Source organism: Manis pentadactyla, chromosome 9, assembly GCF_030020395.1.
Source record: "Manis pentadactyla isolate mManPen7 chromosome 9, mManPen7.hap1, whole genome shotgun sequence".
NCBI classification, from domain to species: Eukaryota; Metazoa; Chordata; class Mammalia; order Pholidota; family Manidae; genus Manis; species Manis pentadactyla.
Genome location: NC_080027.1, coordinates 89,976,669 through 90,117,842, shown reverse-complemented (window position 1 = coordinate 90,117,842; position 141,174 = coordinate 89,976,669). Strand labels below are relative to the sequence as shown.

The 141,174-nt window shown below is 45.2% G+C and overlaps 6 protein-coding genes and 1 long non-coding RNA gene across 26 annotated transcripts; 5 read left to right on the top strand and 2 right to left on the bottom strand.

Moving 5' to 3' along the window:
• Positions 1–29,518: 29,518 nt before the first annotated feature.
• PYM1 (PYM homolog 1, exon junction complex associated factor) lies at positions 29,519–55,561 on the bottom strand. Its single transcript, XM_036918321.2, has 3 exons — positions 55,365–55,561; positions 30,803–30,896; positions 29,519–30,400 (listed from the first exon to the last, which is right to left on the bottom strand). The coding sequence occupies exons 1-3, from the start codon at positions 55,396–55,398 to the stop codon at positions 29,917–29,919; spliced, it is 612 nt and encodes a 203-aa protein (XP_036774216.1). The 5' UTR covers positions 55,399–55,561; the 3' UTR covers positions 29,519–29,916.
• Positions 55,562–58,347: 2,786 nt separating this feature from the next.
• On the top strand, positions 58,348–75,757 carry DGKA (diacylglycerol kinase alpha). 10 transcript variants are annotated; one of them, XM_036918308.2, is made up of 24 exons: positions 58,349–58,516; positions 63,540–63,689; positions 64,099–64,172; positions 64,503–64,635; positions 64,877–64,951; positions 65,423–65,472; positions 65,836–65,910; positions 66,107–66,226; positions 66,338–66,452; positions 67,017–67,105; positions 67,230–67,349; positions 67,556–67,654; positions 67,827–67,910; positions 68,144–68,217; positions 68,378–68,452; positions 68,860–68,945; positions 69,025–69,114; positions 73,363–73,523; positions 73,785–73,849; positions 74,059–74,149; positions 74,433–74,631; positions 74,737–74,857; positions 75,051–75,111; positions 75,391–75,757. In XM_036918308.2, the coding sequence occupies exons 2-24, from the start codon at positions 63,626–63,628 to the stop codon at positions 75,472–75,474; spliced, it is 2,205 nt and encodes a 734-aa protein (XP_036774203.2). In that variant the 5' UTR covers positions 58,349–58,516; positions 63,540–63,625; the 3' UTR covers positions 75,475–75,757. The 10 variants fall into 10 exon arrangements, with proteins under 10 accessions (XP_057363756.1, XP_057363757.1, XP_036774203.2 ...); XM_036918307.2 differs by lacking the exon at positions 58,349–58,516 and adding an exon at positions 59,142–59,280; XM_036918309.2 differs by lacking the exon at positions 58,349–58,516 and adding an exon at positions 59,409–59,649.
• Positions 75,758–83,389: 7,632 nt separating this feature from the next.
• CDK2 (cyclin dependent kinase 2) lies at positions 83,390–88,925 on the top strand. Of its 3 annotated transcripts, XM_036918316.2 has the most exons (8): positions 83,390–83,732; positions 84,446–84,523; positions 84,632–84,752; positions 85,402–85,572; positions 86,045–86,146; positions 86,777–86,920; positions 87,213–87,416; positions 87,682–88,925. In XM_036918316.2, exons 1-8 carry the CDS (start codon positions 83,617–83,619, stop codon positions 87,784–87,786), a joined length of 1,041 nt encoding a protein of 346 aa, XP_036774211.1. In that variant the 5' UTR covers positions 83,390–83,616; the 3' UTR covers positions 87,787–88,925. The 3 variants fall into 3 exon arrangements, with proteins under 3 accessions (XP_036774211.1, XP_036774212.1, XP_036774213.1); XM_036918317.2 differs by lacking the exon at positions 86,777–86,920; XM_036918318.2 differs by lacking the exon at positions 87,682–88,925 and having other exon boundaries at positions 86,868–86,920.
• Positions 88,926–98,348: 9,423 nt separating this feature from the next.
• Positions 98,349–104,290, top strand: RAB5B (RAB5B, member RAS oncogene family). The gene is made up of 6 exons (XM_036918319.2): positions 98,349–98,470; positions 99,298–99,559; positions 100,784–100,935; positions 101,168–101,290; positions 101,813–101,906; positions 102,236–104,290. The coding sequence occupies exons 2-6, from the start codon at positions 99,397–99,399 to the stop codon at positions 102,349–102,351; spliced, it is 648 nt and encodes a 215-aa protein (XP_036774214.2). The 5' UTR covers positions 98,349–98,470; positions 99,298–99,396; the 3' UTR covers positions 102,352–104,290.
• A 2,809-nt stretch (positions 104,291–107,099) lies between these two features.
• Positions 107,100–137,264, top strand: IKZF4 (IKAROS family zinc finger 4). 8 transcript variants are annotated; one of them, XM_036918300.2, is made up of 11 exons: positions 107,101–107,525; positions 108,967–109,077; positions 109,300–109,474; positions 109,717–110,319; positions 119,515–119,566; positions 127,624–127,728; positions 128,680–128,940; positions 129,578–129,745; positions 132,186–132,335; positions 132,803–132,934; positions 133,551–137,264. In XM_036918300.2, exons 1-11 carry the CDS (start codon positions 107,338–107,340, stop codon positions 134,309–134,311), a joined length of 2,706 nt encoding a protein of 901 aa, XP_036774195.2. In that variant the 5' UTR covers positions 107,101–107,337; the 3' UTR covers positions 134,312–137,264. The 8 variants fall into 8 exon arrangements, with proteins under 8 accessions (XP_036774196.2, XP_036774195.2, XP_036774198.2 ...); XM_036918301.2 differs by lacking the exon at positions 132,186–132,335 and having other exon boundaries at positions 107,100–107,525; XM_036918303.2 differs by lacking the exons at positions 107,101–107,525; positions 108,967–109,077; positions 109,300–109,474 and adding an exon at positions 126,257–126,350 and having other exon boundaries at positions 110,201–110,319.
• Positions 112,735–124,446, bottom strand: LOC118928768 (uncharacterized). The gene is made up of 3 exons (XR_005031329.2): positions 124,362–124,446; positions 115,853–115,991; positions 112,735–114,650 (listed from the first exon to the last, which is right to left on the bottom strand). It is a non-coding gene; the product is annotated as an uncharacterized LOC118928768 (long non-coding RNA).
• A 2,018-nt stretch (positions 137,265–139,282) lies between the features above and the next one.
• RPS26 (ribosomal protein S26) lies at positions 139,283–140,908 on the top strand. Of its 2 annotated transcripts, none has more exons than XM_036918299.2 (4): positions 139,283–139,301; positions 139,520–139,697; positions 140,404–140,534; positions 140,807–140,908. In XM_036918299.2, the coding sequence occupies exons 1-4, from the start codon at positions 139,299–139,301 to the stop codon at positions 140,840–140,842; spliced, it is 348 nt and encodes a 115-aa protein (XP_036774194.1). In that variant the 5' UTR covers positions 139,283–139,298; the 3' UTR covers positions 140,843–140,908. The 2 variants fall into 2 exon arrangements, with proteins under 2 accessions (XP_036774194.1, XP_036774193.1); XM_036918298.2 differs by lacking the exon at positions 139,283–139,301 and adding an exon at positions 139,347–139,370.
• Positions 140,909–141,174: the final 266 nt, after the last annotated feature.

Here is a 141,174-nt window from a genome sequence, read left to right as displayed (position 1 = left end):
TATTGGCTGACTTCCTGAGGCCCGCCACAAGGCAGGTGATGAATTGATCTCGGCTGGTGACTCCCCCTGCCGTATTATAGTCCCAATTAGGGTCTTTGTCGGGAACCGCCTCAGCACCAATTGGATGAGCTGGAGTAGTTTGGTGAACCTCATCGGCATGAGTTCTAGCCTGTTCCCAGACTCGCCTATGCTCCTCGGGCAAAAGTGTGTTGGATAGGATCATGTGAATATCATGAAAGGTAAGATCATATGACTGAGTTAAGTACTGGAACTCTTTTATGTAAGTAGCTGGGTTGGAGGTGAAAGAGTCTAATATTTTCTCAGTTTGAGATAGGTTGGAGAGAGAGAAAGGGACATGGACCCGGACGATGCCCTCTGTATCGGCTACTTCCCATAGTGGGGCTAGAATCTGGGTTCAAGAGTGAGTGTCTGGAGGGTTTGGCATGGGACTGGGTGAGGGAAGGGGAACTGGTTGTGGAGGAGGAGGAGGTGCTGCGGCTCCTGCAATGGCACCAGGGTAGCTGGGAGGGTTGGGATTTTGATCTTGCAGAGAAGGAGGTTGGGACAGGAGAGGAACTGGTGGTTGAGGGGGAGCTGTAGGGGTTTGAGATCAGTAGGGTGGAAGTTCATCAGCAGGGTCAAGATCAGAGGACGTGGTGGGAATTGGTGGGTGGTCAGTGAAGTTTTTTAGAGTGAGATGTTTAGGATTGCAAGGGAGACAGAGAGCGGGCTTAGTTGGGAAGTACGAGAAAGCCTGGATGTATGGGATCTCTTTCCATTTGCCCGTGCACTCACAGAAGTTATATAGGTCGTGGAGAATTTGAGGATCTAAAGAGCCATTGGGAGGCCATTTAGACTGATTGTCCAAGGAATATTGTGGCCAGATCTCATTAAGAGATCTGCAAATAAGCTTAAAAGGTTTGAGGTCTGGAGTGAGGTGGAGGGGTTTTAGATTATTGAGTAAGCACCCTAGCAGTGAATCTGCAGGAATGAAGGGCCAGATCCCATGGTGAGAATGAGACCATTCACAAAGCAGTGAGGCATCCCAGAGCAATTGAGAAGGTCACGGAGAAGACCCGACACAGTTAGAGGGTCGTCACCACCTCTAACCGAGCGGTCGAGGTGAAAATGCTGAGGAGGCTCCGTACCCAGTACCAGGAGTTTATGAGGAGATAAAGGGAGACTCGGCCTCAATGAATGAGGATTCTCACCATGGGGGGAGGCAGAGAAGGGTCAACTATGGGGATCAAGTGTGACTCTGAAAGTCATGTTTGGGGGTGCCCCTGTCCCAGAGGAGCCCTTGGGGATGCCAAACACTCAATGGTCACTTCCCAGGTTCCAAAGGGACGTTTAAGTCAACCATGAAGGGGAGACTTACCAAATTGTAGGCCGGTGTTGGGCAAGAAGATGAGTGACCTGGGAAATGGAAGGTGAGCCTGTGGAGGAGGATCGGGCAGTGAGGGTTCCCAAAGCAGCTCAGATTCCTGGAGGAAGAGCAAAGTCAATGGGAGAGCCTCATCCAAAGTCATGGCACCAATGAAAGGGTATCTCGCCGCGACCCTCCTTACACCAGAACGACTCAGGAGATTTTATTATTTGAAAGAGAATGTGGCTGCCCCTAGAGAGAGGGAACAGCAGCTCATGGGTGAGGAAGCACATTTTCAAGGAGTAGGGGTAGGGTGTGTTCTGCATTGGTGATTGGATCTTAAGGGGTGGGCGACTATCTGTTCGGTGGTGATTGGATCTTAAGGGGTAGAGGTCTTAGCGTGCCAGAATTTGCCTTCACATGTAACTACACACTGGGCCCACCCAGATAACCTGGAATAAAGTCTCCTTAAGTTCCTTAATATAATCACATCTTTTGCCATATAAGGTAATATCCTCAGGTTCTGGGCATTAGAAAATAAAAGTATCTTTTGGGAGTGCATTTCTCCTGTCTCCTCAGTGAAAATGAGAGACCACTTTTCCTTTCTTGGTGCTAGCACACGAGCAACCAGAATTTTGCCTGCCACGCAGAAAACTGGAGTGTTCCTCTCTGGAGAGACTGAATAGCTCAAGAGAAAACTCAGTCACTGACACTTGGCATCCCATCCACAAAAAGCCAACTCATTCCCTACTCACCCCATAGTGAAACAATGTGTCTCTCTGAAACACACAGAAATTTTCCTTTTTAATTAAAATATAATGGATTTGCAGTATTATATTGGTTTCAAATGTACAACAGACTGATTCAACAATTATTTACTTTATTAAATGCTCACCACAATAAGTGTAGTTGCCATCTGCCAACATACAAAGGTATTATAATATGTGGGTAAAATTGTAATATTTCCAGAATATTTTGCCTGGCTTTAGTACATCTTCATATCAACAGATGCTCAAAGGTGGAGAGAAATATGGCTTTAGTGTATTTGCATCATTCCTCAGGAATGGAGAGAAGTTCATCTCCATATCAATGGGTAATTACCTAGGCAACCTAGGGCATGTCTGAACATGAGAGGTTAAGGGGAGGGGGCTGGCTTGCTTGCTGATTTGCTTCTTCTGGAACAGAGGAGAAAGATGGGCCTGGACAGCAGTTTTGTAAGCAATAATTGAGTTTTAAACTTTATTTCTCCCTTTGATGGATTTCGGTTTTTAGAGGTATTTTGCCCCAGGATTTCCTTTCCCCAGACTTACATTCTGGCAGTAGTCAGAATTAATGGAGCTTATACAGGGATGGAAGAAAATAGATGTCGAACCAGTCTGACTAGAAAGACCTTGCTGAATACTCAGAGCATTCAGTAGGGACCTCAAATAAACCATGCTTTAGGAATAGGATTCTTACTAGCCCAAGGGAAAGCTACTCTAGACAGGCCTTCACAAAGCTTAAAAACACACCTCAAAATAATCAGGATGATAGGCAGGTAGCTGTCTGTCAGAATAAAGCCTAATACTCTTTAAAGGAGGACAATAAAATTCAGAAATTCAACAATGTAACATTTACAATGCCCAGCACCTAACTAAAAAATCGCTAGACATACACCCTCCAAGCACCAAATAAATAAGTAAGTAAATAAGATATAAAAGGAAAATGTGATCTACAGCCAGGAGAAAATTTTGACAATAAAAACAGGCACAGAATGACAGAAATGATGGAATTAGTCATTAAAGACTTTAAAACATCTATCATAAGTTCAAATATTTTTAAAAACCATAAATACAATGAGGAAAAAAGTAGAGACTATAGAAAAGAAATGAAAAATACCATTGTATGGCCTTATCTGCAAATTAGATGATGGGGTTGAAAAGATCAGTGAACTTGAAGACAAAGAAATAAAAACTTACCTAAACTGAAGCACAGAAAGAAAAGAAATCTGGGGGGTAGGGAATGAACAGAACTCAGAGACCTGTTGAACAAAAACAAGCACTCTAATATGCATGTAATTTGGAGGACACAAAATAAGAGGAGAAAAAAGAATATTTGAAGACATAACGGCCAAAAAGTCTCTTGATTTAATGAAAAAAATGAACACTTAGATAATAATTATAATTAACTTCTCATCAGAAACAATGCAAAGCAGAAGACAGTGGGATGACAGTTTTGAAGTGCTAAGGTATCACCATAGAATTCTACATCTAGTGCAAATACTCATCAAAAATGTAGACAAAAATGAAATTTTAGGACAAACAAAAGCTGAAAAAAATGTTATCACTCGCATTACCAGAAAAGTTAAAAGAATCTCTTCAGTTTGAAAAAAGATGGTACCAAATGGAAACTGAGATCTACACAAAAGAATTAAGGGGCTGGAGATAGTAAATATGTACATAAATATAAAATACTTTTTAAAAAGTGAACTAAGACAAAAAATAGTAATACTATATAGTGGGATATAATATATGTACAAGTAAAATGTATGAACAATAGCAAAAAGGATGGAAGAGGGAAAATAGAAGTATGCATCTATAAATTTTTTACATTACATATGAACTCATATTTTAAAGTAGACTGTGATAAAGATACATATGGTAAACCCTAGCGTAACTACTGAAAAAAATTAAAATATATGCTTAATAAGAAGAGATAAAATGAAATACTAAAAATACTGAATCCCAGGTCAGCAGGAAAACAGGAACAAAAATAGGAAAAATAGAAAAAAAAACAGTTTGGTGGTAGACTTACATCCAACCGTATCAATCAGTATTGTCTGTTTACATTCCAATTTTTCTATTGGCATGGTTGCCTTATCTTGCTGATTTGCAGCTGTTCTTTATGTATTAATACAACTTCTTTGTCATATGTTTTCTGCCTTTAATGTTATGCTCAAAAACCTTTCCTTTCACAAAATAGATAGCATTTCGACAATGAAGATGAGAATATGTAAACTTAGACACTGAGATAGAAATGCTGAAGCTATATTTAGGAAACAAACACTGAATAGGTGAGAATTTGGCCATAAAAGGCATGTAAGGGAATCATAGAGTATAATGTAGAAAGAGTAACTCAAGATTAGAACATAGAGTGTTATCTTAGACCTTCAGGCTATTATTAAAAAAATACTACAGATACGGTAACTTATAAACAAAAATTTATTGTTCACAGTTCCAGAGACTTTAAGCCCCAGATCAGGGTGCCAGCATGGTACCTTTTCCAGTTCACATATTCTCATATCCTTACATGGTGGAAGGGGCTAGGAGTTCTGTGGGGTCTCTTTTATAAGAGCATTAACCTATTCATGAGGGCTCTACACTCAAGACCTAATCACCTCTCAAATTCTCCAGCTACTAACACCATCACCTTTGGGGGTTAGGATTTCAGCATATGAATTTGGGGGGGACACAAACATTCAACTGTCTTGATAATTCAATAAAGGGGCTTGGTCTCCATTAGGTAGACCAAAGCAAACCACTTAAACTTGTTGTTCACTGAAATGTACCATCAACATTGGGCTTAAGGTGGGTAAAGATCAAAGTGAATAGGACAGACTGGGGAAGTGGGTGGTAGGAAAAGATCTAAGAGGCCAGTTAGCATGTTCTTGCAGTAATTCATAAAAGAAGTGAAAATATGTAAATACCCATCTGGAAAATGAATAAAAATTAAAATTATACAATTACCATAAAAATTGATAGCATTGGGCTTCTTACAGTGTTTAGTTTTAAACAGGTTAAATTCAAACCACCAACATTCATACAGGAGACCCTGGATGGGCAACTTTTGGAGATGACTGGGCTAGAGAAAGATTTGGAGTTATTAGGACAGAGGTAATTGTTGAAATCACAGAAGTTAATGGAGTCACCAGGGGAGATTCCAGTACAACAGAACCTAGATTACTAGGATGTTAGAGGGCTCCTGGTTATACTTCCAGATTCAGCCTCAACCTAGATGTCATGTCCTCTGGGAAGCCTTCCTGATCACCACCACAGCTGATTTAAGGGTCCCTTCTTTGCTTTGGCAACACCCTGTGTATGCCCCTCATAGAGTATCAACTGTATTATTGCTGACCATTTACCTCTTTGTTTTTCTTGAGCTCCTAGAAAGAAGGTACCAAAATTTATTCAATTTTGCATTCTCCTGGCCTATAAGAGGCTCTTGAAAAATGTTTGCTGAATAGAATGAGATTCCATGAATTTTTGCTTTCCCAAGTAAGAGATCCTTTAACATCTCTTCTCTCCCCTCCTCTCAGCCAATGCTATTACCCCCACTTAGCCAGTTATTCTTCTGGGGTATAATCCCCAACCCTACTATTGAAGTTCAGCATCTTCTTTGATCTCCAGGGAAGAATGTAATGCAATCTCTTTTAAGAGATGGCAATATTGACAAAAAAGTGTATGCTCATAATTACAGATTCTTTATCCTCAATTCACAGGACAAGGTGATAATTGGGGAGGGGAGGGAGACTACACAGCACACCTGGAATGCCTGGGAGCCTGCAAAGATTTTCCAGCTGATTAACCTATTTGCAAATTTCAAAACAAGCTGGAGTCTAGGGACAGGATAACTTGCAAACATTGGCCTCTCACAGTACCACCTAGTGGACAATAAGAAACTATCACATGGGCTCTGAGTCCATGAGGTAAAAAGACAGTGCTAAAAAAACTCCCTTCCAGATGCCTAGAATCTTTCCTATTTACGCATTAGGAGGTAATCATCTGCAAGGAGGAAAGAAATGACAAGTAAATAGTAATACAAGAAAAGCTAAACAGGCCAATTACCAGCAATGAAACTGAATTGGTAATCAAAAAACTACCCAAGAACAAAACCCTCGAACCAGATGGATTCACTGCTGAATTTTGTCAGACATTTAGAGAAGATATAATACCCATTCTCCTTGAAGTTTTCCAAAAAATAGAAGAGGAGGGAATACTTCCAAACCCATTCTATGATGACAGCATCACTCTAACACAAAAACCAGCCAAAGAACCCACAAAAAAAGAAAACTACAGACCAATATCTCTGATGAATATAGACGCAAAAATACTCAACAAAATATTAGCAAACCGAATTCAAAAATACAGCCAAAAGATTACCCTTCATGATCAAGTGGGATTCACCCCAGGGATGCAAGAATGGTACAACATTTGAAAATCCATCAACATCATACACCACATAAACAAAAGAAGAACAAAAAACACAATCATCTCCATAGATGCTGAAAAACACTTGACAAAATTCAACATCCATTCATGATAAAAACTCTCAACAAAATAGGTATACAGGGCAAGTACCTCAACATTAGAAAGGCCATATATGACAAACCCACAGCCAACATCATACTTAACATCAAGAAACTGAAAGCTTTTCCTCTAAGATCAGGAACAAGACAAGGATGCCCACTCTATCCACTTTTATTCTACATAGTTCTGGAGGTCCTAGCCATGGCAATCAGTCAACACAAAGAAATTAAAGGCATCCACATTGGAATGTCACTGTTTGCAGATGACATGATATTGTACATAAAAAACCCTAAAGAATCCATTCCAAAACTACTAGAACTAATATCTGAATTCAGCAAAGTTGCAGGATACAAAATTAATACACAGAAATCTGTTGCATTCCTATACATTAACAATGAACTAACAGAAAGAGAAATCAGGAAAACAATTCCATTCACAATTGCATCAAAAAGAATAAAATGCCTAGAAATAAACCTAACCAAGGAAGAGAAAGACCTTATACCCTGAAAACTACAAGACACTCTTGAGAGAAATTAAAGAGGACACTAATAAATGGAAAGTCATACCATGCTCTTGGATAGGAAGCATTAATATTGTCAAAATGGCCATCCTGCCTAAAGCAATATACAGATTCAATACAATCCCTATCAAAATACCAACAGCATTCTTCAACAAACTGGAATAAATAGTTCTAAAATTCATATGGAACCACAAAAGACCCCGAATAGCCAAAGCAATCCTCAGAAGGAAGAATAAAGCAGGGGGCCTCTTGCTTCCCAACTTCAAGCTATACCACAAAGCCACAGTAATTAAAACAATTTGGTACTGGCACAAGAACAGACCCATAGATCAGTGGAACAGAATAGAGAGTCCAGACATTAACCTAAGTATATATGATCAATTAATATACAAGAAAGGAGCCATGGATATACCATGGGGAAATGACAACCTCTTCAACAGGTGGTGGTGGCAAAACTGAACAGCTGTATGTAAGAGAATGAAACTGGATTACTGTCTAACTCCATACACAAAAGTAAACTTGAAATGGATCAAAGACCTGAATGGAAGTCATTAAACCATAAAACTCTTAGGAGAAAATAAAGGCAAAACTCTTGCATCTAAACATGAGCAACTTCTTCATGAAGATATCTCCATGGGCAAGGGAAACACAAGCAAAAATGAACAAGTAGGACTATATCAAACTAAAAATTTTCTGTTCAGCAAAGGATACCATCAGTAGAACAAGAAGTCATCCTACAGTATGGGAGAATATATTCACAAATGACATATATCTGATAAGGAGTTGACATCCTAAATATACAAAGAGCTCACACACTTCAACAAAAAAAAGCAAATAATCCAATTAAAAAATGGGCAGAGGATCTGAACAGACAGTTTTCCAAAGGAGAAATTCAAATGGCCAACAGGCACATGAAAAAATGCTCCACATTGCTAATCATCAGAGAAAAGCAAATTAAAACCACAATGAGATATCACCTGACACCAGTTAGGATGGCCACCATCCAAAAGACAAACCAACAAATGTTGGTGAGGATGTGGAGAAAGGGGAACCCTCCTACACTGCTGGTGGGAATGTAAATTAGTTCAGTCATTGTGAAAGCAGTATGGAGGGTTCTCAAAAAACTAAAACTAGAGGGAGGAGCCAACATGGCGGCATGAGTAGAGCAGTGGAAATCTCATCCCAAAATCATATATGTTTTTGAAAATTCAACAAACACAACTATCCCTAAAAGAGAGACCAGAAGATACAGGATAACAGCCAGGCTACATCTACACCTGCAAGAACTCAGCGCCTCGTGAAGGGGGTAAGATACAAGCTGCAGCCCAGCGGGACCCAAGCGCCCCTCACCCCAGGTCCCAGTGGGAGGAGAGGAGTCAGAGCAGGGAGGGAGAAGGAGCCCAGGACTGCTGAACACCAAGCCCTAGCCATATTCACTGGAGCATGGACACACAGTGTGCGGGGTGCTGGATACTACGGAAATGGGACAGTAAAAACTGCGAGTGGGTCCCCATAGCCAGCACCCCTGGGACAAAGGAAAGCGAGTGCTTTTTGAAAGACTTAAAGGGACAGGGACTCCACAGCTGGGTGGAAAGGTCCCAGGACACTTAACCAAGCAGCTGGGAATCCCAGGGAACTCCAAGTGCCCTAATCCCCTGAACAACAGGGAAACTTGGAGACCCCTAATGGAGATAAACAGCCTCCCACCCGTTTCCCCTCTGATGTCATTCCGCCATAGTGGAGCAGCAGCCTGAGGCAGCAGGACAGAGCTTATTTCACAGCGCCAGGCAAGAATTTAAAACTCCGTCCGCACACAGCTGCCCAGCACAAGCCGCTAGGGGTCGCTGTTCTCCCAGGAGAGGAAGGCCACAAACCAGCAAGAAGGGATGTTCTCCCAGCCAACACACACACCAGCTTCCCGCAACTACCTCTATCACCATGAAAAGGCAGAAGAATTTGATACAGACCAGACTAACCCAGACATCCTCCCCTGAGAGGGGATCTGGAGAAATAGAACTAACAAATCTCCCTGAAAAAGAATTCAAAATAAAGGTCATAACCATGCTGATGGAGCTGCAGAGAAATAAGCAAGAGCTAAGGGATGATGTCCAGAAAGAGATAACAGAAATGAAACAATCTTTGGAAGAATTTATAAGCAGAATGGATAAGATGCAAGAGGCCATGGATGGAATAGAAACCAGAGAACAGGAATGCATAGAAGCTGATGCAGAGAGAGGTAAAAGGATCTCCAGGAATGAATCAATATTAAGAGAGCTGAGTAACCAATCCAAATGGAACAATATATGCATTATTGTGGTACCAGAAGAAGAGAGAGAAAAAGGGATAGAAACTGTATTTGAAGAAATAATGGCTGAAAACTTCCCCAAACTGGGGGAGGACATAATCATTCAGACCACGGAAGTACACAGAACTCCCAACAGAAGGGACCCAAGGAGGACAACACCAAGACACATAATAATTAAAATGGCAAAGATCAAGGACAAGGACAGAGTTTTAAAGGCAGCCAGAGAGAGAAAAAAGGTCACCTATAAAGGAAAACCCATCAGGCTATCATCAGACTTCTCAACAGAAACCTTACAGGCCAGAAGAGAATGGCATGATATATTTAATGCAATGAAACAGAAGGGCCTTGAACCAAGAATACTGTATCCAGCACGTTTATCATTTAAATATGAAGGAGGGATTAAACAATTGCCAGACAAGCAAAAGTTGAGGGAATTTGCCTCCTACAAACCACCTCTACAGGGTATTTCAGAGGGACTGCACTAAATGGGAGCACTCCGAAAGCTAACCAGATATCCCAGAGAAAATAAAATCACAGCAAAGAAAGCAGACCAAACAAATAATAACCAAAGGCAAAAAATAAAATCAACTACCCACAAAAGCAGTTAAAGGAAACACAAAAGAGCACAGAATTAAACACCCAACATATAAAGAATGGAAGAGGAGAAATAAGAAGGGAGAGAAATAAAGAATCACCAGACAGTGTCTATAATAGCTCAATAAGTGAGTTAAGGTAGGCAACAAGATATTAAACAAGCTAACCTTGAGCCTTTGATAACCATGAATCTAAAGCCTGTAATGGCAATAAGTACATATCTTTCAATAATCACCCTAAATGTAAATGGACTGAATGCACCAATCAAAAGACACAGAGTAATACAATGGATAAAAAAGCAAGACCCATCTATATGCTGCTTACAAGAGACTCACCTCAAACCCAAAGACATGCACAGACTAAAAGTCAAGGGATACAAAGAGATATTTCATGCAAACAACAAGGAGAAAAAAGCAGGTGTTGCAGTACAGATATCACACAAAATAGACTTCAAAACAAAGAAAGTAACAAGAGATAAAGAAGGACATTACATAATGATAAGGGGGTCAGTCCAACAAGAGGATATAACCATTCTAAATATATATGCACCCAACACAGGAGCACCAGCATATGTGAAACAAATACTAACAGAACTAAAGGAGGAAATAGAATGCAATGCATTCATTTTAGGAGACTTCAACACACCACTCACTCCAAAGGACAGAACCACCAGACAGAAAATAAGTAAGGACACAGAGGCACTGAACAACACACTAGAACAGATGGACCTAATAGACATCTATAGAACTCTACATCCAAAATCAACAGGATACACATTCTTCTTAAGAGTACATGGAACATTCTCCAGAGTAGACCACATACTAGGCCACAAAAAGAGCCTCAGTAAATTCAAAAAGATTGAAATTCTACCAATCAACTTCTCAGAACACAAAGGTATAAAACTAGAAGTAAATTGTACAAAGAAAGCAAAAAAGGCTCACAAAAACACATGGAGGCTTAACAACATGCTCCTAAATAATCAATGGATCAATGACCAAATTAAAATAGAGATCAAGCAATATATGGAAACAATGACAACAACAACAAGACAAAGCCCCAACTTCTGTGGGATGCAGTGAAAGAAGTCTTAAGAGGAAAGTATATAGTAATCCAGGCATACTTAAAGAAGAAGTAACAATCTGAAATGAATAGTCTAACATCACAATTATCAAAATTGGAAAAAGAAGAACAAATGAGGCCTAAAGTCAGCATAAGGAGGGACATAATAAAGATCAGAGAAGAAATAAACAAAATTGAGAAGAATAAAACAATAGAAAAAATCAATGAAACCAAGAGCTGGTTCTTCGAGAAAATAAACAAAATAGATAAGCCTCTAGCCAAACTAATTAAGAGAAAAAGAGATTCAACACACATGAACAGAATCAGAAATGAGAAAGGAAAATCTACAGTATGGGAAAATATATTCGTAAATGATAGATCCAATAAAGGCTTGACATCCAAAATATATAAAGAGCTCATGCACTTCAACAAACAAAAAGCAAATAATCCAATTAAAAAATGGGCAGAGGAGCTGAACAGACAGTTCTCCAAAGAAGGTATTCAGATGGCCAACAAGCACATGAAACTATGCTCCTCATCACTAGTTATCAGAGAAATGAAAATTAAAACCATGATGAGATATCACCTCACACCAGTAAGGATAGGCACCATCCAAAAGAGAAACAACAACAAATGTTGGTGAGGTTGTGGAGAAAGGGGAACCCTCCTACACTGCTGGTGGGAATGTAAATTAGTTCAACCATTGTGGAAAGCAGTATGGAATTTCCTCAAAATGCTCACATACCATTTGACCCAGGAATTCCACTCCTAGGAATTTACCTTAAGAATGCAGTAGCCCAGTTTGAAAAAGACAGATGCACCCCTGTGTTTATCACAGCACTATTTACAGTAGCCCAGGAATGGAAGCAACCTAAGTGTCCATCAGTAGATGAATGGATAAATAAGATGTGGTACATATGCACAATGGAATATTACTCAGCCATAAGAAGAAAACAAATCCTACCATTTTCAACAACATGGATGGAGCTAGAGGGTATTATGCTCAGTGAAATAAGGCAGGCAGAGAAAGACAAGTACCAAATGATTTCACTCATATGTGAAGTATAAAAACAAAGAAAAACTGAAGGAACAAAACAGCAGCAGACTCACAGAACCCAATAGTGGACTAACAGTTACCAAAGGGAAAGGAGCTGGGGAGAATGGGAGGGAAGGGAGGGATAAGGGCGGGGAAGAAGAAAGGGGGTATTACGATTAGCATGTATAATGTGGGAGCTAGGAATGAGGAGGGCTGTGCAACACAGAGAAGACAAGCAGTGTTTCTACAACATCTGACTATGCTGATGGACAGTGACTGGAATGGGGTTTGTGGGGTAGCCTTGATGAAGGGGGGACCCTAGTAAACATAGTGTTCATCATGTAATTGTAGATTAATGATAACAAAACAAAAAACTGAAAGAATAATACATAGGCAACTCATTAACTCTTTATATAACTTTAGCGGTTATTTTGCCACATTTGCCTTCTCTCTCTATTTATATATGTATACATATGTGTGTCACTATATACACATTGTATATATGTGCATGTGTATGTGTATATATATGTGTGTGTCTGTATGCATATTACAATGAGAAGTTTGTACTTTGCTGATATCATGACAGTTCATCCCTAAATATTTCATTATTAAAGTAAAAGGATAGTCCCCTATATAGCCACAATACCACGACCAGGTTCAAGAAAGTCATTGACCTTCCTTCTCATCCCAGCTCTGAAACAAGTTGCCTAGTCTTTTAGTCTTTTTTAACTTCTCTGAACAAATAGTACCTAGAGGGATTGAAGCTGATCGTTATACTTTCCTTAAAGGCCTTGAAAATAAATGTACTTTTTTATACTTGGTAGATGTGCTCCTAAAAATCGTAGGCACACAGGATATGTTCCCTTAGAATCCCATTTAACTTGGAATTGCAACATATGTATTTTTTTCTAATTGTCCTGTCATTAGTAATGACTCCAAATAGTTCACCTTTAGCTTGCCTTTTCTTGTAGCTGGTTTGGATTTGGTTTTAAAGGAACATTCAGGCATACCTTGAAGCATGTTTCCTGCTTATTTCCTGGTACATTGCCTCATTGCTTTTAATACCCAAACTTCACCCAACTTTTGTATATTTCTTAACAAAATATTTCAGCTCATGTTTTGAAAATACATATATTTTTGAACCTAAACGTTAGCACAATGTTTTTAACTAAATGATATACTGAAATAGTCTCAAATTATATTCAAAATCCAGTTATTAGGACATCACAATCTTATGTAGAGCACTTAGAAAGCATGTTGAATTACTGCACATCAATTAGCAAAGCTGACTTTCTGGGGATTATGAAGCAATATTTTAAGTATGTTATTCCCTAATATGGTAATTTGTTACTTATGTATATAGGCAGTTGGCTGTATTTTAGTTGCCTTTTAGGAAATCACTAGGGGGTTTTGTATTAAAGTATCGTGGATTATAATTTTTTTCCATTTAAAATAAAAGGAAACAGGCTCCTAAAAAAAAAAGCAAATAATCCAATTAAAAAATGGGCAGAGGAGCTGAACAGACAGTTCTCTAAAGAAGAAATTCAGATAGCCAACAGACACATGAAAAGATGCTCCACATCGCTAGTCATCAGAGAAATGCAAATTAAAACCACAATGAGGTATGTGGTGAGGACTTGATAATGGGGGGAATCTAGTAACCACATGTTGTTCATGTAATTGTATATTAATGCTATCAAAAATGAAAAAAAAAGAAAGTCAGGAAGAGGAGGAACCATATAGAAGATTTTTGCCATAATTCAAATAAAGAAAAAACAGTAATACCATCTCAGGAATAAAAAGAAAGCCAGAGGATAATTTATTCCACAAGGGTCCATTGGGGAAATAATTAAACTAACACCCTTCTACCTGATCCCAAATATAAAGACCAGAAGGAGATTGTATGATGCCTCAGTCCCACAGTATTTATTTAATTATTGTCTTTCAAACTTGTTTTCCTGCAAACTGAGGTAAAGAATGCGTCTTACATTTTAACCCCATACTGATATATATCTGAAATTATCATGAGACATAGTTACCCTTATTAAGCATGGGTCTGTGCTGTTTTTAACCCTATTCTATTTAAGAAACAATACTGGTTCTGAGAGAAATCTTCTGCATCCGTGGATGTTTTATTGCCCTTGTCTAGCTTGGATTAACACATAGGCTACAGGCACACACCTGATCATCTACATTTGCTCTCTTACAACACTAAACTATGTTTTCTACCTTTATCTTGTATCTACCTACCACTTCAGCATTTTATTTAAAATAATAATAATAAAGAGAGAAATGTGGTATCCACATATAAATCAAGTAAAAAAATCAAATGAATATTCATATTTGAACTGACTGTTTATAGTTCATAATGCATGAGCAAAACCAAAAGCTTCTGTGATGACTGCCCCTGTAATGTTCACCATGTAACTTATTCACTATGTAAGAATTTGTTCTCCATGTAAGAACTTGTTCGTTAAGCTTCAAAAGATTGGAGACTGATGAAAATTAGGCTTGGGGTGGATTAATGATTGTGCATTGAGCATTGACCCCCCTATACAGAATTTTATTGTTGTCAACAACCATTTGATCAATAAATATGAGAGATGCCCTCACAAAAAAAATATATATATATATATACACGCACTTCCAATTGTAAAATATATAAGTAACCGGGATGTAATGTATAGCATAAGGAATATAGTCAAAATATTGTAATAACTTGGTATGGTGATAGCTGGTACCTAGAATTATCATGTATATAAATGTTGAATCACTGTGTTGTACACCTGAAACTAATGTAATACTGTGTGTCAACTACCCTTCAATAAAAAAATTAATAAATGAATAAATAAATAAATAAATAAATAAATAAATAAATAAATAAAAAGAAACAATACTGGTGACAATTTTCTAATTGATTTCATGACCCACATTTTGAAAAACACTAGCTTGCAAGCAAACTTTCATTCTTTATCAAGTGATTAACTGATTCTACATCAGGAAATGTGTCCCTGTAAAATTAAAAGGAAATTCACCACTTAACTTTCAAACTGTGAAGCCTCTGTATGTACTTGCTTTGCCTTTCTTGAGATGTGAGTCGGGGTTTCCACCATCAGATCTCCCCATCCACCCAGACAGAATAAAGGGTTTCTTTTCTAGCTCTCTCTCAACATAGTGCTGATATACCTCTACCATAGCATTTAATTAAATCTGCCTAGTACATTAATTAGTGATTTACCTGACTTAATAGCTTCCTTAAGTGAAGGTTCTACAATGTATTCATAATTGCTTCTTCCCAGACTACCACAACAACTGACAGAGCCCAGCAAATATCAAAATTAACTTTTACAAAACACTTAAGACCCAGGACATTTAGTTTTGCTTCGGTAAATTCTTTTACAAAGCAAGTAATCTCTCCTTAATGATGATTTTAAAAGTATAGGTTCTTCTATAACATCTGAACTTACAATGCATAAAAAAAACAATTAAATCATATTAACAAAATGTTCATAATTGTGTAGGGGTCCTATACAAGGGAATTCTGGTGTCAGTCTCACACTAAGGTGCCTGGTCAAGTCCTCATTAAGTGTTCAGCTGAGCAAGGCACAAATTATCCCTCGTCTCCCTTTTCTCCACATGGCTTGTGGCCTCATTCATTCAGTCAAGTATTTGAGAATTTACTATTTTGGGCAATGGGATGCAATAATGATAAACACATCCCCAGTTCTTGAGGAGTGCATGGTCTAATGAGGAGGAGGAGGGCTAACAAGTAAACAAGCATGACAACTGAATCACCTGAGGGCTTCAGACCCCAGAAAGTTTCAGTCTGGACTTGGTGAGACCAAAAAAAGACAGTGGAACACTGGGGGTAAAAGGGCTTTGTCTTGCCAATAGGTTTCAGCCCCAGGCAAGTTCACTATGGATTCAGTGAACTTGATGAGTTCATGACTATGGATTCAGTGTGACCAAAGAAAATGACAGCAACATATTCTTTGGGGTGAAAGGGTTATACCCAACTTTATTTCCAGGTGGAAGGTCAGTCTCTAGAATCCCATTCACTCAGAGTGAGTCTGTATGCAGCAAGCCAGTCTCTGCTTCTGCACCCCTCTGTCTGCACAGCTGTCCTCTGGGCTTCTCTGCACAGCTGTCCCACACAGCCATCCCCTGGGGCTCTGTCCTTGGCGCTTCAGCCTCTGCTCTGCTCTCCTGCAGCCTTGCAGCCTTGCCATCGTGTCATGCCCAGAGCACTGGGTGGAGCTCTTTTTATAGAGTCAACAGCCATGTATTGCCCACAGGTGTGCAGTGAGCTAGTCAACCAAGGCCAGGTAAGAATGCTGGCCACAGGAACTCTCATTTTATCCACAGGCTTATACCCAGCTTCATTTTTGTGATGGCAGCTCAAGCCCTAGAATCCTGTCCACCTCAGGGGAAGTCTGCATGCAGCAAGCTGGTCTCTGCCTCCTGGCCTCTCTGCCACCTGGCAGCCCCAGAGAACTGGGTGGAGCTCTTTATATAGAGTCAATAATAGCTCATTACCCACACATGTGCAAGCCTGCACCTATGAGTACATGCACAGTGAGCAAGCAGACCAGTGTCAGGTGAAGATCTTAGCCAAGTTGACGTCCATTCTCCCTACACTCCACCCCCCAGGATTCTTGCCTCACAATCTACATGCCCTCAATCTTCTGTGATGGTTCCTGTGTGAGAAATCTGGAACACTGTAACCAAATTCCACAATAACAACAGAGGTTACAACAATATGCAAATAATAACAAAAATTATGACACAGATAACAGTAATTATGTTAATCCTCAAGTATGAGGAGATTGATTGCCACCAAGTAGTCATTCCAACTGTATTCAAACCAGTCCTACTCAGATGAGTTCATGACTTGCACTTTTCATGCACACCCAGCAAGCAGGAGTTTTTGCTAGGGTGTGTGCCCAATCCACACACATATTATAGGAGATTCACCTTGAGGGCTATAAGACACATGTTTTAGTGACACCAACATAGGCAAATCCTATCCATCAAGTAGGATGCATGCAAGAGACTATTTCTTTAATAGGAATGTGGCAGGAAAGGGGGCCCTTCTGGGTCTAGTATACTATACCTTTACCCTTTTATCTGTGGGGATTAGTAAAGGGTCTATATATAGTGCACACACTGGCCATAAAGATAAAACAAAACTCCCCACTTAGATGCTCTTACTTTCCACCATTTTAGGGTGTGGTACTGTGATCTTTGGGGGCCACTCTGATGTTACTCCAGGAATACACAGGAGACCAGCTTCTAGGCCTTTTACCCAAGGTCAGGAGGTCCAGACATCACTGGTCCATGTGTCAAAACATCCAAGACCATGTCCATTGAACAGAGGCTCCAGGGTTTATTGTAGTTGGTCCTGGCAGCAAGATGTTACTCTAATGGCCAAATTCTAGCCTCAATGAATCTTCTTTGATTTGTATTTGCAATTGTATAGGGGAGGCAGCAATGTATGTTAGCAAGTCTATGGGGCTGAGTGCTCCTTTCCAGGGCTTTTCATTCAAATGCCATAGCACTGTCCATAAGCAAATGACCATCCCCATAGAATATTGGTGTCTGATCTCACACCAGATTTTTAAAAACCATTGCACCTCTCTATCATACCTAATCCAATAGGATTATATGGTACATGAAACTTCCACTTTATGCCTAATTGTTGCACTCATTCTTGTAGTGCATGTCCTGTAAAATGGGTGCCTTGATCACTCTCAATTACTGGTATTCAGCCATAGGCTACAAAGAGATGTTCTAGGCCTCTTTTGACCATTTGCTGGGGTGCTCAACATGTAAGAAAAGCAACCAGGAGGGCTGAGCCAATATGGCGGCATGAGTAGAGCAGCAGAATTCTCCTCCCAAAAACATATATATTTTTGAAAATACAACAAATACAACTATTCCTAAAAGAGAGCCCAGAAGATACAGGACAACAGCCAGGCTACATCTACACCTGTGAGAACCCAGCACCTCACAAAGGAGGTAAGATACAAGCCGTGGTCCAGTGGGACCCAAGCGCCCCTCACCCCAGCTCCCGTGGGAGGAGAGGAGTCAGAGCAGGGAGGGAGAGGGAGCCCAGGACTGCCAAACACCCAGCCCTAGCCATCCGCACCAGAGCACAGACACACAGTGAGTGGTATGCTGGATACTAGGGAAACAGGACAGTAAGACCTGTGAGCAGGTCCCCACAGCCAGCGCCCCTGGGACAAAGAAAAGCGAGTGCTTTTTGAAAGTCTTAAAGGGACAGGGACCCCACAGCTGGACGGACACTTCCTGGCACAAACAGCTCAGCAGCTTGGAACCCAAGGAACTCCAGGTGCCCCAACCATCTGGGCGGCAGCACAGCTTAGAGGCCTCTCAGGGAGATAAACAGCCTCCTGCCCTTTCCACCTCTAGTGTGACTCTTCCATAGAGGCAGAGGCCACAGCCACAGCAATGGCATGAGGAGCTTCTTTCACAGCAACCGGGCAAGAATCAGACACCCCATCTGTGAAGAGCTACCCAGCACAGGCTGCTAGAGGTTGCTGTTCTCCCAGGAGAGGAAGGCCACAAACCAGCAAGAAGGGACATTCTCCCAGCCAATATACACATCAGCTCCCCACAACTACCTCTATCACCATGAAAAGGCAGAAGAATTTGATACAGACCAGACTAACCCAGACAGTCTCCCCTGAAAAGGAATCTGGGGAGATAGACCTAACCAATCTTCCTGAAAAAGAATTTAAAAGTAAGGTCATAACCATGCTGATGGACTTGTAGAGAAATATGCAAGAGCTAAGGAGAAAGAATACAGAAATAAAACAATCTCTGGAAGGATTTAAAAGCAGAATGGATGAGATGAAAGAGGCCATTGATGGATTAGAAACCAGAGAACAGGAACGCAGAGAAGCTGAAGCAGAGAGAGATAAAAGGATCTCCAGGATTGAAACAACATTAAGAGAACTGTGTGACCAATTCAAAAGGAGCAACATCTGCATTACAGGGGTACCAAGAAAAGAAGAGAGAGAAAAAGGGTAGAAAGTGTATTTGAAGAAATAATGGCTGAAAACTTCCCCAAAATGGGGGAGGAAATGGTCATTCAGACCACAGAAATAAACAGAACCCCCAAAAGAAGGGACCCAAAGAGGATAACACCAAGACACATAATAATTAAAATGGTAAAGATCAAGGTCAAGGACAGAATTTTAAAGGCAGCTAGAGAGAAGAAAAAGGTCACCTACAAAGGAAAACCATCAGGCTATCATCAGACTTCTCAATGTGACTTTACAGGCCAGAAGAGAATGGCATGATATATTTAATGCAATGAAACAGAAGGGCCTTGAACCAAGAATACTGTATCCAGCACGATTATCAGTTAAATATGAAGGAGGGATTAAACAATTCCCAGACAAGCAAAAATCGAGGGAATTTGTCTCCCACAAACCACCTCTACAGGGTATTTTAGACGGACTGCTCTAGAAGAGAGCACTCCTAAGGCTCAATAGATGTCACCAGAGAAAATAAAATCACAGCAGAGAAAGCAGACCAAACAAATACTAACTAAAGGCAAAAAATAAAATCAACTACTCACAAAAGCACTCAAAGAAAACACAAAAGAGCACAGAATTAAACACCAAACATATAAAGAATTGAGGAGGGGGAATAAGAAGGGAGAGAAATAAAGAATCATCAGACAGTGTTTATAATAGCTCAATAAGCAAGTTAAGTTAGACAGGAAGATATTAAAGAAGCTAACCTTGAACGTTTGGTAACCATGAATCTAAAGCCTGCAATGGCAATAAGTACATATCTTTCAATAATCATCCTAAACGTAAATGGACTGAATGCACCAATCAAAAGACACAGAGTAATGAAATGGATAAAAAAGCAAGACTGATTCATATGCTGCCTACAAGAGACTCACCTCAAACCCAGACATGCACAGACTAAAAGTCAAGGGATACAAAGAGATATTTCATGCAAACAACAAGGAGAAAAAAGCAGGTGTTGCAGTACTAGTATCACACAAAAGACTTCAAAACAAAGAAAGTAACAAGAGATAAAGAAGGACATTACATAATGATAAGGGGGTCAGTCCAACAAGAGGATCTAACCATTATAAACATATATGCACCCAACACAGGAGCACCATCATGTGAAACAAATACTAACAGAACTAAAGGAGGAAATAGAATGCAATGCACTCATTTTGGGAGACTTCAACACACCACACACTCCAAAGGATAGATCCACCAGAGAGAAAATAAGTAAGGACACAGAGGCACTGAACAACACACTAGAACAGATGGACCTAATAGACATCTATAGAACTCTACATCCAAAATCAACAGGATACACATTCTTCTCAAGTGCACATGGAACATTCTCCAGAGTATACCACATACTAGGCCACAAAAAGAGCCTCAGTAAATTCAAAGAGATTGAAATTCTACCAACAAACTTTTCAGACCACAAAGGTATAAAACTAGAAATAAACTGTACAAAGAAAGCAAAAAGGCTCACAAACACATAGAGGCTTAACAACATGCTCCTAAATAATCAATGGATCAATGACCAAATTAAAATAGGGATCAAGTAATATATGGAAACCAATGACAACAACAACATATAGCCCCAACTTCTGTGGGACACAGCAAAAGCAGCCTTAAGAGGAAAGTATATAGCAATCCAGACATATTTAAAGAAGGAAAAACAATCCCAAATGAATAGTCTAACGTCACAATTATCGAAACTGGAAAAAGAACAAATGAGGCCTGAAGTCAGCAGAAGGAGGGACATAATAAAGATCAGAGAAGAAATAAATAAAATTGAGAAGAATAAAACAGTAGAAAAAAATCAATGAAACCAAGAGCTGGTTCTTTGAGAAAATAAACAAAATAGATAAGCCTCTAGCCAGACTTATTAAGAGGAAAAGAGAATCAACACACATCAACAGAATCAGAAATGAAAAAGGAAAAATCATGACGGACCCCACAGAAATACAAAAAAATATTAGAAAATACTATGAACTCCTGTATGCTAACAAGCTGGAAAACCTAAAAGAAATGGACAACTTCCTAGAAAAATACAACCTTCCAAGACTGACCAAGGAAGAAACAGAAAATCTAAACAAACCAATTACCAGCAAAGAAATTGAATCGGTAATCAAAAAACTACCCAAGAACAAAACCCCCGGGCCAGATGGATTTACCTCGGAATTTTATCAAACATACAGAGAAGACATAACACCCATTCTCCTTAAACTTTTCCAAAATATAGAAGAGGAGGGAATACTCCCAAACTCATTCTATGAAGCCAACATCACCCTAATACCAAAACCAGGCAAAGACTGCACCAAAAAAGAAAACTACAGACCAATATCCCTGATGAACGTAGATGCAAAAATACTCAACAAAATATTAGCAAACCGAATTAAAAAATACATCAAGAGGATCATACACCATGACCAAGTGGGATTCATCCCAGGGACGCAAGGACGGTACAACATTCGAAAATCCATCAACATCATACACCACATCAACAAAAAGGACAGAAACCACATGAAAAGCATTCGACAAAATTCAACATCCATTCATGATAAAAACTCTCAACAAAATGGGCATAGAGGACAAGTACCTCAACATAATAAAGGCCATATATGATAAACCCACAGCCAACAACATACTGAACAGCAAGAAGCTGAAATCTTTTCCTCTGAGATCGGAAACAAGACAGGGATGCCCACTCTCCCCACTATTATTCAACATAGTAGTGGAGGTCCTAGCCACGGCAATTAGACAAAACAAAGAAATACAAGGAATCCAGATTGTAAAGAAGAAGTCAAACTTTCACTATTTGCAGATGACATGACATTGTACATAAAAAACCCTAAAGACTCCAATCCAAAACTACTAGAACTAATATCGGAATTCAGCAAAGTTGCAGGATACAAAATTAACACACAGAAATCTGTGGCTTTCCTATACACTAACAATGAACTAATAGAAAGAGAAATCAGGAAAACAATTCCATGCACAGTTGCATCAAAAAGAATAAAATACCTAGGAATAAACCTAACCAAGGAAGTGGGAGACCTATATCCTGAAAACTATAAGACACTGTTAAGAGAAATTAAAGAGGACACTAACAAATGGAAAATCATCCCATGCTCTTGGCTAGGAAAAATTAATATCATCAAAATGGCCATTCTGCCCAAAGCAATATACAGATTTGATGCAATCCTTGTCAAATTATCAGCAACATTCTTCAACGAACTTGAACAAATGGTTCTAAAATTCATATGGAACCACCAAAGATGCCGAATAGCCATAGCAATCCTGAGAAGGAAGAATAAAGTGGGGGCGGGGGGGTTCTCACTACCCAACTTCAAGCTCTACTACAAAGCCACAGTAATCAAGACAATTTGGTACTGGCACAAGAACAGAGCCACAGACCAGTGGAACAGAATAGAGACTCCAGACATTAACCCAAACATATATGGTCAGTTAATATTTGAATAGGAGCCATGGACATACAATGGTGAAATGACAGTCTCTTCAACAGATGGTGCTGGCAAAACTGGACAGCTACATGTAGGAGAATGAAACTGGATCACTGGCTAACCCCATACACAAAAGTAAATTCAAAATGGATCAAAGATCTGAATGTAAGTCATGAAACCATAAAACTCTTAGAAAAAAACATAGGCAAAAATCTCATAGACATAAATATGAGTGACTTCTTCATGAACATATCTCCCTGGGCAAGGGAAACAAAAGCAAAAATGAACAAGTGGGACTATATCAAGCTGAAAAGCTTCTGTAAAGCAAAGGACACCATCAATAGACCAAAAAGGCATCCTACAGCATGGGAGAATATATTCAGAAATGACAGATCCAATAAAGGGCTGACATCCAAAATATATAAAGAGCTCACAGACGTCAACAAACAAAAAGCAATTAATCCAATTAAAAAATGGGCAGAGGAGCTGAACAGACAGTTCTCCAAAGAAGAAATTCAGATGGCCAACAGACACATGAAAAGATACTCCACATCGTTAATCATCAGAGAAGTGCAAATTAAAACCACAATGAGATATCACCTTACACCAGTAAGGATCGCCACCATCCAGAAGACAAACAACAACAAATGTTGGTGAGGTTGTGGAGAAAGGGGAACCCTCCTACACTGCTGGTGGGAATGTAAACTAGTTCAACCATTGTGGAAAGCAGTATGGAGGTTCCTCAAAAAGCTCAAAATAGACATACCATTTGACCCAGGAATTCCACTTCTAGGAATTTACCCTAAGAATGCAGCAGCCCAGTTTGAAAAAGACAGATGCACCCTATGTTTATTGCAGCATTATTCACAATAGGCAAGAAATGGAAGCAACCTAAGTGTTCATCAGTAGATGAATGGATAAAGAAGATGTGGTACATATACACAATGGAATATTCCTCAGCCATAAGAAAAAAACAAATCCTACATTTGCAACAACATGGATGGAGCTAGAGGGTATTATGCTCAGTGAAATAAGGCAGGCAGAGAAAGACAAGTACCAAATGATTTCACTCATATGTGGAGTATAAGAGCAAAGAAAAATAGAAGGAACAAAACAGCAGCAGACTCACAGAACCCAATAATGGACTAACAGTTACCAAAGGGAAAGGGACTGGGGAGGATGGGTGGGAAGGGAGGGATAAGGGCAGGGAAAAAGAAAGGGGGCATTACGATTAGCATGTGTAAAGTGTGTGGGGGCACGGGGAGGGCTGTGCAACACAGAGAAGATAGATGAGTAGGGATTCTGCAGCATCTTACTACACTGATGGACAGTGACTGTAATGGGGTTTGGGGGGTGGATTTGGTGAAGGGGGGAGCCTAGTAAACATAATGTTCTTCATGTAATTGTAGATTAATGATACCAAAGTAAATAGATAGATAGATAGAAAGAAAGAAAGAAAGAAAGAAAGAAAGATAGATAGATAGATAGATAGATAGATAGATAGATAGATAGATAGATAGATAGATAGATATAGATTAGATAGATATAGATAGATAGATAGATAGATAGATAGATAGATAGATAGATAGATAGATAGATAGATAGATAGATAGATAGATAGATAAAAGAAAAGCAACCAGAAGTCCAGTAGTTGTGTCCACAAAAGTCATGGCATATTGGTACCCTTCTGACATGGTCAGAGGCCCAATATTGTCTATCTGCCACCTGACAAGGGGTACCGGCTCCTTAGCTATCATCCCAAGTTTGCTGTGGGACTCAGTGTAAAACCCTTTTAGAGTTCACAATGCACTCTTGCCAGGCTCTGTTGACTTCGTCAAAGGTTAAAGGCAGTCCCCACCAACAGGCTACAGCCCACATTGTCTTTTGCCCTGTGTGCAACAAATGCTGATGTAACCATTGGCCTACCTCAGAGGAAGGCTTTCCTTCTAATGAGTGTACCTGGGCCAATTTATGTGCTTCATTATATCCTCAGGATACCAGCAGTAAATGACCTGTCCTATGATATATGGTAACTGTTATAGTCTGACCACAGGCCCATAAGTCTTGGCACAACTCTTTCCCCCAAAGGGGTCAGTGAACAACTGCCTGTTGGCATGGTACCATGTCAGTAGCCACAGAGTCAAACCTTGATAGACGGCTCAGCTGTCAGTGCAGACAACTATTGCAGAGGGCCTCTAGATGATTAAAAGCCACACTGCCCACAACTCTGCCCACTGACTGCTCTTCTCCTCATCATCTTCCATTCATATTGTCTCTGTCTTAGGATGGAAAGCTACAGCCCTCCATTTTGGAGGCTTCCCGCTCCTGGAGCCATCTGTGTACCATACATCTTCAGGTATAGGGTCTCTTCACTCCTAATAAGGACTATCTGCTACTAATGGCTCTAAAATTAATTATTCCTGCCTTTCACTAGTATATGTCACTGGCCTGAATAAGCATTGGAGTTCTTCACTCAAGGGGCTAGTAGAAAGGGCACTATGCTGCTGTAGGTACACACCCTACTTGTCCAGTGTAGGCATTGGTGTCATGGCATCCCAAGGCTTTTGTGTCCATCTAGTACCCACCCTGCAATGGGATAGGTAGTTATTACCTTTATCAGGGCTGTTCCAGTGATGGGTTCTGTAGCCAGCAAGGCATGGTACGTGGCAGCCAATTGTTTCTCTATCAAGGTGTACCATACCTCTGTTCCTTTCCACAGTTGTGACCAGAATTCAATAGGTTGGAGAGTTCATTCAAGCCACTGTCAGAGACCCCAGCCATAACAGTCTTTGGTTACATGAGCATCCAGCTTACAGGGCCTTGATGGGCCTATCACACTCAAAGCCTACACAGCCTTGACTGACCATTTTGAAGCATTAAAAGCAGATGCACATGTTTCAGCCCAATCCCACCTGACACCTTTTGTACAAAATGGTATAAGGGCACCATAATTTGTGCCAAGTGTGGGATAAACACTGTCCAGTAGCCTAAAAGACCCCAAAACCTCTTGTAATAGTGTGACAGTCATGGGGGTAGGAAAAGCTTGAACTTTATCTATGACTACTTCTGGGATAACTTTAGTCTTACCCAACCAGACAACCCTCAAGAATTTGACTGGCAAACCAGGTCCCTGAACCTTGGTGCTGTTCACAGCCCATCCTTTCTCCCATAGATGTTGCAGCAGTCTATGTGCTGCACCTTCTAGATCTGAAAGACAATTAGAAGTGAGCATGACATCATCAGTATAATGGTACAGCAGCACCATTGGCTGTTTCTCCCATGTTGCTAAGTCCTGGGCTACAAGTCCATCACAGATGGTGGGGCTGTGGAGGGATCCCTATGGAAGGACAGTGAAAGCCCATTGCTGTCTTCCCTCGTGAAGGCAAACTGTTCCTGACTTTACTGTTCTATGTCAATGGAAAAGAAGGCATCAGCAAGATACATCCCTAGTTCATGACTGAGGGTGTCCATGAGGCCTGTAATAGAGGGAATGGCAGCATCCAGAGGTGGTCTAACTGTATTCAATTATCTGTAGTCCACGGTCATATGCCAGGAGTCATCTGGCTTTTCACTGGCCACACCTGGAAATTAAAAGGACTATGAGTGGGCTCTATAATAGCCATCTTCTCCAGTTCCTAGAGGGTTTCTCCAATTTCTTTATGCCCTCCAGACAATTTATACTGGTTGGTATTAATCACCTGCTGAGGCACAGGCAAAGCTATAGGAAGGTGCTTAGTGTCTCCCCTCAAAACTGCCTTCACCACCTGTATCCACAGTCTGAAATCACCTGCAGTGGTCTGCAATGATAGTCCCTGCAGGATTCCATCCCCAAAATATATTCAGGGATGGGAGAAATAGACACAGTATACTCCTTTGGGGGGTAGATGTCCTATTCCCAATGGGATTTGGGCTTGTTTCACTCTGATAGCCTTACCCCCATATCCATCTATAACAGTGGGGGTCCTGGGAAACTATTCAGGGTTGCCATAAATCAATGAGTATTTGGCTGCTGTACCTACCACAGCCAGGATATACTGTACATTCACTGTGGACCAATGAATCAATATTTCTACATGTGGCCTCCAGTTCCCATCCAGTCCCCCATGGCAGGTGCCTTGACCCTCCCCTCAAACTGACTGCCAAATCATCTTCCTATGAGGGTCCAGACAGGGTCAGCTCACTCTCCAGCAGGAAGTCTTGCAAACACACAGGCCAGACTTGTGGCTCTGTCTCTGGCTTCCATTTCTTGGTCCTCTATTTAGCTGACTGCCAAAATAATTGTTCCGACTTCATTTCCTGCCACAGATCCAGTAAGATTTTATTTGACTTTCCATCCAATTTATCTGTCTGCTCCTGCCTGTATCAAATCAACCCACACCTGGGTCTTCATGACCTTCACAGGGCTCTTTAAACTCTTTTTCTGAGTAGTGAGCCATATTCCCTTCCATGTTTTCATTGTTACAGCTTCTCCCAAGTCTGCTACCAAACTGGTAACCTCACTTATGGACTGCCCTAAGTGAGGGCAAGAATGGCCACTAGGGGCCCAAAGAGGGATGGTGAGCCATTTGAAGGATCACATTCCTCATCCCCACAGTAAAAGGCTCCTCATCTGGGCCATAATTCACTGGACTATAAACTGCGTTTTTCATGCCCAACTCCAGTAACATTTGTTGGAGGTTGGTGTAAGTCTGCCATCTAGTGGGGGACGATGGTAAATCACCCTAACTCAGGCATACAATGCAAAGCACTGCCATAAGCTAGTTGAGGAGGTAGTGATTCCCTGGGGTCTGACGTGCATTCTGTAGTAACTGCTGCAAGGCAGGATGAGCTTTCAGGGAAGCCAGTTTTCCCATCTCTGATCCAGACAAAATAATCCTCTCCACCCCTACATCCACAACCTGGGGAGGGGTCTGCACATTTCCCAGAGGAACCCACAGTTGCTGTGTCTATTTTCTTGACTACAACCAGGAAGGCCTTCAATAGAGGAAGGGCTGATGCCTCCAGCACCAGCACAACCTCCATCCCCACCTGCTCGTCCTTACCTGGCTCCTCCTCCATTTCTGGGACAGTCAGCATCTTTCTTGCAATTCCCCCAATTGCCTCATCTTCTTTCTCTTTTACCTTTTCTACAGTGCCTCACAGCAATGTTATCTCAGTCTTCAACAGCTCTCTTATCTTCTCTTCCATGCCTCACAGCTGGGGTCCTCATGCTGCCTTTCCATGATCCTGGCAAGAGTACATCCTTCTCCTTTATAGCCTTTCTTAACACTGTTGAGAAATAACCAGCCTACAGTTCCTGCCATCTTGCAGGCACTCATTTCTTTAAGGAATTCTGTATTTTACAAAGGGCCTCCTCTACTGCCTCAGGTGTCACCTCCCCCTTTCCCCACTCCTGAGAAGGGCCCAGTCTCTAGGAGACAAGCCACCTTGGACCACATGCCCATTGGGGGATACCCGACTGTCTCCCTATCCACAGGGGCAGCCTGCTAAAGTACCCCTTCCATGAGGGCAATTTATTCCATTTTTCTGTCCACAGCAAATCCTGCTAAACGTCTTGCCTGAGGGTTTCAGTCCCAGGCAAGTTGATTCTGGATTCAGTGAGACCAAAAAATAACAATGGAACACTGGGGGTAAAAGGGTTTACACCCAGCTTTATTCTCGTGGTGGCAGGTCAAGTGCTAGAATCCCATATGCCTCAGAATTCGTCTGCATGCAGCAAGCCAGTGTCTGCCTCTCTGCTGCCTTGCAGCCCCAGAGCACTGGGTGGAGCACTGTATATAGAGTCATACATGAGTAATAGCTCATTGCCCACATGTGTGTGAGCCTGTGCCTACACAAGCACACACGCAGTGGGCAGACAAGGGTCAGGTGAGGATCCTGTCCAAGGAACTTCCATTTTCCCTATAACAATATAATGTAATAAACATAACTACAAAATTAAGTGTGGAGCAAGAAGGAAGCAAGTCAAGAGAAGCACCTAAATATTTGAGGGTAATGGGAGCTCCCCAGATAGGGTAACATTTAAGATGAGATCCACAGGCTAAGAAAGAGTTGATTCAGAAGAGGGGGTTAGGAAAAGTATTCCAGACAGAGGGACCAGCAGGGGCAAAGGACTGCAGCTCAAAGAGGACGTGGCTCATTTGATGAACTGCAAATAGTTCAATATAGTCAGAGCAGTTTGACCAGAGTTGAAGAATGGCCAGAAACGAGGCCATATTGTGCAGGACCTTATGAGTCAGGCCAAGAACTTTCAACTCCTGGGATAGTTCACTACAGCTGATTTTCCCCTCCTTCAGGCTCTACTCTAACAGCTGGCTAGATAATGAGTGAGTTGGGATGCAGAAATCAGAGGATATGCAAAAATTAAGTAACAGCTCTTTGGGGCCGTAAATTCCTGTCCTGGTATCCTTAGTTTGACCCAGAAGGCCATCTTGGGGTGATATCTGAGAAGATAAAACTTCAAAAGAGCTGACCCAAGGAAGCTGTGAAGTAGGTGTATTATCTTCAGAAACAGTAAGGAAGGTACAAGGGCCTCATTGCTATGTAGTTTGACAATAAGGATACATGTTAAGTTTATATGTCAAATTAAATTTCATCCAAGTTCCATTTTACTATAACACTAGTTTCTATTCACCAAAGTCTGAGAAAATGTACAAAAATCAGTGTTGCTAACTTGGTCATACACTCATAATTTTTAAAAACTGAAAGGACTATTACTCCTAATACTTGTCTTCCTGTGTCAAAATGAAGGGGATAAAACACCTATTAAAAGCATTAAAGAAAGAGACAAAGGCAGACATGTTGTCTACTTGAGTTTATTCTGCTTTTTTTAAAAAAAAAAAAAGAGGTTAGGGATGGAGGGGGAAATAACCCATAAACACTGTGAATAGGAACCACGACTCCAAGACTTGGAAGAACTCCCCCTACCCTCAACCTCAGTTCTCCAAGATGCCCACCCACCCAATTTCCTTTTTAACAAGACACCCAAATCAGCAGCAAAGGTGCCCGGGGTAGTCACTGGGAGCTTGAACACTGGAAGTGGGAGCGGGGGAAAAGTCCAAAAAGTAGAAGTTGGAAAGAAAAGAGGGAGAGGCTGAGCTCTGGAGGACATGTTGGGCCATGGGGGGTGCAAGTGAGTCACTATGGGGGGTGCCCCTCCCGGCTGCTGCCCATGTGCCCCAGGACCCCAGAGCGCCCCATGGTTTGTTGTGCAGTCCATTGCCTCTGCCAAGGGCTCACAGGCCTAGCTCCAAGTCCTCCAGCTCCTCCTGCAGCACCCTCCGCCTCGCCAGCTTCTCCAGCTGCTCTTTGCTGGGCTGGCTGATCTCCCCAGCCTGGATCCGGTGCTGCAGCTCTTCCACCTGTCGAAGTTTCTTTTTCAGGTTCTTTATCTTCTTGGCCTTCTCGGAGGCAGCAGCTGAGTCAGGCTGGTCAGAGGCAGCTTCAGGGACAGCCTGGGGACCCTGTGGCACACTGGGGACCTGGGCTGTTTCTGCCAGGGATACCTTTTCTAGAGTCCGGCCCAAGGCCTCTGCCTCTCCCCTCTCTTGCTGCTGCCTCCGTTTCTCCTTCCTCTTCAGGTTGCGTCTGGCTGTCTTGGAGAGGCCCGGCTCACCACCTTCAGGCCTGGACGGCGTGGCGGGCGCGGTGGCCTCAGGGCTCAGCCCGGGGGGTAGCTCTGGTTTACTCTTGAAAAACTTCACATACTTATTCTCATACCTGCAGAGAACAGATGGCGTCCAGAGTTTAAAAGAGTCAGTGACTTCTGGAGCCCTTTCTTTAACCTTTTTCACTTTCCTTCTGCCCTCCTCTCCCTTGGAACCCCCTCAACTTTCCTGTGCTCTGCAAGTTGTAGGAGGGTCCCTAGGTCTGGAAGCTCTGAAAGCTCTGGATCTTTGAATGCTAGTTGGAGGTTCTGATGAGCAGACGCCACAGAACAGGACTAGGCCTTCATACCCTGACTGCGCCTAGACCCCAGCTCTTCCCCCTTTCTCAGAGAATGGCCCCCTCCCTCCATTTCCTGGTCTCTTAGGATCAGAGGATTCCTCCCTACACTCATGGGCACATGCGTCTTTCTGTCGCGACCCCATTTAGTACCCCTCCTCACGCCTAGCCACGCACACTGGGACCTCCTCCTGGGGCACATAGCCTTCTTTCACCCTCCGCTGCTTGCGCCAGGTCCCGTCGGGTCTCTGTGTTGAGGCGATGTACTTGCCTGAAATGACAGAAGTCAGAGTTACTCTAATTTTCAAATAGTTCCAGATGAAAGAATCAATTCCCTCAACATCCATCCACCCCCTTAATGCCACCAGTAAGGCATCCTTTTCTCATGTCGACCCTTAATCTCTCTCTTGTCATTACTCACTAAGTGCCCATACCCTGAAAAATACAGCATCCCTGCCCTCAGGGACTTTCTACATTTATATTCTGGTCTGCAACACAGGGCAGGCACAAAGAGTTTTTAAAAAATAATAGTACAGGGACATCAAAATGCAGCAACTGAGTAAGAGGCAAAAAAAAGGGGGGGGGTGCAAAAACGGCCACCACAGGACAGAGAAGAGTTACAGAGAAGGGCAAGTTTTCTTAAGATGGACTGTGAGAAACAGGTCAGCTTTTAGGAGTCCAGGCTATGTAACAGGACAAAAGGATATATGTAAAGCGTGCTTTTTGCTGCAATTATTTAAATTAGAAAAAGCTGGAAACAATGTGACTGGCCACAGACAGGTGAGTGACTGGACACACATGAGCCACGTGGATCAACAGCATGGAACAACATGTATCATGAAAAAGTGTCGATAAAAATGCGCCGACCTTGAATGGTGTTCATGAAACACGAAGTGAAAAAGCAAGTTACAGGATAATGAGTAGCAACCCTCAGACTTTCTGATTTCAGGCTCCCTTACACTCTTGGTTTGTAGTACTATGCAATTCCACTATGCAATATAAAGTCATATTCGTTAATATCATCAGCAAAGTCTACTGGGAAGCTGTCTAGCTCACAGTGGCAGATACAAGTCTTCCAAAATTCTGATTTGCACTTCAAGTCTTGAATTTTATCACTGGCAACAAACACTGCCAACTGTATTCCTTGAGGCATCAGGATCACTCCCTGCCTTCTCAGGAAAATACCAGGTCCAAATTGCCAGTGTGTGAGTGGTTTTCTCAAGTGAAACTGGTGTTCCGTGAGAAGGAAGCTGGTTCGGCCTGTGGCTTGTATGCCAGTGCTGTTCCTGGAGAACCAGCTCACTTTGGTGTGCGGCAGTGTTTTGTGCATACTCCCATTTAGCCCACAGAAACATTAAAAAGATGTGTGACTTCCAGTTATGAGTAAATTCCAGGGACCTAAGGCACACCAGGTGACTGTAATTGACAGTGCTGGACTGTATACTTGAAAGTCGCTGTATGAGTAGAGCTTTATGTTCTCACAACAGAATGGTAATTATATGAGGTGAGGGATGTGTTAACTAACCTCAGTGTGGTAAAACATTGTGCAATATATACATGTACCCAATCACCACACCTTAAACTTACAAAAAGTTATATGTCAATAATATCTCAGTCAAGTTGGAAATATTTAAAATATGTGTACTCAAGTGTCAGGTTCAATAAAATTAGTGACTTTCATTGCATTATCAAGGACATTCCTAAGGGAAACTGGCATTATTTACTGCAACCATATGGCGGTGAAGAGCCCAGTGGGTGGAACCATTTGGTGCCACCACCTTGACTAGTGCTAAGGGGCCAGAAGTTTTATACAGTTTGCTTCTGCACCCTCAGTGCAAAAGTCAATGCAACAAAAAAGGCAAACAACATCTTAGGATGTTAGGAAAAGTTATGTAGGCAGACTGCTTGAAAGAGCCAGAGGGAACACCCCAAGGGACCGCTGGTGGAGAGAATGCTCCCATTCCTGCTGGGCAGGAACAGCACTCAAAAGGTCTCTATAGTTCTGTGTATAGAGGCAGAGAGAAAAGTGTGGAACACATCCCAAGATACCAAGCCTTAATGGTGGTCATCTTAGGAGGGATACTACAGAAGAGGTGGTACAAACCATTAATATATATATGTTAGGGAAAAAATTTTGATATACATTATTTTTTAACTCTTGTTTTTTAAAAAGTATTGCTTTTGGAAATAAAGAAGGAAAGGAAGGAAGGAATGAAGGGAGGTTTTTAAAAGAAAAGTAAAAAGGGGACTTGGTGAAGGGGGGAACCTAGTAAACATAATGTTCTTTCTGTAACTGTAGATTAATGATACCAAAATTTTTTAAAAAGCATTTAAAAAAAAAAAGAAAGAAAGAAAAGTAAAAAGTTAAGACTAGGGCCTCCCACATGGTTTATATATTGTTATATGAGTTGCTTTTTCCCCCCAAAAAATGGGTAAGATTTGACAGGGAGGGGGGGATGGGAGAGAAAACAAACATGAGTAACAAACATGAGTAAAGAAGGACATGGATGTGGGATGGGCATGGAGTATTTGGAGAACAGAAAGGGGAGGAAGCCAGGTGAGCCAGTCAGGTCATGTTAGGGATTAATAGGAAGCTGGGTTGTAAAATAAAAGATGGGGCCAGGTTTTAGGAAGTCCTAGAGCCAAGGTCAAGGGATGTGAAGTTTATCCGGTGAATAAAAGAGAGCCATTGAGGATGTTTGATTTGCTGTGACAATTTATAAACAAGGGTAGAAACTGAAGAATGAAGAAAATTGAGAGGCTTCATGGAAAGAGGAATGAGACTACAGCTGGACTTTGAAGAAAGAGTCAAGGTGAATGCAAAGGGAAGTAGAACGGATTCTAAACCACAATTCTCATTCTAAACACACAATTTCAGACATGGGAATGTGGATGGCATGGCTGGTGTAAAGTAAGTGAAGGGAGAATGTCCAGACATTGAAATGCCAGTTGCTCTCTGGCACATGGCATATATTCAATAAGTATTTGTCGAATGAATCTTTTATTCAGTGTTTTAGGACAATTAATCTGGTATGACAAAAAAGGTGAATCGGAAAAACACCGGAAAAAGACACTGGAAAATCCAAAAAAAGATTGCAATAATACTAGCATGAGATAGAATTGGTTGAAACAGTGAGAATGGAAGGAAGAGATGATCCAGATACATTACCAAGAATCAACGACGCTTAAAAGCAAAAAAAGAATCCACAAGGCTTGGGGATCCATCAATTGCGGGAGGTACGAAGGGACTCAAGTGAAAGATAAAACACTTTGTTTTAGTAATCTCAACCTTTAGAATCTTGCAAAAATAAATAGTTACTTCAGGAAAAAAACAAAGAAAAGAAGAATGGGAGAAATAACCATGTGAAAATTATGGCATTAACTTTAAAGAGCTAAAAATTAAAAACAAACTTCACATCCCGTTATACAGGAATGACATAATACACCCATTAGAAATTATGACAAAATGTTTAAAAGTCATGTTACATAATGTAAAACATAATAAAATTATACATATGCCATGATTTCCATTATTAAAGGTTACGCATGTTTGTATGTTTGGAAAAAAATGTGCAATATGAAAAGTTGTTGGGCGATTAGATTTTAAATGATTTTTCTTTTTAAAAACTGCTATTAAATGTTGTTATTGTGGTTTTAGAAGTATCTCATTTGAGGTTTCAAACCACACAAAAAAAGGTCTTTTTGACCCAGCTCTTGCTGGTCTCCTGCCTCTTAGCATCCAGTAAGTCACTCTCTGCTCCAGCCACTGAAATATTCACAAATTTCACCAGACCTGTGGCTCTATTCTCTGTGCCTTTTTGCTTTTTCTTCCTTTGGTCTGGGATAGACTTTCCTTGAGTTTTACTTTAGTTAATTCCTATAGGTCTTTAAAGGTCAAATTCAAGTTTAAGCCTCAATTTAATCTTCCCTGACCTCCCCAACCCAAACCAGGTTAGAAATTGCCCTTACTGCATCCACACCACCAGCTTTGGCCTTTATCATGTGCTAATGTTTAACACGATTGTTTGCTGGCTTGAGAATAGAGACTGTGTTGTGGCTTTGCTCTTTGAAACAAAGAGCCTGGTCACAGAAGAATGTAATTAATTCAAATTAATGAATAAATACATTTAAATATCATATTAGGAAACAGCAAGAATCCAGTATAGTTTGGGCAAAAATACATATAATGGGAAAAGAGACTAGAGGTAAATTAGTCAGAATATGAAAGGTATCCAGTCTCCTCTTGAGTTTGGACTTGAGTTTCAGACTATGGGAGAGCACTGAAGGCCAGTAGGGAACACAGATCTGCTCAGAGCAATGTTCTAAGAGGATTGACCTGAAAATGTGTAACACAAACTAAAAGTAGAAAAAAATGAAAGCAATAGCCACAATGTGGGACTTCATTTAGAAGTCCCTCTGGGTACTGAAAGGAAAATGGAAGAAAAATTCACTGAGAAGACTAAGTCAACAAGATCTGAAAACTGCCAAGCTTGAATTAGAAAGAGGAAATAACTGAATTAGCGCTATAGTGAAACTAATCTGGTGTTTCTCACATATATTCTTATTTTTTCAGAACACACCTGTGGGTAAGTAGAGCAAATGATAATAACATTTACTCACACATGGATTTTTTAATGTTTATTGAGTATTTGCTGTTGTGCCAGGCACTGTAACACAAGCTAGGGATACAACAAGGAAAAAAGCACGCAAGGGTCTTGCCATCTTGTAGCCCACATTTTAGTGAGGAAGAAAGGGAATTCATAAGAACATATGTAAATATACTGATTACAGTATCACTCCTGAATGTGGAAAATTTGGAGACTAAAAAACACTGATAAAGTCCAGAGAAAAAAACTTTGTGAACATAACTAATTCAAATCTAGACAGGCACTGTTTTACATGGAATTAAGGAGAAAGGGACAATGCTAGAAATGTATACTTAAATAAACTGCACAGAGATTATAGCTGAAGGCTGAAGGCTAGTAAAGATGAAATGTGAGATAAGATAGGACAGAAGCTTCTTGAATGGCCATCCTAGCTGGGAGCCCTCAGAGATACAAATAACCCATTATTACAAAGGAGCACCTATTTTTGTTATACTGGTTCCATTCTCTGGCCTTTATGGTACCCAAAGGTAGAGACAAAAAGAAGGAGGGTTTGGGGATTCCCACACCTAGAAATGAAAACCAAGGGCAGAGTATCAGCATTTTTAGGAAATGTCTTTAAGAAAGTCAGACACTACCGATGAGAGACTACTACTAAAAATTTTGAAAGCTTCCTTATTTCCCAATTGAAGGCAATTTCTGGTGCACTAAGACCCCCACCCCTTAAGATCCAATCACCAACGCAGAACACACCCTACCCCTACTCCTTAAAAACGCGCTCCCTCACCCATGAGCTGCTGCTCCCTCTCTCTGGGGGCAGCCACTTTCTCTTTCAGATAATAAAATCTCTTGCATGGGCCCATGTCTCCTGAGTCATTCTGGGGTAAGGAGGGTCGCGGCGAGATACCCTTTCATTGGTGCCGTGACTTTGGATGAGGTTCTCCCATTGACTTTGCTCTTCCTCCGGGAATCTGAGCTGCTTTGGGAACCCTCACTGCCCGATCCTTCTCCACAGGCTCACCCTCCATTTCCCAGGTCACTCATCTTCTTGCCCAACACCGGCCTACAATTTGGTAAGTCTCCCCTTCATGGTTGACTTAAACGTCCCTTTGGAACCTGGGAAGTGACCATTGAGTGTTTGGCACCCCCAAGGGCTCCTCCGGGACAGGGGCACCCCCAAACATGACTTTCAGAGTCACGCTTGATCCCCATAGTTGACCCTTCTCTGCCTCCCCCCATGGTGAGAATCCTCATTCATTGAGGCCCAGTCTCCCTTTATCTCCTCATAAATTCCTGGTACTGGGTACGGAGCCTCCTCAGCATTTTCACCTCGACCGCTCGGTTAGAGGTGATGACGACCCTCTAACTGTCGGGTCTTCTCCGTGACCTTCTCAATTGCTCTGGGATGCCTCACTGCCTTGTGAATGGTCTCATTCTCACCATGGGATCTGGCCCTTCATTCCTGCAGATTCACCGCTAGGGTGCTTACTCAATAATCTAAAACCCCTCCACCTCACTCCAGACCTCAAACCTTTTAAGCTTATTTGCAGATCTCTTAATGAGATCTGGCCACAATATTCCTTGGACAATCAGTCTAAATGGCCTCCCAATGGCTCTTTAGATCCTCAAATTCTCCACGACTTATATAACTTCTGTGAGTGCACGGGCAAATGGAAAGAGATCCCATACATCCAGGCTTTCTCGTACTTCCCAACTAAGCCCGCTCTCTGTCTCCCTTGCAATCCTAAACATCTCACTCTAAAAAACTTCACTGACCACCCACCAATTCCCACCACGTCCTCTGATCTTGACCCTGCTGATGAACTTCCACCCTACTGATCTCAAACCCCTACAGCTCCCCCTCAACCACCAGTTCCTCTCCTGTCCCAACCTCCTTCTCTGCAAGATCAAAATCCCAACCCTCCCAGCTACCCTGGTGCCATTGCAGGAGCCGCAGCACCTCCTCCTCCTCCACAACCAGTTCCCCTTCCCTCACCCAGTCCCATGCCAAACCCTCCAGACACTCACTCTTGAACCCAGATTCTAGCCCCACTATGGGAAGTAGCCGATACAGAGGGCATCGTCCGGGTCCATGTCCCTTTCTCTCTCTCCAACCTATCTCAAACTGAGAAAATATTAGACTCTTTCACCTCCAACCCAGCTACTTACATAAAAGAGTTCCAGTACTTAACTCAGTCATATGATCTTACCTTTCATGATATTCACATGATCCTATCCAACACACTTTTGCCCGAGGAGCATAGGCGAGTCTGGGAACAGGCTAGAACTCATGCCGATGAGGTTCACCAAACTACTCCAGCTCATCCAATTGGTGCTGAGGCGGTTCCCGACAAAGACCCTAATTGGGACTATAATACGGCAGGGGGAGTCACCAGCCGAGATCAATTCATCACCTGCCTTGTGGCGGGCCTCAGGAAGTCAGCCAATAAAGCCATTAACTATGAAAAACTCCAAGAGGTTATTCAGGATAAAAATGAGAATCCCTCTATGTTCCTAGACCGCCTCTCCAAAGCTCTTTTACAATATACAAACCTAGACTCTGAGACCCCAGATGGGAGACAATTATTAACGACCTACTTCTTCACTCAGAGTTTCCCTGACATTAAGGCTAAACTTAAACATCTGGAGAAGGGACCCTTAACTCCTCAGGCAGAAGTCCTGGCAGTGGCCTTCAAGTATATAATGGAAGAGATGAAAAGGCCCATAAACAAAAACATCAGATGCCGGCTAAGGCCTTTCAACCTACCCCAACCACTGGTGCTTGGGTAGCCTCACTTCCTAAGAAGCAGCCAGGAGGACCTCCTGATCCATGCTTCAAGTGTGGTCAAACAGGTCATTGGGCTGGAGCCTGCCCAAATCCCCAGAAGCCCCAGGTCCATGCCCTAAGTGCCATCAGGGGGGACACTGGGCTGTTGACTGTCCTCGCACACTGAGAGGTGCCAGGCCATCCAGCTCTAACACTCCACACATAGACTTTCTGGGTCTGGCAAATGATTGAGGGAACCTGGGACTCCTCCACCTGACCACTACCATCAGTGTACAGGAGCCCAGGGTAACCACTGTGGTAGCAGGTAGGCCCATCTCTTTCCTTTTGGACATCGGGGCCACCTACTCAGTCCTAAAAGAGTTTTGGGGACCTATCTCCCTCTCATAGTCCTCTATAGTCAAGGTAGAGGGCACACCTTATCAACCTTTACAAACTCCCATGCTTCACTGCATCTTTAGGGGCATTGCTCTCTCTCATTCCTCTTTAGTGATTCCCCGTTGTCCGGTTCCCCTTATGGGAAGAGACCTTTTATCCAAGCTAGGGGTTCTTATTTCCTTTACCTTTGGCCCATGCCTCAACCCAGATTCACCTCTGATCCCTTTTCTACTTGCTCTCTTGGAGCATTCCAGACCCACCTCCCTCCCCTTTTCCCTTACCTCCTTGCCAAGTAAACCTCACAGTCTGGGACACCTCTACCTCCTTTATCACCACCTGCCCATCCGTAACCATCAAACTCAAAGACCCTACCTCCTTCCCCTCAGAATCTCAATACCCCTTCTACGAAAGGGCCTTTTGTGGCCAGCCAATTCCCCTTACAACACCCTGATACTGGCTATCAAAAAACCTAGTGGCTTTTATAGGCTAGTTCAAGATTGAAGAATTATCAGTGCAGCTGTTATTCCAATCCATCTGGTAGTCCCTAACCCCTATACTTTATTATCCACTATCCCCACCTCTTCTACTTACCTCTCCGTCCTTGACCTCAAACTGTATTCTTCACGATTCTTCTCCATCCCAATGGGACCACTTATACCTTCAACTCCACAGACTACAAATCCTCCAGTAATCTACTCTACAACCCAAACAGGACTTCCTTACAGCTGCATAAGGTGGCATATGTGCCCTACTCCAAGAACAGTGCTGCTTCTACACCAACAAATCCGGTCTCGTCCAGGATAGTGCAGAACACCTCCATGAACAAGCTACAAACTCCCAGAAAACTCCCCTAATAATCCATTCCCTTACCCCTTCAATTGGCTTCTGCCCCTCCTAGCCCCTATTACCTTTATTATTCATCTTCTCCTTTTCCTTCCCTGCTTCATTTATCTATTCCTAAAATTCATTCAAAATCAAATTTTGAAAATTTCTAACAATACTGTCAACCAGTTACTCCTCCAGGCTATCAAGGCCTTCTCACGAAGAATAATTAAACTAGCTAGATGACATTACAAATCATCTCAAGATGCCCGCCCTTCTCTAACTCTACAATAGTCTGGCTAACCCCAGAATCTGCACCCCCTTCCAGCAGTAAATAGTTCGAGAATGAGATTCTATGCCCAGTTCCCCAGAGGCTCAATTAAGAAAAGAAAAAGATGGGAAAGAGGTCAAATTCTGGCACGTTGACCCCCACCCCTTACGATCCAATCACCACAGACTAGATGGTCATCCAGCCCCTAAGATGCAATCACCAACACAGAACACACCCTACTCCTACTCCTTAAAAATGTGCTTCCTCACCCACGAGCTGCAGCTCCCTCTTTCTGGGGGGCAGCCATGTTCTCTTTCAGATAATAAAATCTCTTGCATAGGCCCGTGTCTCCTGAGTAGTTCTAGAGTAAGGAGGGTCGCGGCGAGATACCCTTTCACTCATATCTGCTTTGTAACCCTCAATCTGTTTCCTTTTAAACTGAAAAAGGTGGCAGGAAGACAATGAAGAGACAACAAAGCCAGGTTTAGAACTTCAAGGGATTAGGTGGAAGTGACTATGAAAGGTGTGTTGAATCCCTGGGACCTGCTTCAGGAAAGGACATCTGGGTCTAAGGATGACCTTAGGGCCAACAATTATGAGATCAATATGTGGTTTCTAACACAGAAAAAATACAAAAACAGAAGATCCAATTTGGAGGAATAACTGGGACAAGGGTCATGATCATTTCCCTCAAGTGTTGGCAACCACATGAAATGATTCTAGAACAGATGAAGCAGGACAGTGCTATGCCATGGACACTAAAGGAGTTTTAAGGAAGGGCAGGTGATTAAGAAATATCAAATAATGCAAAGAGATTAAGGAAAAGGAGAACTGAGAAGAAAAGGCTACTGACTTTTGCAATTTGGAAATCCCCAGTTATCTCCAAGAATACAGCCTCAGAAAAGCAGAGTGATCAGAAGCCAGGCTACAAATTCATTAAATGCAATAAACATTTATTGAAAGCTTCCATGAGAAAAGCACTAACTAAAGTGCTACAGTGACTATCAGATGAGTAAAATGGCCCTAATTTAAACAAAGATACAGTCCAAGAAAGGACTGTGGGCAAGTTAGGAAACAAAGAATAAAATAAAAATATGTCTTAAGTATCCTAAGGGACACTGTACATATAGATGAGAGATTTCAAGAAATAACCAAACCCTGTTTGATGGGAGAAGGTGACAGGAAATCAGGAAAATCTTGGGGACTTGAACTTAAAGACTAGGTAATAGCAGTAATAACAAATCAGGGGCTGATACTTCTACAGTCAGAGAACTGAAGGGAATAGGCATCATTAAGAGGAATAGCAGGCAAAATCACAGCAGTAGAAAACTCAGTGTGTCAAGAACAATTAGGAAAGATCCTTTATTAATAAGTAGCTGCAGCTCCCTGTGAACTTCACGTTACCTTACTGAATTAGATGATGGGTAGACATTATCATCCACAGCTGAGGAAACAGTCGTCAAGAGGTTAAAGATATGTTCAAGATCAAAGGCAACACTGTGGAAAGCAGTACCAAAGTTCCTCAAAACACTAAAAACAGAGATACCATTTGACCCAGTAATTCCACTTGTAGGAATTTACCCAAATAAAACAAAATCCCTGATCCAAAAAGATATGTGCACCCCTATGTTTACAGCTGCATTATTTACAATAGCCAAGATAAAGAAACAACGTAAGAGTCCATGAATAGATGAATGGATAAAGAAGATGTGGTACATATACACAGTGGAATATTATTCAGCCATAAAAAGAAAATAAATCCTGCCATTTGTAACATGGATGGACCTAGAGGGTATTATGCTCAGTGAAATAAGCCAGGTGGAGAAAGACAAATACCGTATGACTTCACTTATTTGTGGAATACTACCAAGCAAAACAGAAGGAACAAAATAGCAGTAGACTCACAGACACTGAGAAGGGACTGGTGGTTACTCTGAGGGAGGGGCTGGGGTGGATGGGTACGGAGGGTGAGCAGGATAAACGGGCACAAAAATTCTCAACAATAACGTAGGCTGGTCATGGGGATGGCAGTACAGCATGGAGAATACAGTCAGTGATTCTGTAACATCTTCCTAGGATAACAGCTATACTAGTGGGGGTAAAGATTTAATAATACAGGTAACTGTTGAACCACTGTGTTGTATAGGTGAAACTAATATACGATTGTATATCAATAAAAAAAAAAAGGTCAAAGGCAGCATGGAGCTGCAACCTGAACCAGTACTGATGTAGAGCTTACCCATCAGCACACTGCTGTTCCGCCAACCTGTTACCCAGCCCAGTTTCATCTGGGGTACAGGTAGAGACATAGGATGTGATGACACTATATTGAGAAATGGTTTTTGCTCATAGTAGAGGGTACATCTTGGATGTAAGAACAAATGGTCTCTGAGTAAATCTGTCAATTCTGAAAATGTTAACAGCAGTTACCCTTTACTGGGTGGTTGCTTCATGCCAAAGGTAGTGCTTTGTGTTTACATATATTATTTCATTTTCACAACTCTGTGAGCCATTATTCCAGTTTTTCATATGATGAGGAATTGAATAACTTGCCCAAAGCTACACAGTCAGCAAACCGCAGCAGTCTGAGCCCACACTCTGGGTTCGAAAGGCTGTGCTTTTCACACTACTTTTGTGTGTTGTATTACAAATGAAAATATATTTCTAAAGTTCAACTTCAGTAATAATCAAAGGAAATATAAATTACGACAAAACATAATTTTTATGTCAAAGCAGTAGAGCTTCTAAAGATGAGATGAGAAGTGACAAAACCAGCGTATTCTTGTATTGTTGTTGGTAAAACCCTTTAAAAAGCAATTTGCCTAAAATAGCAAGAGAATATAAGACAATTGTATCACTTAGCAGCATTTCCTGAAGCTTTATTATTCAAACTCTACTTCCATAAGATAATTAACAAGAGTTACCCTAAAAAAAAAATGAAATTTGGAAAACTCTGGGTTAAACACAGAAAACAGTATTTTGTTTTTATCAGCAAGATTTAAATGATATGAGTTATTCATGTGAATATCCAAAATGAGACTATGATTTACACTGCTTCCCACATTTATTTGACCTCAGGAAACTTATTTTTACTTATTTATTTTGTAGTATATCTCACAGGAATACTTACTAAGTGTTCTAAGGATCACATTTTGGGAAATACACCCATTTAGTAAGATCTGCATTAAATATGTATGTGCAAAGAAAGAAAAACTTAAAGGAAAAGTAACTGTAGTTATCCTTGGGTTCTGGAATTACCAAACATGTATGTGACTTATATTTTATACTACTTATGAAAACATTTTCCAAGTTTTCCACAATCAATATCAAATCAATTTTATAATTAATAAAAAAACAAATAATTCTTTGTATTTGTATCCTACAATCCACGAATTTTGTTTCTGGGAACTCTATCCTAAGAAAATTACCCTAAATGCAGGCAAAAATTTATGCACAAAAATATTGAGAATTTCATTAATAAAAACTCTTTAAACATCTAAAAGTCCAGTAACAGAAGGAAGGTAAGCGAGGGTGCACGCTCAAGCACTAAGACACTCTGCCAGTATTTTAAAAGATGTTTACAAAGTTTTTAATAGCAAGGAAAAAGTATTTATGTCATACTTATTTATTCTTAGTTAAATGAAAAGGCAAGATATAAAAATGTACTTACCACCTGATTCAGAATGTATTTTAAAAATACAGAAAAAATAAAGATCAGAAGGATATATGTCAAATTCCACAGTGGACTCTGGGTGGAAGAATTACACTGAACAAGAATTATGTACCTACACTTTAGTTAAGGATCTGGCAAGACTGTGTCTCTCAAACGAAAAGAAAGAGACTGAAAGTGGAACAACTATTTAGAAGATCACAGCAATATTTGCAGGATAAAGGAAACTAGAATTTTTTTTGTTGGTATCATTAATCTATAATTACATGGGAAACATTATGTATACTAGAGTTCCCCCATCACCAAGTCCCCTCCACAAACCCCATTACAGTCACTGTCCATCAGCGTAGTAAGATGCTATAGAATCACTGCTTGTCTTCTCTGTGTTGCACAGCCTTCCCCAGGACCTCCCCCCATTATACATGCTAATCATAACACCTCCTTTCTTCCCCCCCACCTTGTCCCTCCCTTCCCACCCATCCTCCCAGTCCCTTTCCCTTTCGTAACTGTTAGTCCATTATTGGGTTCTGTGAGTCTGCTGTTTTGTTCCTTCAGTTTTCTCTTTGTTCTTATACTCCACATATGAGTGAAATCATTTGGTACTTGTCTTTCTCTGCTGGGCTTATTTCACTGAGCATAATACCCTCTAGCTCCATCCATGTTGTTGCAAATGGTAGGATTTGTTTTCTTCTTATGGCTGAATAATATTCCATTGTGTATATGTACCACCTCTTCTTTATCCAGTCATCTACTGATGGACACTTAGGTTGCTTCCATTTCTTGGCCATTGTAAATAGTGCTGTGATAAACATAGGGGTGCATGTCTTTTCCAAACTGGGCTGCTGCATTCTTAGGGTAAATTCCTAGGAGTGGAATTCCTGGGTCAAATGGAATTTCTAGTTTGTTTTTTGAGGAACCTCAATACTGCTTTCCACAATGGCTGAACTAATTTACATTCCCACCAGCAGTGTAGGAGGCTTCCCCTTTTTCCACATCCTCACCAACATTTGCTGTTGTTTGTCTTTTGGATGGTGGCCATCCTAACTGGTGTGAAGTGATATCTCATTGCAGTTTTAATTTGCATTTCTCTGATGATTAGTGATGTGGAACACCTTTTCATGTGTCTGTTGGTCATCTGAATTCTTTCTTTGGAGAAGTGTCTGTTCAGATCCTCTGCCCATTTTTTAATTGAAGTATCTGCTTTTTGTTTGTTGAGGTACATGAGCTCTTTGTATATTTTGGATATCAACCCCTTATTGGATATGTCATTTATGAATATATTCTCCCATACTGTAGGATGTCTTTTTGTCCTATTGATGGTGACCACTGCAGCACAGAAGCTTTTCAGCTTGATATAGTCCCACTTGTTCAGTTTTTTGTTTCCCTTCCCAAGGGAGATAAGTTCATGAAGAAATCACTCGTGTTTGTGTCCAAGAGATTTTTGCCTCTGTTTTTTTCTAAGAGTTTTATGGTTTCAAGACTTACATTTAGGTCTTTGATCCATTTCGAATTTACTTTTGTGTATGGGGTTAGACAATGATCTAGTTTCATTCTCTTACATGTAGCTGTCCAGTTTTGCCAACACCAGCTGTTAAAGAGGCTGTCATTTCCCCACTGGATGTCCATGGCTCCTTTATCGTATATTAATTGACCATATGTTTGGGTTAATATCTGGACTCTATTCTGTTCCACTGGTCTGTGGCTCTGTTCTTGTGTTAGAACCAAATTGTCTTGATTACTGTGGCTTTGCAGTAGAGCTTGAAGTTGGGAAGTGAGATCCCCCCTTTATTTTTCTTTCTCAGGATTGCTCTGGCTATTTGGGGTCTTTGGTGGTTTCATACGAATTTTAGAACTATTTCTTCCAGTTCGTTGAAGAATGCTGTTGGTATTTGATAGGCATTGCACTGAATCTGTAGATTGCTTTAGACAGCATGGCCATTTTGACAGTATTAATTCTTCCAAGCAAAGAGCATGGGATGAGTTTCCATTTGTTAGTGTCCTCTTTAATTTCTCTTAAGAGCGTCTTATAGTTTTCAGGGTATAGGTCTTTCACTTCCTTGGTTAGGTTTGTTCCTAGGTATTTTATTCTTTTTGATGCTATTGTGAATGGAATTGTTTCCCTGATTTCTCTTTCTGCTAATTCATTGTGAGTGTATAGGAAAGCAACAGATTTCTGTGTATTAATTTTGTATCCTGCAACTTTGCTGAATTCAGATATTAGTTCTAATAGTTTTGGAGTGGAGTCTTTAGGGTTTTTTATGTACAATATCATGTCATCTGCAAACAGTGACAGTTTGACTTCTTTACTAATCTGGATTCCTTGTATTTCTTTGTTTTGTCTGATTGCCATGGCTAGGACATCCAGTACTATGTTGAATAACAGTGGGGAGAGTGGGCATCCCTGTCTTGTTCCCGATCTTAGAGAGAAAGCTTTCAGATTCTTGCTGTTTAGTATGATGTTGGCTGTGGGTTTATCATATATGGCCATTATTATGTTGAGGTACTTGCCCTCTATACCCATTTTGTTGAGAGTTTTTATCATGAATGGATGTTGAATTTTGTTGAATGCTTCTTCAGCATCTATGGAGATGATCATGTCATTTTTGTCCTTCTTTTTGTTGATGTGGTGGATGATGTTCATGGATTTTTGAATGTTGTACCATCCTTGCATCCCTGAGATGAATCTCACTTGGTAATGGTGTATGTAACTACACCTTAGTTTAGGATCTGGCAAGACTGTGTCTCTCAAATGAAAAGATCTTGATGTATTTTTTAATTCGGTTCGCTAGTATTTCCTTGAGTATTTTTGCATCTATGTTCATCAGGGATATTGGTCTGTAATTTTCTTTTTTGGTGGGGTCTTTGCCTGGTTTTGGTATTAGGCTAATGTTGGCTTCATAGAATGAGTTTGGAAGTATTCCCCCCTCTTCTATTTTTTTGGAAAACTTTAAGGAGAATGGGTATTATGTCTTCTCTGTATGTCTGATAAAATTCCGCAGTAAATCCATCTAGCCCAGGGGTTTTGCTCTTGGGTAGTTTTTTGATTACCAATTCGATTTTGTTTCTGTTAACTGGTCTGTTTAGATTTTCTGTTTCTTCCTTGGTCAGTCTTGGAAGGTTGTATTTTTCTAGGAAGTTGTCCATTTATTCAAGGTTTTTCAGCTTGTTAGCATATAGATTCTCATAGTATTCTCTAATAATTCTTCGTATTTCTGAGGGGTCTGTCATGATTTTTCCTTTCTTGTTTCTGATTCTGTTGATGTGTGTAGATTCTCTTTTTCCCTTAATTAGGCTGGCTAGAGGCTTATCTATTTTGTTTATTTTCTCAAAGAACCAGCTCTTGGTTTCACTGATTTTTTTCTATTGTTTTACTCTTCTCAATTTTATTTATTTCTTCTCTGATCTTTATTATGTCCCTCCTTCTGCTGACTTTGGGCCTCATTTGTTCTTATTTTTCCAATTTCAATAATTGTGACTTTCGACTATTCATTTGGGAGTATTCTTCCTTCTTTAAATATGCCTGGATTGCTATATAGTTTCTTCTTAGAACTGCCTTCACTGCATCCCACAGATTTGGGGGTTTGTGCTGTCGTTGTCATGTTTCCATATATTGCTTGATCTCTATTTTAATTTGGTCATTGATCCATTGATTATTTAGGAGCATGTTGTTAAGCCTCCATGTGTTTGTGAGCCTTTTGTTTTCTTTGTACAATTTATTTCTAGTTTTATGTCTTTGTGGTCTGAGAAGTTGGTTGGTAGAATTTCAATCTTCTTGAATTTACTGAGGCTCTTTTTGTGGCCTAGTATGTGGTCTATTCTGGAGAATGTTCCATGTGCACTTGAGAAGAATGTGTATCCTGTTGCATTGGGTGTAGAGTTCTATAGATGTCTATTAGATACATCTGTTCTAGTGTGTTGTTCAGTGCCTCTGTGTCCTTACTTATTTTCTGTCTGGTGGATCTGACCTTTGGAGTGAGTGGTGTGTTGAAGTCCCCTAAAATGAATGCATTGCATTCTATTTCCTCCTTTAATTCAGTTAGTATTTGTTTCACATATGTTGGTGCTCCTATATATGGGTGCATATTTATAATGGTTATATCCTCTTGTTGGACTGATCCCTTTATCAGTATGTAATGTCCTTTTTTATCTCTTGTTACTTTCTTTGTTTTGAAGTCGTTTTTGTGTGATACTACTACTGTAACACCTGCTTTTTTCTCCCTATTGTTTGCATGAAATACCTTTTTTTCATCCCTTGATGTTTAGTCTGTGTATGTCTTTGGGTTTGAGGTGCGTCTCTTGGAAGCAGCATATAGATGGGTCTTGTTTTTTTATCCATTCTATTTCTGTGTGTTTTGATTGGTGTGTTCAGTCCGTTTACATATAGGGTGATAACTGAAAGATATTACCATTGCAGACTTTAGATTTGTGGTTACCAAAGGTTCAAGGGTAGCTTCTTTACTACCTGACTTAACTCTCTTATGAAGCTATTATTAACACAGTCTGATGATTCTTGATTTCCCTCCCTTCTTATTCCTCCTCCTCCATTCTTTATATGTTAAGTGCTTTATTCTGTACTCTTGTGTTTCCTTTGCTTTTATGAGTAGTTGACTTTATTTTTTGACTTTAGTTAGTATTTGGTTGGTCTGCTTTCTTTGCTGTGATTTTATTTTCTCTGGTAACATCTATTTAGTCTTAGGAGTGCTTCAATCTAGAGCATCTCTTTAAAATATCCTGTAGAGGTCGTTTGTGGGAGGCAAATTCCCTCAACTTTTGCTTTTCTGGGAATTGTTTTAATTCCTCCTTCATATTTAAATGATAATCATCCTGGATACAGTATTCTCAGTTCTAGGCCCTTCTGTTTCATTGCATTAAATATATCATGCCATTCTCTCTGGCTTATAAGGTTTCTGTTGAGAAGTCTGATGATAGCCTGATGGGTTTTCCTTTGTAGGTGACCTTTTTTCTCTCTCTGGCTGCCTTTAATACTCTGTCCTTGTCCTTGATCTTTGCCATTTTGATTATTATGTGTCTTGGTGTTGTCTTCCTTGGGTCCCTTGCATAGGGAGTTCTGTGGGCTTCCATGGTTTGAGAGACTATTTCGTCCCCCAGTTTGGGAAGTTTTTAGCAATTATTTCTTCAAAGACACTTTCTATCCCTTTTTCTCTCTTCTTCTTCTGGTACCCCTATAATGAGAATATTGTTCTGTTTGGATTGGTCACACAGTTCTCTTAATATTCTTTCATTCCTGGAGAACCTTTTCTCTCTCTCTCTGCCTCAGCTTCTCTGTGTTATTGTTCTCTGATTTCTATTCCATTAGCAGCCTCCTGCACCTCATCCAGTCTGCTCTTAAGTCCTTCCAGAGATTGTTTTATTTCTGTATTCTCCCTCCTAACTTAATCCTTTAGCTCTTGCATATTTCTCTGCAGGCCCATCAGCATGGTTATGACCTTTATTTTGAATTCTTTTTCAGGAAGGTTGGTTAAATCTATCTCCCCAAGTTCCCTCGCAGGGGTTGTCTGGACTGGATCAAATTCTTCTGCCTTTTCATGGCGATAGAGGTACTCATAGGCAGGTGGCGTGTGTGTCAGCTAGGAGAACATCCCACACATGGAGAGCAGCTTCTGGTTTTATTTCCTGAGCTGCTGCAGGCGGGGCAGCCATCGGAGCAGCCCACAGCCCTGCAGGGAGAGGCAGGCCCGCCGGGTGTGCTCTCCTGTGAGAACAGCGACCTTTCGCACCCTGTCCCAGCTTCCTCTGTCTGTGCTGGGATGCCGTGCACCCTGGCAGGGCCTGTGAATCTGGCCCGGGTGGCTGCGGAGGAAGCTCTGGAGGGTTGCTGTGGGTGCAGCTGCTCCCGCGGCCGCTCCCTTGCTATGGCAGGTCCGCGCCAAAGGGGGAATGGATGGGAGGCTGTTGTTTATCGCCATGAGGGGCTTCAGAGCTGCACTGCAGCCCAGGGTGTTGGGGTGCCTGGAGTTCCCCTAGATTCCCAGCTGCTGGGCTGAGTGTGCCAGGATGCTGCCGTCCAGTTGTGAGGCCCCTGTCCCTTGAAGACTTTCAAAAAGCACTCGCTTTTCTTTTGTCCCAGGGGCACCAGCTGCAGGGACCCGCTCACAGATATTACTGTTCCGTTTCCCTAATATCCAGCACACCATCCAATGTGTTTCTGTGCTCCCAGTGCAGATGACTAGAGTTGTGTATTTAGCAGTCCTGGGCTCCCACTCCCTCCCGGCTCCAACTCCTCTCCTCCCACCAGTGGGCTGGGGTTGGGGGGCTGCTCGTGTCCCACTGGGCCATGGCTTGTATCTTACCCCCTTCGTGAGGCGCTGAGTTTTCGCAGCTGTAGATGTAGCTTGGCTGTTGTACTGTATCTTTTGGTCTCTGTTTTAGGATTAGTTGTATTTATTGTATTTTCAAAAATATATATGGTTTTGGGAGATTTCCGCTGCTCTACTCACGCCACCATCTTGGCTTCTCCCCTTGAAACTAGAATTTTTATTGGGCACTTAGAATGATCCAAGAACTGGGCTTGATACTTTACATATACAATCTCTTGTAATCCATACAGTAATCCTCAAATAACAGTAAAAATTATGGAACAATTTGCTGGGCACTGTCTGGCAAGACAAGTACATTACTTAACTGAAATTTGAATTCTCACAATAATCCTATTTCACTGATGAGAAAACTAATGTTTAGATTCCCAAGACTTAAAATTTCCAAGGCTGTACAGCTAACAAGTATTGCAGATGGGTTAGGGTAATGGGTAATAGGAAGAGAATGGTATTCTGACAAGGGGTGTGAGTATGGGTGGTGGTGGGGAGGAATAATAAAAGCTGGTGCAAAAAGCAACAAAAACAGTGCTCTGATCCTGGTTTCCTACACTCTTCTCCAGCAAAAGGGCTCTTTGGAGAAATGACTGATTTTAGGACTGGGAGAGAGAATACATAAGAGCCTGGAGCATCTTCTAAAGCCAGAAAGTAAGGAAGAGCTAAAAAACGAAAATGAAAACAAAAACAAAAGCCTACACTGATAGGAGTGTGTCAAAGGGATACTGGGCCAACTACAAGAGCTCCCAATGTCCAAAGCTGGACCATTTGAGCAATAAAATAAATAAAATAGTAATGATTAAAACCCAAAGTCCATACTGATATAAATAAATAACTGAATAAACAAATAGAGGATAAGAGAGAAATTTCTTGTGCAGAAAAATACCAAATAATGTATGTAAACATTCCATCCTTAAGTAAGGGAGCATAATTCCCCACTGTCTAAGTGTGGGCTGAGAATAGCGATTTTCTTCTAAAGTGTACAGTATGGAAAGAAGAGGGGAAAAAGAGTAACTTTACAGTAGAGAAACCTTACAAACACCACCTCAGCTGGGCAATCATGGTCAGTATCAATAGTAAAAAGTCATTGTGATACTATGTACTCTTGGTAAGATCTGATGAAAATGTCACTTTACCTCTATGGTTGCCCCCTAAAAAACACATAACCCCAGTCTAATAATCAGAAAAACATCAGAGAAATTCCAATACACAGGCATCCTACCAAATACCTGACCAGTTCTTGTCAAAATTGTCAAGGTTATCCAAGGAAGTGAAAGACCTAAACCCTGAAAACTACAAGACACTCTTAAGAGAAATTAAAGAGGACACTAACAAATGGAAACTCATCCCATGCTTCTGGCTAGGAAGAATTAATATCGTCAAAATGGCCATCCTGCCCAAAGCAATATACAGATTCGATGCAATCCCTATCAAATTACCAACAGCATTCTTCAATGAACTAGAACAAATAGTTCAAAAATTCATATGGAACTACCAAAGACCCCGAATAGTCAAAGCAATCCTGAGAAGGAAGAATAAAGTGGGGGGATCTCGCTCCCCAACTTCAAGCTCTACTACAAAGCCACAGTAATCAAGACAATTTGGTACTGGCACAACAACAGAGCCACAGGCCAGTGGAACAGAATAGAGACTCCAAACATTAACCCAAACATATATAGCCAATTAATATACGATAAAGGAGACATGGACATACAATGGGGAAATGACAGTCTCTTCAACAGATGGTGCCTGCAAAACCGGACAGCTACATGTAAGAGAATGAAACTGGATCACTGTCTAACCCCATACACAAAAATAAATTCAAAATGGATCAAATACCTGAATGTAAGTCATGAAACCATAAAACTCTTAGAAAAAAACATAGGCAAAAATCTCATGGACATAAACATGAGTGACTTCTTCATGAACATATCTCCCCAGGGCAAGGGAAACGAAAGCAAAAATGAAAAGTGGGACTATATCAAGCTAAAAAGTTTCTGTACAGCAAAGGACACCATCAATAGAACAAAAAGGTATCCTACAGTATGGGAGATTATATTCATAAATGACAGATCCGATAAAGGGTTGACATCCAAAATATATAAAGAGCTCACACACCTCAACAAACAAAAACAAATAATCCAATTTAAAAATGGGCAGATGAGCTGAATAGACAGTTCTCTAAAGAAGAAATTCACACGGCCAACAGACACATGAAAAGATGCTCCACATCACTAGTCATCAGAGAAATGCAAATTAAAACCACAATGAGATATCACCTCACACCAGTAAGGATCGCCACCATCCAAAAGACAAACAACAACAAATGCTGGCGAGGTTGTGGAGAAAGGGGAACCCTCCTACACTGTTGGTGGGAATGTAAACCAGTTCAACCATTGTGGAAAGCAGTATGGAATTTCCTCAAAATGCTCAAAATAGAAATACCATTTGACCCAGGAATTCCACTTCCAGGAATTTACCCTAAGAATGCAGCACTCCAGTTTGAAAAAGACAGATGCACCCCTATGTTTACTGCTGCACTATTTACATTAGCCAAGATATGGAAGCAACCTAATGTCCATCAGTAGATGAGTGGATAAAGAAGATGTGGTACATATATACAATGGAATATTACTCAGCCATAAGAGAAAAACAGATCCTACCATTTGCAACAACATGGATGGAGCTAGAGGGTATTATACTCAGTGAAATAAGCCAGGCAGAGAAAGACAAGTACCAAATGATTTCACTCATATGTGGAGTATAAGAACAAAGGAAAACTGAAGGAACAAAACAGCAGCAGAATCACAGAACCCAAGAAGGGACTAACAGTTACCAAAGGGAAAGGGATTGGGGAGGATGGGTGAGAGGGGAGGGATAAGGGTGGGGAAAAAGAAAGGGGGCATTACGATTAGCATGTATAGTGGGGGGGAGCACGGGGAGGGCTGTGCAACACAGAGAAGACAAGTAGTGATTTTACAGCATCTTACTACACTGATGGACAGTGACTGTGAAGGGGTATGTTGGGGGGACTTGATGAAGGGGGGAGCCTAGTAAACCTAATGATACCAAAAAAAAAAAATTGTCAAGGTTATCAAAAAAACAAGGGAAGTTTGAGAAACTGTCACAGCCAATAGGAACTAAAAGAGACATGAGAACTAAATGTAATGTGGTATCCTGGTTGGGGTCCTGGAACAGAAAAAATTAGGTTAAGAACTATGGAAATCTGAATAATGTACTGACTCTAATTAATAAAACTATAATGACATCAGTTCATTAACTGCACTAACAGCACCATACAAATGTGAGCTATCAATACTAGGGGAAACTGAGTAAAAACGGCATGGGAATCATCTGTACCATCTTCTCAATTTTACTATACATCTAAAACTGTTCTAAAAAATAAAATAAATTTAAAGTTTTAAAAATAGTAAGAAATAATGCAAAAAATTGATCTTGGGTTGACCAGGACAAAGGTGCCTTTTACAGAAATAAGGAATGAAAAATTCATATTTTGGTCAGACTGGATTTGAGCTGTGACAGTATAAATCCCAGGACGAAAGCAATTTACCAAACAATTACTAAAAAAATTGGCAATTACAGAAAAGCTGGTGATAAAAATAAATATTGTAAAGAGTTAAGGAACAAATAAGCAGTGAGGAAGTGAAAACAGTAGGTGTAGACCTAATAGTCAAGAAATCAGGAAAGAAAAATGAAAGGCCTTGATTTTTCCAGTGAAATAAAAAGTGAGGTCATCTTCCACAAAAGGGAGAATTAAAAGGGAGGGTCACAGAGAGCTGGAAAAGGTTGGGGAAATAGCCATGGTAGAATGTAAACAAACCAAGAAGAGAGTTGGAGAGATGCCATGATCATGGTGGAAGTTAACATTATTATACTGTATGTACTAGCTTCTGTGCTTTTTCTCTAGCCATGTGTTGTGGCCCCAAAGCAGAAGCCAAGAAAACCGTTGATGGGCATGATTCAAGATAACAGAAATGCTTGCTTAGTACAGAAAATCCAAATGAATGAAAAACACAATGAGGATAGTATCAAAGTGGCTAGTCACAGAAGTCTGGCAAGGCAACATCAAAGGAAGTCATGAAGGTACTGGTAGACTCAATGAAATGGGGAAGGTCAAGAACCAGAGAACCTAAGAAAGGCAAAAAGCTGATTCTGTGGGTGTGAGGCAGTGATAAAGGTGGCTGGTAAGGAGGCGAAAGTAATTGATGGGGAGCACCAGAAGAAGCAGTATCATAGGTGAGTCCAGGTTGTAGTGATTCTGATGAATAGCTGGTGTGAAAATACAAAGCTATGTGGTCTCGTGCCAAGAAACCATAATATCAGAGTATTCCAAAGGTGTTGGAGACACTAAGAATGAGAGCAAGAAACAGTGGGAACAAAAATGTGATTCAATAGGTCTGCATCCTTGTGGGCAGTAGATGACAGTCCTAAGGTTTTAAGAGAAAATGCTGTAATTGCATGGCGATACCTTCCCCGAGGATTAGAGGGACACTGGTATGTCAATGATAAGGAAGTAATAGAGGAAGGCAATAAAAGCAATGTGATTCCTTTTCCTCTTCCACATAGTCACAGACAACAGAAGATAGCTCTTGGTGGGAGGATAGGGTGAGCTATAGTATCTGGATTTTAATTTAATCAGTTTAAAGAAAACAAGAGAAGTGTGTGTACAATGAGTAATGTTTTCAAAGCACACATTAAAAGGAGCTAGTAGAAGACAGATCAACTGAGTAGCCAGCAAGAAAGATTGTGCCACTTTGAAATATGAGACTGGGGAGAAGTAGCAGAGACTTAGGTTGTCATTAGATACCACAAGAGAGGTGGGCAGAGGTGGAACATGGAAAGCAGCAAAGCAAAAAGCATAAAAGGCACATTTTAAAACAGACTATCTGTACCACAGCACACAAAGTGTCACTTCTACAGAAGATACACATACGCAATGAGGGCTACAAGAAAAGTAACACCTTGCCTTGCACAGCATTTTATAAACTGCTTTCACATATACTATCTTATTTGATCAACGCTGGATAAATATCACTAGGCAAATTTTTCTAAAGATGAGGAAATTAGGATGGGACACAACCAAAACGGAATATTCTCAGTTTTCAACACATAAACCTCATATACACAGCAGACACTCCACCATCTCAATCAGCCAGTCTCGAAATTTCTCTGTAGTCAGAAGAATAATAGGTTCTATCAAGTTGCCAGAGGCTTGAGAAGCCACTAGACACTTTCCCGTTTGCGTTCTTCCACCTTAGATCCTTCGATTCCTATCACTATCACCAGAGATAGTACGGTGCCATTGGGGAAAACTCGTTGTAAGTTACATTAGGTTCCTCTTCCCTTTACACCTCTGGACCTCAGTGATCCAACAATGAAAATGAGAGATAAAGTGGAAAACCACTATGTAGCAATGAAGAGGTCTTCAAAAGATATAACCTTGAGAAAGAGTTAAAACGAGGGTACGGTAGAGCAGAAAGCAGGTATGGCTGAGATGGGGGAGGGGAAGGGCAGGAATTGGAGGGAACTGAGAGTGCAGGATGCCCTAAGGCTGGAGAACCCAAATGAGACAGAGGAGTTCCAACTACTGGAGAAAAATCTAAGGACCCATTTGGGTCCTGGAGCACGGACCAGCACTGAAGGACCCCAAGGTATGGGAGACTGGAAGCAGAGACCCCCAAACACGAGACCAGAAGGGGGCGCAGGTAACGCCCTGTCGGGGAGAATGAATGGGGAAGGCGGTCCGGAGGGCGGGGCAAGGGAGGGGCCCCGGGATGGGCGGGGCACAGATCCCTTTCCACGTCCGAATCCCTGCCCCGAGAGCCCGGGGAGAAGCGGCTCCGCACCTCCCGCACTCACCGCCGGTCTCGTCAGTTACATAGGGAGTCGCCATCTTGAAAACGCAAACCACTTCCGGCGTGAGGGCTGGGGTACCGCCCCCTCCCCACCGGAAGTGGAGCCCCACTCGTAGCCTGCCACCATTTTGGTCTTAAAGGGAGAGTACAGCATTTTACGGACGGAGGTGGAGGAGGAGGGTGAAGGGAGTAGAAGCTGAAGAGTAATAAAAGCAAAGCCGTGGGTTCCTTTACTGCCACTGATACCATTAGTGAGCGCCTGCTGCGTGTAAAGCAGTCCTCTGGGCTCCGAGAGTTCTGAGGCACAGCCCCTCCTCACACTCGGCGTCCGCCCAGGATCTGCAAGGGAAAGGGGGGCTGACAAGTGGGAAGGATTTCAGGCCCTGGCCGCACCCAGTTTCTAGAGCGGCTTGCAGACATGGGCCACGGCAGGCGAACTCCGGGAACGCACTGGGGCGCACCAGTGATGTTGGAGGCGAACAGAAGACCCCAGTTAATCCTCTCTTAGAAGGTGCGGAGGCCAAAAGCGCAGGCTTCAGCCTACCAGCACAACCCTCTGGACAGAAACCCGCGGGAGAGGCGTGCAAGGTGGGGGTAGCTACCGGTCGTCACCTGTCCCCGCAGCCTCACGGCTGCCGGCGGCTTCAACGGCCGAGGAGGCGGCGGGCTTGGTGGGGCGGGGCGCCCTGGCCTGGCCCTGCCCCTGGGGCGGCCCAGGGGATTCGCCCGCGCAGCGACGACGGCCCAACTGCGCTCTGGCCTTCGACCCCGGGAGCCTCCTCGGACTGGGCCCGCAGGGTCAGAGGGCAGGGTGAAGACTTCTGGGCGGGACCGGTTAGTATTCCAGTTAACCTCGTCCGAGCCTCTATGGGCGCTGGAGAGCGGCGCGGGGAAATTCGCAAGTTATCTGTGCGCTCACTCTTTTTGCATTCCTGCCCTACGCAGTGCCTCCTTATTCTTTACACGAACCCATATGTTCTCCCTCCCCCGCTCTTTTCGGCAGCTGTTGTTCCTTCGAGCTAAGTCCTGCTAGACTTGTTTCCCCTACAGCTTGGGCGGCGCCGGCCGCACGTTCCCGTCTTCAGGTGTCGGCCCTGCCCTTCGCCACCCCAATGTTGCTGTTGCTTTCTTCTAATCAACCCTTCTACCTCCCTTTATATCCCTCATTTTTGCTTGAGGTTAATGTCCAGCGGTATACCGCTGAAACCAGGGAGGAGGAAGGAGGAGAAAAATTAGTGACCACCTCCAACACTTAGGCTGCATGCCCCACTTAAAAAATAAACTGAGAGCAGTAGCCGACTAGGAACTTTCTAAAGCCTGTGAAGCTTCAGAATTCTCCACAGCTTGCTTTCCCTCCCATTCTCCACCTTCCTGACTTCCACCAGATACCCACTCAGGCCTCAAAAGGACTCATTTAAGAACGGGTTTTCACTCGATATGTAGTTATTACAAGTGTTCTAACACTATGATCTTTAGACCCTGCTCTTTCACCAATTCTGCTTCAGCCCTGCCAGGCCTAGCATCCTGTCCTTCCTTAAACTTGTTACTAATTATTAGAATTGAGAGTGTGGGATGAAGCTTTGAAAAACTAGATAGATGCACTGATCTTGACTGTACTAGTACTAGTGGACTGCTCAATGGACTCTTCTGCAAAAGGGAATCCTGAAAGTGTCCTCTGTTGACTTCCCAACCCTAGGTCCCCTAACTGTGCCCCTAGACATCCTGCCTCAGCTCTGGGGTTGACAGGAAGTGAAACTCAGTTGTCTGCCTAAGCAGACCTGCTGGGGACCCAGCCCTGGGCCCAGGATGTGGTCCCCCACCCTGAGAAGGAGAAGAGAAAAGAGGAGCCTGGGGAGAACAAGGCTGTTGTTTTTTCCTTTCTCTTTGTTCATTGTGGTTTCTTTCTGATTTTAAGATGTGGTCGATTAAATAAATGAGCACCTGGAACTGTAGGCATCAGACACCTCTTCCTGAGATCTTTCTTGGCCTTTCTTCCTCTGCACCCCTCTAGTAACTGACTTGAGGTACAAAGGAACACAGCTCCTAAAGAAGACACGAAGCCTAGAATATGACTGAATCCATCTTATTCCTTTTAGAGAGATCACCTCATGCCCCAGTGGAAGTCTCAATAAAATGTCTCAGAAGGAGCATCTTTAACCTCACATGGGGACCTAATTGAGGATGATGGAGTTAGAAATTCAGGTCATACATAGGGTCATATCACTGCAAGTATTTGTAAGGAATAAGTGCCTTAAGGATTAGTGTCATTCCAGGGTTTCCAATTGCGGGGGTTCAGGGGCAGACAACTGGAAGAGAGGTTAGGGGACTTGTTCTTATTTACATTGTATGTTTGGGATGCTTGGAGTAGGCTTCACACGCACACACACATCCGGCCACTCCGGTGCAATTTTTATGGTGTGCTATGTCTTTGTCCTGCAGAAATTAGTACAGGATCCGGTGCATAATAGGCCTTCAAAAGTGCTTATGATTCCTTATGACTAAAGGAGGCCATATAGGAAAGGGAGATGACAAATGAGGAGCAGCAGTGCTCTATTCTTTTTAAGATTGGAGGAGAGACAGGAGCAGAGAGATAGACCCTGTCCAACCCCTGCCTCAAATCTTTAGTTCAGACACAACAGTCCTCCCAAACCCCAATTCTCAGCAGCTATATTTCTGATAAAAATGGAGGAGTCTCTTTCCCACAAGCCTATCTTGAAACAATCAAAAATTGCCTACTTTCCACTAGAGGGCCTCATGGATTCATTCCTTCTCTCCAACCCCCACCAAAACATACACAACATATACACACACATACACCCTTTCAGTCAGAGCTCTCCCCTCCCCCACTCTTCCACCACCAGGCGTAAGAGGAAAGATTCCAGGAACTCAAGCCTTTGTTACAGTGCCCTACTTCAATGAAGGGTAGGAGGGCGGTAGACAGGGGTTGGGGCGGAGCCAGGGAGCAGGATGCCTGGGTCCCCAGTTCCTACCAGTAAGTCCTTAGGCCTCTGTCTCTCCTGCTGTACTAGCCACAACCCATGCTGCCCCAAGAACCTTAAATACCTTCGGAACAGACTCCAGACAGGAGAAGCCGAAAGGGTCTTCTTTCACCCCTCCTTTTGGCCAGGGTCACCGCCTGCCTGCCAAGGCCAGCAGGTAAAGTGGGAGGATTAGGGCATGGAGAAAGGGTGGACACAGACCAAGATGCTCTTTACACCTAAACTTTGACCAAAGAATTAAGGGAAGCATCTGAGTCTTGAAAGGAGATGTCCTCAGACTGGGGAACCAAGTCTGAGGACATCTGGGGTTTAAGTTTTAGGAAACCTAGAGGCAAAGGTGGGCAGATTATTTCAATAGTACCAAGCAGTGTGGAGCTCATGGGGGAGGGAGGTGTTCTGGATGTGGAGTCTGGAACGCTGGCCTTCCTGCTGTAGGAGCTCCTGAGCATGAATTCAGTTAATGGAGGGTGGAAGGGAGTTGGGAAGGGAAGTCTCCGGGTGGCCGCAATAAGGAGAGGGAGAGACGTTGGCTGGGAGAGCAGGGACCCGGTTTACCCTCAGCGGCCCGCCCTCTATCTTGGCTGACCAGCGTTGGGATGAGGGAAGGGCTGTGAGTGATTCGAAGGACGGAAAGATAGATAGCGACCTCGGGGGCGGGAAGATGAGCACAGGGTGTGGACCGTGGCGCCGACCAGAGCCCTGAAGACACTCGGGGAAGGGGGAGTCCAGTTTGGTGCACTGGAAACTCCGAGTCGGGGGCGCCGGCCGCGGGCGCGGCGGGTCGGCCGGGGGGCGGGCAGCTGTGTCGTCAGGAGCTGCGGCCGCGTCAGGCGCGTCGGCCGGGCCCGTCCCCTCCAGCCCCGCCCGGGCGGCTGCTCCGCGCCGGCCCTTCTGCTCCGACTGCGCGCCCTCCGCCGGAAGGTAGAGACCCCGCGAGTCCCCGCCCCTCCCAGCGGCCACCCGGAGCGCGAGGGGCTGCGGCCGCAGCAGGGGGCTCCCGCGCCGGGGTTGGGAGAGGGGGGCGAGGGCCACTGCGCGGGAGGAGAAAGCCGGGAGTGGCAGCTGGAGCGAGTGCCGGGAAGGGTCCGCAGGGCGCGGGGCTGGAACCGCAGCCGCAGAGCTTCTGCCCGACCTGTCCTCATCCCTTTTGCTCACTCGGCTCCTGGGCACTCGATGCCGGGCAAAGTCCCTGAGGGAGCCTCCAGCAGCGAACGGGGGTTGGAGGAGGCTTCTTGTTTGGCCTCCTGGTCCCCAACTTCCCACCCCCTATCCTTTCCACACCTGTCGCCGGTAAGTTTCTGAAACTACCTGGGTCTGAATCTCACTTTTCACCTTTAAAAGGGGAAATGAGCTTCGCTGAGAAAGAAATGCAGGTATTATTGGGCATCTCCTCAGCCTCACATCCCCCAACCATGCCCACATCGTAACTTCCTCCTGTACTACACAATGGCCCCCGCCCCTCACACGTCCGCACCTCCGCCTTAATCAGTGCTATCGTCTGCGATGTTGGTGGAGACTTAACGAATTTGGGGACTTCAAGCCAAGTGATTCCTCTTAGGGGACACGACTAGTAGCAGGGGTGGGCACGTAAAAATAGACCCTCCCTTAGTCCTGGGAAAGAGGAGGAGGAGGCAGGCCCTTGTGTGATTAAGGGATTCACAAGTCCAGGTACTCAGGCCTCTAAGGGAGTGCCTGCCCCTTGGGGTTCCTGGCTGGGTCAGCCTGAATATTCTGGGGGCAGAGCTGATTCTTGAGTAATGGTAAACTTAGGTGACTTGGAATAGGAACAATGAATGTTGCCACAAAAAGGGAAACTTTAAATGTTAGCACTGGCTTTGGAAATCACATTTATCTCTTGGTTACTAGTATTTCACGTTTAAAATCAGATCTAGAAAACCAGAGGCACTAAGATTTAATGGAATGGACTAAGGATAGGATGTCTAATGCTTGGGTGTGACCCTGAGGAAGTTGTTCTCTCTGTGGGCCTTGGTTTCTTCCTCTGTAAAACATGAGAGTTGGTGCCTCCCAGCTCTGAGGATGTCCTAGGATTCTCTACCTCCAAGTCTTACTTTCTCACTCCAAGTTGGTAAGGACAGGCAGGGAAACTAGAGAAAAGGAAAAGGTGAGTCACAAATAGCTGGCAGGCGGACAGCAGCCCCACCCTCCCAGCCCTGGCATTTGCCTGTACTAGTCCAGGTTATATCCTCAGGGTTGGGAGGAAGCAGGAGGACAAAACTGGACTTATTCCAGGTTCTTAAGGCCCCAGGATCCTGCAGTTTGCTGCCTTTCAGCACCAGGGGCTGCCAAAATTTTGATGAAAGAAGTCAGGACAACTGGAAAGATTCCAGGAGCCCTAATGTCCACGGTTCCAGCCCAGGAATGTCCTTGGACCCTCAGAATTTAGTTTCTAGCCACCTCCTCACCTTCCCAGAGGCAAGTACATGATCTTCATACTACATGTCTGGGCCTGAGATATGACACAAGGCAGGGAGGCGTACAACTAGGCTTCACTGCTACTGGGAGTCCCTAAAATTTATGCCTTCCTCAATCAAAAACGTCATTTTTCCGAATGTCCAGATGTGTTTCTCTAGGTATCACCCTTATATAGTAGTAGTAATAGCTGCAGCTACCTTTTTTGAGTTCTTTATGCCATGCAGTTTGCTAAGTATATTGCGTGTATTATCTTATTTAATCCCCACATTGTGATTGATTTCTCTAAGGTTCCCATTTTACTGATGAGGAAATAGGTTCAGGGAGAAATAACTCTCCCTATAGCTAGGATTCTAATCATGCCTATCTAATTCAAAAGTCCATTCTCAACCTCTACTATATATTAGGTTTAAGACCTGGTGGGCTCAGAAGGGTGATTGTGAAAATAGACACAAGAGAGAAGTATGTGTCCTCTCTTCTGTTCATTGTCCCTTGTTTGTTCTCTCCCTGTCACTTGCTCTCTCAGATTCCATTTCCTAGAATCCTAGAGCCATCTAAGAATCCCCAGGAGTAATGAGAGAGGCTAATTGAGCCATACAGGCCCCGTTAGCCATAAGACTATTATGTATTCATGAGATCTGTTGGCAGTAGAAGTTGGATAATAGTCACTGTAAAGGGCCAGATGAGTGGAGTCCTTTCTCCCCAGTATCAGTGTTCCAGAACCACCTTCTAGGTCTTCCCAGACAGCCCCCAGAACAACAATGGACTTAGAGATGAGCAGTGAAGATGTCCCAAGTTGTCTCTGCAAAGGCTGCAGAGAAGGTTCTTGCACCATCAGAAAGGAAATTCTTGTAGGCCCTAACTGCCTTCTTGAGCCTGACCCAACAAGCCCTAAATAAGTGGGCAAGGGGAGGCAGAAGGTCAGCCTTGGAGGGAGTACCACAATAAGTGCTTTTAAGCATCATTCATTCATTTAACAAATACCTATTTTGCATCTATTACATGTGCTCCAAACTGTCTCATATTCCCCTGACTGTCAGGATGGACACTCTGGTATCCCATTTAACCAAATTTGGAATAATATGCCCAAAATATGACTTCCTAACTTTACATGACTATTTGCCCCACCAATATGGAGCACCTACAACATGCAGGGCATCGTTTTAGGTACCAGGGATACAGTCGTGAGCAACACTGACAAGTTCCTGCCCTTTGTGGAATCTATATTTTGGTAGGCAAAGATAAATAGTAAACAGTCAAATAAATTAGCAAGATACTTTCCACTTGCAATCAATTCTATGAAAGAAGCAAAGGAGGGGGCTACTTTAGGACAGGATGATCAGGGAAGGTCTCTTGAAAGAGCTGACATTTCAGCTTAGGCAAGAAGTCAGCTCTGCCAAGAGTGGAGAAGGGTGTTCCAGGCAGGCAGAACAGTAAGTCTCATGTCCGTGAGCAGGGAAGAACTTGGCAGTGCTTGAGGAACAGAAAGGAGGGCCTTTCTGAGACTGAAGGCAGTGTGTGAAGTAGAGGGTAGAACAAGAGCAGGACGGAGAGATAGGCAGGGGTCCTGCATCTTGGGTTAGAGCTCTGGCTCCTTCACCTGTCACTTGCCTTAGAAGTCCCAACCTCTTGGAGCTCCAGTTTCTTCATCTGTAGAATGGCTATATCAATAATTTCCTGTCTCATAGGATTTTAATTGTTAATACAATAATAACTACCATTTCTTGTAGATCTTCTACATGCCAGGCATTATACTAGATATTTTTCTTATTTAACTTAATCCTCACAGCTGTGAGAGAGACGTACCATTCTCCCCATCTCACAGAGGAAATATGCCCACACACAGTGGTATTGGCTAAGAATGGGACCCAGACATGACTAATGCTAGGTACACTTGACTCCTAAACGGCGCTGCATGATGTTACTGTAAGATACCGATATTGGTGTTGCTGAATTTCAAGACAAGTTGCCCGCCCCGCTCTGGCCCTGGGCCAGTAGTCAGCGTGATCCGCCTGACGGCTCCTGCTGGGCCCTGGGCCCCATAGCCGTATGTTAGAGCTCCCTGAACACTAAGGACCTGGCGTGCTAGAAGGAAGCCCCTGCCTCTGATACTCGCGCTCCTTCCACCTTTATGCTGGGAAGCGGGCAGGTGTCCTGAGCCGCCCTTCCCCAGCGGGGCTCCGCGGGACGCCGTGAGGAGGCCGGGTCTGAGCCCGCTGGAGCTGGGCCTGGGTCCCACATCAGCGGCACTAGAGGTCGGCGGGGGGTGCGCACGGCAGAGCCCGGCTAGCGGCCGAGGTTGGAGGCGGAGCCAGATGGGGGCGTGGCCGGGGCGTGGTGCCGTCGCACAGGGAGCCGCCCGAGGGCCGGGACGAGGGGACACGGGGTGGCAGAAGGAAAGGTGGAACGAGCCCGGGACACGCCACAGACACGCAAACAAACTGGGAAAGCTGGTTGGAGGGAGCCAGGACACGGCGGTCAGAGACAATGTAGACAGAGGGGGGAAATGACCTCTGGAGAAGAATCCAGAATGGAGGAGAGTCAGAGATGAGACAGAGGACAGACATGGCCAAGGATAGAGAGGGACACAGCGGGAAGGAACTCCGAGAAAGGAAGAGACTCGGGGAGGGACACAGAAACCAGGAAGGGACAGAAATAATAGTGGGCGTGGAGAATAACTGAGTGGACGGAAGCAAAACGATGCAGGCAGCGGGCTCCTCCCGCCACATGCTCTTGTCATCTTCCTCCAGACCTATCCCTGGAAGTGGAGGTCCAGGCGTCAGAAGCATTACTACTAAGCTGCCTTTTTGGTCTTCCTTAAAAAAGAAAAAGAAAAATGGCCAAGGAGAGGGGCCTAATAAGCCCCAGTGATTTTGCCCAGCTGCAAAAATACATGGAATGTGAGTCTTCCTCCGAGTCCTTCAGTGCTGAAACCCCAAAGAATCTCTCCTCCTCACTCCCCCTCCCACTCTGCCCAGTGTTCCAAGTGGTCCTGAGCCAGTCTGCTCCTGAGAGGTGCCTGTGCCTGTGAAAGGGAGGAGAGGGTGATAGGGAGATGCCTACATCCCAGCTCCCCTTCCACCTTCTCTGGACCTTGACCACCTGCTCCAAATCTCAAAGAAGTGAAGTAAAGAAGGGTATCACTTTGGAGTTGAAATGTTTTTCTCTCTGTGTGTTTCTTCTTGGAATTTCTTCATTCTCTCACTTAAATCTTCTTTCCCATTGACTGTCTGGATGGGTCTCTGGTAGAGGGCAGAGAGGGCGGAATCAGACTGATGCTCTTCTCTCACTCACTCCTTCATACCCTAGACTCCACCAAAAAGGTCAGTGATGTCCTAAAGCTCTTTGAGGATGGCGAAATGGCTGAATATGTCCAAGGAGATGTAAGTGGCAGCCGGAAAGTCCTCTTCTGGACCAACTCCTCCCATCTTTGTTTTTGCTAGTCCATTGGGATACCCATCTTCCAGGGAGCATTCTGGGCCCACCTCCAACTATTTCCCCTCTGGATATCCCAGCGTTTGTTGTCACTGCAGCTACTGTGTTAGGACAAACCAAGAGATTCTATTAACTCGGGACTCAGCCCAAGAAACCATATTCCTGCCTTGGATGCTTCTGAGTTCTGTACTTATTTTGTTTGTCCCCACTATTCCCAATTCTTCAGTACCCAGCTCCCATCTTGCAGACTCCTCAGGGTAATGCTCACTCTCTCATAGGCCATTGGGTACGAGGGATTCCAGCACTTCCTGAAAATCTATCTAGAAGTGGATAACATTCCCAGCGGCCTAAGTCTGGCACTGTTTCAATCCTTCCAGACTGGTTACTGCTTAGAAGAGACTGTGAAAAAAGGTGTGGTCATATAGGAGGGACTGGGATGGGCCCCCAGGAGCAAAGTAAAATAAGGGTGGGTTTTGGGGTGAAAGTTGAACTGAGTCACATGTTGGGGGCAAGGGAAGGGGCAGAGGTGGAGGGTGGCCAAGCTGGTCTAGGAGTTGGCAGGAGGAAAGTTAAAAGGGAGAGTGGAACGGAAAAGAGAAGAGCCACAGTGGAGGGACCCCACCCTCAGAGCTGCTGTACTTTTTATAACCAGATGTGGTGTGTCTCAGTGACGTCTCCTGCTATTTTTCCCTTCTGGAGGGTGGCCGGCCAGAAGACAAGCTAGAATGTGAGTTGCCCTCTGGGCTGGGAGAAGGGAGCAAAGATGAAAGGAAAGAGGGTGTTCCCCAGACTGTCTTCCCTCATCTTTTAAGGATTCCTAAAGGCTGACAGGGCCTGACAAAGGTGGGGCCAGAGAATGTGCCCATTTCCTCTGTTCCCCCAGGCTCCTTATACATAAATGCCATCTGTCACAATCACTCCAGATGACTTGTACATTCCCACGTCTTGTATATTTTCTTATGGGTGGCATGGGGTGGTCTTGGGATGTGGGAGATATGTACTGTCAACTCTATCAGGTCCACTGAGTGTGGAATCTGGGCCTATTTCCCCTTCCTTTTTGTCTCCTTTCTCAGCACCAGCCGCATGCTCTGGGCTGTAGAGAAATAGCTCTCCCCCTATCAATTTCCCCTGTGTCCTGTTATGAATTATTTGGATGTCTCTCACAAACTGACCCTGACCCCCCTGAAACATCCCACAGTCACCTTCAAGCTGTATGACACCGACAGAAATGGGATCTTGGACAGCTCGGTGAGTTGGGGGACCTGTATTCTGGGCAAGGGGGTATGTGTCCATCTGTCTGTGCTCTCCTGTCCCGACTCTTCCAGGATCTTAAGAAGCAGAGGAAGCTAGGGAGGAGAAGTTGAGTCCTCTAGGACTAAATGTGGGAATAGGTCCCAAGCTCTTGACCCCTAAAAGAGGAGACTGGAGACATGAATTGAGGGCTGCCTTGCAAAAATATGAACTCATATAGACACTTACATGGCAGAGGCACCTGAGAACAAGAGGTGGGTTCTGGGGGTGGAACCCAGGAACCCTGCCTGATTAGAGAAGAGTTTGGATGGTGGTAGTGAGATGGTATGTGGCTATGGCTCCTCCCCTCTTGGCCCCCAGGAAGTAGACAGAATCATCATACAGATGATGCGAGTGGCTGAATACCTGGACTGGGATGTGTCTGAGCTGAGACCGGTAAGGCAGTTCTTCCTTTCTTTACATCCCTTCTTGTACCTTCTTCCTGGTGAGTCCTGCACATACCTTACCCCATCTCTGACTGGCAGCCTGGTGTCCTTGCCTAGGATGGCTGGGCTAGTTGTCCTAGGGGGCAGTGTGGAGGTGTCAGATCTGAGGGGCCACTCACACCACAAGTTGTCCGTTCTCTGCCCAGATTCTTCAGGAGATGATGACAGAGGTTGACTATGATGGCAGTGGCTCTGTCTCCCTAGCTGAGTGGCTTCGGGCTGGGGCCACCACTGTCCCCCTGCTAGTGCTGCTGGGTCTGGAGATGGTGAGTAGAGTCACTTGTGAGGATGGTAAGGTAGCCTGGGTTGTGCTTACCATACCAGAGGTTGGTCTTCTAAGGCCTTAGACACTCCCTGCCACCTGCTGTGCCCCCCAGGCCCTGAAGGACAATGGGCAGCACCTGTGGAGACCCAAGAGGTTCCCCCGACCAGTCTACTGCAACCTGTGCGAAACAAGCATTGGTCTTGGCAAACAGGGGCTCAGCTGTAACCGTGAGTGACAGGGCCTGGCCCAGCGGAAGCATAGTGCTCTGAACTTGTAGTGCCCTGGGTTTGGACCCTGGGCCCTTCCACCAACTAGTTGAATGACCTTGGGAAAGCCTCAACTTTAAGCCTTAGTTTCCTCAACTGAAAATGAGGTAATTATGAGCATTAAATTAGTTGATGCAGAAAAGGGTTTCACATGGTGCATGTATATAAGTCTGCAATGAAATGAGAGACTGCAATGAAATGAGAGACTTATATACTCTCATTATTATTATTGTCATTGTCATTGTCACATCTGGGCCTCCTTTGCACCATCCAGCTCAGCTACTGGTCCTTGGATGGGGTGGGGGCAGGTCTGCAGCAGCAATTGCTCTGTGAGCGGGGAGAATGATCCAGAGGCCCATGTCTTGGAGGTGAACCCCCACTCCAAGCTTGAATTCTCTACCACACTCTCACAGCAAGGAGTTAAATGTCTTGCTGTCAGTGAGTGGTCCTGCCTCACCCCCAGCTAAGGAGGAAATAGGGGGAGGGGCTGCAGCTAAGGCTCTGACCTTCCTCCCTCTTGCCCAGTCTGTAAATACATCGTTCATGACCAGTGTGCCATGAAGGCCGAGCCTTGTGAAGTCAGCACCTATGCCAAGTCTCGGAAGGACATTGGTGTGAGTGACCCTATGCCCACCCATCACCACCCACATCCTGGCTCTGGTCCTGGCCCTTGGCCCATTGCTGCCCTCGGCCCTTCCCCCAGACCCTCTTAGACAAGAGATTGCCGTCCTCCCCAAGGTCCAATCACATGTGTGGGTACGAGGAGGCTGTGAATCTGGGCGATGTGACCGCTGTCAGAAAAAGATCCGCATCTACCACAGTCTTGTCGGGCTGCACTGCGTGTGGTGCCACCTAGAGGTCAGTCCCGAGCTCTCCCCGCAGCTGTGCCTGCCGCCTCATCCCTAAGCTGACCCCTCCCGGCTAGCCTGCTGGCATCCCCAACCGCATCTCCCTTACAACCAGTTGCCCCTGCTCGTAAGGACTCTCTTTCCAGTACCAGACCCCCAGGTTGAGAGGTGGTGGGGTTCCCTCCATGATCTCTCTGTGCACACCTTGTCTTTCAGATCCACGATGACTGCCTGCAAGCCGTGGGCCATGAGTGTGACTGTGGGCTACTCCGTGATCACATCCTGCCTCCATCTTCCATCTATCCCAGTGTTCTGGTGAGACCCTTGTGCAGGAGGGGACCAGAGTGCTTCCTCTACCTAAACACACACACACACAAACACAGGCATTTAGAGCAGAGAGCCTATACTTCTGGGATTCAAGTTGGACTCTGCTTAGGGATTCACCCACAACCCAGCTTGCCTTCTCTCTGCTTCCCTCCCTTCCTAGGTCTCTGGACAGGAGCGTAAAATTAGCAACGCCAGCCAGAAGGCTGTGGATGACTTAAGTTTGAGCACCTTTGAGGCCCTGCGGGTACACAGCTGAGAGACTTGGGCTTTGTGGTGGGGCTGGTTTTTCTTCACTGGTGCTTTCATGGGAGGGAATGAAGTGGGAAACCTGGGGAATGGGTCTGCTCTCCAGAAGGCCATCTTGGCAAGGGAGGGGAAAGCAGCTTGGGGAATGCCAGCTTCTGCTGCTATCTCCAGGACCCATCTGAACTCTGGCAAATTCCTCCTTCCTAATCCTTATTTTCTTCCCCAATGCAGATTGACCCTGTTTCTAACACCCACCCACTTCTGGTCTTTGTCAACCCTAAAAGTGGCGGAAAGCAGGGGCATAGGTGAGAAGAGATATACTGGGTCTTCAGAAATGGAGAGGGAGGACCAACAGAGGCTGGAAATCTGTTTGTATCAAGGGAACATGCCTTGAGGAGGACATCAAGAGAGTGGGGTACAGAAGATCCATCATTTGTCATGAGCTTTCCTTTTTCCCTCACTCAGGGTGCTTTGGAAATTCCAGTATCTACTAAACCCTCGACAGGTGTTCAACCTCCTCAAAGACGGCCCTGAGCCAGGGTGAGTGTAGGTTAGGGCCTGTTTCACAGTGTTTGTGTGTGTCTGTCTATCTGTATATGGAGGGAGAGAACAGGATGATTGCATGTTGTGGGGGAGAGCTATGGAACCCTGAGAAGCCAGAATTCAGGAAGCTGGCTTCTGCTGGGGTCCCTGGGTGCCCCCATCTCTGCTTTCTCCAGCTCACCGTTCTTCTCGCAGAAGGTGGAGATATCAGTTCCTCTTTACTGCTGAGGAGTGGCTATAACTTTCCCTGCTGACTTTTTGTCTGCCCTTAGTAGAAATAAGCCTTTTGACAAAGGGGAAAAGGGTCATAAGGAAGGAGAGACAAGAATAATCATCCTATCCAGGCATTGGGTGGCCTTGGTCCTGTCATCCCTCATCACCTTCTCTCTTCCCTTTTGTCTCAGGCTCAGATTCTTCAGAGAGGTTCCTAACTGCCGAATTTTGGTGTGTGGCGGAGATGGCACCGTGGGCTGGATTCTAGAGAGCATAGGTCAGTGCAGGGAGAGGCCCAGGCAGGGCACTGGGGCAGAGGCCATGACGCCCTCACCACCTCCTCACCTGCCCCCTAGACAAAGCTGGCCTGCCTGTCTCACCCCCTGTTGCTGTGCTGCCGCTGGGCACGGGGAATGACCTGGCTCGCTGCCTAAGATGGGGAGGAGGTAAGTGCTGGGACTGTTTCCCTGGAGGGTGAGGGACTTGGGTAGAAGGGAAAAGCACAGAGAGAAGGCATTTGGCATCTGGTCCAAAAAGAGCACTAGAGAAAGAGAGGGGCATAGATGGGTGGGTGTCAAAGTGGATTGTCCCAAAGAAAAAGAACTTTGGAAGAACCACAGTCTAAATGTCAAAGAGTGAAGGGTGACAGTCTTCCTCCCTATAAACCTAAAATTACCCTTCTGTTTCTCCCAACCAACTCAAGGGTCAGAGAATCAAGGAATATGGGGGAGGAGTGAGGGCAATATGGGAGTAAGGAAGGTTGTGTAAGAGCTAAACTGATGCTGAGTGATGGAGCTAGCAGGGAGCTTGGTGGCAATTCATTCATTCGTTCAACCAATTAATCAGGGTATTTCAATCATTCATGATAATTTCTTCCCATATCTATTGCAAAAGTCTTCTACCTGCACTCCTGTTTCTAGTCTCTTTCTCCCTCCAAAGAGAAAGAGTTTGAGGAATGGTATTAGTAGATAAAAAGGTCATTGTGGGGAAGGTTGAGTTTGCGTTATCTTGAAGTTGAGGCTGTTAGGTTCAGAGTTCAGCTCTGGGATTTCACAGGAGATTATGGAATAGGGGTCTGCTGAGGAAATTGAAAGGCATTTAGGGTGGAAGAAGTGTGTAAGGCCAGAGGAACCACCAAGCAACATGGTGGCACCCTAGGGAAAGTGTGAGTCGTTCACTGTGACTGGGACATAGGGTGCATGGTGGGGAGTAGGGAGAGGAAGGTCTCAGTTGAGCAGGGTCCATATTATGGAGCATCATGAATACTGTACTGAGGAGTTTCTAACCTTATCCTGTTAGAGATTGAAAGCTGACAGCCCACAGAAATTGCTTGTATTGTTTTGTATTGATTGCCTTGTGATGTTTTAAATTGTTTGACCTTGATTACTTCTAAGAAATGGGTCATATATTCTTCAGTCCACTACAATTCCCTCAGCTCCTTTCCTGCTATTCACTCTTGAATACCACTGAGGCATTTGAATGTGTAATCCCTGAACCATGGAGAACTCTTGAACTCATGAAAGATGTAACTAGAAAAATTGGTGTGCATATATATAAATAAAATATTATACTGTATATAAAAATAACAAAAGTCCCTCTCTCTACATATAAAACAGTATTTCAGAAAATAGGACTTTTTCTAGGTTTGTGGACTGAGCAGATAGGGGAAGGGGTGTACCATTTATTAAGATAGGGAGTACAGGAAGGGGACCAGTTTAAGGAAGAAAGATAGATTCCATTTTGGACTGGTTGAGTTGAGGTGTCAGTGGAGTACACTGGTGGAGATGTGTGTTGGGTACTTAGAAATAAATGTTAAGAATTTAGGAGAGAAGTCAGGGCTGAAGATACATGTTTGAGAGTCATGTATCTCAAACATGTATCTCCTAGGAGGTAAATGACATCCTGCAAGTAGAGGAATTACCCAGGGAAAGAGGTAAAATGAGAAGGTGGACAAGGACAGAAAGATCCTGGTGAACACCCTTTTTAAGGGTTGAGCAGAGGAAGATTAATTATTAAAGGAGTCTATTCGCGTTCTATGGTTGCCATAACAAGTCACCACAAATAGTGGCTTCATACAACAGGAATTTAGTATCTTACAACTCTGGAGGTCAGAGCCCTGTATTTACACAGGGCCCACCCAAGTAATCTAGAACAATCTCCCCACTTTAAAATCCCTGATGAAATCCCATCTGCAAAACCTCTTTTGCTGTGTAAGGCAACATATTCCCAGATTCCAGAGAAACAGAATGTGGACATCTTTGAGGAGCCATTATTCTGTCCACTAAGAGACTAAAGGAACAGTCAGAAAAGGTCCTCAGTGACTTAGGAAAGTGGTATTTTAGAGGCCAAGTGAGGAGTTTCATGAATTAAAATGAAAACTAAAGATATACTATTGGGTTTGGCAGGAATTGGTGGTAATCTTTGCTGAAAGGGTTCCAGCAGGACGGTATGGTGAAAGGCAAATTACAGTGGGTGGAACCATCGGGAATGTGAGGAATGTAGTACAGACTTATTTTTTTTTATCTTTTTTTCCTGATTACAAAAATAAGACATGCTTGTGGTAAAAAATAATTCAAACATTTCAGATATACATGCCAAGAAAGTGAAAGTCCCCTGATATCTATTCCCTAAAGTTTTGGAGCATATTTCTCCATTTCTTTCTTTCTAGGTATACACTTCTTTATATCTAAACAATTAGATCATTTTATTGATGTTTTTCTTTGTTTTTTAACTGAACAGTTCATCTTATTTATCATATTATTTCACTAATCAGGTTTGCCTCACTCTTTTTATTACTGAATGGCATTCCATTGTGTGACTATGTCATAATTTATGTCACTTATGTAGCCAGTGCCCTATTGATAGATATTTGGGTGGCATTCAGTTTTTTATTCCAAACCTGCTTCAGTGAACACCCTTGTATGTCTATCTCTGCACACAGGTGTGAGAATTTCCCTAGGAGAGATTTCTAGAAGTAGAATTGCTGGCTCAAAGTGTGAACATTTTATTAGTTATTTTCTTCCTTAAAAATTACACAAATAATGCATCAGTACATTTTTCACTGTAAAAGATATAAAAAGTAAAATGTGCCAGTGTTCACACACTCCTTTTACTACCTCCTGCCAAATTCCAGGCACCTCTTCAGAGATAATCACTATTCCCCATTTGCACTCATTTTTCTATTTTACATGTGCTCATACAAATACACACACACAACTTTGAAACAAACAAGTGGGACTATACTACACAGATTGTTTTCTGACTTATTTTTCCATTGAACAGTATATCTTGGAGATCTTCCCATGTTAGTGCAGACAATTTTCATTCTGTGTTCAACAGCTGCATGTTATTTCATGGTATGGATTGCCATAATTTATAATTTATGTAACCTGCTCCTGCTGATGGGCATTTAGGCTGTTTCCACTTTTTTCCTGTTTTAAAGAGTACCTCAGCAACCATCCTTGCATCTCTGTGTACATGTGTGTTAATTTCTGCAGGAAAATTCCTAAAAAGGGAATTGTTGTGCCAAAGGATGTGTTTTGATAATATTTGATGGCATTGATAAAAATTTCCAAATTGCTTTCCAAATATGAAATACCAATTTATGCTCCAACTAACAGCAAATGAGAGTGCCAGCTTATTCACAATCTCATTAACACTTGATTTTTCTCAAATCTCTTTATGCTTTGTCAATCTGATAACAAAAAACTGTTTTAATTTATAATTATTTTAGTTATTAGTAATATTGAGCATCTTTAATATGCATATTGGATGTTTGTATTTCTTCTGTAATTAGTGTGTTTATGTTATTTGTTTTCTATTGACTTTAAATATATTGATTTGCAAGCAGTTTTTGAATATTGAGAAAGTTAGTTATATGTGCTGCAGATATTTCTTCCCAGTTTGTATTTTTTTAGATGTCTGTTTATTTATTTAACCACACAGAATTTTTGAATTTTAATATAAATATATTTATCAGTCTTTTACTTTTTTGGCTCCTAACTTGTATTATGCTTCAGAAAGGCCTTTTACACTCAAAGATTATAAAAATATTTACTCATGTTTTCTGCAAGTACAAATTCTGCTTTTTTTTTTGTATTTAAATTCTTTGGCCCATCTTAAATTTATTTTGGTATAACAAGTGACTTCTATATATAGCACCATTTATTGAATGATCTATCTTTTTCCCCATTTATTAAAAATGTCATCATATACTAAATTCCCATATATGCTAAGTGTATTTCTGGGTACTGTATTCTTTACAATTGAACTTTTTCTGTTCACTGTGCCAGCATCACCCTGTTTAGACACAACTACTTTGTACTGTGTTCCATCTGGTAGAAGGGAAAGGAAAGCCTAAGAGAGGGAGAGAACTCCATTCATCACTCATCTTTTTCATTAGTCTGCATTTTCCTGGCTATTTCTCTAACCTTCCAGATGAACTTCTCTGGCATTATTGTTTGATGTGCACATGCATTGGGAACATTTACCCTCCATGACAGTGTGGAGAAAAGGGACAGCAAGGGGCTGACCTTAAGATTGGTTCATAGGAACCATGATGGAACACCCGGTCCTTTCACTGGCTGGGGCTGGGAAGGCCTGCAGAACCAGGGCAGAGGATCTCTGGGGATTTATGGAGGTGGGAGTTGAGAGGAGATCCCTTAGTGCTAACCTGTCTTCTTCCCCCTCCTTAGGGTATGAAGGGCAGAATTTGGGCAAGATCCTCAAGGAGTTAGAGATGAGTAAGGTGGTACATATGGATCGATGGTCTGTGGAGGTGATACCCCAACAAACTGAAGAAAAGAGTGACCCAGTCCCATTTCAGATCATCAATAACTACTTTTCCATTGGTGTGGTCAGTTTCCCGGTGTGGTCCATCGGGGTGGGGAGTGGGGGGAGGGAGGAAGCAGGGGTTAAGCAAGGAGAGGCTGGAGAAGGACAGAAAAGGAGAGTTAAGGGAGCTGTGACACAGGGAAATTAGGGGTGGTGTACAGTAGTGTGAGTTGCAGGGAAAGAACATGGGACATGCTGCTTCCAAATGGGAGCGGTAAAGAGAAAGAGTTCTGTGCTGAAAGTGGAGGCAGGCCTCTGATCTCGCATACCCTGGACTCCCCAGGATGCCTCTATTGCCCATCGATTCCACATCATGCGGGAGAAATACCCTGAGAAGTTCAACAGCAGGTGAGGGAAATGGGGACTGTTGTGGCCAGGTTTGGCACAGAGCCCTGCTGGGGGATGTGACAACTCTAGGCAGCCCCTCTAGCAAAGCTGCCTGGTTTACCATGGGGCTGGGTGGGAGATTGATGCCCTTCCTTGTCACTTAGCCCACCTCTGCCAGCACTATGTAACTTGTCCCCTCCCTACTGGGCCTTGTGTTGGGGCTGACACAGAATGAAGAACAAGCTGTGGTACTTCGAATTTGCCACTTCTGAATCCATCTTCTCAACATGCAGAAAGCTGGAAGAGTCTTTGACAGTTGAGGTGGGTGTGATGAGACCCAACCTTACATCCTTTTTAGCTACTTTTACCTTAGTTTCTCCCTCCACAGGCACCCTGAGGAACTTCCCATATTCCTGAACCTATACTTTGACCTCTCAGTTCTCCAATCCTGATTTCCCAAGTTCTCAAGATATATCAGTCCCTATTTCCCTACCTTCTTTGCAAACCTCCAAATCCTGGCCTTCCCAATTTGTCATATGGTGGAGGGAGGGATCACATCCATGATCTTGCCATGAGGCAAGGATCTGTGCTCTCCTGCCCTCAGATCTGTGGAAAACCTTTGGATCTGAGTAACCTATCCTTAGAAGGCATCGCAGTTCTGAACATCCCTAGCACACATGGTGGGTCCAACCTCTGGGGTGATACCAAGAAACCTCATGGGGATATCCATGGGATCAACCAGGCCCTAGGCGCTGCAGCTAAAGTCATCACTGACCCTGATATCCTGAAAACCTGTGTGCCAGGTGAGAGGGACAGCCTTGGGAGCTGAGTGGGTGGGACCAAGGGGAAGGGGTGCCTTAGAGGTACCCTGCTTCTGCAAAACCTCCCTCCCTACTTCCCATCCCCAGACCTAAGCGACAAGCGACTGGAAGTAGTAGGGCTGGAAAGTGCAATTGAAATGGGCCAGATCTATACCAAGCTCAAGAGTGCTGGACACCGGCTGGCCAAGTGCTCTGAGATCACGTTCCAGTAAGAAACCTCCAGCCAGGGGTTCTGAGGGAAGGAGGGGGACAGGAGAGCCGAAGGGTCATGGGAATCATGGGGAAGGACTATATAGGAGATTTTCCTCAGCAACAAAAGGTCTCAAAGCCAATGTGAGAAACAGAGTTTTGGTATTTGATTGCTAAAGAAATCTCCACCAATCTGCCTTGGCCTCCCATAGCACCACAAAAACCCTCCCCATGCAAATTGATGGAGAACCATGGATGCAGACGCCCTGTACAGTGAGTACTGCCTATGCCTGCCAAAACCTGAGCTCCCCTACCCCTGAGGCTTTGGGGATCCTAATCTCCATTCCATAGCTTCTTTACTTCCTCCTGATGCCTGAAATTCTCCTGTGCACCATTCCTCCCAAATCCTGATTTCTCAACCCCTGGCTTTCCTACCATAGCCTCTCTAGGACCCCAGCAACCTATCCTAAGCCCCAAAGATCTCCCCCAGAATCTCTGCTGCAGCCCCAAGGTACCAGGTCCTGCCTCTGAACATGCCCCCTTCCCTTGCAGATCAAGATTACCCACAAGAACCAGATGCCCATGCTCATGGGCCCATCCCCCCGCTCCTCTAATTTCTTTGGCTTCTTATGCTGAGAGGAGCACCTCAGCCTCCAAGCCAGCCTTGAGCCCACCTCTTCAACCCTGGACTCTACTCCCTAGGCTCTGTATATTGCTGCCACACCCTCCTGTCAGCTCAGGGGAGTGTTCCCTCATCTTCACAATATTTATTATCCTGCACAACCTCTACTATTCCCCATGCACACATACACACACACATACACCACAAACACCTACGTATATTGGAAGTGCCTCATCTGAATAAAATGACTTTTCCTTCCACTTAACAGGATACCTGTTAAGTGAGTGGTACACCTCCTTCCTTTGTATCTCCACTCCTTAAATGTCACAAATTCTCTCCCAGAAGCAAGAAAAAAAAAACAGCAGCAGGTTCTCAGTATTTATTTCAGGTAATAGTTATCTCCCAGGGAACACTGAAGAAAAGACAGAATTTGCTGTGGCCCTGGGTGTTATGTGAAAGTACTCAGACCTGCTGCCCACTGAGGAGGGGGCTGCTCTCACCAGTGGGGCCGGGGCAGAAGACCTGGGGCAGATGCAGCCAGTGGATACTGCCCCGTGGCAGCTGGGGAGGGGGCAGAGCTGAGCCCTGCTTCAGAAGTTTGTGCCTGACATTAGGAGAAGGGGGAAACTGGTTAGCAACGGACAAGGGCAGCCTGCCCCTGCTTCTCCAAAGAGAACACACCCATATCCCAGGTTTACTTGGCCTCCACCTTCTCCCTCCCCTTGTTCCTCGCTTCCCTCCACTCCTGTTTCTGTGCAAGCCTCTCTCCATTCCCTCACCCCCTACTAGCTTCCCTTCTTTGAGAACCTTGGCAATCCAGGCCTGGTTCTGCCCTTCTCGCTCTCTCAGGTGGAGAGCTCCACTCACCCCACCTCCACCACTCTTGGTATTGTGAGTGACAACAGTCACCAGCGGTACCACTCATGCCTGAGAACCAGGTGCTTTGCCCACATTGTCTCCAAACCTGACAACAGCCCACAAGGCAGGACTCAGTCTTCCTACTTTTCAGAGGTTCAGAAGGGTTAAGTTACTTTCAAGGTCCCGCCAGCAAGACTGTAGCCCAGGCCTGTTTAACTTCCAAGTCTGGGCTTTCTGTCGGACACCAGGCATCCTCAAAGGGAGTGCATCTCCTTCTCCCCCTGAGGAAGAGTGAGTGCTGGTAACAAGGGAGAAGGGGTGAGAGCTGGGTGTGGGGGCCCTCACCTGTATACCAGAGATGCCAGCACCATCACTATCAACACCAGCAAGATGACCACAGATGGGAGCTTGCCAAGGGCCTGCTTCCTGACCTGGGAGCAGAACCCAGGCACAGCTGCTGTCAGTCTGCTCCCTGCCAGACAACCCACATGCCCATGTCATCCTAGCTCTTGTCCAAATAAGTACCTACTGGGCATGACAAGCTGGGTACTGACCATTGCCAGACTGTTGGCATCAGCCAAAGACACATTGAGGCAGTAGGTTCCTGAGCCACCCTTCAGTATCTGGTACAGAACCAGCTGGCAAGCTGGACTGGGTAGCACAGGCTGACACAGACGTTGGCAAGGGGGCTGGCACCTGGTGATGAGATGTCCATACAGGCTTCCTTGGGCAGCCTGGGAGAGGAGTCAGCTTATGTTAGGGGGTCTGGGAAGAGACACTAGGCACCAGAGAGCAGTGCAGCAGTCAACCCAAGAGTTCTCAGCAACAGTGGGACACTCACCCACCTTGGCAGGACAGTCAGCTCAAATGCATCCCCTTTGCTGGACAGCATAGCAATGCAGAATCACAGCGCTCTCAATGCCCTCTGTAAGGTTGTAAGATTTTAAGGTTGGGCTCCTCTCCCAGGCCTCCCCAAAGGTCCAAGACAGGAAAACCGTAGGGCTGCTTCCCCAGTCTCATCCCATCCCTGTAACATCAAATAAAACCCTGGGATTAAGATATTCTGGTCCAGGTGAGTAACTCCTTCCAAGGCATGCTGCCACTGATCAGCCCAAGACAGCACAAGCCTCCCTACAGCAGCCAGAGCTACTGGATCCAGGCTTGGAATCAGACAAGACCTTAGAAATCCCATAGATTAGGAAACTGAGGCCCAGAGGGAGAAATGACTTCCCCAGAGTCATATGGTTAAGGGTAGAGTTGCAGTTTTAAAAAATCCAAAATATTGATCACACCCTACACTGTGCCAGATCCTGGGCTAGACACTGGACATATGTTAACTCACTTAAGTATCACTTTCTCATTCTTCCCTTTTCAGTGTTTCTACTACAATCCCAGGTTGACCTGCTTTGGAATGGGAATCCAGGGGTGGAAAATGATGTCAGACTCTGGGAAACACTTCTATGCATTTGCACTTCAAGAGAAATGAGATACAAATATGTAAACCACAGTCTGTTCCCTGGCTTTCCCCTCAAGGAACAGCTCTCCTCAAGGATAGAGAAGCAACAAGCTCTCTCCCCAAGGCCTAGGGTTAGACTCTGGTTTTTTGAACTCCAGATCTATTTCATGTCATTAAGAGAGACTTGAGGGCTTTAAAACCAGTGAGGGCTCTGAGGGGACCCCACTGCTATGCAAAAGATTGGGTAACATCTGTAGCCTGGGTAAGTCTTTAGCTCTATAGAGTAGTAACAAAAGTGCCCCTCTCCCCACTGAACCTCTTACCGGCTTTACCTTCTGTAGGCATGAATGGGCTGGAAACTGGACTCTGCAGCTCAAGGGTGGGCACCTCTCCATCTGTGGGACCCAGCAATTCTGTAGTCATTACTGGTGTGACTGTGGTTTCAGAGGGCTCTGCAGTCGGCATTTCTGCAAGGGTGGTGCCTGTGACCTCTGAGGTTGGCACCTGAACAGGTATAGTACCTATGACTTCTGCAGTAGGCACTTGCCTGGCTGTGGTGCCAGGGGCCCCTGCAGTTGGTACATGCCAATCTGTGGTACCTGGAACTGGGGAGGAGCCACAGGAGGTGAGAGAAAAGGCAGCCTGCAGCACCACCCAGGCAGTGACTGGGCTAGACTCTAGGTAAGTGTGAGTGACCAAAAGTGCCTGATAGATCAGGGTCCCAGTACTGTCTCCAAAGTCCCAGGTGTAGGAGAGGTCAGCCCCAGTCAAATAGTCACTGGGATCATGGAGCTGGAGGGCAAAGGTTAAAGGTTGATTTCTCAGGAAGTGTTCTCTCCATCCACAGCCTGCACCTGGGACACACTCACAGAGAAAGGCACCTGGTCTGGGATTGGAGCCAGAAAAGTTCAGAACCATGCCTGGGCTACAGGTTCTTCTTTCACAGCCAGACCCTCCCAACCCAACATGACTGACCCTTCACCGACTCCAAGCCCCACATTTCTCTGCCTATGTCTTCCTGTTCTCCTTTCCCCTTGCCAGTCTAGCCAAGCCTCCCCACCTCCTGCCCTGCAACTGGCCTTGTGCCTTCCTAAATCCTTACCAGTAATGTAAATGCTGAGTGGGAGTGAGCAAGGGGCACGTAGCTCTGAGCCCCCCTGTGGTGATAGACAGTCACTTCCATGGTGTGTGTGCCCAGCCCTGCTGTGCTAGTCCCAATGCTCAGCCCCGACACTGGGCCCCCGAGCACTTGCCAGTATTGGCCTGAGGATTTTGGAAAGAAAAGGAGGGTGGGGGTTATTGCTCAGAGGGTGCTTAGGGGGAGGATTAGAGGCTAGGCACCCGAGGAGGAGGGTCAGGAGATGTGCTGGGGATGGCTATTTCACAGGGCATTTGTGATATGGGGCAGAAAAGGGGTCCTGATGAGGGGTTCCATGGGATGGGACTATAACTGGGGAAGGGCTCCCTGGAAGAATTATAATGGAGTCTGAGGAATGATCTGGGGCGGGTCAGGGGGGTGATGAAGATTAGAGAGCTCACAGAGCTTAAGGGGTGGGACCAAAAAGAAAGGGTAAGGTAGGAAGAGGTGAATCCAACTGTGGATAACAGTTCACAGAAGGAAGTCCTCACCCCATGTCTTCCAGACATAAAGTTTCTCCTCTGAGATCAGGGACCAGATGGGCAAGCTCCCACATCAGGGAAGATGCAGGCATCATCAGGGTCCTGGGGGTACACTGGCTGTCCTCCCCACACCTGGCTCCCTGAAAAAGAAATACAGAGCCACCTTCAAATCCTGGTATTCCTCTTTATACACCCAAACTCCTAACAGCCCCAGAGAGGGGCTCAGGGAATACTCCCTAGTTACAAATTACATTCCCTTTGGTACAATCCATTTGGAGTGGTCAAGGGGAGAATGGAAACTGCAGTTAAAGACTCCTATGTATATACTTAGGAAAGAGAGTGGAAGATCACATATCAAAATGTTTAGAGTGACTTTCCCTAGCTTGTAGGATAAAAATATCAGCACCAGCTAATATTTATTGAGCCTTTACTCAATATAGGCTAAGGCAGGCATTATGCTAAATCATTTATATATTACATTTTAATCCTTAAAACAACCTTCCAAGGTGGGTAGGTATCACTGCCATTCTATAGATAGAGAAATGGAAGCACAATATAACTAACCTGCCCAAGGTCATGTACTAATAACATTTAAATCCAAGTCTGTCCAACTTCTAGGTCCTTCAACCCCTGGGTCTTCTATCATCCATTCTAGGAACTATAATTTTTTCTTTTTGCTTTTTCTGTGTTTTATAATTTTTCTACAGTGGATATCTAATGCATGTATAATTTGTTGGAAAAAAAACTAAAGAAGGAAGGGAGCATTCCCTGAGCTCATTAGGGATTCCAGGGAGTCTAAGCCCTAGGAATGAGGGCCTGGGCTAGGGAGGTACTCACCATTGATGATGGTGGTGTTGGCCCAGATGACCTGCCCATCTGGCACATTCTTTTGGCTTTTAGGGAAGTGCAGAGCAATGGAGAAGGAGGCATTTGCCCCGACTAATGTAGGCCCATCATTACTGACCTTCAGGGCCACCTGGTCACCTGTGACGGGCAGCTGCATCATTAGCTGGGATTCCTTGCCTTCCCCTCTTCATATACCTTTCCCCCTTCATATCTTCTCAAGCTACAGTCAACCCAGTTCTTGCCCTTCTCCCCATCCCATTCCACCCTTCCTAGAAATTGCCAGTTCTCACCTCTCCAGCAATCAGACCCTTGGGGTTTTTTTCCACTCTGGATACAGCTGCCTGTTCCAGGCTTTTGTTCTGAGCTGCCTTGAGACACCAAGCCAATCTGGGTCTCTGGGTCCTAAAGGGAAGGTACCATGAGGGCCTTAGGATAATCACTTAGTCCCTTGTCAGGGGATAACACTGTCCCATGTCACCCTGCTCATTCTCACATTCAAAGTGCATTTTAATTTACCGAATACCCACCATGTACCAGGCACTGTGCTTGGTATAAAAGATTTTAAGAAATGAATAAGACATGGCCCTGAAAGGATTCAAGGGAAAGTACAGGAAATAGACATATACATAAATTGCTATAATTCAAGGCATTGTTTAATATAAGGCACAACAAACATGCACAAAATGCAACAAAATGACAGACTAAACAGATTAGTCCCACTATAGCAGACTGGAAAAGACCTCAGTTAGTTGGCCTTTGGGATAAAGCACTCTAGGCAGAAGGCCCAGCATGAGCAGATGCGTGGAGGCAGGGAAGCAAGTGGCATGACAAGGGATTGCTAGCAATGTGGTTGATGGCACACTATGAGAGATGAAGCCAAGAAGAGGGGTTTGGGGGCTTTGAGTGCCAGGCAAAGGAGTTTGGCTTTTATCCTGTAGGCAAGGCTACCTCAGAAGATTTTTGTTTGTTTTATTGAGAAATAATTTATATACCACAAACTTCATACTTTAGAAGTTTTTGGATACAACTGGATTTGTGTTTTAGAAGGATCACTATGGTGAACAGTGAGGAAGATGGGTCAGAGGCAGGCAGATGTCGGGGGTGGAGGAAGAGCAAACAAAATTATTCTAACCAACTGAGAGAGAGGTCTGAGTAAAAGGGATATGATGGATCTCCAGACCTAACAGCTATCAACATTTTGCCACATGTGCTTTCTTCTCTCTCTTTTGTTGTTTGTTTTTGGCTAAAGTAGTAAGAGCAAATTCCAGACATTTTGTAATTTTAACCCTACAAATTCAGCACGTATCTGTAAAAAACAATCTAAATATTTTCTTGAATAGGCACAGTATTACTTCACACTAACAAAATTATCAAGCCTGGTCCATATAAAATTTCATGAATATCTAAAAGATTTTAAAAATCAGGATCCAAAAAGTAAACACAATCTTTTAAGAGCTCCAGGTGGACAAGTATGAACAGAATTTTCCAGACTATGTTAAGGAACGGTAAAAGAAAAAGACTTGAAACTGCAGCATGAATGAGGGACATCAGATGAAGGACAACTTCCTAGAAGTCTGTGAGTCCAGGGATCTAGAAAGAGAAGAGGGAGACTGGGATATGATGTATATAATTCAGTACGGCAGAAACTATCCTTGCTATAGTACTAATGTGTACTGGAAACAGAGTTGAGTCAGCTGGGGGAGGATCTGGAGTCATCTCATTCAGCATCCCACCACTAGAGCCAAAGAATCACAAGATGCCCTAGTCTTTCTCACTCCCAACCAGCTCTCCTCAGAGCAGCATGGGACATTCCAGACCCTCTCATCACCCCTTGCTCCTGTCATGAGGCCCCAGTCCCCCAGAGCCCTTTCATGTGATACTCAGCTGAGACCCCTCTGCATGTCTCTTCCAGCCCCAGAACAAATGCCTGAGCTGTCCCATCTCAAACAGGGGAGGTGGTGCCTCTTTACCCTTCTTGTCCAGGACCACATTTTCTTAATCCTCACTTTACATATACCCTACACCAAGTGCCCAAGACATTTCCTGAGTCTCCAGCTCATTTCACCACCTCGAAGCTCCTGCTCCAGCTCACTGTCCTAGGGGACCTCAGAATTAGAGACACAAAGACCCACTGTCCTCTTGTCCTTCCAAGCAGATGGGATTATTTTCTGCCTCAGTCCCAACTCTCCATGTGGGGAGGGAATTTAGGTGAGAGAAGCACAAAGTATTGATTTTATCTCCCATTAGGAGGGGGAAAACCAGATCAGGTGTGCAAACCTAAATTCACATTTGTTTCATGGCCACACACCCCACACGCACCTTCTGTGGCCCTCACAGACAGAAGAATACCCATCACAGCCTCAAGAAGGTATTTTCCCAGCACCAGATCCATCCTGCTTTCCCTTCCAGTAAGCAAAGGCGCTGGAGGGGTGGGAGCTGAGACAAGCCCCTATATAAGAGATCGGTGCTCATTTGCATAGCCCTTCCTCCTCTCCCTCCAGAAGAGGCTTGGGAGGGGCAGAGGACTGGAAAAACGCAGAACGGACAAGCGATCCTGGTCCTGGGCGTCTTGTTACTCAATGACAATTCTGGTTTCACCGGATCACTCTCAACTTGATTGGGAAAGAATTAACTGAACGGCAGCTACATTACACGTAATCATGGGAGTGAGCTAATCTGCTTTTGAATTAAGCCAGGAATCTCTCAAAAAGAAACAGTATCAGGGCAGGCTGCATCCAAAAAGAGAGTATCAGAGTATTGAGAGTTGGAGACAACGATTCCTTCGAGGCCCAGGAAACCTTTACAATGAGATTTCCTGCTTCCTGCTTTTCACAGGAGGCTCCCTGGGCCAGGCGGAATTTAATTTTAGGTCGATACATTCTTCTCTAGGGATAGTGAAAACGGCGAGTTAGAGATCAGGAAATCCTTACTGATTCATGACTTGTAGGAAACTCGAGCCCAAATCAGGTACTTGGGAAAAGATGCTCAGCTTCCCGACCGGGGTGGAAGCTTGTCATTTTACTCCTCAGAACCGAACTTACGTGGGGCTGGGCCATTTTGAAGCGCGGGGAGCTAGGCTCGTCCCACCCGCTCTTACGTTGACCAATAGGGAGATGTGGGGGCGGGGCCAGGGAAACGCGGGAAGGAGGGGCGGGGCCTCTGGTGGCGGTAGGGAACTGGAGGGGAGGCGGCAACATTGTTTCAAGTTGGGGAAATTGACAAGAGTGAGAGAGACGCTGCGTTCCATCCCGACCCGGGGCCGAGTCGCTGGGCCCTGTTTCCCCTCCTCCCCCCCGCGAGAACCGTGGCCCGCTTTCTGCAGGGGTCCCAGGCCTCCGCTCCAGGGCCAGGCTGACCCGACTCGCTAGCGGGCTTCATGGAGAACTTCCAGAAAGTGGAAAAGATCGGAGAGGGCACGTACGGAGTTGTGTACAAAGCCAAAAACAAAGTGACGGGAGAAGTGGTGGCGCTTAAAAAAATTCGCCTGGACACGTGAGTGGCCTCTGTACCCAGGACTCCTAAACTCGGGGGCTCCTTGATTGCCCCCACCCCCACTCCAACAAGCGGGTAGCCGTCCAGGGAGCGGAAGGTAGCAGGGAGGGACTTCTTTTGAAGTGAAGAGGTGGGTTGAAGGACAGTAGAGGGTTTCCCTATGGAGAGTGTAGGGTAGTGTAGAATCCATGGGAAGCTTCCTTCCCAAAGCGGGGTACTAACCTCAAATGTGCACTCAGGAAGAGGAAGGAAGCCTCCGAGATGGGGATCCAGGGCTTCCCATGGAGTAGAGTTTTGAGGGAACCAGTGAAGAGCACCTTTCTGAATGAAGCGCCCTCCTCACTGCCCCAACCCCACCCTCATAGAATTCTCTCCCTTCTTTCAAAAGAATGGCAGTTGAGCCTCACTGGCCGCCCTAGGGAGGCTGGGTGCTGTTACTGCCTTTTTTTTTTAATATTCCTGTTACCTTCTCTTCTTCACCTTCACCAGGAGGCTTTACTTAGCTACCCCAGGGCAAAAAAGAAATAATGACCTTAATGTGTCCAAAAGCCATTCACTGTTCACAAATGAACTAACTCGAACAGCACTTTTTCCCATCTCTCACCCTCCTAGGGGATGCTAGGGTGTTGTCTTCTTGGGAAAGAATCACTGGCCTGGGGGAAAAAGAATATTTGTAACCACACTTCTGTCTCTGTTTTCCCAACTTCTCCAAGTGAGACTGAGGGTGTACCCAGTACGGCCATAAGAGAGATTTCTCTGCTTAAGGAGCTTAACCACCCTAATATTGTCAAGTAAGTATGCATGTATCCAGGAAGTGCTCTGACAGTAAATGAGGATGTGTGCTGTCTGTATAGTCTAGTTATTTCTCTCACCTCCATTCCCGGACCTCCCTTCCCTAGGTTACTGGATGTCATCCACACAGAAAACAAGCTCTACCTGGTTTTTGAGTTTCTGCACCAAGATCTCAAGAAATTCATGGATGCCTCTGCTCTCACTGGCATTCCTCTTCCCCTCATCAAGGTAATCCTTCTCACCAGTTCTTCCCCAACATGGGCATGTTGTGGGGGTTCTGAAGGCAAGCAATTCAGACTGAGTGATGATTTGTGATCTTGGTTTCCTTCCCAGCCCTCATCCCCTACACACACACACACACAACCTTTCTTTTGTGGCTCTTGCACTGCTCATTATGCTTATTAACCCTAGGGCTGGGTAGGAGAATCAAAGAAGTTGAAACTCAAAGAAGTGAGTCAACTTAGCAGCTCAGGTAGAAGGTCAGATGAAACTCAGATAAAGGGACTTGAGGGCACTTGGTAGATTCCTTCAAAAAACCCTTGTACCTGTTTGGTGGGAGACATAGCCAGTGAGGCTCTATTGTCTGGACTCTTTACAGCCAGAGCTACTTTTAATCTGTCAACAAATGTTTATTCAATGCACATTTATTGAGCACCTTTAATGTGCTAGGCAAAGGATTTGGAAAAGAGACACAAAACTATGTAAGAAATGGTCCTTATCCTCACTTGACTGATAGTCTAATGGGAGAAACTGCTTGTAGAGGAGTAATAATAATCTAACATAGTAAAAGGCTTTAGTGGAGCTTTGGAAGTGCAGAGCAGCCCCCAGTCTGCTCCCTGTAATGGAGGGGCATAGTCCTCTCTCTCTCCCTTGGCAGAGCTATCTGTTCCAGCTGCTCCAAGGCCTTGCTTTCTGCCATTCTCATCGGGTCCTACACCGAGACCTCAAGCCTCAGAATCTGCTTATCAATGCAGAGGGGGCCATCAAGCTTGCAGACTTCGGACTAGCCAGAGCCTTTGGAGTCCCTGTTCGTACTTACACCCATGAGGTGAGTCCCTCTGCATTCCCTCTTTGAACTTCCTGGGAGGTATTAACAAGGACATTAACAAAGTGACTAAACATATTTGGCCAGGAGTCTCTCCCTCACTAGATGGAAAGTATTCTGACACCCCAGGAGGTCTTAGATATGCAGAGTTTATACTGTGAGGCTAACTGGGCTTTGAGAGATAGCATGGTAGCACGCCAGGAGAGCTGGGTGGTACACCATTAAAATTATGAACACTTGTATCAAGTTTTCCAGGAAGGTTACAAATTGGAGATTCAGAAAATGTGGTCCCTAGAGCCATAGGCTAGGCTAACTCTGGGCCAAGAAGTTGTATATAGTTATTTTACTTAGGGGAAATCAGAGGGAAGGGACGGTTGGAGGGAAAGAAACTGCTTGTTAAGAGGCTCAGGGCAGAGTAGTGTTGAGGAGCTAAGATATGGGAATCTCCATGACCTCTTCCTACTTTTGTCCCCAGGTGGTGACCCTGTGGTACCGAGCTCCTGAAATCCTTCTGGGCTGCAAATATTACTCTACAGCTGTGGACATCTGGAGCCTGGGCTGCATCTTTGCTGAGATGGTATGGAGGCATGCCCAAGTTCCAGCCAGCCCACTCCTCCCTATATTCAAGAACAACAGCTCTGTTTCTTGGCTCAGAGCCGTCGCCCTTCTGTTATCGCAGGGTTTTTTCTTTAGAGTAGCACCAAGGTGGGTGGTGGGGAAAGGACAGGATTCTTGTCCTCCACTATATATCTCTTATTGCTGAATTGAGCTAAATTATTTCTGCAACTATTTTAGCTTTAGTCTGTATATATTTGGGAGAATGAGTTCCATTTAGTGTTCCCTTCATTTGGCCTGTAGACCTTACCATAGGGTGCCGGTAATGTAGGAAACCAACTGTGTTCACCTTATCCACATCTTTTATTTAAGCTGTGAACTTAGAGCATGTTCCCCCTCAATCACTGGCTTTCCCAATTGAAGGATTCCTGAGGCTAGCCATATATAGAAGCTCTCATTCCCTTTAATACAGCAGTGGAATGGGCTGAGTTTTCAAATCAAATCAACAACATGTTTTATGGTCCTTTATCTGGGTTATAACTGGGGGCTTGGAGACCACTAGCTTATATATATAATGTGCATTTATCCCCCAGTGCATTAGCTTACAGTTGCCCATATTCCTCTCTCAATTCACCAAACAATATTTGTTAAGCACCTAGTGTGTACCCAGCACCATGCTATGTGCTGTGGGGAACACAGAAGAAATGGAAGACACAGTCTCTGCCCGCTGTGCTCCTATCTAGAAGTGGCTGCATCACAAGGAGGGGGGATGACTGCAGTGTCTACCCCACACCCCGTGAGTGGCTTGGGATCCCTTTGCTACATGTCAGTGGCACCCCAGACATTCAGCCCCACCCAGCCTTGGGGAATCTGCAAAACCATGGTTGGGGGAAGGAAGGAGGGGGCGAGGAGACAAATGAAGGGATTTCATTGTCTCAGGCTCTGTGTGACTAACCCCATGAAAGGCCCTGGGGAGGGAGTCATGGGGCCCAGCTGACCTTCACTGCCTGTGGGAACCTCTGTTGTACAGGGGCAGATTTGACTGATGTCATTGCGGGTCTTGGCCTTTCCTCTTTCCCCATTTTCAGGTGACTCGCCGGGCCCTATTCCCTGGAGATTCTGAGATTGATCAACTCTTCCGGATCTTTCGGACTCTGGGGACCCCAGATGAGGTGGTTTGGCCAGGAGTTACTTCTATGCCTGATTATAAGCCAAGTTTCCCCAAGTGGGCCCGGCAAGATTTCAGCAAAGTCGTGCCTCCCCTGGACGAAGATGGAAGGAGCTTGTTATCGGTGAGAGTTGGGGTGGGCACCCATTTCTTCTCATTCACTCCCCCAGGGCAGGGTTGTCCAGAGTGAAAGAATAATGAGATTCTAGACTCTGGGTCTTGGTGTTTCCCTTGGCTCTTCTTCTTTCTCCCTGCTGGCACTCAGATACAGGGAGGAGAGAAATGGGAACTCAGCCTTGGGTTAAAGGAATTCTGGTTTCCTGATTTCTCAGAAGACCCATTTAGTTCACTATCGCATCACTGAAGTCAGCATACATCTCTCCCTCCAGCAAATGCTGCACTACGACCCCAACAAGCGGATTTCGGCAAAGGCAGCTCTGGCTCATCCTTTCTTCCAGGATGTGACTAAGCCAGTACCGCATCTTCGACTCTGATGTTCTTCCCCAGGCCGTTTACCCCCAGTCTCACCCTCGCCTCCACTCCGAGCCTGATCTGGCTTAGCCCTAGGCTAGTTCCCTTCTGATCTTGTCTGGCTGCCTTTAACATTCACCTTCTCTTAGGCAGCCAGCTCTGGGGATGCAGAGGGGAGAGGGGAGATATAGGTGAAAATGAAAAGGGATCTTCAGTATTAGATGCACTTAAGTCAGCCTCCACCACCCTCTCCTCCTCAGCTTGGTCATTGATGAGGAGGGCTGGTATTTAAAAAAAAACAAAAAAAACAAAAACTGACTCTTTCCCTTCCCCCCAGGTAGGGTTTGCCATCTCAGTCTCTGAAAGCCCCATTATTCTTATTTCCTGGGTTTGGGATGACAGAGACCCCCAAGCCTCCTGCAGCCACTGTGTGTAAGGCCAACTGATAGCAGGAGGCTAAGTTGGAACTTTTGAAAACCAAGAAAAACAAAAACAAAGGGAAGGGCCTGTTTTAAAGAATTAGGTTAAAAAATAGATCCAACCAGTTTATACCCTAGTTTTAGTGTTTCATCTCACCAAACATTGGGGAGACTCAAGACTCCTGTCTTCTCTGCAGTCCTGGTGGGGCTGCAGTAGAAATGATTATCTCTAGTCCCCTTGTCTGTCCCTCTTATGGGCAAGACGTGACTGGGAGGCCCTGGGACAGGGATTGTGCTTCAACATAGCCTTATGAGGCAAGTGAAAGATGTCTGAATTTTTTCTCTTCTTTTTAAGATTCTTAGTTCTAAAGGTGCTAGGTCCAATCTTCCCCTGAAGGCCATCCCATAGGAGTGGAAGTTAGAGTTTAGACATCATTTTGAGAATGCTGACACTTTTAGGGCTGTGATGGATGGGGGCATTGGGAAAAAATATTTCTTTAAAAGAACGATGAATAATTATATTTATATTTCAGGTTATATTAATGTTTTTAAAGTGGGAATGGATGGCTTTGTTGCCATGTGCAGCATACCTTGGGGTTTTGTAATGCAAATGTTTAAAAAACTTTTTTTCTTTTTATGATTTGTCTCTCACCTCTCATCTTTGAGTGTTGTTGGTGTTAACATTATTTGTAATTCAGTTTGTAATTCATTAAAAAAAATTCTAGCTTTATGGTTTATCTTTTTCCTTTACTTTTGTGTATTTACTTTACTGAAAGAATGATGTGAAAGAGTATGAATGTGTATATATGACCATTGACTGGTTCCAGGTCCCCCTCAACCTTTTCCTATCTCCATGTGCGAAGTTACCCACCTCACACCATTTTGGCATCTGATGTAACAGTGCCAAGGGTAAGCAGAGGGGAATTATTGCCCCCATTTTACAGGTGGAGAAACTGAAGCTTGCTTCACTTTCCCCACAAACTTGCATCTTCCCCCTCCCCAAAACACCCCCTCAATCCCCACCCCATATATACATAACAAGACAGTGGTTCCAGAATTTTGAGGGCTTAGGAGGGGCTTTGGAGCAGCAATATATTTGTAAGTGGGCCCATGGGAATTTGCCTTGACACTTGAATTTCCCAGTAAGCTCATCATTTTTCCTTTTGGTTGCATATCACAAACAGCAAAGTTTTCTAAAGATACTTTATTCACATTGATATAAGATTCAAAACATCAAATATCTGTATGAAAAATTATAAAGGTACTAATGACTTCCCAAACTACCCCTTCTTGGACCTACCATTGTCCCACCCCACCAAAAAACATCTCAGACCACCTGCAGGGCCACCCCAAACACTGTCCTCTCAAGCCCCACTAAAAGGAGGAAGCACTGACGTAAGGATTACTTAAATTCCCAGACTCCTGGTCCTTAAGAGAGGCATTTCCCTTTACGCCCGCGAATTTGTCACAGAGGACGGAGCCCTAGAGTGTGCCCCCGCGAAATCCGCGGGGAGGGGCGAAGGTCAGCAGCCACCTCCCTTAAAGCTTCTTCCAACCCCGCCTTCCCTGCCACTCAAGTCCTTCGTTTTCGCAGTACTGGTTAAAGTTTCACTTTGGCCCGCCTCCATCCCTCACCTGATTAGATGTTTATGAGTCAAGAGACGGGGTCATGAGGGTGTCGATATGTTATTGGTTTATATGTACGCCTGTCAATGGTGTACCGCCCTCTGTCTCAGAGTCTAGTTCTTTAGTGGCTCCTCATCTCTTCCGTCTTCAAGATTTCCCTCTCTGTATCCCGCCGGTCCAGTCCCATGCTCGCACTGGTTGATGACAAAGCCGAAAGAGCCCCGCCTTTCTCCAGAGGATTGGCGGAATAGTGCACACAATCCCACCTTGATGGTAGGCGGGTAATCATGCCATTGGCTGGGCCCCCGCCCAGGGCTAGGAGGGGCACGAGGGTTTGGTTGAGCCGCAGCTGTTTGTCTGTTCGACACAGGTTCGGGCCCGACGTGGGAGACGGAGCCCCAGGTATTGGGCTGATAGCTCCCGCAAGGGCAGGGGCGGAGGCGCCCGGGGACCGAGAGCGGCCAGGGTTGAGAGCAGAGGCGGGTGTGAGCGTCAGCGAAGGGTTAGAGAGGCCTACTACAGGAGAAGGGAGAAGGAGGCTGGGTCCTGCAGGCCTAACGGGGGCGCTGAGGAGGGGGCCCGGCGGGCTGGGAGCCCGAAGTTGGCGAGGCCGGCGGCTTGTGTGAACAGCACTGAAGAGGGAAGGGCCGGGGGAGAGGGACGGCGCCGCGGCGGAGGCCAGCCCATTTGCCGGGAGGTGAGGTGGGGTCAAACCTGGAACCCGAGGGTAACCGTGGCTGGGGCTCTCCCAACACGACTAGATGGAAGTGCCTGGAAGGGTTCTTAGCTGGGTAGGAGATAATCTTTTCAGGGAAGGTGACTATTGTAAAAATAAGGGTGCACCAGACTTGAGCCGAGCGGCGTTTGGGTTCAGCGAGGGAGAACTGAGGCAAACGAGGAGAGCTTGGCTAATCTAGAAGACTGGGGTGGCTGGGGAAATGCTGTTAGTTATGGCGGCTTCTGGGGATGCTCAAGGGTGTGCTGGAGGCTTTGGGTTTTGGGAAGACCCACTCTTTTGTTCCCATTAGTGTTGAGATGTAGTAACCTGAAGTTTTTTAGTACTCCCAGGGTAGGCAATGAAGACAAAAGTTATGTGGGGTTTTTTGTTGTTGCTTTTCTGTTTTCTGTGACTTGTTAGCTGTCCCAAATTAAGCCCCTAAACGTTCCCTTGGTCTCAGCTGGTTTAGGGTACAGTCCTGTGAAAGAACTAAGAAGGTTAGTTAGTCCTTTTCTCTCCCACTTAATGTGGTCTATAATGGATATTGTGTCTCTGACCTGGAAGTGGGGAATCATTATCTGCATTGTAGAGGGGCTTAGGGATCCCTAGCCACCAAGAGATCTTCTGACCATAGTTAATGAAAGTTTTGTGAGACTTAGATTTGGATATTTCCCAGGCAGGTAATGGTTAGGTGGAACCAAGCCTGGAAATATGAAGTGATAACACTGAGGAAGGGATTTGAGGAAGAGTGAGAAATTCCATTCCAAGAAGGTTGGCATCATTCTCTGTCTACTTCTGGACCCAGGTTTCGGTGCTATTTGAAAGTTGGGTCCAACAGTGAAGCATGTGAGGGAGGAGGAGAGTAGAGGAAAGGAATGTGGATTACTAAGGCACAGGAGTCCCCTCCTCCCCTATGTTCCTAATCATCTGATGGCCTTCTTTAGTCCCCCATAAATTGGAGCTTAATTGGATTTTCTCTGATTGTACTTCTCCCTTTTGACCAACGTATTCTATAACTACCTTCATTCTTATTTACAAAAGTAACATACACATATTTTAAAGTACTCAAGCTGTACTAACTATAAAAAATGTAAACCCTCCCACACATCCCTCACTCATTATATTTCATCCAGAAAGGTCAGAGAGAAGCGACAGTAATCTTGGTTTGCTTTGGGGATGTGCCACCAAAGGCAATTCTGTTTTCATGTTCGCACCAAACTCTAGTTCTTCAAGCTTGCCATAGTTTGCCATTCTGGGATGATACTCTTTATTTTTTGTGCTCTTTTCACAGTTAATTTTGTTCTGCTTCTGTAGTTGCCATAGTTTGCCATTCTGGGATGATACTCTTTATTTTTTTGCTCTTTTCAAAGTTAATTTTGTTCTGCTTCTATAGTTGCCATAGTTTGCTGTTCTGCGATGATACTCTTTATTGTGCTCTTTTTACAGTTCATTTTGCTTCTATCATATTCAGACAAGCAAAAAGCTGTACTCTGGTTTATCCCTCAACTTCTTACACACACACACACCAGTTTGGGAAAATTATTGGTGTCTCTGCAAAAGTGAGGAATTTGAGCTCTCTTATCTTCTGGGTTCACATGTTCAGATTATATGACTGTCCCTTCGTTATCCCAAAAGAAGATGGTTCTCAGGGGCCCTTGTACTTGTCTTTCTCTGGTTATAGGAGAAGCTCCCAAGTTTCTCTGGATTGAGATTGGTTTTCCTCTGAACCTCAGTATACCTGGGACATTTCTTACTAGCCTCTTAATAGTTGAATTTGTCCTGTCTGGCTTTAGAAGACCAGCCTTTGTACAGTACCCTCAGAAACCGCCATTGTTGTTCCCCCCAGGAGCTTTTATTTTATCTCCTGCAGAGCCAGTCCTAGAGAAAATTGTGTAGCGTGTGTGTGTGTGTGTGTGTGTGTGTGTGTGTGTGTGTGTGTGTGTGTTCAATCCTTTATAGACTTTGCCATTTTCTGTATCCCGGTGCTATCTGGTCCCTTTCTCCTGTACTTTTGTTTGTCTTTTCCACCTTCCCCTTAAAGCCTATCTTTAAGAAATGACTTGGAATTGCTCCTTATTAAGTAGTAAATAACAAATAATCACTTAAATATTAATTTTCCCAAGGGTTTTTGCTTCTTAAGAAGGAACTAAGGAGTGAAATTATCAGTATAGAATTTCAAACATAGACCTGGAGTTACAGAAATATATTTCGAGAAGACTTTCCCATTGCCCTTGAAGTCATAATACCACTCATTTTCTAACTCTTACTTTGCCAGGGAGCAAGGGTTGCTCTTCTGTTCTCTGCTTGTTTGTGTACATTGGTATGAATTTGACTGCTGGGGAGGCATAGTGTAGGAGTAGCAAGTGTATATCGTGCTCCCTAATCCAGAAGTACCGCAGACTGGAAAGTAACCAAAGTGTGAGACAATGAACTTAAAATAAGGAAATGCAACAGTCCCCTAGGAGGAAGGATACCTTAAAACCCTACACAATGCACTGCCACTTTCCAAGAATGTTTCAGGAAAGATTTAGTCATTGACTGAACAGTTAACAGCTGCTTAAGGAGCCACCCAGGTGAGCAAAGTGTGTGCAGAGTTCTGGGACAAGTTGGAACTTTTTAGGGGCAGTGGGTACCTTTTTTGCCCCCTAGCCCTGTGGTGGTATGATTTTTAAAACTTGTGTTTCTTAAGTTTATGAACTATAAAGATAATGACTCAAAGCTTTCTGAATACTTAACATCAACCAAAAATTCAGGGAACTTTGTTTTTAGCCACAGTTGCTTCAGTGTGAGGGCCAAATACTGGGTGTGATTAGGCCATCCGAGGCTTAGTAACTGGTGACAGGAAAAGCAGTTAGCCCATGTGAGTTGCAAGAGTACCTTGTGGGCTGGGTCCCAAGGGGGCCATCCATCCCAGGGAGATCACAGGAGGCCAGGGAGAGAATTGGTTCTCTGAGGCCTATTAAAAAACATTCCCAAATGGAACTGAATAAGAAGTTACCCAGACAGTGTGTAAGAGTAGTAGGCCGAGGAGGGAAGCAGGGTTGCTTTAGCCCTATTTAACTTAGAGACTGTCTAATGAACAGCTGTAGGGACCAAGCATTGCGTTGTGCTCTAGAGATTCAAGATGGCATAAAAACTAATCACTTTTTGCGACATTCATAGTTTTGCAGAGCAGACAGACAGAAGCAGTTAACTCATACAATGTAATCAATGTTGTGATAGAAACACAGTCTTAATACCATGGGACCCCAGAGGAAGCAGTGAGGAATTCTGCTGGGGTGAGAAGGTAATTATGCAGTTTCACAGAGAAAATGACATTTGAGCTTAAAAAATACACTAGGAGTTTGCTAGGCAAACAGAGTGGGGACAGCATTCCTATCTAGTTTCCTAGGTCAACAGTAGAGAGTTTGCACTATGGTGTTGAGAGAAGTATGCTTTTTGCCTTTTGGGGAAGTAAATACAAGGGAGAGGGTGGGAGCAGTGGAAGGGCTCCCATGTAAGCCAGCGACTCTGGTTAACATTTGATCAATACAATGAAACTGAGCCAAGTAAGTGGAACTGTCAGTTCAAGATTTTGGTGATTTCGGGTCTAAACGCAGTTGGAGAGTTGAAGGTATTTACTGGCTTGTGCCCTGCTTCCCTACTCAGGAAAGCTCTCACATTAATCCCAGGGCCCAATGAATCCTGCAGAAGTTACCACTCTTTAACTTTCCATTCAATTGCTTTTATTTCAACTGTCCTGGCAGGTGTTTGTCAAGACCTTCTGGAGGCATAGTATTGAGTCCTTCTGTTGGAAGGACATGGGGCTGGGTTCCAATTCCTAGGGAAGACCTGGATCTTCCTGACTTGTTTTCAGTCCCAGAGGAACTACTTACCTAAACTGAATAGAGGCAGAAACTATCCAATCTAAGCTCTTGTTCCTGTCCCGGCACCCCCTTCAGAGTTCAGTTCAGAGAGCAGCTTTTACTGCTTCCTTTGAGGCAGAGTGGTACAATAGAAAGAGTACACATTAGAAGGACATGTGCTACTCAGCAGCTGTCTGGTAATACCTGGCAGGTTGATTCATTTTATGTGCCTCAGTTTCCTCACCTGTAAAGTAGAGACTGGACTAGATGACCTCTAGACTGCCTCTTATATGACAAACTGACCTTACAGGGCTGACATCTGGCAGTGAGCTAGACCCCAATGGCCATATACCTGGAACTCAGTCTCTACTGATAGGTAGATGATGGGCTTCTGGAGGTTTTTAATGTATTTGGCATAGGGATGTAAAGGTACCAGGTGGAAGTGGCAGAGGAATGGAGTCTTGCTCTAACTGGGATCAGCAGGCTAAGCAGCCTTTCCTGTTTATACTCTCTTGCGCTGCTGGCAGAGCTGCCCCCACTAAAGAACTTGCTCTCTCATCCTCTGCCTCTCCCCTGCCCTGTGGGCTGGTGCCATGAGCAAGCCTCTGTGCTCCCTAGTTAATGGTCACTTGGTAAGCTCTTCTTGTGGGGCTATACTAATAAGGGAAGTTAAATCTAATCTCTCCTGAACTGAAAGGAGTTAAAGGAAAGAAAACCTTCCTTTTTTTGCCTTAGGTTTGAAGGTAAGAACCCTCACAACTACTGGGGGCTCTGGTTGTTTTTTGCCTTTGAGTAGATCATGGATCATTTGCCCACTGTTAACTCTTAGCCAAAAAAATCACCATCAAAATAGGGGAGAAATTAATTGAATCTTACACATATTATTTCATTTCTGTACTCCTGATCTTTTGAGAGTCTAGCTATTGAATAAAAAATACGATTACCTATAAACACGATGGGATTAAAGATGAAGGCGCAGGGATGGGCAGCCCGTCACTTACTGTGAATGGGGAAGGAGGACGTAACTCTGGAGGCAAAGCTTTGAGGTGGGAGTTGGTTTGTTCTAACCCAGTAGTCACTAATCTTTTACATCTAATGTTGCTTAGTAGCAAGAAAGTTTTCTGATCGTGTCTGGGCTTGACTTACGGTCTTGGGCGGGGTTAGTGACAAGGGTTTTGCAACTGCAGTGTTTGACTGTTTCTTGTTTTCACACTTCCCCAACTCCCTACTGTCTTCCCAGGCCTAGAGCCATGTGTCTTGCCCATGAGAATTCAGTGCATCCTAATGCCCATGTTTTCATGTTGTGGAGTAGTAACATTGAGACTTAGTGTTCTGCCCCTAGATCACGTGCTTTGAAGTAGATACAAATGTGAGGGAGTGAGTGCCAGAATATAGTAATTTTTCGTGCAGTTTCTTAAGAATATAGCATCTGTATGTCACCTAAAGGAAACTTAAGCAGCTTATCATCTATAGTTGTTTTCCTCCTATTGTGTCATTTGTTCTGTTTTAAAGTAGTAGTGTTAGGATGGCCTTTACTTTTTTCCCGTGAAACAGTGTATATGAAGTACCACATAAATATATTTTTGAAAATAATTTTTCCTCACAGATGCTGAGAAACCCTAAGAGAAACAAATTTCTTAAATGTACCCAGAACGTTGGAATTGAATTCAAATTTTGCTGTTGCTACTTTTACCTGTCTTCCCACGCCAGACCCTTACAGACAAGGACACTAAGGCGAAGAGAGGCTAAGGGGCTAAGTAGCCTGAAACCATAGTGGGGTTCAGACAGAGCAGAGACTAAAATGCAGGCCTGCGGGATTCCAGAGTCCTGACTGCTCCACGGAGCTGCCTCTAATTGGCTCCCCATTTTAGTAATTGCTGCATAACTTCAGGAGCAGGGTTGGAGAATCCTCTGTCCCCTGGAGACAGGCCTCATTTTAATTTCATCTAGAAGTATTTTGTTTAGTAGTAACCATAGCCTGCCTATATGCTAGCCAGAGACTAGAATTCCTCCTTTCCCTGCCTAGCTCATCTTTCAGTGTCAGGCCTCTCCAAAGCAGGGTTTTTAAATTCTTTTCTATCATGAATCATTAAAAAAATGTTTTTTTACATCTTATTTCAGTGTGTGTACATACACCAGTGAAACATTTTCACAGAATGATTCTTAGGCTTATTATTTGCAGTACACTTGATACTTGCTGTTCTTTTTTTTTTTTTTTTAATATGTGGTCATGATCCAGCCAGTGACTTCAAGGTCACTCTTGGCTTATAGCCCACAGTTTGAGAAACACTGCACTGAAGGTTTGAGGATGAAAAGAGCTAAAGAACTGTGACTAGTGCTTAAGAAGCTAATTAATATGTATTCTTGCAGTTCTGGTTCCCAGAAGTTTGGATTTCATGGACCAATTAATTTAAGTTTGGGGGCTTTTATTTTTCTACATGGTAATATTTAGAAGGCTTATTACTGCCTATCAGTGCTTTATTTTTTAAAAAGCATTCAAAAAAACTAAAAGTTATCCAGAAAACTTTAAAATATATATATTAAAAAAAAATTCCTGTTATGTAGAATGAAAAAAATCTAAATCCTTCATATGCCAGCCTTCTCCACCCCTCTCTCCTTATAATCAACTCTTACCACACAATGTGTACTCTCCCATATCTTCCTCTGTAAAATTTTATTTTGTCTTACAGAAACAAGGACCAGCCATGTGTTTTCTACAACTTTTTTTTTTTTACTTTAAATAGGTCTTAGAGGTTTTTCCCTGCCATATATATATTTACCTTTGAGAGAAAATTAGCAGTAAGAAGTTAGAAATCTTGTTATAAAAGATACTCCTTTAAATTGAGTAGTAAATTTAGTTTTATGAAAAACTTGCTATATGGTCTTTGCTTTATCATTTCACTATAGACCAGAGAACTTCATCACAAAGTAGCATCTGTGTATCTAGGTTCTTAGGACTCACTGGCCTAAGGGCTGTAAAACACCCAGCGGAACCAGAATAATTTCTTACATTTATCTCTCTTAATGTAGCCTGCTTTGGGACTTTCTGAGTTCTTGCTTCTGTCTCATTCCTGTTAACTTCCTCTTTATGCGTTTGTATTTTCTGGTTTTGTTTTTTTTTCTCTACCTCTTTCCTATCATGGCTGGTTTTGAGGAATACATTGGTACCACAATGTTGAGATACAACTTTAATAAATTAATCTTTTCTGTGACTCAAGACCACTTAATAGTGTCTACGTTACTTATTGGCACTTTGCTAAATACATCTTTCTCGTAATCCTCATAGCTACTCTATGAGGTAGGTATTTTTTCCATTTTAAAAAGATGGAAGGTAAGGCTCAGGCAGAGAAGTTTTCTTGATTTCGTATTATTAATGATTAGTAGCTTAAAATTCATTGAGCACTTTTTGTCAAATACTATTTGAGTTCTTTATGTGTATTGTCTCATTTAATTCTCACAACAACCTTACTCCATTTTACAGATGAGGAAATGAATGCAGACAGATTTAGTAACTTGCCCAAAGGTTGTCCACAGCTAGTAAGCAAAACTATAAAATAAAACCCAGTGAACTGGACTCCACAGCCATTGTTCCTCTGCACTGCCTCCTGTGTTTTTTCTGACTTCACTGTCTTTATTGTCTTTTCTGCCTTTACTGGGATTGCAGAGATTTTTAAGTCTGATTTGACTCTAAAGCAACTTTATATTGTGATAAAATAATGTCATTACCCCCCACCCCCAATGCCATGGAGCACATAGAGTCACTAGAGTCAACCTTGGAGAATGGAAAAGTTATTTGAACAAACAAAGCACAACCAAAGCAGTGCTTGGGTTTTGGAGAGTGGCTTTGCATGCTCTGATCTTGCCGACTCCTTGTTGGACCTCATAGTTCCTTTCCCCTGAGAGTTAGGATGGCAAAATACATTCAGGTTTGGATGACTAGACTCTCAAAGTGCCGACTTCTCTTTCTGTCTCCACCACCAGCTTTTCTGGCCTCTTGGAAGGTAGAGAAGGTGATTCAGTTTATTCTTTCATCAAATATTTATTGCTTGAAGACTTAACCCTACACCAGCCTTTGGAGACTCCTGCATGTGTTTAGAAGGTACACCTTTCTCTGCCTCTAATTTGGAGGGCTACGGCTGTTGGGCCCATTTAGTGTGGAGGGTAATTCCTAGGCTCCAGGGAGACAGCTGCAGTTGAGACTAGGTTGAGTCTCCTGAGTCTCAGACTTGAACTTAGGGAGGTAGCAGAAGCAAAGTGGAGAAGCTGATACTGCATGTGGTCTGTTCGTTGTGTTTCTCTGCTTACTTTTGACCAGAAATGAGGAAGGATAGATTTTCTGGCAGTTGGACCCAGGTTAGATTTTCAGACATGTCAAGAAGATGGACTATGTATGAAGGTTACAGAACCAGAAACTACCCCTCTATTCTAGGGAGTGATGACTCTTCATACCCCCAGAGTGAGTCTGTCATTTTGAAAACTATAGAAAAAGATGGGGAAGAGACACTACCCAGATACCAAGTGGCTAGTGGGAATCCACAGCACTTGTGGGTGGGTCTGGGTGTTTTTCAGGATAACTAAAAGTTGATCAATTTGCTGCTTTTTGAAGACCTGCTGGGGAATTAATGGGAGACTTAAAACTTTCACACTAGTTTTTCGTCTCTCTTTTTCAACTTCCTTAGTTGAAAAATCCTTAGCAGGTTATGTGGTAGGGCAAACTCTACTTCAGATGCAATTCTTACTTGAATGTTGGCCACTCTTACCATGAGTTGAGTGTCAGCTGCCTGGCACCCTCTCAGTTTAACCTTGTAACCATGCGTGACTGTAAAAGTTAAGTCCTCATGGGAGCAAATGAAGAGATTCAATCCTTTCTTTTAAAGGTGATTGCAGCTACAATGACCACATTAATTTTACCCTTTTTTCTTGCAGGACTGCTGAAGCCTGAAAGTCCCCTCCCCCCACCCTTCCCCCTTTGCCGCTTTGTGGCATTCCCCTCCCTGTACTCTTTCCCACTCTGATAATCTAGCCATGACTAGCAGAGGCACAGCCAGGCCCAATGGGCAGCCCCAGGCCAGCAAAATATGCCAGTTCAAATTGGTCTTGCTGGGTGAATCTGCAGTGGGGAAGTCTAGCCTGGTATTACGCTTTGTCAAAGGGCAGTTCCATGAGTACCAGGAGAGCACCATTGGAGGTGAGTACCTCAGGCAAAGAAGACATTCAGTGCCTAGTGAGGCTTTTGAAGGGAGATCTAGGGACTTGATTGTGGAGCTGGAATTCTTGCTCCCTGGAATGGAAGTTCTTTATAAGATAGAAAAAAACTGCCAGAATGCCAAAAAGCAGGTATATTTCATCCTCTGCTTCCTAGATGAAAGTTAGAAAGGTTGACCTTTGCACTATAGCATCTTACCATGCTGATGGAGAGTGACTGTAATGGGGTATGTGGTGGGGACTTAATAATGAGGGGAATCTAGTAACCACAATGTTGCTCGTGTAATTGTATATTAATGATACCAAAATAAAAATTAAAAAAAAGGGAAATGACTGCTTTCTCAGTCTGTCTTCCTCTTCCCACTCTCATCTTAATTCCAGTGAAGGTCACTTGAGTATTATCTTGAGCAGAGTTGGTTTGGAGCAGTGATTGATTTTCAACGATGTGCATGAGAATCACCTGGGGAGCATTTTCATCCTATGCCTGCTTTGGCCCTTCCCTCAATCTACTGGTTAATATCAGAGGTAGGGTGAGGGTGGCAGTGTAGACATGTATGTTTAGGAAAGCTCCTTAGGTGATTCTGATGCACATTATCTGATAGAGGCTGGAACTAAATACAACAGGTAAAGGACATCTGACTTTCCCATCTTTGCTGCCACCTCCCTGTCACTACCACCAAAATAGGGTACTAATTCAATAAAGGGTCTTTCATGGGAACCCCCATGTTCCTCCTTCCTTGCTTTTACTATTCACCTTGGAAATGTGCTCTTGGACCAGCAGATTATATAAAAATGTAACAGCTAAATAATAATAATCATGGGCCTGCCATCAAGCTTTAAAATCTAATCAGTTATTGATATGACTTTTATCTGAAGCTTATTATCTCTGTCATTATCTCATATTTTTCTGTTTTGGTTAGAAGAGAGACAACTCTGGAGTAAGTGCCAGTTCTCTCTAACCCTCATAGTTTATGTGTCCCCATTCCTTAGGTAGAGAACTTCTGGTAGGAAGGGCTTAGCTAAGAGCAGCCTTAATCCTGGTTCCAGGACGTACATGTAAGGAGAACACTAGTTCTTTTCTTGTAGCTGTATGGCCCAGGTGGTGCTGAGTCTTAGACTGAGAGTGGAGGTACTTTGAAGGGGGATGGAGAGTTGCCGTTCATCCTCCCACTCAACAACTTCTTCTCTTCCCTTCTCTCATCCATAGCGGCCTTCCTCACGCAGTCTGTTTGTCTAGATGACACAACAGTCAAGTTTGAAATCTGGGACACAGCTGGGCAGGAGCGGTACCATAGTTTGGCTCCCATGTACTACAGAGGTGCCCAGGCTGCAATTGTGGTTTATGACATTACTAATCAGGTAAGTAAGCTGAGAAAATTCTCCTGCATTTTATTTATAGGAATTAAATTGAGTGGGGGAGAGAAAACCAGTTTTTAACATGGTAGAGTACAAATTGTGCTTCTGAATGCTCAGAAGATAGATAACAAACCAATAGGTGGTTTCAGTGAGGGAAGGCCGCCTAGAAGAGGTGAGTTTTGAAGGTGATGGCAGTCATTCCAGCCCAGCCATTCTCTTTCTTATGTTTTCCTAGGAAACCTTTGCCCGAGCAAAAACATGGGTGAAGGAACTGCAGCGACAGGCCAGTCCTAGCATCGTCATCGCCCTGGCAGGGAACAAGGCTGACCTGGCAGATAAGCGCATGGTGGAGCATGAGGCAAGACGGCCACACTCCCTCTGTGCTTAGGACCCCTTTTCTAAACCTGCCTCCTCTGAAAACCTCATCTGAGAATGTTCATCACCTCATTCCCCAGTTCTGCACCAAGTTAAATACAGCAGTACTGTGACCTTAAAGACAGCCAGGAGATTTTAGAAGAGTCAGAAGAAAACTCCAGATCCCAGGGTAGGGGAGTACTAGCTATGCTCAGGTGAAAACAGAAAGGAGGGAGCAAGTGAATATGAGGTAAGGGGCTATTCAAGTGTCATAAGCCAAAAGCTCCCAGCCAGCTTACCTTCTCCCCCTTAGGTCTCCGGACAGCTGTTCATTGCAGTAAGTGCTCTAGCCCATGGATTATCCTTGAGGGGGTTGCTGACGAACTCTGGATGGATAGGGGCTCAGAGGGGCAATTAGTGGGAGGAAGCCTAGGACATTGCCTAGCTCTGGTGCTACATGGGAGTGGAATGGCAGTACTTGTTCCTACTGGACATTCTGAGCACCAGTATGCCTCATTCCTTGCAGGAGGCCCAGGCGTATGCCGATGACAACAGCTTATTGTTTATGGAGACATCAGCCAAGACAGCTATGAACGTGAACGATCTCTTCCTGGCAATAGGTAAGGTCAGAGCAGCCTGGGGTCTTCCTGTCTTTAGCCCTTGCCTCCAGGTGAGATCACTAATCCAAGTTATAAAGACAGATGAGAGTGTCTCCTCTTGGGAAAATTTTAGATGTGAAAATAACTCCATTGTGACCTCCATCCTTTGGCTGCAACTTTAGCCCCCTCATCTTCAATGCACTTTTCAAACAGTGAACTCTCCCCTCTTGAGAATATTCTTTGAATCTCTCACATTTCCCTTTTCCTCCCTCTTCTCCCCCACCCAATAGTCTTTTTGGAGGGATGAGTAGAATCTACCATACTTTGTTCCCTTCTCTTTTTATCTGTAGCTAAGAAGTTGCCAAAGAGTGAACCCCAGAATCCGGGGGGTGCATCAGGCCGAAGCCGGGGTGTGGATCTCCATGAGCAGTCCCAGCAGAACAAGAGCCCGTGTTGTAGCAACTGAGAGAGTTCTAGCAGCAAACAAGTATGGAGCTAGAAAGAAAGCTAAGAAGTAACCTCCACCCCTACCCCTCAACACAGCCCCTATGGGAACAGCACACTGAGCCCTGGCTCTCAGGGGCTGCCTCCTGACAGCTCCATCATGGCACTTTTTAATGCTTCAGCAACCAACACCAGGCAGCTGTTGCCATTGGCCTCCTCCCCCTACACTGGGGCTTGGGGGTCAGATCCCTTCAAAAACAAACTTTCTTCACTTTGTATTATAGGTGCAAGACAGTGACCTACTTACCTTTCCTCTGCCGCCGCTGCCTCCTCCTCCCCATTTCTTCAGAAAACATTTTTTGTCTCCTGCCCTTTTCCCTTCTGCTTTTGGTCAGTCTCTGTTCTTGATCCCCTTTTCCTCCTCTTCCCAGGATGGAGAAGGTGATGAACCTAAGAACTGAGGATGGAGGTTTTTAGTACAGTCACATTAAGGGCCCTGGGGAGAGTAAGGCTCAGCACTGGAGGGAGTAAGGACACATCTCCTGTTTGTTTTTATTTGGTTGGAGTTGCCCATATTTGAAGACACTGCAGTATCCATGAGTTGTCCTTGGGGAATGTTTCTAAGTAGAGATGAGAATGGGAAGGCAAGCTCTCGGGTACCAGGTGGGAGTCACGTTGTTAGCTTACTGGGCAGAGGTAGAGGGGGAGGTGCAGTGTCATCTGTGGCTCTGAAATTGTACCAAGGCCTGTTTTCCCCCTTACCCAGCCTCTCATCTTAGGTAGCTTCTCCCCCACAGTAGGGGAGACTCTGGACCTGGAGTCCTCCAAAGAACCTTCACTGGTTGCCTGCATCTTTGGCTCTGCTGTGATCTAATTAGAGGAGGGACCAGTTTCAGATACCCATCCTCTGATTTATACATATGCATTTTCTTTTCTCTCTGGCCTTTAGACGGCTTCAGCCCCAGCCACTATAGCCCCCTGCAGTTTGCACTTTAATTGATGGTAGCTCAATTGGGATACTTGTTTTATGGGGGTTTGATTGGTTTATCTGCTCCCTCACCTTCTTAATTAAATGGAATCTGAGGCAGTATGTATATGAGTTTTGGGAGGGGCTGTAGAGAGCAGTCAGTGGCAGCTACCCAAACCCAGTCTCCCTTGCTTGCTTCCTCCAGGTCTAATCCTTAACCTGTATTCTTGCCAACCTAGCTCTCCAGTATAGGTTTGCCTTTCCTGGGGAATCAACTGAGCACCTGGAGAGTGGTCTCGGATAGCACAGGCCATAGCAGGGGAGTGAAAGCGTCAGGCAAGAGGGAGGTGTTTTTTATCCTTTCCTAGGGTTCACATTCAATTTGACCTGCCCTTTACAATGTCTTTTCTACTTCCCTGTAAATAGGTATGATCTTTATTCCCACTGTACAGTCTTTTCTGTCCCCTCCGTGCCATCAGGGACTATTTCTTTTCTCTTTGTTAGTATCTTCAGTTTAGTGCCTCCATCCATATCCCCATATCCACCCACCCCCATGCAACCAGTGGTTGAATCCATATACCACTAGGGGCTAGTACCACAGAGGCCTACTTGTGGCCCCTTCATATCCTAACTCCTGACAACTGGCACTGAAGGTCCTTCACAGCTGTCTCCCATCACCAGGGTACCTTGGTCCTTTCTAAATCTTTAGCCTTTTTTCACATCCCTGATTAGGTGTTTTAGGATGTCATTGGGAAGCCATCAAGGCAAGAGAATTTTAAAGTTGTTCTAGCCCAGAGTTTTGAGAAACTAGAGGGAAGTGAGATCAGAAAGGTCACAGTTACCTAAGATTGGAACCTTTCCACCCTTTAGGCTTGTAGACTGCCTTCTGTCCCAGAGCCTCTGAGAAATCTATGAAACTGAAATTCTGAAGAACCCAGCTTAGGTTCTTCCACTTAGATCTCAATTCTCTTCCTTCTCCAGGGACAGCCTTAGTCCCCAAGGCCCTAAGACACACACACATTTCTCCCTTCCTTTCCTAGCCCCCAAAAGCAACCAATGCATCCTTACAAGTGGAAGAACTAGGATGGCTTTCTTAAGTCTCTTAGAAATGAAGTTCTTGCTCTGTGCAGCTTTCTCTGGAAACAGGAGTAAAAATGTTTCATTGCCTTGGGGCTGGGAAGCCATTTCCCCAGGCTGCTTCTCTCTCCGCCTCCATGAGGAACAAGACTGGCCTTAGCTTCTGGGCCTGTCTGCTGCCTTCCTTTGTTCTCACCAGCTCTGCGGCCTTCCTTTGAGCTCTGTTCGGCTTGGAGATACTTAGTTTTTATTTACAGCTTTTCTTTTTTCTTCTTCTCATCACTTTCTTTTTTTTTGCCTGGGTTGCGGGGGCAGTTTTTGTTTTGGGGGGTTTTTGTTTGTTTATAAGAAAGCATTTGCCTTTTCCCCCCTTTCTTCCTCCTCTCCTAACATAACTGTGGTAACAGAATGCGACTGCTGATTTACCGATGTATTTAATGTAAATAAAAAAGGAAAAAAAATGTATTGGAGTGTTGCTTCTTATTTTTTGCTTGTCTGTCTGATACTAGAAATTTGGAAGAAGGGGGCACACAGTAGTTTTGTTGAATTAGAAACACCTCCTTATTCCCTTTAATCTTTTCTTGAATAGTGAGATAACCCAATGTGGAAAATACCTCCTTTATTGCTCTTTAGTCACTCCTAGTCCCAGGCCACTAGGAAGCTCATTAATCTGACTTTGCCTATTTTTTTACATCCTCTTAACATAATGCATATATATGGAGGGAGGAAGGTGTATAATGGGCCTCTGACCAGACAACTGAGACTTGGAGGTATTTATGAGTCCTTTGAAGTATGCAAAAATTTATGTGCATTTCTCTAGGGCCCATTGCCTTATTGCCTTATTAGTAATTGAAACTGAGGCAATATGAAAGGCAGTATGACACTGAGATTCTGAAGGACCCAGCTTAGGTTCTTCCACTTAGATCTCAATTCTCTTCCTTCTGCAGGGGCAGCCTTAGTCCCCATGGCCCTGAGACACACACACACTTCTCCCTTTCCTAGCACTCACTAGCCCCCAGAAGCACCCAGTGCATCCTTACAAGTGGAAGAACTAGGAGGGCCCATTGCCTTATTAGTATTTCAGAGGGGTCTATGACCTAACAAAGGTTAAAGAAATCACTGAATTAGCATTTCTGATTGATCTTGTGGCTTCTACCCAATGGGAAAATTTTTTGTAGATCTGCATGAAACCTTTCAGTCTGTGAGGTGGATGGAGGAGAATGACTGGAGAAAAGATTAGGTATGGTTGCAGGAGTTTTAAACTCCAAAGAATTCAGAGGACCAGAGTCAGACAGAGTTGGCATTCCAGTCCTGTCTCTGCCAACTGACCACCAGTGGCCTTGATCAAGTTACTTAGTTTCACAGAGAAGACAAGTAGTGATTTTACAGCATCTTACTATGCAGATGGATAGTGACTATGAAGAGGTATGTGGGGGGGACTTGGTGAAGGGGGGAGCCTAGTAAACATAATGTTCTTCATGTAATTGTGGATTAATGATACCAAAATAAAAAATAAAATTGAAGGGGCAAGCTCCCAGATTCTATTTCAGCCAATTGGGGGATCCTACCTCAGCCAATCGGGACCCGGATCCTATTTCACCCAATCGGAGCTTGGTCTCTCTCCAGTCAGCAAGGAGCTCACCCACCACCCTTAGACCCTCCTTAGACCCTGCCAATTGACCAGAGCCACGACCTATCACCCCACCAACTACCCCTAGATCCAGCCAATCAGCCAGAGCCACGACCATCACCCCGCCAACTGCCCTGGAACCCCGTAAAAGCTTTGTGGTATTGAAACTCGCCCTCTTTCTCTGGCATCTTGCCACTGCTTTGATGTAGATGAGAGATTGAGCTCGAGCTAGCTCGAATAAAGGCTCTATGCTTTTGCATCCGTGCTGGCTCCTTGGTAGTCTCCTTGGGATTCGCGACTTCGGGCACAACAAAAATAAAATAAAATCTCCACACACAAAAAAAAGTTACTTAGTTGCTCTCTGCCTCAGTTTCTTGTGTAAAATGAAAAGTTGAGGTTTGCAGGTCAATTACAGAAAGCATGTGTCTGACACACAAGAAGGTGACACTGTTGTTAGGAAGAAGTCTTAACCGGTAACTTGAGACAGTCCCTGACTTCTCTGTACCCTTGGGCTGAGCCTCTTTTTAAGACTAGGTAACTTGGGCATCAGCTCTCTCCAATGGTTTAATTGTACACAGTTGAGTTGGAAATGTTTCCAAACCCACAGGGCTAAAAGCACCTTTCACTGTCAATTACCCTTTCCTTAAAGCTCTCACCAATCCGGCAAGGCTCCTTGATTTCTGGTAAAAGCTCTACTTCGCTTTAGGAGAGCAGAAAGAGAGGAAACGATCTTCCCCAAATTATTGAGGACCACTTAGGTAAGAGTAAGGTTGTAGCTCAACTTTTGATCTCTAGAGGGCAGTGTGGAAACGTCTGCCCTAGGTTCACAGCCTGCCAGTGAGCGTTACCTGCGGTCCTGTAACGAGGGTAATAGAGGTATTAGTGCCCATTACTCTGAGGTTATACTCCTGCTTTTGGGTGTTAAAATGTCATAACTTGTTACAACGGTTTTTTAAAAACTGACTTAGCTAAGCAAAACTTAAAAGATGGCTATTCAGTGTTGGTTCCATAATTTGGGGAGAAATTGGACTAGTCCCAGGAATCTCGAAGTCTTTGAACTACTATTTAGGTCTCATTTCTGCTCTCATTTTTGGATAAAAGAGAACTGAGTGCATGACGTTGTTTTCCCTAAAAGACAGAGCTGTTGTAGTTGCAACACAGACCTTTGTCAAAACTGGCTAGCGGAGGAGCTCTCCGTCAGGAGAAAGCCTCCCGTGGACGCGCCTGGTCTCTCAGCCGCAGGCGCGGGGCCGGGATCTCACAGTCAGCCCAATCTTTGTGTCCCCGAATCCAGACGGCAGTGAGGACCCCATTACTCGCCCCGCAGGGACGATATGAAACAGTCTGCCCTAGCTCGAGCCGACCCGCCCTCCAGGAAGCGGGCACAGCCATTCAGGAGGACGAGCCGAAGCCGAAGGGTCCTTTTCTCCCGCGCGACGTCACGCCGCCGGCCCCGCCCCCCGCCGCAGCCACCGGGCGCCGGGCGCGGGGTGGGAACACCGCGGTCCGGACGCCTACCCGGGTAAGGCTGCTGGGGCCGGGAGAGGGGCGAGGAGGAAGCGCTGGTAACCCTGGCGACGGCAGAAGCATCGGCACCCAAGGGTGTCCCGAATCCCAATAACTAACAAACTGCCAGCGCCCGCCTCCATTCACTCTGCCTGCGCGCTCCTGGGGGCCGGGGTGCTGCTCTATGATACTGTTGTGCCGGCCGGTGGGCAGTGGCGTGGTACCGCTTTCCTGTTCCCTGGTGCCGGACGTATAGTCCTACCTAGAGTGCCTTGGGGAGGGGCCACCACCATCACTAAGACATCTGTTTCTCAGCAGAAAGCTGCCTCTCCCCAGCCTGGGACACTGGGCTGACGGAGTTCACCTTCATCAGCCTTACCTGCACCGCCCCAGTCTGGTTCAAGTGGACTGCTGGGATTGAGGGCAGGTGGGAGGAAGGGAGGGGTCCTAGGCCCGGATGAAATGCAGACTTGGCTCCTTCCGTCTCCCTGCAGTTTCTCTGCCCGCCCGCCTTTCTGCATCTCATCAGCAAGTGGGACTCTCCTCCCTACTCTGACCCTCCAGGCGTTCAGTAATTGCACAGTGCTGTGAGGAAGAAACCGCTACGGGTCAGAGCAGAAAAATTACTTTTCTTTTCTAGCTCAGCCCCTGACACTCTGGCCATTAATTCAATTGCTGGGCTCAGTGGAATGCAGAGACAAGGTAGGGGTGGGCATCCGGGGTTGGGGTCCAGTACCCAGCTGGATTCAATTGGGAGGGAAGGGGTAGAAGGAGAGGAGGGGACTGAAAGGCCTTCAAAGACAATGCTATTTTATCATTATTACATTTTTACCTGTTTATTCATCACAGCAGTTATGCTAAGTGGATCTCATTTCAGAGAGGATTGGTATATTGACCAGGGAATTGAGCTGGTTAATGGCAGAGCCTGTTTCACAAACCCACAGCAGTTTGACTCCATAATCTGAGCTCCTTCACCCAACTAGGCTGCCACAACCCTTTTCATCTTTTTGTCCCTGTTTAAATCAGTCCTTCCCCCTCACTTGTCCTCTGCTGACTTCAGAAGTAATAAGTTACATTGGTAAACTTTACATTTTTTGTCAAGACCCAGCTGAAGACATTTGGCTTCTGCCCTTTTAGGCCAAAGGCCCTAGCATTGTTTTCTGTAGTGGACAAAACAGAGTGGAAGATGGGAAATAGATGATTCTAGAAGACTACCCCCCTACTCCTATTTCCCTTCCATTCTGTCAGCACAATCTGATTCTGAAGTGCTCCAGGATTTCTCTAAGGACCCATTTGGACCCCCACTCCCATCCTTTGGCATCACTGCCTCAGGAAGAGTCTCTCATTTGCCTAGAGAGTCCTTGCTGACTTTCTCTGTCTTCCCACCGATTTCCTGAAGCTGCCCTAGTAGTACCCATTCCCAGGACTCCCAATGTTCTTTTGTTTTTGTTTTTTAGGTTATCAGTTTCAGGCCTCCCTATCTTGATCTTAGAATCTTCCTCCTACAGGCCTGCCACAATGCTGCTGCTGCACAGAGCTGTAGTCCCAGGGCTCCGACAGGCCTGCAGGTAGGCCATCCTTGGGACTGTCTCCTAGCCCGTATCTCCCACCCCCAGTATCTTTTTGATGTTTTCTCTTAACTGCCAAATGAAATAGTGGCCCTGGAGGAAAGAGAAAGCTGGATCCCACCCATCCCTGGAGAAACTAAGTCCCAACTGAAGGAACCAATGGCCTTCACTGGCCCTTTCATATGATCAGAAGTGTGCTAAGCAGGCCTCTCTTTCTTCCAGACTCAAATCAACTCCCTCAATGTTCTGCATTCAGGCCTGCTCTACAAATGATTCGTTTCAGCCCCGGTGCCCCAGCCTCGCTGTCTCTGGTAACTCCAGCACTAGAGCATGGAGAGTCATGGGGACCCTGTTAGGCCTCGGTGCAGTGTTGGCCTATCATGACCACCGGAGCAGGGTAAGTGGGGAAGAAGGGACTTTACTATAGAACAAAGGGGCCCTAGTGAGCTCTCCAACCCGAGCTATTACCATAAAGCCTATGGTGACACTGTCTTCCTGCACAGTAGAGATGGTAACTGCCACTTCCATTTCCTAGTGGCCATTCCCAACTTTGTGAATTGGGTCAGTGTGAGGTAGTGATTTCTTCTTAACATTCTTACTATTCTGTTCCCTTGTGCCTCACCCCTGCCCCACCTGTAGGCTGCTCAGGAGTCACCACGCATATATTCAAGGGAAGAAGTGAGATCCCACAGCAGCCCTGAGACTAGGATCTGGGTGACTTTGGGCCGTGAGGTCTTTGATGTCACAGAATTTGTGCACCTACACCCAGGGGGACCATCAAAACTGATGCTAGCAGCCGGGGGTCCTCTAGAGCCCTTCTGGGCTCTCTATGCTGTTCACGATCAGTCCCATGTGCGTGAAATACTGGCTCAATACAAGATTGGGGAGCTGAGCCCTGAAGACAAGCCACCCTCCACTTTAAAGACCTCTGACCCTTATGCTGATGATCCTATACGTCACCCAGCTCTGAAGGTCAACAGCCAGCACCCCTTTAATGCAGAGCCTCCCTCTGAGCTACTGACAGAATCCTACATCACACCCAACCCTATTTTCTTCACTCGGAACCATCTGCCTGTACCTAACCTGGACCCAGACACCTATCGCCTGCTTGTAGTAGGGCCACCTGGGGGTCAGTCACTGTCTCTGTCTCTGGATGATTTGCACCAGTTCCCCAAGCATGAGATTACAGTTACTTTGCAGTGTGCTGGCAACCGGCGCTCTGAGATGACTCAGTTCAAAGAGGTAAGAGGTCTGGAGTGGAGTATAGGGGCCATTAGCACTGCACGCTGGGCTGGAGCACGGCTCTGTGATGTGTTAGCCCAGGCTGGTCACCAGCTCTGTGAAACTGAGGCCCACGTCTGCTTTGAGGGACTGGACTCAGACCCCATAGGGACTGCCTATGGAGCATCCATCCCTCTCGGTCGGGCCATGGACCCTGAAGCTGAGGTCCTGCTGGCATATGAGATGAATGGGCAGCCTCTGCCTCGTGACCATGGCTTCCCTGTGCGGGTGGTGGTTCCTGGTGTGGTGGGTGCCCGCCATGTCAAATGGCTGGGCAAAGTGAGTGTGGAACCAGAAGAAAGTTACAGCCACTGGCAGCGGCGAGATTACAAAGGCTTTTCTCCATCTGTAGACTGGGACAGTGTAGATTTTGACTCAGCTCCATCTATTCAGGAACTTCCTGTCCAGTCAGCCATCACTGAGCCCAAGGATGGGGAGACAGTAGAGTCAGGAGAGGTGACTATCAAGGGCTATGCATGGAGTGGTGGTGGAAGGGCTGTGATCAGGGTAGATGTGTCTCTGGATGGAGGCCTAACTTGGCAGGTGGCTGAGCTGGTTGGAGAGCCACAGCACCCCCGAAAGGCCTGGGCCTGGCGGTTATGGCAGTTGCAAGCCCCTGTGCCAGCTGGGGAAAAGGAATTGAACATTGTTTGCAAGGCTGTAGATGACAGCTACAATGTGCAGCCAGACACTGTGGCCCCAATTTGGAACTTGCGAGGCGTGCTCAGCAATGCCTGGCACCGTGTCCACGTCCATGTCACCCCATGAGAAGGTGAAAGGGAACCATCTGTTTCCCAGAACTACCTTCTCAACCCTTTTCCACAACCATCCTTTGGTCTCATTACCACAGAAAAACCTTTCCCTCTATCTCTCCACTTCTTGGACCACAACTTGTACTGTGCCTTCCTAAGCCACACACACACTGCACATTTCCACCCAGTTATCAGCCCTCCTTTAGCATTATGCTATCCCTCCTGCCCACTGACCTATGCCAGGGGAGAGCTGTTGGAGCAAGGGGCTAGAAGTGGGGAAAGTCATTCTAGAAACAAGTGCTCTTTCCTCTTCCTATCCCACCTCCATTGCAAATTCGTATTACCACTGAGGCCTTATTTTGCTTTTCTTCTTGGATTCTTCAGAGAATGTGTGTGGATATGTGTAAGAAAGGTATATATGAAGCTTCTGCCTCTTGGTTGTGAGGGGCGCAAACCCCTTCCTTTATAGTTTTCACTTTTCTAACTACATCAATAAAGTATCTGTTTAATACTAAAAACACAAAAAAGGAAAAGATAACGACTTTCGACACTTCTTCAACCTGGGGCATGAACATGTAGCAGGAGGGAGGTGCATTGATTGGTACTGGGATGTGGAGTGAATTCAAAACGTGGTGTAGGGGAGGAGAAAGGAAGCAGGTGCAGAGAATTCAAAAGTGGGGCTTGCTTCTCTGAGGTCTGTCATCTGCAGGGCTGCTTAGGTGATACCCCTAAGAGAAGATGTTTTTAATTGGTATTCTTAAGCTCTTCCCCCCACAATTCCTGCACTCTTGGCAGGAAAGGCAAAGACTGCCAAGAGCTTAAAGTCAATATTGTCTTAGGAGGGGCAGGACAAAACTTCGCACTAGGGTCAGAGGTGCCGGGATACGTGGGCGTCCAATGTGCGCCTAGTTTGCAAATAAGATGCAGATGAAGGGGCGGCCATTGAGCCGCCCTCTGCCCTCGACCGCGCCTTTAGGACTGGAATCTTTCGGCGCTCGGCTACTCTCCCCTAGCTCTTCTCCCTTTCCCCAGCAGTATTCCCGGCTTGGGGGTGCTCGGTGTTCAGCCACGCAGCCTGTCGCTTGGTAGTGGGACCGGAAATTGTTCGGGGGCGGGGGGACGGCTGTGATGGGGGGGGTTTATGGGGAGCATCGGTCCCTCCTCAGGTGAATCCGCTGATGGAGATGGAGAAGGAGCCGCCGCCATCGCTGAGCGCCCGGGTCCTGGCTTCGGCCCGGCTGCCGCCGCCTCAGTGACCCCACTCCCCCCGCACTGGGCCGCCCGGGCCAGAGTGGGGGACCCTCGCCCCCTGCTCTCCTCTCCCACAATTACCGTCCCCTCTCCCTGACCCCCACAGCCTGCGCGCGCACGGAGCCGCCTCAGGTGAGTGAGGGGCGGGGCTTGGGCGAAGCGCGGGGCGGGGCCTTGCTCGCCGGGGGCGGAGCCTTGGGTTGGGGCGTGAAGCGGGGAGACGTGGGCCCGGGGACTGCTGGAAGAGGCGGCGGGTAGGGCAGCGGCAGCCCACGGGGAGAAGGAGCTGGCCCGGGGCAGTTGGGCATGGGGCCCTGGGGTTAAGGAGGAGGTAACACGGCCCTAGGGGTCCTTGAAAGGTCGAGGCCGTGGACCGAGGACAAGAGCTGGGTGTGTGAGGCTCCTCGGTGGGGTACGGCTTGGGTAGAAAGAGACACAGCGGAAGAAAGAAGCAGAGAAGGTACTTGGGCAGAAAGGTGAGGGATCCTGGGGTTTTGTCGATAATGCTGGAGAGAAGGACATAGGCCTAGGTGGGCAGATCAGGGTGCCAGTGAGCAGAGTGGGAAAACGTGGTAGAGAAAAAACTTAGGGTGGAGTGGAAAGAGTTGTCTGGGGTGAGAAGTCTAGGGAACTTGAGAAGCAAAGCTGGAAAGGACGAGATTCACTGTATGTGAACCTTAAGAAAGAAATAGAACAGAGCAGACTTCAGAAGCAGTCTAAACCAAAACAGCCCTCCAGGTACCTCCTCGAACTGCCCCATCCCCAGATATTTTCTTACCATTTGTCTGCTAGAGTCGTAGGTTCTCACTTAAATTTTTCATTCAATTTCTATGCTTTTTTTTTTTAAATCATAACTGGTCCTGTCTGGGGACAGTAGAATGTTTAATGGAACACGGATCTTTAGATATGAGATGTTTAGGAAATAAGGTACCCCTTTTCCCCCTACAAGGTCAAGAATTTACTTAACTGTGCTTCCAGGAAGATTTGCTGCATTACTGACCACATTATGTCAAGCTTTGCATACCTTCTTTCTCCTCAAGTCCCTTCTCTTAAGCAAAACTGTCTACTGTTGTGACTCTTGTCAACCCCCGCTTACATATTTGATAGCTTCATCTGTGCCCACGTCTCCCTAGTGTGACTCCTCAAAGCATCGTGGTGAGCTTGATATTGTCCTGACTCGCTCACATGTCAGCTTTAGGCCTTTCATCATCATGGGCAAGTTGGAGACTAGAGGCCTGGGTGTCTCCCAATACTGCTACTTGTTCACTTTACTTGGGTGAAGGTACGTGTTCATATCCTTAGGAAGCATTAAAAACAGGTGACTGACTGCCTAGAATATTTCTGCATAAGGTATCTCAGATTCTGAGGACAAGACCAGATAAAAGACGAAATCAGATTATCTTTGGGTGTGTAGTGTCTCATTTGGTAGGGGTATGTGAAATGCCTCGCTGAGAATCCCTTATCTCGTCATGGTCTCCAGTAGGTCAGTGAATCTTGCTTTATGGTATATGGGATACTTCAGCCCTTCACCCCCACCCCGACTAACAGCCTAAAGCCAGAGAATCTAGACAGCTCTCTGGGTCATGAGAATAGGCAGAAGAGTGGCTCCTGAGATAAAAATAAAGCCTTAAAAGAAGAAAATAGCCTTACAGTTATAAAGCAGGAGAAATCTCATGGGAGCTTCTGGGGTGGGCCCCAGAGTGTGGGAGCTGTCTTCTGGCTGGCAGCTTCAGAACTGTTCTTGCTGTAGTCAATAGACACTGATGTCTCCAGCACAAAATATAATGGCTTTTTTGCCCACTAAGTGCCTTTAGTTCAATTGTATCTTACGTGCAGTCCCCTTTTTCTTAGTAGGTTAAGGGTAAAGCATTTTTCAGGACTTGGCTCAGAAATAAGTCCTGACTTTTTTCCAGTGAAAATGCAATTGAAAGTTTCTTCTTTATTTCCTCTGAGTTTAAACATGCAGCTTGTACTTCCCAGCATGGGTGGAATATTATTCTATCTTTTACCACCCCCTCCCCAACATCCACAAAAGAATGATTTTCTCCCAACTGGCCCTCTCTCTTCCCTCAACACATACAAAGTAGCCAGGAAAAATTAAGATAGGTTATTGTTGGCAGGTATTTCTGGCCTCATTTTACTGTGTAGGAACAAATAAGAGCATGGAATTCTGTCAGTGTAGACATTGCCACAGGCAGACTCTCTTTGTTGGTTTCTTAATCCTGCTGGAGAAGACTCTGAATTCCAGGCTGCTTGATTTGCCTTCTCTTCTTAGAAGAGATGTGAATTCTGTGTTGGAAACAGACAGGTTCAAGGTTAATCTGAGGAAGTATCTAAGAAATGGTAGTGTTGATATGAATGGCCTCATCTGTTTCCCTCCACCCCCCTGGGTAGCATCAACCTATAGACTCTGCTGGAATGTATATGCTGGTGTAATCCTTGAGCCAAGGAGTCCTGTTTATACTTTAAAGAGACTTAGTGAGTGTCTAGATTGGCACTTTCTTCAGGCCCATAATCTCTGAAAAGAGACCAGAAAGATAGGATTATTTCTTCTCCCATCCATAAACCCGTGTTTCTAGTTGAAGGGTTTAAGTCATTAAGATACAGGCACCAAAACTGCTCACTTCATCACCTAAGAAAGCAAACAGCTATGGCAAGATTTACCAGACTGCTAACATGGGTTTTATTTGTCCTACTTCAGTCGCTAACCAGTGACTCTGGGCTTAGTTTCTTCTTCTGTTAAAAACCAAGAGATTGGAGATGATCTCTCAATTCCATTCTAGCTCCAAGATTTCCCAGGTGCTAGAGTACTGCTGGCCCGGGCCGTCTGCATGAAGAGAGCCTTACTAAATTGGATTGTCAGAGCAAGGTTCTTTGCTAGCATGGGAGCCTAAACACATCTTTTAGTCCCAAACAACAGTGAGCTGTTTTGAACAGTGTGCATTAAAGACTTTTGGTCAGTACTGCTTCTAAAGGCAATTGTTCCTGTCTCTTCCACCTTTTTGCCACCCTACCCCAGTCAGTATAGTTAATTGAGACTTTCATGTAATTTCAAACTTCACTTGATAAAGCTAACCCTGTTTTAGGCATCTTTGATTTCAAAACATTATTACTGGGCTCCCCTGCTCTGCTTTCTTCACCCTGCCCCAACATAGCTGAACAGCAATGACTTGTAGGGCCATCCTATAAACACAGGGCCTGCCTACTCAAAGGTATACCCAACCCCAGAAGGTATCATCTCATGCGCATCACACCTAGTGATTTATACTGTTCAGTTAGCCCTTTCCTTGGTTTCTTCAGTCCTGAAATGAGACAGAGGGGCAGGATTGTTTCTCCTCCCACTCACAAACCTTAGCCACCTCTCTGTTCTGCAGCCTCCATGGAGGGCAGGGAGGCACAAAGAACCAGAAAAAAGATGCATCCATCTGAGATCTAAAAGGAGACAATGACATGATATTTTCCCACTGCATAGATGTGTTTCCAGCTCTTACCCTTCTTATTTTAGAGGCTGGCCAATCCTAGGATTATCTGAGAATTCATCCTCTCTGCGCTGCTGTCCAAGCACTTGGATAATGAAGCCGAGCTGTCTTCGTCTGTGTTATATGTAGACAGAAGGTCACTATCTACTGCCTGGTGAAAAAATGAGTCAGACAGACACATGAGCTGAGAAAAGGTTGGTGGGTTTCCTTCAGAGGGCACTAGGTTGACCTTAAAAGTCATTTTAGAGCTCAAAATTGCTCAGCATCCAGGTCTGATTCCTGGAAAGGGGCATGCAGGCAGGTTGCAGATAATACCTAATTCTACCTCTTCCCTCAACCCTTTGCCCTCCCCACCACCTCCCCACATGAGCAGAGCCAGCTGTGTGATGCAGCATGTCTTCACCCAGATCTCACTGAGCTCAGGAAGGCACAGAGGACAGCATGATGCTATGGGTTTCGTCTACTTGCAGTACCTGAACTGCTCACTCCCAGGCAGGTGGGAAGTTGTCTTAGATCCCAGGTCTGAAGGGAGACCAGAGAAAAAATTTCTACTTCTCCCTTTTGTAGTTTGGGACTAGCAGCCTTACAAAACTCCCTTTTGTGGTTTGGGATGGCATGGATGCTTCCCATTGTTTCCACCTCCACCCTCTTCCACCACAATACCCTCCTCACTACCTTTCTACCCATTGGGCCACATGGAGTGTGTTTTAAATCCCAATTTTGCATTGTCACTAGATCAAACAGGATTTTTTGGCATATCTGAAGAGATTTAATTACTTGTGATGTCCATCATATTTCAGGTTTTCAGAACCACTACATAGAGAAAACTTGACTTTCTGACATTTTTGTCACCAGTAGTTAGAGCTGTGGGAATGTTTTTTGGGAGATGGGGATGGTAGCTGATGCCTTCCCTGCCCTTGAAGTCAGACCTTGGCTTGATCCTCATCTGTCTCTTGTCAAGAAGTGTGGTGGGGTATCTGTCTAAAAAGAATGCCCCTTCCTGCCCCTTCTTGTTCAAATATCATGTCATGTTAAGCCAGGGCCATGGAGGACTCTTGCTTTGGTGCCAAGTGGATTCAAAAGAACTAGGAAGAAGATCTGTTTCCAGGGTTACAAAATGACCTCCCTCCTTAGAGATAACTTCCTTTTGAATTGGGAAACTAGTTGTTTCCTGTTGCTTTGTATCCAGGTCACTGAACTGAATTCACAGTATGTGTGTGCCTACCCCGTCCGTGAATGATGTCTATGTTGCTATCAAGTGAGTTTACTTCCAAGATCTTTGAGCCAAACTTGTCTTGTATAACTAACTTCTCTCTCCTTATACCTCCTCCCCCTGGAATGTGTCTCCAGTTGGCGCTGTGTGATTTGGCCTAGTTCTTCCAAGGAGACACTAGGATCTGCCTTCCTGACCAAGCAGGGGAGGAAGTGCTTTGAAGGGTGGGGAGCTGAAAGGTTGAGAGGGAGACTTGAGCAAACTGAAGTCTACCTACCTGGCTTTCAGAATGCCAGGACTGAGAACAGCAGAGTCTCCATCCCTTCTCACTCCTGGGGTTACCAACTTGGCATTTAAACCAGATGGAGGAAGTGAAAGACTGATCTTGCCTAAGATGTGTCCCAGAGCACCTGCTAAGAGCAGGTAAAAAGCAGAAGAGCTCAGTTTACTGCCAGGCACAAAGTCTAACTCAGAAACAACTCCTTCAGACCCTTCTGAAAATTGTTTTGGGGCCATCTGGGCAAGTGTCCAAGAATGAGATGCTGTACCTGAGCCAGTGCCATGCTGGGTGCTGTGCCCCAGCTGCTCTGCCCACCCAGTGCTACTCTAGCCCTGGTTCACACAGGACACATACACGGACACATTAGCATACTTCTCCCTCTAGAGCCTGCTCAACTTGCTCTTCCTTTTTAAGTAATAGACTGCGCTCCCATGGGATCACACCAAAGGAAAAGATGCTTTAATTGACGTTAGAACAGTGGAAAAGCAGGAAGATCCATGAAGGCCTAGGGTACCCAGGCTTTCAAAAGGTAGCAAGATAGGTTAATGGAAAGAGCACACCTCAGAGAGGCAGGATACTTACGTTCTTTATATTGTTCCAGTCTTAACCATGAGCCCTGAGACAAGTCACTTAACTACTCTGAGTTTCTCCAAGCAGAAAATGGGAAAAATTCCACTCACTCTTGCTTTTCCTGCATGTGTGTGTGTGTAGTCACGTGTGGCATCTTGAGCTTTGCATTTTGAAAAATCCCAAGGGGCAATTATGGAGCTAATGATTTGGAAATGAAAGCAGCCTATGTATACCAGGTCATCCTCTCTCATCTTTAGGTCTCTGACCACTGCAAGTTCTGTGGCTAATTCCAGAGGGTATGATATCACTCATCATTGTGGACTTGGGCTCTTCTAAGCATTGCCCCTAAGGGAGTCTTCAAGGAACCACTTACTGTGGCTTCATCTGCCAATCCAAATCTCAGTCCAAAGCTTAGTCCATCCCTGGGAGGATGTCAAGAAAAGAGGAGTTGAAAATCAACTTAAGAGAATTTTTTCTTCCACATCCAGGCTTCCTGGGTGAGACTAGGAATCTCTCAATGAAATCTCAGGGAGATCTGCTTTGTGAAGTGAAGGAAAGCCCGTGTTCCAGGCTTTCTCATGAGACTTTGTAGAGGAGTGTGATGTCTCTCAGCACTAGACAAGAATGACCAGGGTGATGGGAAGAGACGGTAATAGACCCCCTGCCCCCACGTGTCAATATAGGACTACAAGCAGACCAAACTTTTATCCATCTGCCTCAGTGAGAGCTTTCAAAGAGACCATGAATCTCGGTGGCAGCTCAAGCCCCTTGCCGTACACTTGTTCCCTCAAATCTTCCCCTGGGGTATTTACTTTTCATTAATTACTGGTGAAATCAAGTTCTGATATATGTACATTTCCACCAAATAGATTTTTTTTTCTCCTCCCACAGGCTCCTAAGGAGATAATTCATTGCAACAAATTATCACCTTTAATGTTTCTCAGTTCCTGATCGTTTAATACTCTTACTGCCAGTTACTGCTTGCCTTCCCTCAGCCTAACCTGCATGGTAAATCCAGGCTCCTCTCTCCTTAAAAAAAAAGCAAGGTAATTGATAAAAGGGTAGGGGACGCCACTTAGAGGTTTAATTTCTTTATTACACCTTGGTAGAGGACTCCTCACTCAACCTGAGGTGGGCTGCTCTCTCCCATTCTGTACTTTCCTGTTGGCCTTCCTCCTGCTGCACACCCAGAAAAGAATCCCTTGAATGATGGAACCTGGCCTCTTCCTCTTTTCTACCCCACCCTTAATTAGCTCTTATAGAGGCTGCCCCCAGGGCTGACCTGTAACCTGTCTCCTTTCCCACAGCATCAGCTCCGCCTACAGGGGGAGGGTCTACTCTCAAAACTGCACGCTCAAAACCACTCTGGAATATGACGGTGTCTTCATGCTAAGAGGCTGGGGAAGCCTGCCGAAGTTGTGGGTTGGAAGAGGCCCTGGGGTCTGTAAGTCAGGACACATTGCCATTCTCACCAGGACGAAATATGAGGCTTTATTTTTTAGGATCAGAGCGCATTTACCTTTAGGTATCTTGCCAACTCCGGAACCTTAGAGAGAAACTTCCCCCTTCCCAGATCTGGCTTCTAATGTCAGCTGTTTTCTCTTTCCGCAGAATCTCGCTAAGATGGACATAGAAGACTGCAATGGCCGCTCCTATATGTCTGGTATGCTCACTTGTGCATTGTTTGTAAGGGGTCAGGAGCAGAGTCCTGTGAGCGGAGTGGCTGCCTCAGCCTAGCACAGGACCTGAGTGCCCTAGTCACTGGGCTGACACACTTGGTAGTGTTTGATAGTGTGCATTCCTTTGGGCCATTTTTACATTCCCTTCCCAGACGCTGGGGACAGGGAAAGGGGTGGGGAATAGGTGAACATGTCAGGAGAGGAGTTAAATTTGAGAAAGGAGTGATTTGAAGCAAAGAGATGGAAGGAAGGTGTGATTCTTTATCCTGCGGTCTGAGGTCACCAGCCAAACATGACATTCTGTCCCAGCCTAGTAGAGAATGGAGGAGGGATTTAAACCTCAGGGGCCTGAGTGGCCAGGTGGTATGTAAATGAGTGAAGTGGGTTAGGATAATGAGCAGAAGAGAGCAGTGGGGACGGTCATGAACTGGAGAGCACAGGTCCCACCTCAAGGAGCAACAGCTCTTAGGTGGCCACCCATCATTGCCACATGGGATATCCACTGTGGCCAGAACTCCCACTTTTTTCTTTTGGAATCATTAATCTACAATTACATGAGGAACATTATGTTTACTAGACTCTGGCCATCACCAAGACCCCCCCATACCCCATTACAGTCGCTGTCCATCAGCGTAGTAAGATGTTGTAGAATCACTACTTGTCTTCCCTGTGTTGTACAGCCCTCCCTGTGCCCCGCCCCACATTATACATGCAAATCATAGTGCCCCCTTTCTTCCCCCTCCCCCTTATCCCACCCTTCCCACTCATTCCCCCCAGTCTCTTTCCCTTTGGTAACTGTTAGTCCATTCTTGGGTTCTGTGAGTCTGCTGCTGTTTTGCTCCTTCAGTTTTTTTCTTTGTTCTTATACTCCACAGATGAGTGAAATCATTTGGTACTTGTCTTTCTCCGCCTGGCTTATTTCACTGAGCATAATACCCTCTAGCTCCATCCATGTTGTTGCAAATGGTAGGATTTGTTTTCTTCTTATGGTTGAATAATATTCCATTGTGTATATGTACCATCTTCTTCATCCATTCATCTACTGCTGGACACTTAGGTTGCTTCCATTTCTTGGCTATTGTAAATAGTGCTGCAATAAACATAAGGGTGCATATGTCTTTTTCAAACTAGGCTGCTGCATTCTTAGGGTAAATTCCTAGAAGTGGAATTCCTGGGTCAAATGGTATTTCTATTTTGAGTTTTTTGAGGAACCTCCATACCGCTTTCCACAATGTTTAAACTGGTTTACATTCCCACCAGCAGTGTAGGAGGGTTCCCTTTTCTCCACAACCTCGCCAATATTTGTTGTTGTTTGTCTTTTGGATGGTGGTGATCCTTACTTGTGTGAGGTGATATCTCATTGTGGTTTTAATTTGCATTTCCTGATGACTAGTGATGTGGAGCATCTTTTCATGTGCCTGTTGGCCTTCTGAATTTCTTCTTTGGAGAACTGTCTGTTCAGCTCCTCTGCCCATTTTTTAATTGCATTATTTGCTTTTTGTTTGTTGAGGTGGGTGAGCTCTTTATGTATTTTGGATGTCAACCCCTTATCAGATCTGTCATTTATGAATATATTCTCCCATACTATAGGATACCTTTTTGTTCTATTGATGGTATCCTTTGCTGTACAGAAGCTTTTCAGCTTGATATAGTCCCACTTGTTCATGTTTGCTTTTGTTTCCCTTGCCTGGGGAGATATGTTCATGAAGAAGTTGTTCATGTTTCTGTCCAAGAGATTTTTGCCTATGTTTTTTTCTAAGAGTGTTATGGTTTCATGACTTACATTCAGGTCTTTGATCCATTTCGAATTTACTTTTGTGTATGGGGTTAGACAATGATCTAGTTTCATTCTCTTACATGTAGCTGACCAGTTTTGCCAACACCAGCTGTTGAAGAGGCTGTCATTTCCCCATTGTATATCCATGGCTCCTTAATCGTATGTTAATTGACCATATATGTTTAGGTTAATATCTGGACTCTCTATTCTGTTCCACTGGTCTGTGGGTCTGTTCTTGTGCCAGTACCAAATTGTCTTAATTACTGTGGCTTTGTAGTAGAGCTTGAAGTTGGGAGATGAGATTCCCCCCTGCTTTATTCTTCCTTCTCAGGATTGCTTTGGCTATTCGGGGTAGAACTCCCACTTTTTTAAGAGAAATCAGAATCCAGATTTTGCATGAACTATCTCCATTTTAAAACAATGACTCAATATTTAAAAAAACGTTCTATGAAACAGGCCAAACTCATCTACCAGCTGAATTCAGCCACTAGGCCAACAATTGATAGCCTTTGAAGTTGAGAAATAGAGTTCAATTCTTGTGTCCACCAGTCCTTTACCATGATCATAACATGTCATAGCCTTCATACCTGCCAAATGCTCTGAGACAGATGAGACCACTACATATAGTATGAGTGGCTTTTAGAAATATGAAAGCAATCTAGATCCTCTCAGGACTTAACAAGGTGAAAAGAAATGAACTTTATCTGAATCCCTCTTTGAGACTGCAGGAATGTGACAGTGTAGAAAAGAGTCTAAGACAGAGTTTGTCTTTAAGATGGGAGGAATGTTTGGACTATTAGACTGTCAGGGCAGGAAATGATTATAAGAAGAAAGGGAATCCAGAAATGGATTTTGACATGGTGCATATCCACATCAGAAATTCACACACCATTATACAAAGGACCTATGGCTTATTTTTTTACCCTCAAGTGGGGCCAGTGGAGGAAAAATGGGCATGTGCTAAGGGAGATAGCAAGATGAGTCAGAGACAGCATAACAGTCATTGACACACCTGAGTAATGTAAAGTAAGACACTTACTTTGACCCCTTTCTCATTCAAAGAGGGAAGGAGTTGGGATGGGTAAAGGCATTCAGTACCTGACACATGCTGGACAGAGTGACAGGGATTGAGTCCCACTTAACTGAAAGACACCTTATGGGAAGTAAAGTCGTGGCCATTCTGAGGAACCAACCAGTCCTCCTACCTTTTGTTCACTTAAGCTTATTCAGAAAACCACTGTTGAGCAATAGCCATGCTCAGGACCCTGTTTCATTGCTGGGGACTACTTAGACAATAAAAACCAGTCCCTGCCTCAAGGCAAGCTCATGAAAAACTAGGAAGGTACCTGGGAAAATAGCCCACAGAGCTATTTTCAATCCTGTCTCTGAAGAATGTTGGATATTAGAGGAAAACTTCACTGTGCTAGGACACTGAGGTTTTCCTCCTGTCAGCAGGCTGGTATTTCCTAGATGAGAAGGCAACCCTGCACAGGATGTTTTTTGTGTGGAAGTGGAGGCCAGAAACCCTCATCTGTGTTTTGAGAATTCTAGAAGTCAGCAGCAACCTTAGAGAGTGAAAGCTGAGGTAGGGCTAACCTTAGTGCTGCAGAGTAGCCCCTCCATGACTGGGCATGGTGGAAACAGTCAGCCTGAGTGGCATCTGAGAGCCCATCCCTGACCTGGCCCTCCTGGGACCATACAGAAGCTGTGGGAGAGGCACCAGGCACCACAGCACTTCTGCCTCCACACTGGGCAGCCTTTCCTCACCTGGCCACTTAACAAAGTGGGTATCTCTCCTGTTCTTTAGAGATTTTCCCTTCTCATAGAACTTGATACAGCCCTTTCCTCCCCTGTCTGTTTGTAGAGATGCAGATCATTCCCTCCTGGGGGAGCGAAGGAGCCCATTAATTTACCATCAGATCTCTCCCCACTCCCATTCCCTATCTTTCAAGGGAAACTCAAACCCAGAGCAGGCAGTTGACTGACTGAGCAGTGCTGTCCCAAGTTTGCTGGGACTGAAATGTTTAAGGGAACCTTACTAGAACGGGATCCAGGGGTGGGCAGCCCAAACTTTCAAGGCCTCTTCCATCCCCAAATTCTTGGAATCAGAAAATCCAGTCTCCAAAGTAGGTCAGCACATCAGTGAGCAGCAACTCTGGAAGGGAAGGGAACAGAAGCCTTGTCTTGAAAGAAGGCAGATTTATCCAGGGCTGTTGGCTGCTGGGGCTCCGGGGCACGGGAGAGAGGGGAGGTGGGGAAACTATACCAGAATTTTGCCTGGGATCTGAAAGGGCTCAGGGCCACAGAGTAACGCTATCCTGAGAGCAGACTGCCAACCCTTTCATTGCTAGGAAGTAGGGGCTGTCAGTCCCCTGGTCTAGCGAGCACTTCCCTCCTGGAGGAGGAGGGAAAGGAGTGCCTGAGTTTGGGGGGGAGGAGCTCTCACGGATAGTGGAGCCTTGAAGCCGCCTGGTGTCCTGGGCCCCGGGACCTCTGGGGCCTTGGCTTCCCCAGCTGGCAGAGGATTGGGCCTTCCTGGGAGGCTCCCCTTCCTCCCACCCCAGGGCCCATCCGCATCTTTCTCTTGACTCTCTCAGGCATTTGTTGTGCCATTCCTCTTTGTCTGCTGGGCACGAGGGCAAGGGCATCTGCCTCTCCCTCCTTGTGCACACCCACCACTCCCCATCCCTTTCCCGGCATGGGCAGGGGATGCTGTAGCCTAGCGCTCCCCAGCCAGACACTCGATGTGCTCTCCAGCCCCCTCCCCAAGCACATCCAAGCTTGCGCTTCCTCGCGCCCTCTCCCTCTCCTTCCCTCCTCCTCCCTCCCTCCCTCCTCCCTCTCTCTCGGTCTTACACATTCTCTCTCTCTCTCTCTCTCTCTCTCACACACACACACACACACACACACACTCTCTCTCTCTCTCTCTCTCTCTCTCTCTCTCTCTCTCACACACACCCGGGGCTGAGCTCTTCTGGCTGCAGCCGTGGGCCCCTGCTCACCGCTGCCTGCGAAATGACGGCGGTTCCCCTCACTTCCAGGAATCCACGCTTCCTGGAAGGTGAGTGGCTGGGCTCACCCCTGCCTGCCACTGAGACGCAGACATGCACACCCCGCCTGCACTCCCTCGCCGTTTCCAAGGCGGCGGCCGCATTCGCACTCCAGGGTCTCACCGGCAAGGGAAGGATAATGTAAGTTCAGGCAGAAGGTGGCTAGTGGAGGGGGAGGGTGCCGGGCCAGGGAGCTAGTTCAGTGACAAGTCCCCAGCCTAAGGAGAAGGAGAGGATGGGGGCCGGCACAGCAGGGGAGGGGGCGTCCTCCTCACACCTGGAGGAGGGGAGGGTGTGTTGTGTAGCTGAGCAAAGGCTGCGACTTGGACAGTGGGAGCGTGGTGACATCTTGATTAGGCCTTGGGGACAGCTGTAGAGCTGCCCAGGGTGAAATGCCAAGGCAGGCCTGGGTGGGAATGGGTAATAGGTTGGAGGTAAAGGGGAACCTTAGCCTGAAACAGATGTAGCGGCCTCAGCCTCTTCCCCACAGTAGAGCTGGGGGTGGGCATCCATCCTTGCTCCTGTACCTGCTGTTCCCTGTTGGCAGACTAGCATCCTGCCACCCAGAGCCCATGGTCAAGAAAGGGAAAGCACTGAGGATGAGGTTCCTTGCAGAGAGGTATGGAGATTTTCTGGCCTCACAGCTCCTCCCTAAGAGGTGGCCACTCTGAAGGGACCAAGAAAGGGCAGCCAGAGTGGAGGGCTAGTCTTCTTCAGTGTGTGAACACATTGAGCTTGTAGGACATTGCCCTGGCTCCTATCTCTCCCTCCTGCTTTTCTGCCCTTTACCCACCTCCTAGTTCCTAGCTCTCAGTGAACCTCATGATTTGGCTTTGCCCTCTGAGGGTTCAGCCAATCAATGATGACTTTGACCAAGAAAATTTCTCTGGGACCTAAGAATGGCCTTAATTATTGGCTTTGACAGTCCAGGATTTCTTGGCAGTCCCGGGCATTTGAAATTCTCTCACTGGGGTTTCTCTGGCTGAGAGAGGGACTACTGAACTTCCTAAATCTGACTCTGGTCTCCTCCATCCTCTGGCTAGAACTCAAAATCCCTAGGGTCCCATAAAGCCTTTCTGACCCCTGGAATGGATTCATTTCTATGTGTTAGCCCCATAAAAGTAGACTTGAGCCTGTTTCCCTCTAAACTTTATCATAGGGAGGGTGGTGGCTTCAAAGAGCCTCTTGAACTGCTAGTGTGACTTTGGAGGCACCTGTTCTTCCTTGTGTTCCCAGTCTTTAATAGGGAGAGCCACAAAGGATATTTCCCCCTTAATGTCCCCAAATATCTCTTTAAGGATATTTTCTCCCATATAGCAAGCCCCTGGCCCCAAGAGGCAGACTTAGCCTAGTAGGCTGGGACTAACAATGGATTTCCAGCAGCCTCATTCATCCTTTTACGGTCCAGGGCTCATCACCAGGGCCCAGACTCTGTTATTCCCCCATTACTAACATCAAATAATTTAGGGCAAGTCAGCACTAAGGTTTGAGAAGGAATTAGAAGATACCCTCTTCAGCCCTTCTAACCATAGTAAACCCTACACTTAGTTACAGGACATACTTTAAAACTGGGTCTGAGTCTACAGGTCTTCAACCCACAATGCTAAGATGCTCACTTCATGGTATATGTGTTTCTGATATGGGCAACTTTTTAAGATAACTATGGCTTATCTAAACAGCCCCAGCTGGGGAAACAGTTTCAAGCCATAAGGCATTTTCTATAGATAGTGAACAAATTTCCTTAGATTTTGATGGGATAGAATGGGGGAAATGGAACTTTAGGAGAGGATATGAATGGGAAATGGTCCCAAAGTCCTGAGTGGCTGTTTTCTTCCCACTGACCAAAGCTGGAGAGGGATCTCCCAGGAGGGTGTGTTCCGGATTTCTTGCCTCAGGCCCAAGACGCCAACCATTTTATAATGGAATCTTTATTTTGTGAAAGTAAGTATGGGCATAGCTGGGAAATTGGGTAAAGTGCTAATAGGTGGACTTTAGGGATGAATTTTAGGGTTTGTCTCTCTTTCTCTCTCTCTTCCATATTTAGGCCTGTGTGCACACATCCATGCATGTTCATGTTAGCAGATAATGTAGAAGGCTCTGGGTGTGTTAAGCCCAATAGGTATGTTTTTCTCATGTATATCTACGTATGTGATATGTGTCTGTGTCTCTGTGTGTGTGTGTTTACCTACATGTTTTATTTCACCTGTGTATTTGTGCAGAAGATTATGGGCAGGAAGGATTCTTTTTAAAGATGATTCATGTTTTCAGGTAATGTTATCTGATTTTTAAAAACATGCATGAAACTCAAAATGCATTTTACAAAGCATTTTGTCAACAAGTTAAAATGAATATATTCCGAAATATAAAATGATTATTTCACTGTCAAGGGAACACCAAGTAGTAAATTAAAATGTGACTGGAATCATATCAGATCAAAAGCTTCCTAGAGTTGTCACATTTTTGCTAATTTTAGAAAGTCTAACCCCTCCCCTGTGGAAACAATGAGTCTCAATTGGCTGTGTAGGTGGTAATTAAGGCCATGAGCACTGACTGACTGTGATCCAGTCTGGGGTCCACTGCTACGAGCTATGTGACCTTGGACAAATATCCCAGCTGCTTCTGTGCGTCAGTTTCCTCATCTGCAAAATTAAGATAATATTGGCACCTACTTCATGGAGTTGTGAAGGCTAAGGGAGATAACTAATTTAAAGTGCACAGAACACTCCTGGTACGTAGTAAGCACTCATCAATACCAGCTGTTACCACCGTGATTACTGTTGTTATTGTTAGATTCATGGGCAATTGCAGTAGCCCTTCCTGCAGATCCCGAACCTGGTGCTGGAGGCTCTGCAGAAGAACATAGGGAAGAACATCTGTCCTGAACCACCTCCTTCCCAAGGCCCCCATTTCCCTCTCCACCCTGGCCCGCCTAGCCCCAGCCCTGCTTCATGTGGACGTCAGGCTGTGATGCTCTTCCTCTCAGGCCTAGATAAAGGTAGGGTGGGCAAGGTATAGCCACTGAGTCCGCAGAAGGCAGCACTGGGCACACAGGCTGGCAGGGGCATGAGGTGTGGTGCCCAGTGTATAACACTGCCTTGCACTTGGTGACAAGATAAATGTTTGTGAAACTTAGCCACGTTTTGAAAAACTGAGGTGATGGATTGTAAATGGCCCCAGCTGCAGCTTCACCTGTGCTCTTGTTCTCTTCCCCAAGGTAGCAGAGACTCATCTCTGGAGAAGGAGTTCCTCGGGGCCCCAGTGGGGCCCTCGGTGAGCACCCCCAATAGCCAGCATTCTTCTCCCAGCCGCTCACTCAGTGGTAAGTGCAGCCTCCCACCCTGCCCTGGCACTAGGCACCCCCATTTGTGTTTGGCCTTCGATTCATCTTCCATTGGTAGCCGTTTCCCTCTCTCTGCCTCCCTCTGGTTTCCTGCTCAGAGTCTCTAAACTTACTAGGGAGCTCAGTGACTAGAGTTTTCCTGACTTCTGAAAGGAGGGTGAATGGTCACTTTCAGGCAAGGGTGGGATTAGAGTGAAAGCTCCAAAGAGAGATTCTGGGGTTGGAGAAGCAAGTAGACAGGGTGATTCTGAGCTGGAATTAGATAGCCATAGAGGTGAGAAGGATCTCCTCATCATCCCCCAATTCTCCCTCCCAGACAGAGCCCCTGGACTGTCCCTCCTCAGCTGGCCCTAGGTCTGTGAAATTCTCTAAATGGCTGAAATAGGGAGGGATGTAGGACAGAGCTAGAGCCACCCTTCCTCCTCCCCCATCCCCCATCTGGATTTGTATTGAGGGAGTAGAAGGACTTAGTGGTGCAGAAGGGAAGGCAGTGTGAGCACCATTTGTTGCACAGTTTTGCTCTTTCTTCAACGCTCTGGCTCTTCAGTCTTCCTAGGACTGTTTTCCCACCACTGTTATTTGCTGACTTCCCACCTAGGGCCAAGCCAGACATCTTTCTTAATGACAAGAGAATGGAGAAAAAGGCTCCCCTTAGCCTCCTCCTCTCCCCAGTGACAGAAGATAACCCATGTACCCCAACTTTTTGCTTTAAAACCTATTTGCTTGGTTGGTGGGATAGGAAGAAAAGGTAGTTTCAGGTCCCAGCAGTACCCTTATACCACTACCATGGTTACTTAGGGTATGTGCCTCCTTTAAAGCCTGAATGTCTCAGGGTCTGGAGACCCTACAGAACTTCAAGAGTGCCATTCTGGCCTTTAGGTATGTTCCCACCTTTGCCTGTCTCTATCCAAACACTCTCCCACCCTCCAGCCAACTCCATCAAGGTAGAGATGTACAGCGATGAGGAGTCAAGTAGACTGCTGGGGCCAGATGAGCGGCTTCTGGAAAAGGACGACAGTGTGATCGTGGAAGATGCCTTGTCAGAGCCCCTGGGCTACTGTGATGGGAGTGGGCCAGAGCCTCACTCCCCTGGGGGCATCCGGCTGCCCAATGGCAAACTCAAGTGTGACATCTGCGGCATGGTCTGCATTGGACCCAATGTCCTCATGGTGCACAAGCGCAGCCACACAGGTGAGTGGTCGGGAGACCTGTGGGCCAGAGGCTTGCTAGGAGGCCATGCCTACAGGGGTTAGCCTCAGGGGTCTCCGGCACCTTTCCTAGCTAATGGAAAAAAGGGTGGGAGGGATGGAGACTTCCTCAGTACTTTACTCCCCTGGCACTTCCCTCAGCCACTGCTATAGTGAAGAGCTGATGTCTCTCAGCAGGTGCGGGAGATGGAGGTGGTGTAGCCTCAAGAAAGGTCCCAGAGTCTTTAACAGGGGTAGGACTCCTGAGTGTTATTTGCCTCCTCCCCCTACCCACCGCCTGTGTCTCATGATATAAAAAGCAGAAACAGAAGCCTCCTGTCACCTTACTCAGGCTCCCAAGGCAGGGTGAGCCCTGTGGGGCTTAGTTTTTGGCAATAGTCTTTGGGCCCAGGGTTCTATCCTGTTTCCCTTCTCCCTTCCACTCACCTGTGATCCACACCTTCCCAGAATGAAACTGTTTCCAAGGGATCTTCATGAAGCATGATTCGGTGTGTAACTTGGTCCTGCCTCTCAAAAAAAGGTGTTCTGAGTGCCTCTCTTGGGGCACTCTCCCTTGGGGGACTCTCCAGCCTCTGAAGTCCCTCACCCCGGGGCCTCTGGCATCTGTTTTCCACCCACAGGGGAAAGGCCCTTCCACTGCAACCAGTGTGGAGCCTCCTTCACCCAGAAGGGGAACCTGCTGCGCCACATCAAGCTGCACTCTGGGGAGAAGCCCTTCAAATGTCCCTTCTGTAGCTATGCTTGCCGCCGGCGTGATGCACTCACTGGCCACCTTCGCACGCATGCTGGTCAGTGATGGTCAGAGTGGGGGCGACAGGGGGGACACCCCAGTGCATTGGGAAGGAAGTGCAGTGACTTCTCTTGTATTTGGGGAGTGAAAGCAGCATTGAGGAGGGCAGAGCACGCACAGACCAAAATGGATAGGGCTCTGCCCCTCCAACCCCTCCTTTGGGCGGCCTACCCCATGGGAATGTGGGGACTCTGATGGGGCATTTTACATCTGCCATGTGAGGACATCCTCAGCTCTTAACAATCACCCCTCCTGATGTTGGTGCCAGAACTATCTGTGCCCCATCATTCCCCACTTCTGAATGCAGGGAAACCCCTTTTCCCAGTCACATGTGCTGCAGGCCCTACACCTGTCACCATCTTCACCAACACCCGCACTGGAGATTGTGTGGGCAATTGCTGTCTGTTGTCTCCTTTACTTCCTACTGGTTTCTGAAAATATCCATGGGCCTCCCAGAAGAAGCCTACGAAAAGCCTCAGTTCCCCATCCCAAGAGGTTTTCACCTTCTGAAAGGCAGGAGCAAGTCCAGAGGGTGCCTGGAGTTTAGCATTCAGAGCAGTGGCAGGACCTGGACTAACCAGTTTTCCTGAAAGCCCCGACCAAGACTGTTTAAATTGGAATATATCTCTTGAAGCACCTCACTAGGTTTTAAGCTTTTGGCTTGGACTTGGGAAGAGGCCAGCAGCTGAGCTGGCAGAAAGGTGGGAGCTCAAGATTGGGAAAAGACAGGAAGAGGGCAGAGGGGAAAGAATTAGTAGGGTCTGTCCTTGGAAACTTTCCTTGCTATTTTTCTCTTCTAAACTCTCCTGGGCCAAGATTTAAAGGGATAGAGCAGTCACTTCACTGCCCTCTGCTTTTTCCAGCCCCCTACCCTGCTTTAGGTTCTGTCACCTTGAGCTGGGCAGAGAAACAGAGAGTGAACACTGTTACTTCATGCTTTGTAATCTACAAAGCATTTCACTTGTGTCTCCTCCTGGGGTCCTTACAATTCCCAGGGAGGCATTATATCCCCACTTTGCCAACGAGGAAACTGAAGCTCTGGGAAAAAAGATTTGCCAGTACCAAGCTATTCTTCAGCCTCCCTGGAACCCTGGCAAGGTTCTGTGCCAGAGAATTATGCTCCTTTTCCTCAGATGAGGGGCAGCTTCCACTGCTATTTTGAACAAGGATGGCTTGGCCCTTAGAATTCTTATAAATTGAGGCCAGCTGGGTGGATTTTGGATGTTGTACTGTAGGAGATTATTAGGGACAGAAGCAGACGCAGAGATACTGTCAGGTGGCATCTCTGTGAGATGCTTTCTATTACAACCCTATAAGAGTAATGAGGTTCCTCTCCTAGGTGTTAAACCATTTCCCCAAGAGTCTTGGTTGGGAGGGGATCATGGCATTCATCTCATCCCCCAGATATTAGGGTTTACAGGGCAGGAGCAAGTGGTAGCAGATTAGCAGATTAGGCCCAGTTAAGTGGGTGGGGGGAGTAGTAATTACCAGACCCCTAGAGATACCTTCTCCTGTCTCAATAGTAGCAAAATATGTAAAATGAAATGTACAAATACCTTGTTTCTATTACTTTTTTCTCTTCTCTCACAAATATCCCCCAGAAGTTGTCTTTAAAAGAAGTGTTGATCTCAGTTTTCTCAACCTTTTTTCTTCAGTAAAAACAAAATCTTTATAACCCATTCTCTATTTAAAATTTTAAGAAAGACCTCCAGAGTTGGTGTTCTCTTTTTTTACTCGCCTCCTTTATTTTCCTCTTTGTTCTTTCATTCTTTTTCTCTTCTCAGAATTTCTGTCATTGATGGTTTTTCTGGGCTTCTCTTGGTATCTCAGTGAAGAGAGACAGAAAGAAAAAAAGAGCAGTAAAATCAGGCTAGGGGTGGAGGCACAAGTGCAAGTAAAGGTCAGTGAGAACTGCCTCTCCCCACACTGGCAGGCTAAGGGCTCTCATTTCTGTTACCCCAGCCCACCAATTTCCCCCAAACCAAAGCAGACAGATCATAAGCAAAAAAAAAAAAAAAATCCCCTTCTCTTATAAACAGCACTTACACCTGCCTGCCACATGGAAAGGTTAAACCACAGTCTGGGCCCCAAACTCTGAGACCCTGGGGTGGGGCCAGCTTGCTAGCCAGGGATGATCCCCTACAAAGTCCCTGGGTTCTCCCTCCCTGTGAGCAGCAGTTGGCCATCAAGGTCCACCAGCAGCCAGAAGCTATATGCCCTGGGTCCCTTCTCTCCTCCCAAAGCTGCATATTGCCCATCTTCTCTAAGGTCTAGCCATCTGTCCACACTTGCAGCTGATGCTGGGTAAGGGAAGATAAGCCAAGGATTCAGCTGAGCAGCATCCCTTCCTCTCTGTGAGCACTTCTCCTGGGTGATTTACAGAGTCAGGGCACTGGGAGAAGGAGTCTGATGCTCTTTGCCTTCTCTGCCCTCCACAGTCTCCTCTCCCACGGTGGGTAAGCCCTACAAGTGTAACTACTGTGGCCGGAGCTATAAACAGCCAAGCACCCTGGAGGAGCACAAGGAGCGGTGCCACAACTATCTACAGAGTCTCAGCACTGAGGCCCAAGCTCTGGCTGGCCAACCAGGTGGGGCTGCAGGCAGGGCTGTGGGCGAGTCAAGGGCAAGGCCCAGGAGAGTAGAGGACAGCGTTGATTCCAAAAGGGATGGGTCTGTGGGAAAGGGACAGTTACCTCAGTAAATCTGCTGGGCACCCCCGTTGGTGCCGAGCCCTGTGGTAGGTGTTGCCAAGAAATCTAGAGGTAAGGAGAAATTTGATCTATGTCCTCATTCTATTCAGAGAGAGAGAGAGAGAGAGAGAGAGAGAGAGAGTACAAGGAAGTGTAAAATCGGGGTCAGATGTGTATGACTGTCCTCAGTTACCTGAAGTGTTTCCTGGGGTGAGCTCTAGGTAGGGTCCAGCAAACAACCCAGTTTCCCAGGCACTGGGTATGATCGTCCTTGGCTGCTGACATGCTGATTTGTCTCTGCAGAGGTGGCTGGGCCAGTGCCAGCCCTGCTCAGCTCCTGCTTGTCCCCACCTCCTTCCCACTAGGTGATGAGATCCGTGACCTGGAGATGGTGCCAGACTCCATGCTGCACTCATCTTCTGAGAGGCCAACATTCATTGATCGCCTGGCCAACAGCCTCACCAAACGCAAGCGTTCCACCCCACAGAAGTTCATAGGTAAGAGTCTTGTCAGAGAGGAACCATCAGCTTTTAAGCCCAGCTCATCTAAATCTGAGCTGTGGTAGCCATTAGACCAGTTGGATCTGGAGATTTGATGGGAGGAAAAAGGGGTCTGGTGGTCTCTGGTGTTCAGAATCTAGAGGTAAGGAGAGGTTTCATCTATGTCCTCATTCTATTCAGAGAGAATAGAATGAACAGGAAGGGAGTGAAGAGGGAGAATGTACCTTGAGAGAATGGAGAGGGGCCAGTGTTGAGGGCTCTCAGGGTGGGGTAGGAGGAAGGGCCAGGGAGCTCAGCCCTCCCAATTTGTGAGCACAACAAGGACTTCAGCCTGTGGGGGCTGAGAGAAGGGCTCTTAAGCATCCGAGATTGGTGAGTACAGGGTCCACCATGGCATCGGTCTTTAGCTCTCTCAGGACCTGGGGTTTTACACAAAGTGATAAAGGAGATATTAGGGATCGGTGGGCTCTCACATTATAGCCTGGAGTCAGGGAGCAACCCCACCGAGGAGCTGACTTCAAGGGAAATAAGGGAGGGATGGCAAATAATGTTACAGCCGTCCCAGTGATGAGAATCTCCAGACCCAGCTCCGCTGAAGGCCTCTTCTCTACAGGCGAAAAGCAGATGCGCTTCAGCCTCTCAGACATCCCCTATGATGTGAATGCAGGTGGCTACGAGAAGGATGTAGAGTTGGTGGCCCACCATGGCCTGGAACCTGGCTTTGGGGGGTCTCTGGCCTTTGTCGGGGCAGAGCATCTGCGGCCCCTCCGCCTTCCACCCACCACTTGTATCTCAGAACTCACGCCTGTCATCAGCTCTGTGTACACCCAGATGCAGCCCCTCCCTGGTCGACTGGAGCTTCCAGGGTCTCGGGAGGCAGGTGAGGGACCCGAGGACCTCGCTGATGGAGGTCCCATCCTCTACCGGGCTCGAGGCCCCCTGACTGACCCTGGGGCATCCCCAAGCAATGGCTGCCAGGACTCCACAGATACAGAGAGCAACCACGAAGATCGGGTTGGGGGCATGGTGTCCCTCCCCCAGGGCCCTCCACCCCAGCCACCTTCCACCATGGTGGTGGGCCGGCCCAGTCCTGCCTATGCCAAAGAGGACCCCAAGCCACAGGAGGGTTTACTGCGGGGCACCCCAGGTCCCTCCAAGGAAGTGCTCCGCGTGGTGGGCGAGAGTGGAGAGCCTGTGAAGGCCTTCCGGTGCGAGCACTGCCGCATCCTCTTCCTGGACCATGTCATGTTCACCATCCACATGGGCTGCCATGGCTTCCGAGACCCTTTTGAGTGCAACATCTGTGGTTATCACAGCCAGGACCGGTACGAGTTCTCCTCCCACATTGTCCGGGGGGAGCATAAGGTGGGCTAGCGACCTGCTGCCCTCCACTGCCCTGCCTGCAGGGGCTCAGCCCTGCCCCCCACTGCCAAGGAGCTGTGCGGCCCCCCCCACTGACTGCCAACCTCATGCTCAGCCCTGGCCCCCGCTCACCTAGTCTCCTCTACCCCGACTGATCGGACATTGTGAGGAAACAGGCCTTTTGCTTATGCTTCTCTTTTCTCTCTTCTCCCTTCTCAGCCCATTCACTGAGTTATTTATTAATATAATTTGATTTTCTTCTGCTTTTTTCTTTAATTTAGACCAGTCACTTGCACCTCCTGCCCTCCTGCCCACAGTCTCCTTCCACATTAGGCCCAGTTTCCCTCTCTTTGGTTTAGCTTTGCCCCGCAGCCCCAGGTGGGAAGCTCCCTTGAGTTCTAAGAGACCTTAAGCTTTTTGCTTTAAGTCCTCACCCTTTGCATTATCTGCTTCTTCAGTGTTGATGCTGATAGCTCCCTCTGGCCGTACCTTAGCTCTGTGGCATTATACCTCCTCTCTGGGACCCTTCAACCTGGTACTCCATACCTCTTGTGCCCTCTCACCTTAGGCAGCTTGCACTATTCCTGAACAAATGAAGAATTTCCTCATTTGGAAGTAAGGGCTGAGGAAATTCTCCCCAGGCACCGTGGGACTGAGGGTCCTCTTGACAGCCCCCTAGTAATCTGAGTTCCCCAAAGCCCACATTCAGGACCTCCCTCTAGGATATGGTATATTTATCCTCGAACAACCCCCAGCGCTGCTGTACTCTTGTACACCTGCCAGTCTACTCAGTGGTGGTTTTGTTCTCCTTGGAGTGCCCCAATTTTATATTCTCAGGGGCTGAGGCTAGGTCTGCGGTCCTCTGACTCTGACACATTGGGAGCCATAGGTGCCTAATTGGAAACCAGGGCATGGGAAGGGGGTGAGTTAAAATTCTCCTTTTCCACCTCTCAAACTTCTTCACTCTAGTGACCTTCCTAGGTTGTCAGGGGCCCCTGCGGTCCTCGTCCTATGAGAAACTAGCGGGTTGCTGCCTGATGACAAGGGGTATCTCAACCCCAGTCATGCTGCCTTCTCCTCCCCCTCAGCAGGATTCACCCTCTCATTCTGAGTCTTCTGGGCCCTGTTCTTAGGATCAGTGTTTCTTTTCTCTCTTCTGATTTTCATATAACCAAAAATTATCCCAGGATGGGCAAGGACACGTGCCCCTCACCCTATTCCACTCTTGTCCCAGCAAGAATAGGATGGGCGAAACTGAACTAGGGGTCATCCTTTACCCCCTTCTACACTCAGCTCCCAGATGTGGGGCAGGAAGGGGCAGTCTCCTCCCGGCTACTGCGGAGACCCCTGGCTGCTTAGGTAACCTGATCAGTGAGAAAGGGGCAGGAGGAGACTTGCTCCCCTGCAAGTGGAGGGCTCTTTCTACAGGAGTTTCCTGCCCAAGGCTGTAGCTATCCCATTCTCTGCTTCCTTGAGATTCAAACCAAAGGCTGTTTTTCTATATTTAAAGAAAAAAAAAGTGAAAACCAAACACAGCACCTCACAAGTTGTAACACTTGGTCCTTCTCTCCTCTCTCCCCTTCCCTCTTTCTTTCCATGTTGTCCTGTCCTGATTGGCTCTCTTGCCTCCCACTTATCTCACTCCCTATCAGGGATAATTTAGGGGGATGGTAAAGGGTTGGCTAAGGAACAGACCCTGGGTTCAGGGCTCCTAAGAGCTCTAAGAAGAGTTTACCTTACCCCCTTATGGGAAGGGGGACCCTAAAAAACACTTCTCTTCCTCCTTTTTCTTGCCCATTATGTGTGGTCTCCTCAGGAGAACCAGCTTGTCATGGCGGGACACTATGTTCCTCCTTGTCAATGTAGCAATAAACATGCTGCCAAGGGCAGAGGATGGGGACTTAGCTGGGAGGAGAGCATCTCTAGTGGAGGGAAGAGTCTTTTCAAAGCACCCAAGTGAACTGGCTCTTTGTTTCAGGATGGCAGCAGAGCTGCGATTAATATCTTGGGTTCTCCTCTACTGTTCTGGTTATTGAGCCATTTCCCATTGAACCCACCCATACCTCTTCTGTGTCTGCTGTTGTGTTTGGTGACACCTCATAAGGACTACTCCTTTCTGCGGTATCAGAGTCTTAGGGTGACCATCCCTCCCCGAGTCAGCTTTGGCGCCTGTAACCTCCTGGAATGTGAAGGACTATGCTCTGAGGCTATACTCTGAGCCCATGAAAGCAGAGACTGGAAGGGCAAGACCAGGTGCTAAGGAGGGGAGAGAAGGGCACTCTGGCTCTCTCCAGACCATCACTGCACTTTAACCAGGGTCTTAGGTACAAAATCCTATTCCAGAGTCTTCCAGCTCTGGAACCTCAAACATCCTCATGCTCTCTCCCAGCTCCTTTTGCATAAAAAAAAAAAACAAGAAAAAAAAACATACATTGAAACCCACATGGAGAAAAGAGGTGTTTTCTTTTTATATTGGTATTCAAAATCAACTCCACCCCAAAAAATTTCTAAACAGACACTTTTCCAGTGTTTTTTGTGTCAGTGTCCAAGCTGCAGATGGGATTTTATAACACTTCTGGCAGCTTTCCTTGTGTACATAATATATATATATTATATATATTTTTATTCAGAAGTTATGAAGAATGAACAGAAAAAAAAATCACAGAAGCAAGTGCAATACCACCTCCTCTCTCTCCCAGGATTTCATTTGTAGCCTATGCTTGGTGTCTCCTTGGACCTCGCCCTTCACCTCCTCCTCTTCCTCCGGTTCTCCCCTTCCGTTTTTTTTAAAGAGTTTTTCTCCATTCTCAAGGGGAGTTAAACTAGCTTTTGAGACTTATTGCAAAGCATTTTGTATATGTAATATATTGTAAGTAAATATTTGTGTAACGGAGATATACTACTGTAAGTTTTGTACTGTACTGGCTGAAGGTCTGTTACAAATAAACATGAGTAATTTAACACCCCTGGTTGTTTTTGTAGACTTTCTTTGCCTTATTTTTCTGCTGGGGGTAGCAGTGGGGGGATCCTTGCAACATAGTATACCAATTACCTACATTTTAAAGGTGAACAAGTCTAAGATTAAGAGGAAACCAAATAAGAATGCTCAAGTTCTTGCTACAGAAGAACAGAACTTTCAACCTAGAACAACAGGAAGTGGAGATTTTCCTACTAGGAGTGACTTCAGGATTGGAGAGAAAAGCCTAATTTGGCTGTCCATCCAAAGCAGAGGTTCATCAAATATTTGCTGAGTACATATTATGTACAAAACACATTAACCAAGGGAGATAGATGTTAGTTACAATGACATGAATGATCATAATAATAGGGTCTATCATTTCTTGAGCATGTCATAAGTTCCAACCACTGTGCCAAGTATTAATTGTAGAAACAACCTACAAAAAAATGACCACGCTTACTATTGAAATAAAAGCCCAAGAGAGAATATATAACTTGTCCAAGATGCATCAGCCCACAAGTGACAAAACCTGTATTTGAACCTGGGAGTGTGTGACTCCAGTCTGTGCCCATCCCTTTATGCCAGGGAATTCAGTAAGTGAAACCCTAGGCTATAAAAGTCCAAAGAGCCAATATAGGAATATTAACTTGATTCTGTCTTAATATTAACTATTTTCTGTCTCCTTCACTCTAAATATTTTTCTGTTCTATCTACTTCATTGCCATTCCACGTAGTAAATGTCTGCTGTTTTCCCTAAGACTATATTGAAACGAAAATTGAAGACACTTCCATCTAGAATCTGTTTTCCATGCCCCGTTGAAACTAACAAATTTGAACTTGAAAGAGACTGTGAATATAGTTGTTTTGAAGCCATAACAAAAGTTAGAAAATAACTTTTAACTCATAAAGTGGGTTCGAGGTTAAACCACCATGGATTGTTGGAGGGAAAATGAATCTGATGTACTCAGGCTCCAGAATGACTCGTGAATGAATGATTAGTTTTCATCTGGGCTATCTTGGGTCTGAAGGCTGGGAGGTCCCCTTGACACCTTAATTTCTTCACCTTCAGAGGTAACTGGGTGGTTGGCTGCCATGGTTAGCCACTCCTGCTCACAAGGCTAAAGGTCTAAGTCAAAATCGTTTAGGTCACAGGTCCAGGCTATATGCCGCCATCCAGTTGTTAGGTGAGAGGCAGCATAGTATGGTGGAGCCAGAACACCCCTTAGTGGTTCTGTGTGACTTGGGGCAACCTTAGGTTTAACCACTCTACACCTCAGTTTCTCAATCTTTAAAGTGCCGGTAATAGTACTGCCTGCCTTACAGGCTTGTTGAGGGTTAGATGAGTTAATATTTTTACAGCGCTTACTACAGTACAGGAACAGTGCTAAAAGGATTCAAGGATAAAAAGGTGAATAAGAAATAGCCCTAGCACCTAAGCACTTCCACGGCTCCTCCTCGCGGCGTTTTCTCCACATTGGGAAGGAGGAATTAACAAAGTGTATTGTTCCCGTTTATCATTCCTACACGTAGTAACAGGATTGTCAGAGAAATGAGCCGAGAGCGTCCCCCGGTGGCGCAGCACCGCCTTGGTTGTAGGGCTTCGGGCCAGGGGCCTACCAGCCTTGCACTACAACTCCCATAATGCATACCTTCCCCCGGGCCTCTAGAGGAAGTGCGACAGGTGGTTTTGCGCGGGTCAGCTTCCGCGCCAAGCGCCGCAAAAGCCGGAGAGTCAGAAAGCTGAGAATACGTCCGGGGCAGGGCATCGCGATGCTTGCTGAGAGACGTATAACTCTGATTTTCTTCCGCCAGCAGGGTAAATAGTCCCATAGTCACCTTATGTCACGGATAAATAAATTCGAGAAGCGCCTTTCTACCCTAGATTTCAGCGGAAGCGCTGAATGATTAGAAAATCTGGGTAAAGTGGGTCGCTGTCCTTGGCTACCTTCCTCTAAGGATTCTTCCGCTGTTGGCGTAGGGATCTCGTGCTATATAAGGGCGGTGGGACGGCCGTGCTTTCTCTTGGGCTTCCGTGCTAGCATGGTGAGTGCGTTCGTTGTCGAGGAACGGTTTCTGGGTTGAGGGCGTTTGGGAGCTTGGGCAATGGTGGAGGTATGCACAGGTAGGCATTACGGGCCTGGAGGGATTTGTGGAAGGAGTAGGCCCTATGGTGCCTTTCTGCCAGCTGCGGGCGCGGGGTTTACGTAGAGGGGCTTGGGAGGTTGGGCCCCACACCTAACAGGATGTTTACCTTGGTGCAGACCAAGAAAAGAAGGAACAATGGTCGTGCTAAAAAGGGCCGTGGCCACGTGCAGCCTATCCGCTGCACTAACTGCGCCCGATGTGTACCCAAGGATAAGGCCATTAAGAAGTTTGTCATTCGAAACATAGTAGAGGCCGCCGCCGTAAGGGACATTTCCGAAGCCAGTGTCTTCGACGGTAAGTGAGCTTCAAGCATGAGTATTTGGGCCCACTCCGTGCTGTACTCGTAGGCGGTTTACGGAGCCGGCCAGGCCGATTCCACCTTCAAGGTTGTTTCCGGTAAAGAAAACGTTTTTAATTGTGGTTGTCGTCTTGATCTTTGAACAGAAGGGAACTTTCAGTGCTAGTGGCCACTCTTCGAGACAGTGTGACTGCGTTAGGGGATGCGATTTCCAAGCACTTAGCTTACTCTATTAACAGCCCTGGCTGTAGACGTAGTCAGAACTCGAATTATTGAACATTTGCGTATCTGTTGTGCGAAGTACAGGTTAATTTGAATGATGTTTCAAGAATGGAGGCAGTCTAGTTTGATCAATGAAGTTGAGCTGCTTTAAAGCAATATGCCGTTTTTCCTAAGAGAAATTAGGTTTCTTAGGCAACAAGGAGGGCCCAGGAGTAGGCACTAGGGCTGGTACTCCGCTGAAGGATTTTTACATATAGGGCGCGCATTTGGCCCCGTGATGACAGGATGGGTCCAAAGGGGAATATTTTTCATTTGTGAAACTGCCAGTGTGTTTAGGTGTGAGAAACTGAAGTTTAGGTAACAGTTGCTTTGGGGGTGAAATTTTGTAGGTTTGCTAGGCAGTAAGTAGATTTACTTTTGACTGAATAAGGATGGTGCAAGTTGGGTATACAAAACCTGATATTTTGCTTCTGTTCTTAGCTTACGTGCTCCCTAAGCTGTATGTAAAACTGCATTACTGTGTGAGCTGTGCCATTCACAGCAAGGTAGTCAGGAATCGATCTCGTGAGGCAAGGAAGGACCGAACGCCCCCACCCCGATTTAGGCCTGCGGTAAGTATCCTTAAAGGGATGTGCAAGCCAGAGGGGTGATGGACAAAAGATGTGGGGCCTACACCTGAAACATGCTTAGAGGCAGTTCAGAAACTTGTTAGCATCAGTTTCAGATGGAGTAGTGTAGTCTCCTTCCACATCTACCAGTTCTTCGTATGTTTATGGCCCAGATGCATTGTTAGTCTTGGGAGGGTAGTATTCTTAAAAGAGTAATTTGTGGGGGGAGCCTTCGGTTGGTTGTTTTTATTTACTCTGGTTCCTTCATCTTTCAGGGTGCTGCCCCACGACCTCCACCAAAGCCCATGTAAGGAGCAAAGTCCTTACAGACTGAAGAAAAATTGTTCTCTGGAAAAAAGTAAAAATAAAATGGAAATTATATAGCATGTTGAGTGTATCTGTTGGTAGGTTGAGTGGGGATTGTGTATGTCTTAGGAACTGTAATTGCTTTTTCTAATCATTCAAGTGTGGGATACCTCATGTTTTTTTCATGGAGAAAACTTATCTGTGAATGTTAAGCCTTAACTCAGCTTTCTTTGGAACTTCAGAGTTTTGGCCTCCCCAATTACATGACTATGTGGGGAGGGAGGGGTTTGAGCATTAGTGAGGGAGAGCAACTAGGAGGGTAAAAGGTGTTGAGTGA

Coding starts and splice junctions, on each gene's coding strand:
- CDK2 (XM_036918316.2), top strand. CDS start 83,617: ATGGAGAACTTCCAGAAAGTGGAAAAGATCGGAGAGGGCACGTACGGA. Junction 85,573..86,044: donor TTCGTACTTACACCCATGAG/GTGAGTCCCTCT, acceptor TTTTGTCCCCAG/GTGGTGACCCTGTGGTACCG. Junction 86,147..86,776: donor GCTGCATCTTTGCTGAGATG/GTATGGAGGCAT, acceptor ATATTTGTTAAG/CACCTAGTGTGTACCCAGCA.
- RAB5B (XM_036918319.2), top strand. CDS start 99,397: ATGACTAGCAGAGGCACAGCCAGGCCCAATGGGCAGCCCCAGGCCAGC. Junction 100,936..101,167: donor TTTATGACATTACTAATCAG/GTAAGTAAGCTG, acceptor ATGTTTTCCTAG/GAAACCTTTGCCCGAGCAAA. Junction 101,291..101,812: donor AGCGCATGGTGGAGCATGAG/GCAAGACGGCCA, acceptor CATTCCTTGCAG/GAGGCCCAGGCGTATGCCGA.
- DGKA (XM_036918308.2), top strand. CDS start 63,626: ATGGCCAAGGAGAGGGGCCTAATAAGCCCCAGTGATTTTGCCCAGCTG. Junction 63,690..64,098: donor GCTGCAAAAATACATGGAAT/GTGAGTCTTCCT, acceptor TTCATACCCTAG/ACTCCACCAAAAAGGTCAGT. Junction 65,911..66,106: donor ATGTGTCTGAGCTGAGACCG/GTAAGGCAGTTC, acceptor TTCTCTGCCCAG/ATTCTTCAGGAGATGATGAC.
- RPS26 (XM_036918298.2), top strand. Junction 139,698..140,403: donor CGAAGCCAGTGTCTTCGACG/GTAAGTGAGCTT, acceptor TTCTGTTCTTAG/CTTACGTGCTCCCTAAGCTG. Junction 140,535..140,806: donor CACCCCGATTTAGGCCTGCG/GTAAGTATCCTT, acceptor TTCATCTTTCAG/GGTGCTGCCCCACGACCTCC.
- IKZF4 (XM_036918300.2), top strand. CDS start 107,338: ATGAAACAGTCTGCCCTAGCTCGAGCCGACCCGCCCTCCAGGAAGCGG. Junction 109,475..109,716: donor ATCATGACCACCGGAGCAGG/GTAAGTGGGGAA, acceptor CCCCACCTGTAG/GCTGCTCAGGAGTCACCACG. Junction 129,746..132,185: donor CCACCTTCGCACGCATGCTG/GTCAGTGATGGT, acceptor TGCCCTCCACAG/TCTCCTCTCCCACGGTGGGT.
- PYM1 (XM_036918321.2), bottom strand. CDS start 55,398: ATGGCGACTCCCTATGTAACTGACGAGACCGGCG. Junction 30,897..55,364: donor TGTAACTGACGAGACCGGCG/GTGAGTGCGGGA, acceptor CTGTCATTTCAG/GCAAGTACATCGCCTCAACA. Junction 30,401..30,802: donor CCCCAGGAGGAGGTCCCAGT/GTGCGTGGCTAG, acceptor TGTTCTCTGCAG/GTATGAGAATAAGTATGTGA.